This window comes from Panthera leo, chromosome A2 (assembly GCF_018350215.1).
Source record: "Panthera leo isolate Ple1 chromosome A2, P.leo_Ple1_pat1.1, whole genome shotgun sequence".
NCBI classification, from domain to species: domain Eukaryota; kingdom Metazoa; phylum Chordata; class Mammalia; order Carnivora; family Felidae; genus Panthera; species Panthera leo.
Genome location: NC_056680.1, coordinates 116,740,913 through 116,878,592, shown reverse-complemented (window position 1 = coordinate 116,878,592; position 137,680 = coordinate 116,740,913). Strand labels below are relative to the sequence as shown.

The 137,680-nt window shown below is 42.7% G+C and overlaps 3 protein-coding genes and 1 pseudogene across 11 annotated transcripts; 2 read left to right on the top strand and 2 right to left on the bottom strand.

The window, feature by feature from the left end:
* Window positions 1-15,993: 15,993 nt before the first annotated feature.
* Window positions 15,994-27,773, bottom strand: CBX3 (chromobox 3). 4 transcript variants are annotated; one of them, XM_042920581.1, is made up of 7 exons: window positions 27,758-27,773; window positions 27,178-27,348; window positions 25,653-25,704; window positions 22,670-22,812; window positions 19,910-20,072; window positions 17,638-17,732; window positions 15,994-17,292 (listed from the first exon to the last, which is right to left on the bottom strand). In XM_042920581.1, the coding sequence occupies exons 3-7, from the start codon at window positions 25,674-25,676 to the stop codon at window positions 17,166-17,168; spliced, it is 552 nt and encodes a 183-aa protein (XP_042776515.1). In that variant the 5' UTR covers window positions 25,677-25,704; window positions 27,178-27,348; window positions 27,758-27,773; the 3' UTR covers window positions 15,994-17,165. The 4 variants fall into 4 exon arrangements, with proteins under 4 accessions (XP_042776515.1, XP_042776506.1, XP_042776525.1 ...); XM_042920572.1 differs by lacking the exons at window positions 27,178-27,348; window positions 27,758-27,773 and adding an exon at window positions 26,895-27,007; XM_042920591.1 differs by lacking the exons at window positions 25,653-25,704; window positions 27,758-27,773 and having other exon boundaries at window positions 27,178-27,616.
* HNRNPA2B1 (heterogeneous nuclear ribonucleoprotein A2/B1) lies at window positions 27,712-38,375 on the top strand. Of its 6 annotated transcripts, XR_006197405.1 has the most exons (13): window positions 27,928-28,208; window positions 31,115-31,150; window positions 31,248-31,358; window positions 31,542-31,688; window positions 31,951-32,161; window positions 32,290-32,391; window positions 32,487-32,567; window positions 33,244-33,306; window positions 34,585-34,704; window positions 34,959-35,081; window positions 35,703-35,785; window positions 37,162-37,299; window positions 37,841-38,375. XR_006197405.1 is itself a non-coding variant. In XM_042920541.1 (12 exons), the coding sequence occupies exons 1-11, from the start codon at window positions 28,203-28,205 to the stop codon at window positions 35,762-35,764; spliced, it is 1,062 nt and encodes a 353-aa protein (XP_042776475.1). In that variant the 5' UTR covers window positions 27,927-28,202; the 3' UTR covers window positions 35,765-35,785; window positions 37,841-38,375. The 6 variants fall into 6 exon arrangements, 5 of the variants coding, with proteins under 5 accessions (XP_042776497.1, XP_042776475.1, XP_042776489.1 ...); XM_042920541.1 differs by lacking the exon at window positions 37,162-37,299 and having other exon boundaries at window positions 27,927-28,208; XM_042920532.1 differs by lacking the exons at window positions 37,162-37,299; window positions 37,841-38,375 and adding an exon at window positions 35,943-36,444 and having other exon boundaries at window positions 27,956-28,208.
* Window positions 38,376-42,364: 3,989 nt separating this feature from the next.
* NFE2L3 (nuclear factor, erythroid 2 like 3) lies at window positions 42,365-73,454 on the bottom strand. The gene is made up of 4 exons (XM_042920520.1): window positions 72,603-73,454; window positions 48,401-48,577; window positions 44,486-44,569; window positions 42,365-43,903 (listed from the first exon to the last, which is right to left on the bottom strand). The coding sequence occupies exons 1-4, from the start codon at window positions 73,194-73,196 to the stop codon at window positions 42,662-42,664; spliced, it is 2,097 nt and encodes a 698-aa protein (XP_042776454.1). The 5' UTR covers window positions 73,197-73,454; the 3' UTR covers window positions 42,365-42,661.
* A 15,403-nt stretch (window positions 73,455-88,857) lies between these two features.
* LOC122213197 lies at window positions 88,858-89,291 on the top strand (annotated as a pseudogene).
* Window positions 89,292-137,680: the final 48,389 nt, after the last annotated feature.

The window sequence follows — 137,680 nt, the reverse complement described above, 5'->3', positions numbered from 1 at the left end:
GATTAAGTGAGATGAATAACAGGCATCGTGATGTAGAGTCAGGCTGCTATATACGTCAGAAGGAGGATCATCTACTTTCTGACCACAGTTGACCCAAGGTAACTGAAACCTCAGGGAGCAAACCACAGATGAAGGGGACTGTGGTATTGTAGGTTTGGTTTGTCACAGACACCATTCTGTCAGTTGTCTTTGTTTTGCCATTGTGATGGTTTACTGGGCAGAGAAACATGCCTTAATTTTTATTTTGTTTCTTATTACTATAGAAGTGATACGTGCAATACAGAAGGCACAACAAAGCAATATAGTGATTAGCTTGTTGCTTGTTTGCTACATGACAGGCCCCAGTGTAAATCTGTTCATTCATTTCTCTCATTGAATCTTTACATTAATCTTATGAAGTAGGCACTAACATTATTAATGTTAGCCTCATTTCATAAATAAGGAAGCTCTAGCATAGAGAGGTAATGTTTAATTAACTTGCCAAAGTTATATTGTTATTAAGCGACACGTTAGAATGCTTACCTCCCAAACCTACTGATGATGCTATCCTATGAGGAGCCGCCTCTTACTCTATCTGCCCCAACGAAACTTCTATTATCTCCCAGCCTAGTGACCATCACAAATTTTATGCACACCCTTTCTCTTTTGTTGCATTTTACCTAGTATTGCATTACATCTATTATACACAAAGCGTGTACTACTATGTAAGTGTAATTCTATATTAATGATTCATAACATTTCCCAATTTCAATGTGCTTCATCAGAATTCTTTCAGATGGCTGCATTAAGAGTCCACAGTGTATTTGTGCCTTAATTTACCATTTCCCTGGTTTTTGACATTTTGCTAGGCACGTGCCATTTTTATCCATCATTTAATAGTTTTATGGGAGTAGGCATTCAATAGACAATTACTGAGTGAGTCACCAACCTCTTAAAGACAGATGAGAGGAGGTGTGCAAGTGTTTTCTCTCTCATCTTTCTCAACAGACGTCCTCAACCTAGCATCGTGTCATGGATATAACAAAAACCTTTTGAAGACGATATGGATGTTAATACTTCTTTAATAAAGGGATAAACACTGTAGGAGCTCTGTATGAGTTACCACTCCTCCTTAAAGGATTAGTCACTTGCTTGATTTTCTCTCCTGGGTTTTTTTTTCCCCCCATGTTGGTGATCTATCAGATTAGCAAAACTAGTTTCATCCAGTATTCTAAGAGGTGTCTCTGTGAAAGACAAGGAAGACATTTGTTATTAGTTATCTATCACTGCATAATAAATTACTCCAAAATTTAGCAGCTTAAAACAAACATTCATTATTTCCTACAATTACTAAGAGTCAAAGATCCAGGAAGGACTTACCACAGTGGTACTGAGAATCCCTCGTGAGGTTGCAGTCAAACTGCTGGCTGGAGCTGCAATCATCTTTGGGCTCCACCGTGGCCAGGGAACCCGCTTCCAAGCCCACTCATGAGGTGTTGGCAGCCCTCAGTTCCTCGCTGGCTTCATTCCTCACCAGGTGGGTCTCTCTTAGGACAGCTCACCACGTGGCAGTGGCAGCTTGCTTCCCTCCCCCAGGGCAAGTGATCTGAAGTTGGGGTGAGGTGGTGGAGAGCACTCAGATAGAGGTTGCCACCTTTTACAACCTAATCTTGGAGGTGACATACCATCTTTTCTGCTGTATGCTTTTGATCACCCAGACCAAGGCTAGTACAAAGCGAACTGCCCAAGGGCGTGAATGCCAGGAGGTGGAGTCATCAGAGGCCATCTTGGACGCTGGCTAGGATAGCATCTAACCAATGCTTCCTGCCTCATGCCTTCTGAACATCAATAGAAACAGGGGAACACAATTTCCTTTTTAAACAATAAGCTTCCTACTCGGTCACTCTGGGAATTGTAAACTTATCCATGGTTTGCCAAGCCCTACGTGGTTACGGAGGCACACATTGCAAAGAGTGGAAGTTTCCTTGCTGTTTTGGTGATATTTAATTTGCATTTTGCCACATTTTCTGTTGGGCTTATTTGACATTGGGACATTGTATACAACGTACGGTTGGTCTATTAGTTACTTCATTATAGGTCTCTATTTCCCTATTGTAGTAACTAACATTATATACTAGCTCTCTACTTGTAAGATTACTGGTGTAAGTTTTTGTTTGGGTTATTTTATTTTATTTTATTTTATTTATTTTTAATTTTTTTTTTTTAATTTACATCCAAATTAGTTAGCTTATAGTGCAACAATGATCTTAGGAGTAGATTCCTTACATCCTTACTAAGATGCCCCTTACCCATTTAGCCCATCCCCCCTCCCACACCCCCTCCAGTAACCCTCTGTTTGTTCTCCATATATGAGTCTCTTATGGTTTGTCCCCCTCCCTGTTTTTACATTATTTTTGCTTCCCTTATGTTCATCTGTTTTGTCTCTTAAAGTCTTCATATGAGTGAAGTCATATGATATTTGTCTTTCTTTGACTAATTTCGCTTAGCATAATACCCTCCAGTTCCATCCACATAGTTGCAAATGGCAAGATTTCATTCTTTTTGATTGCCGAGTAATACTCCATTGTGTGTGTGTGTGTGTGTGTGTGTGTGTGTGTGTGTGTGTGTGTGTGTGTATGCTACCTCTTCTTTATCCATTCGTTCGTCGATGCACATTTGGGCTCTTTCCATGCTTTGGCTATTGTCGATAGTGCTGCTGTAAACATTGGGATGCATGTATCCCTTCGAAACAGCACACCTGTATCCCTTGGATAAATACCTAGTAGTGCAATTGCTGGGTCATAGGGTAGTTCTATGAGGAACCTCCATACTGTTTTCCAGAGTGGCTGCACCCGCTTGAATTCCCAGGTTTTTGTTTTTGTTTTTTACATTACGTCATTTTTCTTTTTCTTGAAGGTAATGTTAATAGGCACTAACATTATTAATAAATATGCCATCTTTTCATAGAGTCTTTGTTTTACTGTGGGCTCAAATTCACATGCTCCAACTTGTTTTAGAAAAGAAATACACATACCATTGTGGGCATTTGCATAACTATAAACATGTAGCTGTAGAATTTACTCTTAAATTTGTGTCTAAATAAATGCATCTATAATTTAACCTACAATGTAACTTAAAAATCTGTGGATGAAAAATATTTACAACTAATATTCTATAAACAGGAATGAAAGATCATGGATCACTTTTGTTTTCACCTTATATTCTGTGGTCCTAAGATTTTGTTTCTCATAAAGGATACAGATGCCCTTAAATAAAGGATATTAACTCTGATGGTAATAATGCAATCTTGGGTAATTGCTCTTTACAGTTAAAAAGGAACTGAAAATACACACTGACATTTGTTCAATAGTTTCTTTTGTTTACTAGAATTTAGTACAATTCAAGGATTACTGCATACCGTCCAAGGAAACACACCCACTGTTACAGGACTCAAGGGACTCCTTTCTGGGCCTTTACGCAAATGGAGAAATGACTACTACATTTTTTCCCCCAATCAGCTGTCCTCATTCTGGAGTTGTTTTTCCTCCCCTCCCCTCCTTTAGAGAGAAAGCATGCACACAAGCAGGGGAGGGGCAGAGGGAGAGAGAGGGAGGGAATCTTGAGCAGGCTTCATGGTCAGCTGGTCAGTGTGGAGCCTGATGCAAGGCTTAATCTCATGGTTCATGAGATGAGGCTAATGACCTGAGCCAAAGTCAAGAGTTGGATGCTTGACTGAGCCACCCAGGTGCCCTGGAGTTCTGGCTTATAGAGCCAAGAGTGTGCTGCTCTCTGCATGGGAATATCTAGTCTGATATTCTGAAATCTGAAACTCCTCTGAAATCTGAAACATCCGCACTCATCATTGCCATTTGACCTTTCTTCTACTCTCTCGTTTCCTACTTTTCCCATTAACAACTTCAGCTATCCTCTGCCTCACCACGTCTTCCAGATGGGGGACACCTGCTGGCCTATTGCTTCAGTCTTTGTCCTCCACATCCAGTCATCAGCCCAGCTGAGTCCAACTCAGATCCTCATTCCCTCCGCCTACAGCCTCCATTAAATGCAACCACCTGCAATGCAGTGTTCTCACTATGGAATATTCCTCCAACTCCAAACTCAGTCTGGCCCCTCATGATAGCAAGGATGACACAGGTTTATGCCTGTCTTCTGTCCACCATAGTGCTCATGTCCTCGCTTATGATGACAGATACACAGCTTGGTGCTGTTCCCTGTCCTCTCCCATAGACTAAACCACAGTCTCTTTAAAGTAGAAAGCGTTAAGGGAATAATAGCGGCAGGGACTGTGACAGGCACTTTGTATAGACCAGTGATGCTCAGCCAGGGGTCATTTGCCCCCAAGAGGAGAACTGGCAATTTCTGGAGATACTTTTGGTTGCCAGAACCGGAGGGATGCTACTCGTATCTACAATGCATGGAACAGCCCCACCACGAAGAACTGTGAGGTCCGAATGTCAATAGTGCCAAGGTTGAGAAACCCTTATGGACCCTGTCTAATTTAGTCCTTACAGAAGCCCCAGAAGGATATTATCCTCCTTTTCCATATAAGGAGACTTTTCCTTGTCCTCAGCTCTCCTTTCGGGGAACTGAGGCTGAGAAGAGTTATTTGCCCTAGTTGCGCCCAGTGGTGGAATGAGAGTTTGCACTCTCAGCTTAGAAAAGCTATGGCCTTGGGGCGCCTGGGTGGCTCGGTCGGTTGAGCGTCCGACTTCGGCTCAGGTCATGATCTCACAGTCTGTGAGTTCGAGCCCCGCGTCGGGCTCTGGGCTGATGGCTCAGAGCCTGGAGCCTGCTTCCGATTCTGTGTCTCCCTCTCTCTCTGCCCCTCCCCCACTCATGCTCTGTCTCTCTCTGTCTCAAAAATAAATAAATGTTAAAAAAAAAAATTAAAAAAAAAAAAAAAAAAAAAGAAAAGCTATGGCCTTTTTCTACTCCCTCCTGCAGGGAGCAGGTCTCCACTGCCTGCCAATCAGGAACCGATGGGGCAGGACTGAGAGGGCTCAGGCCAGCGTTGTTCAAACTAATAGGTCCCATCTATTAGTGGGTTGTGCATGAAATCAGTGGTGGCCCGGCACCAGCAAAATAATAATAATTACCATAATAATAAAAGACAAAACAGATCAGAAGACATATATATTATTTTGTGACACTTCAGTTTCAGATGTGTGCAGGTGGGCGTATACAGTACTGTATCCTAATGTAAAATTTATTTCTTACTATGAAATGTTTGACCGACCTGCTCTATGGAGTTGCTGAGTTGTGGGTATAATCCATTAAGAAACCCTTAGCCGTGATCCCTGAGGACACATGATTTTGTGTATTCTGAGGCCAACTCAATCCAAGCCACGGAGGACAGAAAGGAAAAGATAAAACTGGGTTATGTACTGGAGACACTGTCTCCAGTTATCATTCATTAATCAAATATTTACTAAGAATCTGCTCTACCTGGGCCTATTCCAGACAGTCAAAGTTTCGTGGGGGAACAAAACAGTTACGCTCAAATGGAGCTCACATTCTGGTGAGGTAAGGCCACAACAGTCAGGTAAGTAGACAGAGTGGAAAGTTCCTGCCTGTTGGAGACTGCGGCCACTGACAGGGCTACTGTCTTCATGGGTACTTCCTCCCCAACATTCCAGAGAGCCATCCCATTCACAGGCTACATGGGGTTTCTATTTCATATCTCCCTTCAGAATCAATGCAGCGATCAACCTCAGCACACACAGAACTTACAGACAGGAAAAAATAAAGAAAGAGGGCTGGGAATGAGACAGAGATAGATAATGTAATCCCCAAACCTTACTATTTACTAGAATTTTAAAAATACTGTTGAGATGCTTCAGAACTGCCGTCGGGAGATAAGTCAAAGACCTTTTAGCCCTCCAGCTAAAAATATAATAAATTCAAACAGTATGTCCTTTCTCCTGTTTTTGGATGAGTGGCTTTGTTTATAGCTTTTTGGGCATCCATCTCATGTTCATAGATGACTCTTCCTGAACAATGGATTCTGTATGTGGGAACAAATGAGCTACGAATTATTGATATGGGGTCAATAAATAGAGTAGTGCTTCCTTTGTTGCTATGATACAGTAACACTGTATGATATACATGTATTGTTATATTAGAGATATTATTTGGGATTTTACAAGATGTCATATACATACATGAACAAGATGTCATACACGTACATCAGGCTAGGCCTGAAAGTGTGTTTTGTGAAGTAAGTCAAATTTCTGCCTAATGGCTGGCAAAGACTTTGCAAAGCATGAACCTATAAACTTAGGTGGAAATGGTCTTTAGTCTCTGGGAGCACACAGATGTGTATGGTGCTTGAATGGGTAACTGACTGAGATTTTATTCAGATTTTTGGCAAATGGTTCATCAGAACCAGGTGGGTGTATGACAGGAATAGAGGCTCAAACGGTGAACAAGACACAGTTCTTGCCCCCCTGGGGCTTGTCATAGGAAGACAGGAAAACTAACTAGCAAATAAAGTATTCTGAGAGGTAGGGGGTGTGATGGCATAGAGGTAGGAAGCTCATGGCAGGAAGCTTAACTCATAAATGTATATTTGGGGGGGGGGATGTAAATTAGTAGATAGAGGACAACTGAAGGCAGAAAGAAGGAAGTAAGAAATGGGGGAGAGGTTAAGTAAAAGAGGTCACAGAATGGCGGGGCGTGTGCAGCCATTCTGTCAGACTTCAGTGGGGCTGTAGTTCTTTTAGCATCTCTAGCACCTTCTATGCTACAAGTCAGAGTACTGTGACAATCACAGTAACTTTTTTTTCTTCTAAATTTAGTTGACCACTTTAGTACAAGGGTCCTTTCAGTGAGCATGAAATGGGGAGCTTTCAGGAAAATTTCTATCAAAGTTTAAGGACTTTTATGGCTTCCAGTCTGCTAACTGGAGCCTTTATTTGTTGCTGCAGAGGAACAAGCTGGTAGTGACTCTTCTTAAAATTCCCCAGCTTGTTTTAGTAATTTATGTCAGGATTTTTCTTTGGGGTACCTTAGATATTGCTTTGCATTTTGGTTTTGGGATTTGTTTTTTGGCAGGGAAGGAGAAAACCACAAAAATCAACCCATAAACAAATAGTGAAAAATGAGTTATTTTTAAATTTTCTGTGGGAAACCTGGCAAGTTTGCTGAAGTCTAGGAATTGTTTGGAAGGTGCAGTTCATCTTGATTTTATGTCTCTTGACTGGCACTCAGGTTTCCAGCCTGTAGGAAATCACTGGAGCCCCAGGATGGTCAGAACAATCTAAAGGGAGCCCCAAAAGATGTAACCTGGAAGTCGTAGTACTGAATACCAGAGTCAGTAGCCAAGGATGTGGTTGTGAATGGGAAACAAAATGGAGTCCTCTTGCTAGCAGCATATGTAACAGCATCTGGGTTCTCTGTGGTCTAGGCTGCCGGACAGCAGACCCTTCATCTCCCCAAGAGTTGACTAGGAAACCTGCCTGTAAGAATTTCCCTCATCCCCAGGTCAGCTTTGTGGAGCCGAGGGTATTCCAAGATTCACGTGTTTACTCTGTTCAGGTCACTGTTGCCAGACACTTTCATAATCATTTTGTTAACTCTGCAAGATGGAGAATATGTCCGTTTTATCATTTTGACATCATATAAGTGTGAGGATGGGACGACCTGGAGGCAAGAGTAGTAGAAGTGAACATTTCAAAGAGGTGACAGAAAATTATGGCATGATCAAATTGGAGAATTTCTGAAGAAGAAAAATAAGAGGCATGATTTTCTTTTTAAATGATTTTTTTTTTTTCAGCTAAGAGCCTTTTGATGCCTCAGCTTTTTCTTTTTTAAAAAAATTTTTGATTAAAGGGCATCTGGGTGGTTCATTGGGCCAAGCATCCAACTTCGGCTCTGGTCATGATCTCACGGGTTTGTGGGCTCGAGCCCATCAAGCTCTGTGCTGACAGCTTGGAGACTGGAGTCTGCTTTGGATTCTGTGTCTCCCTCTCTCTCGGCCCCTCCCCTGCTCACACTCTGTCTCTCTCAAAAAATAAAAAAAAGTTTTATTGAGATATAATTTACATACCATACAATTCAATCCATTCAAAGTGTACAATTCAATGGCTTTGAATATATTCATAGGTTTGTGTAACCAGAGACATGCCTCTTAAATGTGGCATATTCTTTCTTTGGGCTGCCTGAACAAAGGGTCACACAGTCAACCCTTATTGCATAATAATTTCACCATTTTCAATTTGAGCCTGTTTGTTACAAGGAATGGTGGTAATTTCCATCATGGATTTACAGTTCATTGCTGAAAATGAACATGTGTTCCCAATCTCTAGGTTCTTCTCACTTCTCCTCCCTTCCACTCCTTTCAGGTCAAAATAGCAAAACAGGATAATTCTACTACTCTACTTTTCTTGGAATGAATATATATATATATATATATATATATATATATATATATATATATACATACACACACACATATATATATGTATATATATGTATATATATAAATTATTATAATACATATTCCATTATATATATATGTCAAATGGGGAACACATATTTGCTACTAAAGACAAATACATGTTTAGTAAGACAAATGAGAATGGAAGGAGAAATTATCAACAGTTTAGCAAACAAGAATAGGCACAGGGGGCTATTGCAAATTATATGCAGTAAGTTGGGGGTGCCTGGGTGGCTCAGTTGGTTAAGCATCCAACTCTTGATTTCAGCTCAGGTCATGATCTATGATCTCAGGGTCATCAGACCAAGCCCTGCATTAGGCTCTGTGCTGGTCATGGAGCCTGCTTAAGATTCTACTTCTGCCCCTCTCCCCTGGTTGCACGCTCTCTCTCTCAAAAAAAAAAAAAAAAAAAAAAAAAAAAAATTGATCCCCCATGATCCTAGTATCATGACCTGAGCCAAAATCGAGTCAGACGCTCAACCGACTGATCCATCCAGGCACCCCCAAGCCCAAATTTAAATCCAGGGCTCTTTCCTTCCTCCATTGCTCTTGTCCTCAAATTGATACCAGGCCCTCTTGTAAGGTGCCAGGGATACACTACTGAAAAAGACAAATACTTGTTCCAATGACCCTTACATTTTAGAAGAGGGAGAAAACAAAGGTTAAGAGTCCTTTTCTGCCCTCATCTGCATCACAAGCACCTGCAGAGAGACGAGTATCCTATTTATTTATGATAAAATAAGAGTGCAGTGTAATTTAAGAATCCTCTCTGATTAGATGTAATGTCTGGTGCTAGAAACTTGCTAAGCCTGACTTTCAGCGGAGAACAAGTGGGATCTCAGGGTAAAACTGAGTTTTCCTTTGTGTCGCCACTCTAAAACTGCAAGAAAGTTAAGCATCCCCACAGCAAAATGTCCAAATGTTTATCCCTTTTCAGCACATCAGATACGTTTCTATTTCTGTATTCAGAACAATTTCCTAGTGCAGAGGAATCAGATATCTGTGAACAGGAAACAAAGCAACCCAAGGAGTGAGAAAGTATATTGTGACACTATGCTAGAAATGAATTCACTTTAAAGGGAGTCCATCTTGGAATCTATCCAAAGGTGTTCAGTTCCTGAACTACCAACGGGCCTTGTGAAGTGATGGCATGGATCCTGAATGTAATATGTATCTTCTTTGGTTTACTAATCTCACTCTTGAATTCCCCAATGCCCATTTGCATTTAGATTTTCCCCCTGGATATCGGCCCCTCATTTCTCTTCCCATGCTCTACCGTTCTCCATCAAAATGGCTTAGAGCTTTGAGACACCAAAATTGGCTTTGGAGCTCTAAAAATATCAGGTTACTATACCAGAAAAACCAATTCAGGATATCAATTAGGGCGTTGTCGGGATCCAATAAATGCATCAGGGGGAATAGGTAGGAGACGGTGGATACCATTGAGCTTGATCCTTACAGTGGACATTGAAATATAACAAGGAAAAAGGTTACTATGAAACGTCACTAAGTACTAGTTTCCGTGTCATTTTTCTTTTAGGAAGCTAATATGCAGAACTTCTGACTAAGGATAGGCTTCATTTTTAAAAAGTGAAAGTTCTCCTATGCATTCATGGTGGTACAAGAGCAGCTTTAAATATCAATGTCCTTGTTCTGCTCTCCCAAGTCATTATTTTCTCCAACACTCATTTAAGGAAAAGGGCAGATTTCAATCTTCATTTGAAAAAAATTAAAGTTGGTAGAAAGGTCTACGATGTTTCAGGACACCGATATAATTCACATTAGAAGTGTTCTTAAAAGCAAGGACAAAGGGTATTTTAAGGCGGCACTTTTGAGGGGCACCTGGGTGGCTCAGTCGGTTAAGTGCTGACTTTGGTTCAGGTCATGATCTCCTGGTCTGTGGGGTTGAGCTCCATGTCAGGCTCTGTGCTGACAGCTCAGAGCCTGGAGCCTGCCTTGGATCCTGTGTCTCCTCTCTCTGCCCCTCCCCACTTGCACTCTGTCTCTCTCTCAAAAATAAAATAAACATTAAATTTTTTTGTTTTTAAAAGTGCTTTCAGATTGGCTGAAATTCTTTGCATTAGTTACACATTTTGTTTAAATAGTATCCACTTTTTCTGGAAAGTTCCCTTCTGGTGATTGATCCATATTTCTCCACACATCTGGTTACAGTTGACAGTTCCAGGGAGGGCAGCTGACCCAAGCCAACTCAGGCAGATCCTGTAAAGGACTCTGGTTCAGCAGAGAGAAAACCTCAATGTTGCTTTAGAGGCAGGCTTGGGGATTAGGGTGCTGCCAGCCCTTCTGGTTTTTTTGTTTTTAATTTTATTTTTAAAGCTAATTTATTTTGAGAGAGAAAGAGCAGGGGAGGAGCAGGGAGACAGAGAGAAAGAATCCCAAGCAGGCTCCTCACTGTCAGCTTGGAGACTGATGTGGGGCTCGAACTCACAAACCATGAGATCATGATCTGAGCCGAAACCAAGAGTGGGACGCTTAACTGACTGAGCCACCCAGGTGCCCCAGCCTTCTGGTTTTGGTTCCAGAGGGGAGAGCCAACAACCAGAGATGGTGAGTCTTGGGATTGTGCCAGTCCAGGGTCCCAGTCATCCTGAGGCTTACATCACATTACATTACGGCTGGCAATGATTTAACTGGTTCTTATGAAGTACCAGACATTCAGCTCTAGGTATTTTTCATGTTTCTCTTTTAACCTGAAAATCCCTTGAGATAAATATCATCACGTCCTCTCAGCTTTATGGAACATTCTGAGGCATAAGGAGGTTAAGTAACTACAAAGCTGAGCTGGGATTCCAACCCATGGGGTCAAACTCTAGAGCCAGTGCTCTGAACTCCATTTTTACTCCATCTCTAAGCTAATAAGCAATTTCCCCCATCAAAGCAAGTTTCAGTTGGGTATCTTGCACTTTCAGCCAAATTATGTACTATGTATTGTAGGTATACTAAGTAATACACTAATGAAAGCAATCAAAGGAATACCTCAATCTGAGTATGTCCAAAGTTGTTATCTTTCTCAAACTTGTTTCTCTTCCCTTTCTCTCTAAATGACATTTTCATCCATACAAGATGAAATTAAATCTTGGGAATCATTCTGAATCCCTTCTCAGCTTCCACATCACCTCATTTTATATCCCAAGCCTCTTTATTCTACAAACAAAAATTGGGCAGTTGTAATGGACACAACCTGATCCTCAAGCCAGTCCCCTTTTATTTTTTTAATTTTTACTTTCACTTTTTAAAGTAGGCTACACACCCAGTGTAGAGCTTGAACTCACAACCCTGAGATCAGGACCTGAGTTGAGATCAAGTCGGACGCTAAACTGATTAAGTCACCCAGGCATGCCCCCCTTCTTTTCATTCCCACATTTGATGCCCTAATTCATACAAATGGTCTTAACCTTCTTTAACCTTTTAGTGCCCTAGGATCTTCACCAGTAAGAGGGGGTCAATCGTACCTATCCCCTGAGGCATTTGAGGATTAAATAAGATAAAGTGTGAGAACCACTTAGCACAGTATTTGACAACTGTTAAGGTATTTCTTTTAAGAACTAAAAAAGTTTTAATATGTGCTCATGGAGAATTCATTGTTTGCTTTTATAGCAAAAACATGAACTATAATAAATTCATCAAATGAATATGATTTCATATTTTTGCACTTCAAGTGACCTGTATGACTTCCTGCATTTTCCAACATAATATAAATTCTTAGAACACCCACACAAAACCCCACTCCCCAAAACCCAACAACATTCAATCCCCACTCCTTAACTATGCTCTATTAGCAGCTATGTTAGGGATTGCCATGTATCTGATGAGTACAGCACATTCATCAGATATACACATTCAGAATCAACTTCCTTGATTATGTTAAGTCAACTACTAGAGCTTTAAGTTGTTCCCCTTGTTTAGTGAACATTCAAAAAATAAAATATAAATTCATGCATTCACCCGAACACAGAAGGGCCTATGTATCATACAGGTTATATACAATACACATATTATTCATATTCTACTTCATATTAGATTCTTTGGCTTGATATCCAATTTTCATATTGGATTAATAAAGCATAAAAAAGCATACTGTAAGGATCAAATATTTGACACAGCCATTCAGCCTTATCCATTAACATACACACACACACACACACACACACACACACAGAAATTTTAAGTAAAATTAAGCACTTGTCTTTATTAGCTTTCTAATTAGCCAACATATGAACCCAACTTGGAGCCTATGGGTGGGGTGTTTAAAACAAACAAAACAAACATGAGTTGATCTTTGTGTAAGAGATAGAAAAGGAAAACATAATGATCAAGCTCAAACTTATGATTTCCTTACATTTTTCTCTCCAACATATACCTTCATTGCCTAGTTAAGATTCAAACTTGAAACAGAAGATAGTATTTTTAAATGTCTTTAAGTTACCCTAAAGGACTACTTCCCCTTACTGATTTTCATACCTTTCCATTACTGTCCATGTTGTTTACTACATTAACACCTGAGCAGTATCAGGTCCTGTTAGAATTACCAGGAACCAGATTTCTGGTTTATAAATGAGGGATATATAATTTGTCTTCAAACACAAAAGGAAAGCACTGGGTAGGGGAACGGTAGTGAGTAATCACAGTATTTTTTAAATTTCAGAGGTTTTAGAAGTAGCCTATTGGCAATAAACTCTAGGTCAGAGTTTTCCCTTCTGTTCTGAATGATATGAAACTTGGGAATCTTGCCACACCAATACTTGTTCAGGCATTTGAATAGATTCCAGGCCTTTTTATGAGAAAGAAAAACTTCAGTTGTAACTGTTAACTAACATTTTTGTAGTGGCATAAGGTCTTCTTTGATCCATAGGATTAGGCAAACTTTGTTACCCACACATCTCAGTTCTTCAAAGGTATTGATGTCCATCTTGGGGAGCAGAAAAACCTAAAACCTGCATCACAATATCCAACAAAATCTCGATTAAAAACCTTACTATAAAAATGACAATGTAGGGGCGCCTGGGTGGCGCAGTCAGTTGGGCGTCCGACTTCAGCCAGGTCACGATCTCACAGTCCGTGAGTTCGAGCCCCGCGTCAGGCTCTGGGCTGATGGCTCAGAGCCTGGAGCCTGTTTCCGATTCTGTGTCTCCCTCTCTCTCTGCCCCTCCCCCGTTCATGCTCTGTCTCTCTCTGTCCCAAAAATAAATAAATGTTGAAAAAAAAAAAAAAATTAAAAAAAAAAAATGACAATGTAAATGAGGAAAATTTATTTATTTATTTATTTTTTTATATTTTTATTTTTTTTATTATTATTTTTTTTATTTTTTAATATATGAAATTTACTGTCAAATTGGTTTCCATACAACACCCAGTGCTCATCCCAAAAGGTGCCCTCCTCAATACCCATCACCCACCCTGTCCTCCCTCCCACCCTGCCCTCCCTCCCACCCCCCATCAACCCTCAGTTTGTTCTCAGTTTTTTAACAGTCTCTAATGCTTTGGCTCTCTCCCACTCTAACCTCTTTTTTTTTTTTTTTTTTCCTTCCCCTCCCCCATGGGTTTCTGTTATGTTTCTCAGGATCCACATAAGAGTGAAAACATATGGTATCTGTCTTTCTCTGTATGGCTTATTTCACTTAGCATCACACTCTCCAGTTCCATCCATGTTGCTACAAAAGGCCATATTTCATTTTTTCTCATTGCCACGTAGTATTCCATTGTGTATATAAACCACAGTTTCTTTATCCATTCATCAGTTGATGGACATTTAGGCTCTTTCCATAATTTGGCTATTGTTGAGAGTGCCGCTATAAACATTGGGGTACAGGTGCCCCTATGCATCAGTACTCCTGTATCCCTTGGATAAATTCCTAGCAGTGCTATTGCTGGGTCATAGGGTAGGTCTATTTTTAATTTTCTGAGGAACCTCCACACTGCTTTAATTTAAAAGAATATCCACATAATGTCAACTTCAGGATGGGAGTAGTTTTAAACAAGACAGGAAATCCAGAAGACATAAAAACTGGTTAAGAGTGGACCACATTAAAAAAAAAAAAATGGTACAATCAAAATATACCATAAATCATGTCAAAATACAGACAATGGTGAAAAATATTTGCAATCCAAAAAACTTAAGTGTTAATATTCTTACTATTCCTACCAATCAAAAATTTTTGTAAAATTGGCAATTGATTTCAGATGAGGAAATGGAATTATCATTAAGCATGAAAAGAATACTCAAAAAAAAAATCATAGATATGCCAAATTAAAACATGAAGCCATTGGACTGGCTAAAAACACTATTATTAATTTGCAGTACAAGTGAGGATATAAGATAAAAGTGACTGATGGGAAGAGTAAATCACTGTAAGCTTGACTTCACCAATAAATGGGAATCCGTCTTTATCTACTTAAGTGCCACCATCATTTTGTCTAAGAATGTTCACTACAATAGCAAAAACTACAAACAACCTACCGGGGGCAGTTAGTTAAGTTGGGGAACCTTCATACAACAGCCTACTATGCTCCTATTAAAAATACGTAAAAGCCATTTTGATTAATAAGTACAAGGCACTATTGTGACTCACAAGCATATATTTCTTCTTTACAGAAGCCCATGATTTATCTCTGTATTATAGAAGTAGTAACTGAGACACAGAGAGAAGTAACTCGTTGAGACTATGTCATACTGCTGGTTTTATAGATGGAGGGGGCCAGAAACCAAGAAGTGTAGATGGCTTCTAGAAACAGAAAAAGATAAGGAAAACAGATTTTGACATCAGAGCCTTGAGAAGGAAACAGCCCTGCTGACACCTTTCAGCTCAGTGAGACAAATTTCAGACTTCTGACCTCCCAAACTGGTAAGTTCGTGTTGCTTTAAGCCATTAAGATTGATGCAATTTTTTTACAACACCGATAAGAAACTAATACAATAAGGGATAATAAAAGTACTATGTGGACAACATTATTTCCAGAAATGCCTTTACTAAAGTTTAATGTAGGGGCCATCACTTTCTGGTATAAACAGTAAGTTCTGTATCATCTATGAACCTATGGCTGAGAACAGTGCTAGATCCATAAAGAGATATGTAATAAACATGAATAAATAACAGCTTAGTATAGATATGACTTTTTTATTGAGGTATAATTTGACATTGAACTAGCAGTTCCGGGTATATGACAGGATTAAATATTTGTATATATTGCAAAACGATTACCTTTTCTCTGTATGGATTTTGGAAATTAGTAGAAAATGTGTCCATCACAACAGGATCAGTCCTATCAGAGTAACTTTTTCAGATAGCAGTTTCAACGAACTACATTCTGAGTTATCAAAATTTCACGTTAATGGTGCAGATTCCTCTTAAGCATCACAAGAAACGAATATTCATTTTTGTGGAAATACATATTCTAGTATGTCTCTAACTCCTAAGCTCAAAAGATCTAAGACATGTACTCTAATGCTTTAATGTTATATTATAAATACACATAAAAGTGATTCAAAGGTATGTGAATGCTCTACTAGAAAAGACAATAAAAAAAAAAGTCTAACCACATAAAGGAATATAAAACTATTTATTGACCACTGTTTACCAGTATTTACAATAAAGTAAATAATATACAGTTGGATAACATTCTGACTACAAAGTTATTGTTTTTCCTGGTTTCTGCTGAACCAGTAACTCAAATACTGAGAAGATTGAGCCTACATGTAAGGAATGAGTTGGGGTAAAGAAAAAACATGCAGGTCAACAATTTAGATTACAGAGGTCTGTCCCCCCATTTATTCCAGCAGGTGCTAAATTGCCAACATCTCTAACCATCTGATTATGATCAGGTTTCCATGAACAAGTTTTAAACATTCCATGAATCATGACCTTTTAGTCAGTGCAGCACAGGGATTTCAACTTCTTCAAAGGGAATGGTTCACCAGAAGGAACCTTTAAATGTCCACTAAGTTTTGCTTACCTAATTAAAACATACCAGGACTTGTCTGGTTTTTTTCATTTGGGTGGGGAGGTTATTGGTAGTGATAAAATTTTCCTTTCAGGAATCTTGCAAACAAACTTGCATTTGTGTGACTGCAGACATGGATTCTGTTACGGCTGCTTTCAAACTGTCCAATTTAAATTGCTTACGTTATATGTAAGCCCAATTAATTACAAAATTTGAAAGGTTAAGGCTTCAGGAAAACTTTCAATTTAAGTGATTTCTTAGGTTGCTAAAAATGATGGCATCCCAGAAACGTGGGCTTATCCATGGTTATAAAATGCTGTTTTTATTTTGGGGAATGTTAAAAAAAAAAAAAAAAAAGAAAACGATTTACGTATGTATTTTAAGTATATACACAAAAAAAAACCCAAATAAACAAAAAACCCAGAATGGTCCTTAGGCATATAGGAGTTAAACACAAATTCTGATTGAAGAACAACTATGAAGATTTCCCCCAACATTTAGAAAAGGTGTTCTCTAAAGCAGGGGAATAATATACCATGGTCTCAAATATTCTTCTTTGATAAAGGAAGCAACTACAGAAAGCTTTTATTTGTTCAAAGTAACCAGTGCTATAGATGCAAAAAACCCCAACAACTCCCCCAATACTACTTCAAAACAAACATATCAAACTTGATTTTCATTAGAATGTTATTTTTTCACACTAATAAACCAAAAAACCAAGACCCAGATTTTATATATATATATAAATATATATAAAAAGCAACACAAACAATTATTGAGCTTCATCTTCCGGACAAGAATGCCAAGTTAGTCTCTCTTCATAAAAAGCAATTACAATCTGAGGACACTTCATATTTGCCTCTTTTGCCAGCACCAAGTCTGCCTCATCTGAATCTTTCCTGTTGTGAGGAAAAAAAATGTTCAGTCAAAAGTCTCAATGGTTTTTGTCAACTGCAAGTCTTTCACTCAAGTCGTAATTCAATCAAAAGGTGTTTAAGTGCTTCTGAAGGATTATGTGGTACATGTGACTATGTTCCAATACAACCTCATCTTCCAAAACAAGCCACAGTTTGCCAAATTTTGTTTTAAAACATCATAGCAAAAGAAACTAGAATCATCCTTTCAGCAGATAATTACTACCTCATAATGATGAAAACTATAAAACCTTTTCTAGTTAAGGCTTCACAAATTTAAAAAAATCTATTCCTACTTTAAAATAAAACAGCAATCATCTGCACACTTACCATTTCATGAGAAACATTAATTCTCCACTGCTGTCTGTGGCACCAATTATTCGTTCAGGATCAAGACCTCTGGCAAAGCCTCTTGGTTTATCAGCCTGATTAAAAAGATATTGACTATTAAAAAGATATTGACTTTTCATATAGCAAACTAATATTAACTTCCAATGTGTTTACATGAAATATAGCTTTCAAATAAAAATCATCCCATAGTGAAAAAGAAATAGCAAGAGAAAAAACCCTTATTTAGTACTAAAACATAATTTCTGTTAACTTTTCAAGAAGCTACAACAAATGTGGGTATCTAAAAGTATTCTAAATCGCAAGTCAAGGTAACAAATACCTTTCCGTATCCTAATATGTCAAAAGACAGAACTGTATGGGCACACAAAAAAATTAATCCCTTTATTTTGCTAACTCATCCATTAATAATCGTAAATTCTTGGAAGATTTCACTTGTAGGTATTAGTCTAAATTACCCACATATTTTAAAAGCACACACAAAACACAAATAGAAAATAGTAAAAACTTCAAAACTCACACTCATCAGTAATGTAATCAATGTGAATTACAGGAAACCTTATAAAATACTTAGCATAAACCACTGCTTCTAAAAGTGTGGTTTGAGGACCCCTGGATATTCTAGAGACCATTGGTATGTGTCTGTTTATCTGCAAGGTCCCCTCTTTTCATGTATCTCTGACTTCAGATTATCTTCGTATTATCTCCAAACATTGAGAGCAAATCAGATGCAGAAATAGAACTATCTTAAGCCAGACATCGAAAAGATTTGCAAAGATGTAAAATGACACTCTTCTCGTTTATTTTTCATGAAAAGTTATGAACATGCAATAGGTTCTATCACTGTTAACTGAATACAAGGATTTTAGGAATTTGTTTTATTTCTCATATAGTTAGTATTGATAGTCATAACACACATGAACAAAAGTTTTTGGGGATTCTCAGTAATTTTCTCAAGTATTAAAGGGGTTCTGAGGCCAAAAATGTTTGAGAACTGCCTACGTCAACAAATCCCTTCTCCCTACCAGACTTTATCTATATCCTAGGCTCTGGAGTCACATTACCTGGGTTAGTTAGAATGAAGACTCTAACCTTTACTGTGTAGCTTTGGGCAAGTTAACCTCTGTGGTTCAGGTTTTCTATAAAACAGGAATAATACTATCTGTCTCAGACGTTTTGTAGTATGCAAAGTGCAAATTAAGTTACATAGAACACTGCTGGGCACATTGTAAGAGCTCAAAGTAGGGTTAAGTATTGTTATTAAACAGTGTTTATCAGTATATGGTTGACTTTCTATCTATGCCTATAAATTCTTAACGTGTTACCTTTTTGCTTTGGCTGCTGAAGCATTCAGAACCAAATATGTCGTCAACCTCTGTGTTTCTAATCTGGGAAATGGGGATAATACCTATAATCTTAATAAACTTGCCATGAAGATTTAACAGATTATCTGTGAAGCACTTGGCATCTAGTTCAAATGATAAAATTTTAAATCCAAAGACCTTATCAATGCATCCATATTTTATGTTTAGTTCCCAAACCTAAATACTAATTCAGAATCAAGACCTTTTCTCAAATTGATGTTAGGTCAGTAGGCACGGTCAGTATGTTTTGGAGTTGAGGGTATAAGCAAGTAGTTACGTGTTTTGCCCGAAGCCACAGAAACATTAGAGAAGCAAAGACTGGATCAAAATATCCATGTAATGAATGAACCAACTATCTCATTTCACACCCTCCCCCCAACCAAACCCCAAAAAACCATAAAAATAACTTCCATCACCAATGATTATATACTTCAAAATCAAAGTGTTATTTGCCAATATCCTTGACAAACAAGGATCTCATGCAGAAGTACTTTCTGGTGGTCAATGCCACTAACAGTCCCTAATCAGGATGTGCCATGTGGATTGTGTTTACTACATTGTAAAGGACAGCAATGATCTAATCTTTGTGTTCATTCTATTTAAGACTACCAGTCCCGGATCACAGGAAATGGTTTTACTAAGGCTCAAATCCACGAATTTACTCATAATAACACTAGCATAACAATTTAAGTAGTATAAGCACTTACTGCACATTTATATGAGGCAGGCTAAATCATGTTTATCCTTTTTTGTCCTAAATATTAAGCATTTTAAAAAAGCTTTTCAATGATTTCTAAAGCATTTCAATTTTAAGTATTTTAAATGTACTTTAAAAATCAAGCCATCAACCTTTTACAAAGTTAGTCCAGTGGGCAATATTTTACACTTACAGCATCTCTTTTCTTCTTGGATTTGCTATCATCAGATTCACTGTCAGATAAAGATTTTCTTTTTGTGCCATCTTTTTCTTTACCAGCTTTTTGAGAATTAAGAAACGCTTCAATTAACTCTGGACAATCTAAATTTTCTTCAGGTTCCCAAGTATTGTCAGCACTAGGTTCAGTTAAAAAAAAAAAAAAGAAAAGAAAAGAAAAAAATTCAATTAAATACAATTCATCACCATCATCCACATCCATTTAATATTCATCTGAAAAAAGTCTGCTGTACTGCACATGCTTCTTCCCTATCTCCACATTCTCGAGAAAATCTGCTTATATTTCCTGTGTCTTTCTCAGCCCCCTATTAATCTGCTGTATTACCTCCAAGTTAACTATACCTGACTCTAGCAGAATTAGAGCTAATATTTTTCTAAGTTACACCAATAACCCACTTCAGAATTTCTCTGAAAAGGCTTTAAAAATGTGGATTCCTTATTCCCACCCCAAGTTACTTCACCAGATCAATCAGACTATGCCTCAATTTGGGATCTCCAATACGGTGTTTGAAAACACAATTCTAAGGCATTCTTAAATGTGAGACAGAATTGTCAATTTCTGCTGGGTCCTCAAATTGGGTAATGAAGAACAGAGGTTGGCAACCCAAAAGTCAAATCCAGCTTTTTGTATGTTGGGCAAACTAAGAATGGTTTTCACATTTTTAATTTGTTGGGAAAAAATTTCAAAATGACATTTACGTGAAATTCGAACTTTAGGGCCATACAGTGTCATTAGAACACAGCCATGCTCATTTGTTTAATGTAGTGTCTGCTGCTCCTTTTGTATTATATTTGCAGAGATGAGTAATCATGAGAGACCTATGGTCCACAATGCCTAAAGTATTTACCATATGATTCTTTAAGGAAAAAGTTTGGCAACCCCTGATACAAGGCTGAGATGAGCATTTTCATGTTTTTCAGAAGGACTAGAAGAAAAATGAATAGCAATTACCAATATGAAAAATAATCCTAGTGATAGGCTTGCAACCTTTTTTTTTTTTTTTTTTTTTTTTTTTGGTAAACGCTATGCCCAATGTGGAGCCAGAACTCAAAACTGCGAGATCATGAGTAGTATGCTTTACAAACGGAACCAGCCAGGCACCCCCTAGTCTTGTTAACTTTGTGTGCTCTGATCCAAAACGACTTTACAGAACAAGACAGAAAGAAATTAATTTTAGAGATGTTGGAAAACAAAGGTAATGTTAACCTCTGATTGTAACCTGCGTCTTTTGATATGCTGAGACTCTAAAATTGGAAAACCTGAATCTGAGAACAGAGGAGCACAAAAGAGTTGAAGCAGAGCCTCCGTCTAATATAACATAGATCTACGTAACCCTAACCCTTTCTATATGTGGATAACATAAACTTGTATATTACCTAATACACTGCACAGTTAGTTATCTAGCAGGTCTCAATCATAATAATGGCCTTAAGTTTCGGAGAAAGAGGGAGAAAAGGAGTTAAGTTTCTTAACATTTTGATGGGCTGGGTAGAAACAAACAGCATTTAATGTTTTGAGATTCCAAAACAACAAAAAACCTACCATACGAAGGTAATCAATTCTTTGACACATTGGTTAAATCTAACTTTAAAATAGTTTGGACTTGGGGCACCCGAGTGGCTCAGTCAGTTAAGCCTTCGACTCTGGAGTTCAGTTCAGGTCACGAACTCACGCTTTGTGAGAGTGAGCCCTGTAGCTGACAGCTCCCTCTCTCTCTGCACCTCATCCCCACCCTGCACACATTCTCTCAAAAATGAAAATAAAGTAAAATAAAATATGATAAAATAAAAGTTCAGACTTATTTTGCTTTGTTCTCCTACCTGTTGGAAATTTTTCTAGTGGCAAATTACGAATTTATGATGTACACTTTCGCTCAACTAAGAATACTGAAAAGATAAAATAAGAAACCTTCAATCTTCCATTTAACTCGTAATTCCCAAATTGCTTACGGAGGCAGCTTTAAAGGTAAACGGTGGGGCATGTAGTAGGTATCAGATATCTGAAGCCTAATTATTTAACTAGCACACTTCCCCATGTCCACCCCGTTCAGAAAACTGTTGACTATCTTCACTATCCATTTTTTATAAGTCACTGGCCATGGAACCTTGCTGTTTTTGTGGTATTAGGCAAAAGATTCCAAGGAGATTTAGCACAAGATAAATGTAAGAGTAGAATTTCTGCATGAGTTATTCGCAATACATTATAAAAATTAGGACAACAATTAGCAACGAGGAATATAAAGAACTAAGGAGCTTGAAAAATGCCCTGACTGCTTCTTAGAGATTAGGATACAGTAAACCTAGTATATGGCACAGGTCCTGGATTATGATAAGCACTTCTGTTCAACACCCACCAGTCTACCTTATATAGCTTCACACCTTATATAGCACACCCTCCCTATATAAGGAAACGTCAATTAAATATTCTAATTGGTGCAATACTTAACTACCTTAAAATGCATTATACGGTGAACTGCACTCTGTAAATGTGACTCTTCAAGGCAATCGACTAGTTTCAAATATGCTTGGTTACAACTGTAGGCTAAAGACTTGGCTCTTTTTAAACAGCTCTCAATCAAGGTACCCTAGATTAAAGGTATCTTTACATTTAAAGAAATCTATGGAGAAACTGATTTTAAAAACTTCAGACTAAAAGCAAACTTTAAATGTCACTTAACTGCAGTTAAACATCTAATAAAAGCACCAGGTTTCTTACTCTGTAAATCCCTTCCACTTCAGGAAATACTCCACCTTCCCATTCACTACACGTCGGTCCAGTACTTTTTCCACCACAAATTCTTCAGGCTCTGCCTCTTCTACTTTTTTACTCTTTCCATTCTGTTTCTTTCCCATTTTTTGCTAAAATAAAACAAAAAAGAGATTTAAGAGACATTTTTTAAAAATTTTGAGTACATTTTAAAGACTAAAGACTGCATTCGACACCTGTGTTTTTACTTCTATATCCCAGGGGAGACCCTTCTGAAAAGATTAAAGTCAACAAAAGGAATACTTAATTCCATTTTAGCTCAAACCTATCATTTAGCTCAAACCTATCACCCACCCCCTTTCACTTTAATACAATCAAAAACACTGGAAAATACTGTTATCTTCTCCGAATCCAATCTCATCTAGTCTACAGGACCAAGTTTGCTAGAGTTTGCACTCATTTTAACTGCAAAAAGCAACAGACAACTAGAAAAGTACCAGAAGATGACACAAAGAAGAGAGTACTAGTAACAGGTCTTACTGAGCCACAGTCCCATTAAACTATAGCCCCCAAACACTAAAACCCCCTGTATCAATGCAAACACCAACGTTAAGCCTTGATTATATAGAAAAGAGGTAAATGCAGAATGAAAACATGGTCCAGAATCCTGATATCAATTGCAGAGTCAACTAAGGAGACCATGAAGAGGCTAAAAAGGACGCTAGTATTGTTCCGTAATTTCTGTAGATAGTATTACAGATCACGTGGAACAAAGCTATAATGTTGTCACACGAAGATGCCAAAACGCTGGATCATTTTAATCCTCCAATGTGAAAAAATCTTCTTGGTTCTCAAGAGTCCAAACTGGTAGCCAACAAAATTTACGTAAAGAAGTTTTTAGGTTAGTTTTTTTCTTTACATAATGCTACAAGAGAAGCCAAAAGACCATGCTAAACCCCACATTATTTTCCAATAAGTCAGATGTTATGAGGATTGATAAGAGATAAAACAAAAAACTTAAATGGTTAATTAGAAGAGACTAAGGGAGGGAAACCTCAAATGTTAATTCTAAATTCATTTCAGTGGTGCTATTAAAAAAAAAAATCTTAATTGCTAACACTGAAGTCACCCCTAATACAGCATACAGGCAAAAAAGTTAACCAGCAATACTTCAAGATGGCAAAAAAAACATTAAAATTATGGAATTATTCACAAATGTACACACACAGAAGTAATAAAACTCCTCTGGAATTTACAATAACCCAGCAAACACCTGATTTTGTTGGATATCTTCTCTAAGTCAGGCCTTATAATTTTCATTAATTCAGACACTGGGTATCACAACCAGTCAGATAGCTTTTTGTTTCTGTACAGTACAAGGAATGGTAGTGAGAGAAATGAAGAACGGGTGTAGACAAAAGTCTATCAGTGATCCTAAATGATAAAATAGCCATCTTCATGAAGATGAGGTTAACAGAATAAAGAGGAAAGCAAAAATAAGCACAAAAAGTGAGAAGAATAAACACTAATAAAACTTGGCACAAAAAATGAAGTATTTACTTCTATGGCACCCATAAACTACTTACAAATGTTCATTTTTTTCTTTTCAAACAAAATTCACCCACTTTCCCACATAAATTAAAAGCACACCTCATCTCTTGAAAAGAATTTTCAAGGCTGTCAATTTATGATCCCTTGTCAAAGGATAAAATGCTTCAGTATCATTAAGTTACAGACATTGAAGACTATCAAAACTGTGCCAAAGCAATAGAGGCATCTATGTGTGCTTTCATCCTCCAAGCCTCAGGGATAGCTAGTTCCTTCTCCTTCCAATACTTGAAGGTCACAGGCAACCATACAGCCAATTCAATTATCTATACACTTTGGTTTACTGGTTATGGAAGTTGAAGGGCAGTTCAATCCTGAGGGGGCATGGAAGATGCTTTGTGCTTTTTTCCACTGAGGGCTTTGATGTGAATCTTTTGTGCCACACTTTATATTTCAACATTTGCCAGGATTTGAGTTAAACGTGCAACCTAATGATGGTAAAAATTAAAAATCAGCAACTTGCCTTTTTAGTGTGAAACCCAAGAGAGCAATATACAAACCAAAACCAAACGTTTTACCTTATTTTCGTGTTAGCACTCACCTTTAATATGACTGCAATTATTAATGCAATGTGTTAGAATTACTGTGAGAATCATAACGTTCAATTTTGTGATTTGTATATGAATATTTCAATGTTTTAAAAAACCTGTAACAATATAGCTGAGCATACTACGTCTTTACACATTCATAGAACTTTTAACGAAGTATAGGAATGAATGCAAACTCTGGATTTAAGAAAGTGAAAAAATTTAATTGCTCCAAATTTAATTGCTGCAGATCTAGTCTTCTCTCTTCCTGGGACATATGTATGGTTTTGTTCATTTTGTATTTAAAAAACCACATGGCAATGATGTGATTTTAAGGCCTTAATGTATTTTAGAATAATTAAGCTTGAAATAGGACAGTATGACTAAAGTAATTCCCAAGATCAAATGACTTTTGTCCCAACCTAGGTGTATGAGGAACAACTTCTTTAACCAACACTGAAAATACCTGCTCTCTCTAGAATTCAATATAGGGAGATTTAGGGACCCTTATGCCAACACCCAAGAGCTTTACAGCACTGCCTGTCAATATTCTTCCATGTTGCAAAAGTTTATTTTTATTTCAAGATAAAAATACTCTGTAAAATTCATGTTGCTATCCTCCCAAGATTAGGTTTCTTTAAATGGATTAAGACACTATTAAGCCAAGCCTGTAAGTATCTTAATGTAATGATTTCGATTTTGCCCCTAATTCTCCCCATAACAACACTGCAGGGAGAGGGGACTGGGAAATACATGTGGATGTAAATATCTCAACCACAGAGATGCAAAGTTATAATTTTGGGGGGAAAAAAAATTTGAGTTAGATCCTTACGTATTTTAGGTTTTCATTAACTTACCAATGTAGTTTTATTGGAGGCCATTTTTTATTGCAGACTTGAAGAGCTATTACTAGAAAAATGCATGACAGTTAAAAAGAAGTTTGCACGACACAAAAAAGGTAGGTAAACACAAGTTTTGTTTGGATTCCAACCCCCACTTATGTATCCTATATTTAAAATTTGTACTCAAATCCAGAGATGCAGATTTGAGCTCCTGCCTAAGTTATTAGTGACCTATGCTTGCTGAGTATATCAGTGTTGTAACCAAGTGGATTGAGAAATCCTTATTGGGTACCCTGGTATCTGAGACAGTTTTACAAAGGAAAAAATAGTAGACAAATATTTTTTCCCCAATCTAAATCCCGCTGATATCAATCCTATCCAGAATTTTTAAAAAAGTCAAATAACTTGTTTCAAAATTCGATGTGATAACCCAAACAATCACAATTATTAAACTACCTTCAATTTTCCACTAGACCTTGTAACAGTCCAAAGAGGCACCTACATAACCCCAACTTGGTTTCTTTTTAGAACCCCCGCATTCTAATCACTAGTTTTAAAAGCTGAAGACAGAAAAAAAACATACTGAGATGCGTGAGTCCCATTTCGTGCCACTTTTAAGACAAACCACCTCTTCTGTCTATCCGCCCCCCATAAGCCCCACCCTGCTTAACCAGGCCCAAACACCCGGCCCCCGCCCCCCACCCGGGAGCGCGGGCCTCGTGGTCAGCGCATCCGCGGGGAGAAACAAAGGCCGCGGCCCGGGGGCTCAAGGGCACTGCACCACTGGGCCCGCGTTCGTCCCCACCCGGCGGCAGCCACGTAACGGAACGCCCGCCGCAGCCTCAGGACAGCGAGCCGTGCTGATGCGGGAGAACGCACCGCCCTCACGGGAGGCCCAAGTCGCCGACCGAGGCCGCGAAGGGGAGGAGGGCCCCTCATCTTGATCGCGGGTGGGGGAGGGGGGAAAGGAAATGCGCTTTGTCTAGAAATAAGGCGGCTGTCGCCACGGCTCTCGACCCTCTCGAGGTCTGTCTCGTTCTCCCCCTCCCCCACAACTAACTCCAGGCAGCGGCCCAGCGCCAGGCCAGCCGCTGGGTCTCCGCTCGACTCTCCGCTGCTTCCCGCCAGCTCCTGACTCGGGGTCGGGCGGGGAAGGGCGGGAAGCAAGGAACTGGGGTGCGGGGCGAGAATCCCTGGGGCGCAGGTGGTATCTTAAGCACCACCACCGCGTAGAGAAAGAGAAAGAAAGACACCGACTTCACCGCCTCCGAGCTGCTCCGCGTCCCGGGTCTGCGGCGTCTCCGGCCCTGCGCGCCTCAAGCTCCAGCCACATCCGAGGGGGAGGGGGCTGGGGAGCTGCGCGCCGGGCAGCCGCTGGGGGGGGGGGGGGGGGGTAGGGGAAATGGCACCGCCCACGCCGGGCGGCCGCGAGGGGCGGGGCGGCCGGGTGCGCGCTCCCGGCGGGGGAGGGGCCGCGCGCCGCGCCCGCTGGGAGCCGGTGCCCGGGGCAGGTGGAGGGCGCCAGCGACGGGGCACTTACCGTTCGCGGCGTGGCGCCTGGTGGCCCCCGGAGGGGAGGGAGAGGGAAGTAGGGGCGAGGACAGTGACCGAGCTTCTAGACGGAGGCGTTTCTGTTTCGCAGCTGCAGCGCCTGGCGCCAAAACCGGGCTCCGCCCACTTCCTCGCCCCTGGATGTGGGTGCCTCCAAACGCTAGGGGTGAGGGAGTGAAGAAAAAATTGGGCGGGGAGAATCGGAACTAAGCAGGAGTGCCCCTCTCAAACCACTTTCTCCGAAGACCTCTCTTGAACCCAAGGGGTCGACTCCCAAAGACGTTGGACAGGGTTGGTGGCGTGTGAAGTGTAACGTGTTGACTAGAAGTCGCTTCGGGTGTTTCCGGAAGGGGCCGAGTCAGTCCTCAGAGCAGGAGGGGAAAATTGGGGGAGGGAAATCGCTAGGGGGAGGCTACAGATTATTCTGGCGGGAGATGAAGGGCGGGGGAGCGAATTAACAGAAGTTTTGCTGCAGGGACCACCTCCCGGTTTGAGGGGGCTGGGCTTTAGGGCTGCGGATTAAGCTCCTCCCGACAGCGTTAATTTCAAACTGCGCGACCGTTTCTCACCTGCCCTGCGCTAAGGCGGGGGCTGGACCCAATTCCATTAGAGAGAACTACGCAGGACTCGAGCCTTCCGCAATTCACTGAGTCCATTTACGCAAGTGACGTCAAGCACTGCTACTGGCTGCTAGGGGGGGAGGAGTACGTATCTGGCGTAAGGAGGGCGTAGAGCGTTCCCGCCATTGGCGGCGGTTAGGGCGTTTACGCAACGGCCTGACGTAGGGGAAGACGCGTTGGTCGGGGGGAAGGTTCTAGAAAAGCGGCGGCAGCGGCTCTAGCGGCAGTAGCAGCAGCGCCGGCTCCCGTGTGGAGGTGCTCTTAGCGGTGTTGTTTCTCGAGCAGCAGCAGCTCTCACTACAGCGCCAGGACGAGTCCGGTTCGTGTTCGTCCGCGGAGATCTCTCTCATCTCGCTCGGCTGCGGGAAATCGGGCTGAGGCGACTGAGTCCGCGATGGAGGTAACGGGTTTGAAATCAATGAGTTATTGAAAAGGGCATAGCGAGGCCGTTGGCGCCTCGGTGGAAGTCGGCCATCCGCCTCCGTGGGAGAGCGGCGGTGAAATTGGGCCACTTCAAAAGCGGCTCGTCTCAGGATATTTTTGAGGAGAGGTCGTTAGCGGAGGCCGGATTGTGAACAGTATCTTCCCCACCCTCAGCCTGCCGGCGCCATTTCCCTTTGCTGGGGGTGGGGGATGGGGAACTTCCACATGGCGGACGCAGTCCTGGTTTGGCGAAAAGTGGGGCGCGGAGGCGGAAATTCTTACTCCCTTTTCAAAGCACGCTGATTTGGGGGCTCTGGCGTCCCCGCGTTTGAGCTTTTCGGCGGGCTTCGGATCCTCCGGAGCGAGGCTGCGGAGCTTCCCCTCCCCCCCCCCCCTCCCGGGAACCGGATTTGGCGGCCGCCATTTTCATTCCTTTCCTTCCTCGCAGCGTTTTTCTTTTCAGTCTTTGGATTCTGCTAGTTTTGTTCCTTTACGGAAGAAGAGAAGTGGTTAACTATTTTTCTTTGTTTTCGGGTTATTCTCATGCCGTTTCGGGGTGGATTCCGAGGGTTTGGGGGAGCTTGGATCTTTAAAGTCCTGCGCAGCTCGTTAGAGGCTCTCTGCTTTCCCCTCGATGAAATGGCGCCATTGCGTTCAGAAGCCACACCGAAGAGCGGGCGGGTGGGGGAGTCGGTTCCCCGGGGCTGGTTCGCACCGGTGTAAGAGGAGGTAAAACGACCTAGGGTGTCGGGCCGAGTTTTAAGGGAAGCCATATTACAAAGAGAACATTTTGTTTTCCAGCCCTCGCTTTTGGGTAACGGTTTTATCGGAGTCTGCGGTGACTTAAAAGCTAGTTGAATTGCAGGAAACTTTAGACATAAAAAGGGGAGCCATTAAGTTAGTACCGATTGGGGGTGGCAGTGGGGACGGGGGTGGGGGGGTTGGTTTCACGATCCCGTAAGGATTCCTTGAATTGTAAGATATTCGTGGTAAATAACATTTTTGCTGGGAAATGTAATCATCTTTCCTGGGTAAGACTAGAGGGTCTTGTGATAAGCTAGAAATTAAGAGGGAAGTAAAATAAAAACTTTTGGTCTTCAGTTAAAACGTGGCTCAGTCTTTCATTGCTTTTAACGGTTACGTACAAAACTTGTTTTCAGGCTTGGCCACTATGTATTTGAACTTTGTCATTTGCTTTTCTCATTTATGTTTGCTATGATGGTTGATCATTACATTGATAAGCAAAAGGTCTCCAGCGAAGGGGGCCTGGTTGGGTATTTTCTTTCTTAAGCACGCTTATAAAATAACTTTGTTTGTAATCGATAGTGGACATCGGGTAAGTTTGGAAAAACTGAGGTAAGTAATGAGTTTTTGCCTTTTGTTAGTGATGTGTAAAAGTTGTTGTAAATGTGCTTTTATATTTGCGTAATTTATTTGGGTTGTAAAAACTGATTTATAGTAGTTAGACTAAGTTAAGTAAAATTAGGTTAACTTAAATATCAATGTCAGATAATCATTTAACAGGTCTTTTGAGGGCTTTAGGAGGTAGTTTGAGAATTTGTTGAGCTTTTAAAAATATAATTCTGAGAACAGAGGAAAAAATCTAATTGTATACTTACCACTATTTTTTTGAGCTGTTGGGGAATTTTCGTGCATAGAAGTAGTAACCTCCACTGGCCTGAGCTGTATGTAGTACTAGCTGGTAATAAAGTCTCTTGTTGTATGGAAAATTTTATTTGACCTTTGGTTTGTATTATAGACTCACAGCAGATGTTTCTGGGCACTATGACCTATTCTGGCTTCTGAATACCTGTTTTAAATTTTTATCCTAGTTATCTGAAAACGAAGCATAACAACCCATCTTAATTGAGAGCCGAAGATACCGGCTGTTAATGCAACATATATTTGCTTGGTGGTTTAAAGGGGTTAACGTTTTTTCTGCCCAGGTTTCCCGTCCCCCCCCCCATGTAAAATTGGAGACACTTGTGCTTTGTAGTCTGCCAGATGGCCGTTAAGGTCGATAACTCGAGTTTTGGGTTTTTTTACTGCATCAATGAAGTGTAAATTGTGGTAATACAAAAACTAAGTTAACAGTGGTCATTTAAGCTTTTATGGTTCTTGAAAAGTGAGATTACAGCAACATTGTACTGCATTTACATACGGTTCAGTAATATACTAGATTTTTTTGTGTTTTGTAAATACCAAATACAAGCATGCCCACAATCAGTTATGTTAAAAACTTCTAAAGCTCTGAACACTGTTAGTCATAAAAGGTATTTCTCCCTTGGTCAGAAGAGAGAGGCAGATTTTATAGGGATGTTTTGGTAAATACATTGAATGTTTAAGGGTTTTTTTTCCTCATGGAGAGTTGGTGTATGGGGGAAGAATGATTTTTACAAGGTTTGGTGGTGTGTGTGTGGGGTTTTTTTTTTTTTTTTTTTTTGGACTGAAATACATAAGAATCACCACCAGAGGGAGCAGTAAAGGGAAAATAAATGTCAGTTTTAGATACTGAATCCTGAAATGGTAAATTGTGAGTTATAAGAACCAACAGTTCTTTATGTTTTAAAAGAAAAAGTGTTTACAATGAGTATTTAAAAGGCACTTTATTTGTTGTGGACAATAGGATTGAATCTAAAGTTAGTAACAATCCTTTAAACTTTCAATGACCAAGGACTAGGTTTGCTTCTCTCTCTACAGAAATTTTTTTTTAAGATTAAGGCATGTTAAAATAATTTAATGTCAAGTAAATTTGGATCAAGCATTAATGACTTTGAAACTTGTGTAGTAGTTCAGCTGAGGCAATTTTTTTGGTGTAACGCAACTAATATGCAGTTTAACATATGGTTTAAATTTGATGTAAGTTTTTTTTTTCCCCCCCAGAAAACTTTAGAAACTGTTCCTTTGGAGAGGAAAAAGGTACTCTGCCAGCAGGTCACCTCATATTTAAGAATTTAATTTCCTGCATACAAAGAGGAAATGTAAATAAAAATTGAAATGATGTTTTCCTTTGCAGAGAGAAAAGGAACAGTTCCGTAAACTTTTTATTGGTGGCTTGAGCTTTGAAACCACAGAAGAAAGTTTGAGGAACTACTACGAGCAATGGGGGAAACTTACAGACTGTGTGGTACGTTAAATGTAAAAATGTCTATAGATGCTAGTCTTTGAACTTTTGGACTCCTCTAAGTTTAATGTGTTGAGTAAGTTATTTTTAAAGCCATGTTCATGAAAATTGCTCGTCATTCAAACTGCTTTTTCATAACACAAGTAATAAGAAATGCTAAAGTTCCCCCCCCCCTTTTTTTTTAAGGTCATGAGAGATCCTGCAAGCAAAAGATCAAGAGGATTTGGTTTTGTAACTTTTTCGTCCATGGCTGAGGTTGATGCTGCCATGGCTGCAAGACCTCATTCAATTGATGGGAGAGTGGTTGAGCCAAAACGTGCTGTTGCAAGAGAGGTGAGCAAAATAGAACTTTGTCAGTAAATATGAAAGTAAGTTTTATACGTAACTTAAATCTTGCCACTTTAAAGCTCTGTCAGTCTTGTGTCTCTTGATTTTCCTAGATTTGCCTACTTTTCTGAAACTAGTTTTTAGGTTATAAGCTATTGCTTTAGGTGGTATTTTATCATAAAATAGAAACTACTTTTTGGTACCTAGATATTATGCTTTAAATCATGTTTTCGTTTGTTTTGTTAAGGTAGTTTTTTTCCTTTTTCAGGAATCTGGAAAGCCAGGGGCTCACGTAACTGTGAAGAAGCTGTTTGTTGGTGGAATTAAAGAAGATACTGAGGAACATCATCTTAGAGATTACTTCGAAGAGTATGGAAAGATTGATACCATTGAGATAATTACTGATAGGCAGTCTGGAAAGAAAAGAGGCTTTGGATTTGTTACCTTTGATGATCATGATCCCGTGGATAAGATTGTGTGTAAGTGTCTATAAACTCTAGGTGCATGGCTCTTTTCATTAATTTTTGGGTTTGTTTATTAAAAGGTAAATTGTACAAGTTGTTGGTAAAGAACATTGAGGTAATAGACTACGAACTTTTCATTCCAGTGCAGAAATATCATACCATCAATGGTCATAATGCAGAAGTAAGAAAGGCTTTGTCTAGACAAGAAATGCAGGAAGTCCAGAGTTCTAGAAGTGGAAGAGGAGGTAACGTCTAACTCGTTTATTTTACTGTATTTTATTTTATTTTTTTAAGATTTGTTTAATAAAATACCTGTTACTAACCTGGTTGTTTATTGCAGGCAACTTCGGTTTTGGAGATTCTCGTGGTGGTGGTGGAAATTTTGGACCAGGCCCGGGAAGTAACTTTAGAGGAGGATCTGGTAAGTTTACCTTCTGTGTGAATAGAAAGGTGAATATGCTTGTTTAAAAACTTAATTTTAATTAGATTCAGGAAATCCAGTGTTTTTAAAGTTACCTTGAAGGGTTAAGTAGGTTGTATTATGCTGGGATGTTCTGAATTGGTCAGGTAAGAGGTTATAGCTAAAAGCATAATTTTCTAAATTCTAATCCAGAGCAATCCATTGCAGAGATCTTTTTAAGGTAGTCAACTTTTTAAAAAAATTAGGTGCTACTAGTTACTTTAAAAAATGAGGGACCCCCTGAATCAGGATTGAAAATATTGTGGAGGCTTTGTGTATTTGTTGTTGTTTTTGGCTTTAGGTTTCAGATTTGTTTGGCTTGGCTTACTAATGTGATGAGGTGCCAACAGAAAACCAGTTGTTTCTCTCACCCAACTTCATTCTTTATAGATAAATGGAATCTCTTAAATTGAGACTTGCCAAGTCTGAGCCTCTTGTTTAGGCAGTTATTCTCATGAGATCTAATTACGCAATTTGTGTTTTAAGAATAAACCAGTAAACACCAGTGTTCTGGCACAAGGAGGTTGGTTCCTGATAATTTTCATTGAGAGGTACTAATAAAGAGGGTGGAGGAAAGCAGGAAGAGAAATTAAATAGGGTGGACAGGATTTAATAACGTTTTTCCTGTTTCTAACAGATGGATATGGAAGTGGTCGCGGATTTGGGGATGGCTATAATGGGTATGGAGGAGGACCTGGAGGTCAGTTTCTTTCACATACGGTTTTTGTGATTTAAAGATTTAAACCCTATTTGTGTTTGTCCAGTTAAGTGTGTACATAAAATTTTAAGTGTTTTGCATTTTATGTTTTGTAAAGGGCTTAGGTGATAGTGTTTCAATTATTTGGCTATTCCTTCATAATTTGCATTTTTTATGGAAAGGATATTTTTGCTTGTAGGTGTTTACAGGTTGCAAATTATTTCAGTGGATTTTAAATTAGAATTTATAGATGCTGTCATACTATATCCCATTGTTTCTCAAGCAAAATAATTAGATAGGTATTTCATGTGCTCTTTTCCTGAAAAACTACAAACCAATAGACGTGATCATGGTTAACATGTCAAAGGAAGTATATGTAAGCAGTTGTGTTTTTTTAGTCTCTTACCAAGGTTAAGTCCCATAAGATAACTTGTAAAAAGTCACCAAAAGAATTTCTAAAATACACAACATTCTTCCTGGGTTTAGCTAAGTTGTGAATTCCTGTTACGTAATAAATGTATTAGATATATGTTCTGTTGGAGTACAGGAAAGTTAGTATTTGCTGGCAAATATCCTATTAAGAAAGGGATATTATAAACTGAGCTAGTAGAAGACGCGATTGCTGGTTTTGCCACTCCTTAAGCGTAACTAAGTTACTCCAACATCTCAACTGTTTCAATTCTGCTTTGAAGTCCAGATATTAATTGGTATTAAGAGAAAGGAGTTCTTGTACCTCAATAATTTGAGACTTCCATTGTAAGTTTTTGAATTAGATGCAAGTTTGCTAATTTCTGGTCCTCCCCCCATTTCTACTCAGAAGGGTGTCGTGGGTATATTATTTAAGAGACACGGTTATTTATCAGGAAGCATGTTTGGAACTTAATATTTTGGACCAGTAGAGGTGTGTGGCTTTTTTATCCCGCTTGCCTATGCTTCTTGTCTGCCCCCACCCCCCAATCCTTACACAAAATACAAACCTTTGAAAGTACCCATACGAATCTTTAGTATCTTTAGTGTTAGGGGAGAACATCTATGGCATTGCAAGTATTGGTCTCTGTAAAGGTTTTTATCCCGTTGGTTGTGAGGAGGTGTTCCCTGCCTCTAAATGTTTATCAAGCATATGTACTCTATTCTGCCCTTGAGGCTGTTACGGAAGAGGTTTTGTAGAACAAATATTTTGCTTATAAGAATGTGTTTGGAAAGTTGGAAATCGGTGTGATAAGACAGTTCGAATGGTATTGAAAATATTAAGTAATTACTTAAAGGCTTATTTTATAATAGGTGGCAATTTTGGAGGTAGCCCTGGTTATGGAGGAGGAAGAGGAGGATATGGTGGTGGAGGACCTGGATATGGCAACCAGGGTGGGGGCTACGGAGGTGGTTATGACAACTATGGAGGAGGTAATAACTTCACCTGCAACCTTTATGTGGGAATTTGGATTGGAATTAAAATGATTTAACAAGTGAGATTTTTATTTCAATGTTGTCAATAGTTGCCTTAAACTATAGAGTTGTAGATAGGCGTTTTGCATTTATTCTGATTGTTTTCATGGGAGATTTTGTCCTAAATATTTAGCATATGTCGCTAGTTGAATGTTGGAATATGTTATTTTGAAAGTCATGATGCAAAACCTATTCTTCCGATTTTTTCACAGGAAATTACGGAAGTGGAAATTACAATGATTTTGGAAATTATAACCAGCAACCTTCTAACTATGGTCCAATGAAGAGTGGAAACTTTGGTGGTAGCAGGAACATGGGGGGACCATATGGTGGAGGTAATTTATAAGATTCTTTAAATTATTTTGTGTGATTAAAGGATTAGTCTTAAGACACTTTAATTGCTAATTTGAGTAACATTTCCATTATGATGTTAACTAAAACGATGGGATTGGATTGGATATTCAGTGGTATAGAATATTTAGGACTTACAAAAGTAGGTTAGACACTTCAGGTGGGGCTCTTTTTCTTTGGCTGATTACTTTTTAAAAAGCCAAATAAAATTGAGCACATTGCAAGCTATATTAAATTCTGTGTTTCTCTTTGAAAGTTAAATCACAAACCTTTATTTCACAGTATTAAGCTCTTAAAGTTTTCAGTAGAACCAAACCGATTTTTTGTCCTTTTTTTTTTTTTTTTTTTTAATCTTACTCCAAATGATTGTGGTAGAATAGCAGCATTATAATGTTCTCAATTGTAAAGGGCAAATTAACTTTTTTGTGAGTCTGGATAAATCATTTCCCGGGTAATAGGTTGACTAGAAGCAGGTAACAGGTTATGAGCTGCTTGTTTCAAGGAGTGTATGTCTATAAAATAGAAATCGATTATAGATACTGTTAGGCTAATTGCAGAAAATGGGAGTAAATTTGTTTTCTCTTGCTGTTTTTTAACAATTCTAGGAAACTATGGTCCTGGAGGCAGTGGAGGAAGTGGGGGTTATGGAGGGAGAAGCCGATATTGAGCTTCTTCCTATTTGCCATGGGTAAGTAGCTTTTGAGTTTTACCTTATTATTGTCTTGGGAGATCTAGCTGCCAGGAGTAAAAGCTTTTTAGGATCATGTTATCTTTCCTTAAAATCTGGTTAGATGGATAATTTCATAACCTATTTTTTTTTTTACTCTTTACTTCTGTTGAAACAGGCTTCACTGTATAAATAGGAGAGGATGAGAGCCCAGAGGTAACAGAACAGCTTCAGGTTATCGAAATAACAATGTTAAGGAAACTCTTATCTCAGTCATGCATAAATATGCAGTGATATGGCAGAAGACACCAGAGCAGATGCAGAGAGCCATTTTGTGAATGGATTGGATTATTTAATAACATTACCTTACTGTGGAGGAAGGATTGTAAAAAAAAAAAAAAAATGCCTTTGAGACAGTTTCTTAGCTTTTTAATTGTTGTTTCTTTCTAGTGGTCTTTGTAAGAGTGTAGAAGCATTCCTTCTTTGATAATGTTAAATTTGTAAGTTTCAGGTGACATGTGAAACCTTTTTTAAGATTTTTCTCAAAGTTTTGAAAAGCTATTAGCCAGGATCATGGTGTAATAAGACATAACGTTTTTCCTTTAAAAAAATTTAAGTGCGTGTGTAGAGTTAAGAAGCTGTTGTACATTTATGATTTAATAAAATAATTCTAAAGGAAATTGTGTAATTATAGACTTTTTATTTTAAATAAGTTAAGGAGTGGGTAGTATAATTAAGGTCCTTTGCAAAGTTGTTGTTATATTTGTGTAAGATAAATGCTGGTCAGATATAAGTGTGTTGTCTGCAATTCATCAGGATTAAATTATCTAGATAACTTAAGGGATATCTCTGCAAAGAGAAACACCTTTTTAGATCTTTTAGATGCTGCTTCTTCAATGCAAGGAAAGGAAATAACCCCAGCGAGGTACTCTTCAGGGATACAGGTCTAGTACAAGAGAACTCTTGACGGCTACTAAGTTCAGCCAGTCTTAAAAAACTGTGCTGTTTCTACAAAGCTTTAACTACAGTAGTTTATAAGGATGACAACGAAAGCTGAGGGTGTAGAGCAAAATAGTTCTAAGCTTCAGTTAAACTTCTTTAGGTAAGATCTTATTTACTTTTCCTTTCTTAATTTTCCTCCCCAAAAGATAAACTAATACTACTCTTCAATGGTCTTTCAGTATAGTGGTTCTTATGTAGTTTAACATAGCTATAAATTTGAGTTTAACAATTTATAAACTCAAGAGAATCTTATAAACCCTGTTTTCCAATCTGTCATTTACTTAAATTATTTTGGTTGTTTTTTTCCCCCCTTTTTTCCCTTCTTTCCCACCCCCTCCTCCCTCTATGAAGATTCAGGTGCTTAACATATCATTTTTTTCCCTGCTGGAATTTAGCATTGATATGAACCATGGACAAGTATATTCTGCTGCCACAAAGACTGTAAAGTGCTTCATTTCAACAGCTGAGGCGCAAGCCAAGTGATCATTAATAAAGCTTTTCTTGGTTCCTTCAGTGGTGTTGGTAGTAAAATGGTAGGTAAAAGTTAGGCTGCAAGTTCAATAAATCATGAAATTACCCATCATTACACCCTTGTGTATTCACATTTCTTGGATCAAGCATTTTGAGTGAACTAGTGGTTTTTATTAAAAATAAAGAATTTTGTTCTTCTGTTATATGGTTGTTCCTAGTTGTACATGCTTATCAGGGTCAGGCTCAGGAGAAGGTAGGGTAAAATGGTTGAAACTTTGCAGATGATAGTTTATATTTATGAATAAAGTGTCTACGTTATAAATCCTGTATGTATCAAGTACTAAATACTTAGGTTTAAATGTGGTAATTCTTTCCAATCCCCTACCTTATAGGAGAGATGTAGGTTGGCTGCTGAAATTCATTTAAGTGTCAACAGTTTGATTTGCCTGGCTTTATTGCCTTTTCAGGAATGTGATTATCAGGGCTTATTCTACTGTATGCACCAGTGAGTCTTCTTTGATCCTAAGACCACCACTGAAGTTATTTAGGTTCTTTGGACAAACATGATAAACTTCTTCAGATACTTTTTTTTTCCTTTGGCAGGAAGGTGTCTTGCTGCAGGTAACTAATGAAGAAGTGGTCAACCACAGAGTCTTCAAGAAATAAGAAATACTGTACCATCTGAAAGTAGTTCTTGTTGGTGCCTTCATTTAAAAAAAAGCACTTTAAGATTAAAGGGAAATGTTTTCTGATAAAATACATCATTTAGTACAGGTTCTTAATATAAAACCATTACAAATTGAGTACTGTTTGTAAAAGAGTAACATCAAGTAAGCTAGAGAGAGAAATGTATCATGTTTTAAATTAGGTTTTGTGAGTAGACAGATTAAAATTCTATTTTAAATATAAAGTTTATAAAATAAACACTTTTGTATTCAAATACTTGGTGTAATGTTTACACATAAAATGTGTGAATCTTGTTCTATCAACTTACAGTTGTCTAAAAGATTGCCATCCCCTAGAGTTTTAAAGCAGTTTCACAAAGCTATGCATATTGCCATTTTTATTTCAATATTAATAGTCAAGAAAAGCATTGTGGACATTATTGGCTGTCCCTAATAAAATGCCATTCTTTTTATACTGTACATTCAGTGTTTGAATACTGCTCTAGTTTTCTCGCTTTACCTTGTTATGTTTAACATTGCTGGTGGCGTTTTTGCAAATATTTTAAACAACTAGAGTGGTCCCAGTTAAGGGCAAAGCACTGAGACACCATCTCATACCAGTTTTTCAGATGTCAAGTAGCTTTATATGCATCTCAAACTTAGTTTCAGTGGTTGTCTTTTTTAAGGGTTAAACATGGTGGACGGAGTTTTAATAAGCAGTGCCTTGGATGTTTACCTGAAATAATGAAAGATCCATAGGAAGGTTGATTTAACTTTTTGTTTTGGTTTTGATGAGGTATCTCACAGGTAAGTTAAACTAATGGCCAAAAGAACTGTTTTGTTTCAAACAGTAGCTGCGTCCATCAACTGTGAACTTGTGAGAATGCTTCAAAGTTAGGTAAATTTTTTGAAGGTTTTAGAAATGCCCAACTCTACCAAGAAGTTGAACTTGAAAGGTAAATCAAGTTGGTATGCTAACACAACGTTAAGTACCTAACCCTTAATTTGCACAAATAGGGGGGAAAATGCACATCAAGCTCACTGGCTTACTGCAACTGAGTAGGTAATGTTGAATACTCCACAGGCCTTTTCCCCATGTGTATGTTGTATACTGAGCTGTTTAAGAACTTGAGATTAGTGTGGTTTTTGTGGAAGTTTTCTACCAGAAGGAAATCACAACCTTTGATACATGTGTAGTATTTCTAAAACCGGCTTTAATTAATTAACCCTAAACCTTAATACTTAGTTCAGAGCAACAATGAACTCATCACTTTGCAGGTCAACAACTTAAACTGCAAACTGCAGCTGTGACTCTGCGGAAGCTCAAGGTTGCAGTTAGGAAAAATTTGATTAGGGCATACTGACAGGACTGGCAAGTTGATGCTGGCCGTTCCCTCCCCAGTAGTGAGCTATCCCAAGAGCAACCCAAAGCCTTCAAATAGGATCAATGTTTGGAAGTGATGCTACCTTGTGTATTGGTCATGTTCTGCAGATTGAAGGGTTTTACTTACAAGATTACTGAGAAGCTAGCATCATTGGGAGCCAAATTGAGGGCTGCCTCCCACACTAGAGTGTTACTCACTGAAAAAGTTTTTGAAACTTGATCTTTCTATTGTGTTTTAAAGTTTTCATTAGTCTGGTGTATGAAGGCAAGCTAAGACCTAAAAGTGATTAGAAATTATTTGTACTAAGTTAGACTACGGGGTTAATTCAAGGAAACGTTAAAAGAATCTTAATCTTGGTACTTTAGTAATGACGGTTAACCAGCTCACAAGTATGGGTTCCTTGCCAAGTAGAAAACATGAATCTATACCAAAAAGCACATGCACATTCTTGGCAACATGTTATGTATGTGTGTGATCTTTGGAATGAATGCCTAGATGGTTGATACTCCCCAACCAGCTTCAATGCCATACCACTGTGACTGCAACAATAACTTGTTAGCTGAAACGGGTCTTTTGGTGACCGGTCAAATTAGTGAGGTGAGTAGGCTCACTACCCAAGAAGGGCAAATTCAGGAGGAAGACGGACCAAGAAGGATAAAAGCACTTGCATTCTCCATTCTGGGCCTTGGGTGTGTGCAAATTGTGTCCTGAGTTCCACTGGTCGCTGTTGGAACGAACCAGCCTTGACGGGGGACCCAAATAATCCAGACATTCTTGTTTACCACATGTTACATGGAGATTTTGTACAGTGGAGAATCTAATTTCACCTTCTCTAAGACTTTGTTCAACATTGCAGCCTATTGAGGCTACTTTTGAAATGGGATGGCTTTATCTGGAAAACAAAGATGAGAATCTGTTAAGATTTCTTGTAACTATAATTGAAGGAATGGCTTACAGGAGTAAGTTTTTTTTTCCCCATAGGTGAAGAAGGTAAGACTAATTTCATGTTGGGTCCAACTCAAACTGGGATGGGAGTTGGCCCTTAAGCACAAAGGTGTTCACCAAAACGTGTATTTCATAGCAGCCAAAGGTAAACTATATAAACTACAAGATGTTTGAGTAGATACTACTCGTCTCAACTGTGTAGATCTTAGTGATCCCCTTACAGTTTGCATTTGTAAACCCTGTACCAAATACTTGGGAACACATTAGAGATACGAAGTTCACGTAACTCTCCCCTTAAAATCTTACTTTGATGTAGTCTCCAAAAAGGTGCTGTCTCCTGAGCCATGGTTTGTTCAGATTGACTGGAGTGATAAACAGGAAATGGGTCAGGTAATTGGGTATAACTTAACTTGAATCAAGTTATACCCAGTAAAATACATAGTTTCAATTAGGTTTTGATATTTAAAGTAATTAGGTCAGATTGCTCCTTTTCTCCAACATTCACCAATTCTCTGAACTCCAGGCTAACACCATTTTAAGACTACTTCCTAGCTAGCAACATTTTAGTCAATCTGGGTATCCGGGTCAATCTGCAAGAGTGTTTAAACAGGCTGAAATTTTGGTGTGGGATTTCCATTGCCGAAACTGGCATATTGTGGGAAAGTAAGCTCCCATTTATGTGCTTTGAAGCCATTGTGATTTTTGAGGCCATTGGAAACTCGTGAAAAGGTTAGATGATAAAACTTCGGAAGCTTGATGGATTTCCTTTTCGGGTCACAATGGACCAAATACCTTCCAGACAGTTCTAAGTTTTTAGTTACTGTGACTGTCTTGAGTCCATGTTACCTTTAGGTGCCTTATTTACCTGCATTTGATGCTTTGAGTGTAGTTGGTCATGGTGCTTGTGCTTTCAAGGATTAGAGGACCATGCCTAGTCTGTTAATACAGTGTATGATGGTACTTGTAGTTTGAAGACCCACAAGTAAATTGGTAATACAGAAGCTCAAATTGAAGATTTGACGTAACTTCTGGGGGAATGTGCCTTGCTAAAATCAAGGATCAAGTTCCAATTGGAGGTGTGCTCCCTTGCAAAACCAGTCTAAGATTTTAAGTTACTGTACAAAACTGACCAGATCTGGAAGCATTTCTACAAACCAAAGTAGTACTCTGACTTGTGATACTTACTCTGTGGTAGACAACTAGGGCAGAAATTGATAACCTTTTTTTTTTTTTTTTAACCATCTTACTGCTGAAATAAGTTCATTGAGCTTCATCTCAAATGCCACTTAAATTTCTAGGATGGGGGTGCCTGAAATTGATTTCAGCTCAGGTCCTGGTCGTGATCTCCCTGTTTGTGAGCTATATGGCCCCTTGGGCTCTGCGCTTAATGTAGGCTGCTTGGTAGTCTCTCCCCCTCCCCCATATGTGCTCTTAATTTTAAGTTTTGTGATTCTAGTATTTCCAGTTCTGGTTATAAAGTCCATACTCGTCTACTGATTTACCTTTCTTCTACAATTGGTTTGTATCCTTGCGTGACTTAACGTTTTCATGTTCTGTGAGCCTTTTGCAGGGGGGCATCCATATTCTAGATGTGCAGCCTATTCTATGGGCTGGCCTAACTTGCCCAGGTAGTTATCTTTCCCGATATGCAGGTACTTATGTTCTACTTAAAGGAAGCATAAACCCTTCTGTAACTATAAAGGTCTTTGTCCTTAGGTATTGAACCCTAACATACTTTAATATTTTGAAGCTCTATTTTTATTCTTGGCATGTTGGTTTAGAGATTGTGGCTGTTAGGTTGGAGTGACTTCCCTGAATGAGTTTAGCTGGTATACTACAATTTGGCTAGTTTGTGCAAATTTTAAAAATACAAATGCTCTGTTTACTAGATCTGTCACCTGTATTCCTAAATGTGGATAATTTGCTTAGAACTTCTGTATAAAAGGGGAGAGTTATTTTGTAAATTCAATTGTAAGATTTATTTCCACAATAGGTTGCATTCATAAAAGTCCAGTTAAAATAGCTTTTGTAGAACTGTAGGTCAGTGCTACCTAAATAAAAACATTAAGGCTACTTTGCATTTCAAGTCCTTTATAAAAACCAAAATACATTTAAAATTAATTACATCCACATCCAGTGTTAGCTCAAAGACTGGACTGTGTTAATCCAGTTTTTCATGTCACCCTGTTCATAACTTAAGAATCATGCATACAATGCAGTAGGACTTCGTGAAAAAAGTTGTGGCTTCTCCCAAATTTCTCACAAACTTCTCCATAAAAGCTTCAAAATGTAGCCCTGTCAAGTAGCAGTACTTAAGATATTTAGAACACTTGTGCTAAACTTTGAAGCAGTTTCAATGGTTTGTGACCATGTAACAGTTTCTGATACCTCATGCATAAGGTATATTAATGGATCCGCCTTCAATTTCTTCACTTTGTTTTTCCCTTTTGGTTTTCTTTTCTGTGGCCCGGGGTCATCAGTTCCTTGGGTACAATCAAAACACTTCCATCTTGGCTGCACTGAAGAGTGTAGTGGTTCGGATTGACTGGCCTACCTTCATCATCTCTTAGCCTACTAAAAATATCACGATACAGGTTATGCAGTTTCTGTTTCAGTATGTTAATAGCTTTGTTATACTGGGCTCGTTCTCTCTTAAGGATTTCCTTCTTTGCTTGCAAGTTACATATGTCATCTTCAAGATTCAAAATTATGTCCAGTTTGCGCTTACGACAGTTCTGAGCAGCAACTTTATTTTTCCCTCTTCTTCTAATATCACGGATGAGTGACATTTGTAAGTCTGTCAAATAGTGCCTGCTGAGCATGTTGTTGAAAGACTCAACGGGCATACGGACAATTTCATCTACAGAAAAAGGGATATGCAAAGCCTTAGCACGCCGCTCATCACGGCTTAAGTTTCTGTCTGTGTCATTGAGGCATCTACCCCGTATTTTCTGTGACTTCCCATACCGTGAGAAAGAATTAGAAGTGGATTCTAAACCACTTGGCTGTAAGTGGTAAGTGTGGTTATGAAATAGGTGTTGAAATGCAAGATCCCCATGAAAACCAGAATCACTCCTATGATCCACGTGACAAAGCTTATTTGGTTCTGGGTAGTAGCCTCCCACAGCCCCTTCCAAGTCATGGTGGGAGAGAGATTCAAGGTCACTACTAGAACCTGTAGCACCTCCTTCACACACAGAATGGGAAGAATTAGATTTGGTGACAGAGGTACTATTGTGGCTTGAATTTAAGGAAAGCCCAGAATCGGAATCTGGTTCTTGAAAAAGCTGAGGAACTTCCATTGGATCAAAACCTTCTTCTGTGGCCAAAGACATTAAACTTATCTCATCAAATATATTTATATCAAGGTCATGTAGAAGATCCTCACTTGTTAGATGAATCTGATTGCCAACAAGGGGAAGAAATCCTGTCCAATTAGTCCCAGGAAGGGTCTGCTCAGAATTGGTATGAGAATTTAAGTGCAGAAATGGTTCTTGTGGTGGTTGTGAAGTCCTTGCTACTGGATCTCTTCTAAACGTATTGTCAGGACACAGCAACATGGCCTCATGTAGATTCACATCATGACTTATAGCCTGGCTAAAATTTACATTATATGTTGAATTCATGCCATCGTTGATACTTACTGGAGGAGTATCTCCAAGTAAGAGGCCCTGAAAAGGGAAAGAAAAAACCTTTTAAATACACATAACCCTATTTCAATAGCAGTTCTAGTACCTAATTTAGCACTTTTCTCTATTACAAACATGCTATTAGCTATGAATTACTTTAAATACAGGCAAATACAACGTGCAATGTGAGCTCAAATGTGAACGATGTTATTTTTGGGGAAAGTTTGATTCGATTAGTATTAAAAGCTGGTCTTGATGTTAAAACAATTACTGTAATTTGCTGCTTTATAGATGCAACAGTCAACATCAACAGTTATAAGTTTTCTTTTTTTTTAAGGTAAATTATGCTAGTATGAAGTATGCCTTGGTACGTCTGATGTTTACTGCCATTCTGATTCAATATGCTTGTGATCATTTAGAAGGAGGAACAGTATATATAATTTAGCAAATTCTCCAAAATTCAAGTATTTCTATAAAAAGCAATAATCCTAAACCTGCATTTAATACACCACCAGTAGATCCTATTGTACAAGCTAAACCATGTCATTCAGCTTAAAGAAGTTAAATGCATTCACAGATCAGTGCAGATTTTCCTACAAGGATAAAAGTCAAGTTTCCAATTACCTCCAGTGAATTTTCAGGCTGTGATGAAAGCAACTGAAACAAGTCTTCCAGAGAGAAAGCAGTGTCTGTCCCATTTAGAGATCTCTAGAAAAAAACGTAAGGTGCACCATTCATTTAGGAAGGTTGCTTGGGGGCTCTCTCCACTGGATTTTCATCCCTATTTTGGAATTTTTAGATCTCTTTCAGTACTCAAAATTTTAATATCCCTCCTTAAAATAAGAATCTTGAACTCCAAACATCTCCCCCATTCTTGCCCTAACCACATTCCATATAATTTTTGCCTAGTATTGTTCTGCCTTGTTTTTACCTTCTAAATTGGTTACCAAATTCTGTAATTTCTGCAAGCCAAATACATATTTAGACTTCTCCAAAATGTTTTGCCAATTTCACTCACTGCTTCATCCTCAGCCTCCAGGTTAATTGAAATAACTCCTTTGATATTTCTTTTTAGAGTGGCTCCACCGGTGGCAGATTCATTTTTGGAACCTGGAGTTACTTTGCTTTCATGCTTAAACAATGATTTATCTGTTAAGATGATCAGGTTTAATGTTTTCCCTTAGTGCTTTGCATTAAGGCATGCATCACTATTGATGTTTGCTATCGGTCTGTTGTTATGCCAATCTTTTTTCCTCCAGTAATTTACAGATTTTTTTTTTTCCCTTTAAAATTGCTGTCCTATTTCAGCTGGATGTATTTGGGGACTTAATTCATTTAAAAAAAAATTTTTTTTAACGTTTATTTTTGAGACAGAGACAGAGCATGAACGGGGGAGGGGCAGAGAGAGAGGGAGACACAGAATCTGAAGCGGGCTCCAGGCTCCAAGCCATCAGCCCAGAGCCCGACGCGGGGCTCGAACTCACGGACCACGAGATCGTGACCTGAGCTGAAGTCGGACGCTTAACCGACTGAGCCACCCAGGCGCCCCTACTCTACTTGGTATTTAATCTGAGTGTCCTAAGATCATTTTAATTTTCAAAATATTTTGCCATAAACAGTCTGAACCGTGCTTCACCTTCATACTTCTAGTCTTTACTGAGAGCCTTTTTTTTTATTAAAAAGTTTTTTAAATGTTTGAGAGACTTTGAGAGAAATGGCGAGACAGTGTGGGGGGGGGGGGGGGCAGAGAGGGAGAGCGAATCCCAAGTAGTCCATACTACCGAGGCAGAGCCTGAGGTAGGGCTCAAACCCATGAACTGAGATCGTGACCTGAGCTGGAATCAAGAGTCCAATGCTTAACTGACTGAGCCTCCCAGGTGCCCCTTTTATATTTAAAGGTGAGTTCATCTTTGTTGGGAACGGTTTCCATGGGAATCACACACCAAGGGTTACCAACTTACTATTAAATTTTATTTTTCTCTGCAAGGACCATTTTTTATATCATCTTTGTAGACTTTGCCTTCTTGGCTCAGGATTCCTGGTAACAATGGTAGTGCAGATTGAGACTCCAAATCGAACCTTGGGGCCCATTTGGACTTCTGATTTCTAAGGACGAATGGACTTCTTTGCTGTCTTCTTGGTGGTGGCTAGGGTTGCCCTAGTCCCTACCTCCTGAACAAAGAGACTTTATAAATTCTAAGCTTTAGGTGGGGAACTTAGGTACCCACCCCCCCCCCCCCATGTATGGACTTGAGACCTCACTTCTCATCTATTCAACCCCAGTCATGAAATTTGTATCCAATACCTCCTTGGGGTTCTTCAGCTTTGGGGTCAGTCTAACTCTCGATTTGAGTCCCCTCTTTGCTGCATACTATCTTGAGTTCCTTTTCCTGCTTTTGAGTTCTGCTATGCACTTAAAATCTGGATTTCCATTTTTGTTCTATCCTAGGGGTTTTAAGTGTTAGCAAGTTCACATTCCTGACTCCCCTCCCTTCACTTTTTACTTTCAGGTTTCCCTTTTTGAGGGTTCAGACCAGTGTAAAGTATTCTAAGTCTATACAAATACTTGACTTCATTTCCTCTTCTACCAAATTCCTTGTTTTTGAGGCCCATAACATATAACAAATAGAAGGCTTTCTGTGTCTTTCTATGGATGCTATATGACCACTTCTTAGTGGGGAGAAGACTTATTTGCTAATGTGACTGTTAAGAAATGAAGAATCATTTTAAGTTAAGAAATTTTAGTAGTGTCCTATTCTGTTAATGACCCCAAACTTGGGCCATTAGTCCTGCCCAGCCACTAACCAAAATTTGCAGATGGTCACAAGTGTGTGAGAATGAGTATCAGCACAAATCTGGAATCCTGTGAAAATCCTTAATGGTGAGTAAATAATGCTATTTTCAGAAAAGAAAGCCTTAATATTTACAACAGTGAGGGAAGGGTATAAAGCCCATTCTGCTTCAAATGAATTCTGGACTGATCCTTCAGGCTAGTCAGATAGGTTTCTGTACACCTTTGCTTGTTCCCTCGTCTTCAGTGCCCCCAGAGATGGAACACAGGAGCTAACCCGTACTGGATCCACAGGGGAGAAAGGTCTGAGATGGAAGGAGAGACAAATGTGCCTTAGAGACAACTGAGCTCTCTTTCTCCCCAGGTTCCCTTCTGCTCTGATGGGGATAATGGTTTCATGTGGCTTCATGTTGCTATTCATCCTTGGGAGTTTCCCTATTCTTCGGTGTTTCCCTTAAACCTGCTCTCACCTCTTAAAAACAAGAAACCCTCACTTCTCTTCAGAATCTTATCAGATGGGCTAATACATGCTTCCTGTGAGCACCTTAAATCTGTTTGCAGTCCCTGCAACAGAGTTCTCCTGTCTACAACACTTAAGAAATTATAAAGAGCAATTTTGAGACCTTTGGTCTCAAAGGATTTGGTTGATCCATTACTTAATTGCTTTATTTATTTTTTTTTTGTTTAGCTGGGTATAGATCTCGCACGAAAACAGACAACTGAGCCATTCTTACAAGACACATTCCATACCTGAGGTGCGAAATGGTCAGCCTAATCATTCTTCCTAAACCTTCATGTTAAATACAAACACATGGTTCCTTGTCTGGGGCAAGTCATGGCTGAGAGCACCATCAGGGCAAGACCTACAAGGATGCACCTTCTAAGTGGAAGTGCCGAGTGGTCTGCGGTCTGTGGAACCTCCAGGCCTGTGTTTGGAGTATTTGTTTGCCAGGCTTGTGGAGCAGAACCCCGGCAGGGCTGAGTAGAAACCAGAGTATGGTCCAATTGAAAGGAGGAGGGGAAGCACAGGCTGCAGAAAGAATCCAGCTCTCAGCCTGGCCTCTCTCACAGCAAAAGGGTATGGTTAAAAATAGCAAAAAGGGGGGGGGGGGGCACCTGGGTGGCTCAGTCAGTTAAGCATCCGACCTTGGCTCAGGTCATGATCTCATGGTTTAGGAGTTTGAGCCCCACGTCAGGCTTTTTGCTGACGGATTCTGTCTCTGTCTCTGTCTCTCTCTCTCTTAAAGAGGCTGTCCCACTGGGCCAGGCTAGAGGTACAAAGTAGACAGGCTCCTGAATTCAGCACGGCCTACAGGGACACTGAGGATTTGAGCTCAAGACCTAGTTGGTATTGAGGGGTGATTTGCCTTCAAGTTCTGGCTCGCCAGTTTGGGTGCCTCTGCAGATGGCTGGTTGAGGATTCCTGGGTTTAGCATGCTAGTCCTCTATTCCTTGCCATGGCAAACACAAAACCTGCTAGCAACCTCCTGGATGGGGTGTGTGTGTGTGTGTGTGTGTGTGTGAATACATATATACCCATCCCCGCCCCCCCAATCTGGAGTTTAACCGGAGATTACTAATTCTATGGGCTGATTCCTTTGTGAATCATAACCACTTCCACAATTAAAATATCTTTTCATATATCTGATTTGCTTATAGTAGGGCACCCTTACATGCACACACACACTGTCAAAGCCATAAAATATACCTTCTAGCCAAAACAGGCTTGGATATTCTGATACGCTTACCTCATTTCTAGATTCAGTGGTCTTTTCTGCCTCCCAGTCAGGTTTATCTGCTGCTTCGCGTGCATCCTCATTCTTATGCTGTAGTTTTTTCTCTTGAGCTGATACTCTTTGCTCATTTTCCTCGTTCTGGGAGCTGTGACCCACTTCTTGATGTCTCTCTCCTAGTACCTCATTCTCCTATAAAAATAGCCAAAAATGTGCTAAGCAGAAATGTGTATTTCATCAAATAAGTCGAACCTTTAAAACTGCGTAACACTGCTCAGTGATCATTAAAAAAAAACAGGTCAAAAGGTAAGACTGGCGTTACATTATTTCAGTATCAAAGAAATAACTTTTTTTAAGTTTATTTATTTTGAGAGGGGGAGGAGGGGCAGCGACGGGGACGCCCAAGCTGACTCCACGCTCAGCAGACAGCCTGATACACGGCTCGAATCCACCAACCGTGAGATCATGACCTGAGCTGAAATCAGGAGTGGGACTCTTAACTGACTGGGCCACCTAGGTGCCCCACAACAAATGTTCTTTCTTTTAAAACCAGGAAAACGTTAACAGACGTTAACAAAGCTCAGACTAACATCTCCATAGATATTTTTATGTTAATTCAATGAGACATCGGCATCGTTCATTACATCTCTCCTGCCCTAATACAGCAGGCACTACTTACACCTTTCTATAGAACTTGCAGAGATTAAATTTAAAAAAAATTTTTTAGATCATGACCTGAGCTGAAACCAACCAAGCCACCCAAGTGCCCCTCCAAAGAGATTTTCAAATATGCTTGCTTATATGAGTCCTACTACTTTTCAATTTAATTGGGAGACATAAGAGTCGACCATTAACATACACTGTATATACTGATACTTTTAATTGTATTAAAGGCTTACAATTCTCCCCCCAACATAAGATCAAAGCTTCTCAAACGCTTTCAAAGGATCTATTTTTTTTTTAATTTATTTTTACTTCTGTTTGAGAAAGAGTGTGACTAAGGGCGCAGCAGAGAGAGAGGGAGAATCTCAAGCAGGTTCTGTGCTATCATCGCAGAGCCTGATGTGGGGCTCGAACGCACGAAACTGAGATCATGACCTGAGGCGAAATCAAGAGTGGAACCCTTAACCGACTGAAGCCACCCAGGTGCCCCCGTTTTTAAAGTGTATTTATTTTGAGGGAGAGGGAGAGGGAGAGCGAGAGCATGCTCGCATGCGAGAAGGGGAGGGACAGAGAGGAGAGGATCCCAAGCAGGCTTCTGGCTCTCAGCAGCCTGACAATTCGCAGGGCTCCTGAGCCAAGATCAAGAACAGGACGCTTAACCAACTGAGCCACCCAGCTGCCCCATCAAAGGATCTATTTGTAATTTTTCTCTTTCAGCAGGGATAGTGCACGGGGCTAACTCCAGGACATCAGCACCACACCCATACTCTTAATGCAGAGAAATGCTCATTTTAAAAAACAAGCAAATAAAAACACACGAAGGACAAAGGAATGTAAAATCTACAGATGCCAGAAGCAAGGAAAGAAATCAAGACGAGCAGAAAGAAGAAGCACGCGTGCTAGTGGCCTACTTGGTTTACTGGTTTCTCTGTTCGCTGGACTGAACTCTGACCTTCTCAGCTTCCCTCCTGACCCGGGGTCGGTCTTGTTCCTGTCTCAGTCGGTCTCCCTCTGCACGACCCCACTCTTGTGCTCAAGGACACTGCTTCTGCTACTCTGTCCTCTTCTGCATCAATTATTTCCTGTCTTTTGGATTATTCCCACCAGCCTACGAATCTACACCACCTCTCATCTTTAAAAATCCCTCCCTTGGTGTCCCATGTTACTCTCTAGATCCCATCCCATTCTTCTGGTCCCTTTTAGAGCACAATCCTCCGAAGAGTCCTCTGGTCTCCATGCATTTTCTCTTGGACCTACTCCTGTGGGAATTTTGAAACACCTCACCAGGGTCTCCCCAAGTCAGACAGTTCTCCGCACTCACCTTACCGGACCCCGTCAACATTTCCCTTAGATACTCCCTCCTTCTGGAAACAGGTTCTTCACCTGGCATCCGAGTACCTTCTCTATCATCTTACCTCACCAGCTACCTCTCTCTGGCTGAAGCTTCATGTTCACCACCTCTAAACAAGGCAGTACCCCCAAGGCTCAGTCTCAGGCACCAGACACCATCCCATCTCCCAGCTCGTGTTTGCTGTTCCTTCTGCTTGTAGGGCTCTCCCTCTGCTCACTCCTCCACTCCCCACCCCGTGGCTCTGAAGTTCAGGTCTCTAGTCAAAATCACCATGTTACTATTATTTAAAACAAATAAATAAAAAGGCACCTCTCCTCTCCCATCAATATCTATTTCCCTTGCTTCATAATTTTTTTTTTCATAGCATTTAGCACCAGCCACATAGTAGACCCTTAGTAGATACTTGTGGAATAGACGAATTCCTAGACACAACATCCGAAGACTCTGGTAGGGACCCGCTTCCAACTGGTGAGCTGCTATTGTCTTGCTCTTTCCTGCAATTATGTGCTGATTCCTACCTAAATTTGGGGAAGGAAGAAAAAGGTGACGGGTCATCATTCTTTTAATGGCTCTCCTGCCAAAGCAAGGTTTCTTTTCCTTTCCTTTCCTTTCTTTTCTTAAGGTTTGTTTATTTATTTTGAGGGAGAGTTAAGCCTGAAGATAAACAAATTCAAAATTCTGGGTTCCTGAGGCAGCTTACTTTGTTTACAAATTTGCTGTTTGGGCTTAGGAGCTTCTAAACTCTAAATTGCATGACCTGTTTTAGAGCCATGAAGCGAGGTCCTTTTCATTAATCTGTAGTATGTGAGTTAATACAACATGTATAGATACATGTGGACTTGGAAACAGAGGAATATGTTAAGTCTAAAGTTATACAAACAAAACAGAGGGAACAGGTAGCTAATACAGGCCTGGGTGAAGCCGATAAAGAAACCAACCAGACTTTAGTCTGGAAAGGCTTTTGGGGGGGGTGGGGTGGGGGGTGGGAGTACTTAAGAGCCATAATGGCCTGCCTAAAAACTCCGGAAGAGAAAAACTGAAGGTAGAGAAGTTCTGTATGACCACTGTTCACGTTACAAGAAGCAGAAAAAAATCCTTTAATAACGAATAACTCATTAAATGAGTTAAACAGAAGAATCAGAGTCCATTTGAATATAAACAAGTAAATGAGGGAAAAAGGAAATCTCTTACAGTAGAATGCAATTAAAATCAAGGGATGCTAAAACTAGGGAGTAAAAGTTTGACAAGAAACAAGGTAAATAGTCTCAAGTATCACTTCACAGATAACTTAATTACAAAGAGAAAAATAACACAACAGGAGACACATGGCCAACACCACCTAAGCCTAATGGTAGATTCCAGCATCACAAAATGGAAATAAACTGACATCATGTGCCTTCTGATACGATATGGAGAAGTATAAATGACCACTTCTGTGATATTCCTGCCAAAAACTCATAATCTCAACATAGTCACGAGGAAATATCAAATAAAAATTGGGGCCATTTTACAAAATAACTGTCTGATGCGCTTCCAAAATCTAGAGTTTAAGAAATCCAAGACAGGAACTTTTCCAGATGGAAGGTGCCTAAGAGACTTGGCAACTGAATACAATGTGTGACCCTGGGTTAGATGCTGATCCAGGAGGAAAAAGTATTATATAGGACATTTCTGTGATCATAGATAAAATGTGAATATGGACAGATTAGACAACGGTCTTAGATTTAGGTTCATTTCGTAATTTTGATAATTTTGATAAATATACACTTTAAGTATTTGGGTACTGAGGGACAAAACAGCTTCAACTCACTCTTAAATGTCTCACGACCAAAAGAATTCTGTAGAGATAGCTAGCAATAATTATAAAACAGGGAAGTCATGGGGCAAAATGCAAACAACAGGTAAACCCGAGTAAAGGATATATGCTATTCTTGTGACTTTTTTTAAAGTTTGAGATTCTACCTCACTAAAGAGTGACCCTAAAAATCCATACATGGCAGAGTCACTTTGGTCAATGCAACAGCAAAGGGTTGACCCAGAAGTATTCTTCCATTAAATTTTCTGCTAGTCTGTTATTTTCTTCCTGAAGTGTACAATAGCTGTATCAATTGCTTTATTATTTTCCCCTCATCCTTTCCACTGTTTAGACTCATATTTTCATCTTCTTGCCTAATTGCTTTGGGTATACTTCCGGTATGCTTAATAATAACGGTGACCCTTGATTCCAGGAAAGCACTCAGTGCGTCTCCTTTGGATACTCTTTACTAACTACGGCACTATTTCATTTGCCGCCAGATGTAGGTTTCCACACACGAAGCAATTCTGCAACACAGCGGGGCGTCCTCCCATTTTAACTCAATTCTGATGCTACCTAACCGAGGAGAGCGCCAGATGCCACAGGTTGAGCGCTTGCTCTCACACGCCTGCCCATGCCCCTTCCTTTGGATGTCCAGTGCCAGTCCAGGTTGTCACCTGTGTGTGCTTCGGAACCACCCACGACCCCCTCCTCGGGACTGATTAATTCGCTGGAGTGGCTCACAGATCTCAGGAAAAAAAAATTGTACTTACGAGGTTCCCATTTCATTATAAAAGAATACAACTCAGGAACCACCAGGGGCACCAGGGGCGAGGTATGCGGGAAGGGGCAAGGAGGTTCCACCCCCAGGGCGTGCCACTCTTCCACATCCTCACCAACTTGGAAGGTCTCTGAACGTCACACCTCGGGGCTTCTCTTAATGGTGGCTTCACTTGGCAGGCACGACTGATTAAATCATTGACCGCTGGTCACAACTGAGCTGCCAGATGGCAGCTTCCCCAGAGGTCTGAGAGGTAAGGGGGGTGGTGGCCTTGGCACCCCACCCCTGGGGACTTTACAAAGGCCACCTCATTGACATAAATCAAGAGTGGTTGCAAGGGGCTTGTTGTAAATAACAAGACTTTCCTTTTACCTTTACGGCTCTAGAACTATTTTACTCTAGAACTATTTTAAGAACTGAGGGCCAAAGACCAAATATTATAGCAAAAGATGCTCCCACTGCTCTTAACTTTTAGGAAACCAAGAGTTTGGGGAGCCCTGGGCTAGAAAGGGAGATGAGGATCAAATACACATTTGAACCAGACCATCATACCTGACGTTCTCATCCTGCTCATGACTTTAATAGGAATGCCTTTTTTTTTTAAAAGTAGGCTTCATGGCCAGCATGGATCCCGACGCGGGGCTTGAACTCACAACCCTGAGATCAAGACGTGAGCTGAGATCACGAGTCAGACACTTAACCGACTGAGCCACCCAGGCACCTCTAATGGGAATACTTTTAATGATTCACCACCAGCAAGGATAACACATGGACTTTTATTCGAGATTCGGCGATCAGTTTTTAGTCATTCGTTCAATCAATACATACTAGATGCTGGGGGATGCAAGAGTGAAAAATTCAGACTGCCCCTTCAGAGTTCACATTCAAAGGCAGGGAGCCGAAAATACAAGTGAACTAACAAAATAACTGCAAACGACGGCAAGTGAAAGAGGAAAGAGGAGACCCCCTTTAGTGTGTGGCCAGGGAAGGGCTCTCAGGGGAGGTGGTATTTGAGCCGAGATCTAAAGAGACAGAAAGAGGAATACATCAAAGGCAACGGCAGCGGGTAACATCCCAAGAGCGCGCTCACGTGCCTGTTACCATAACGTGTTTCATTAGCTTCTAAATGATGGATATTCACTTGTTTCCAACATTTCCTCCTAACAAACAATATTAAAACGTCCTCATCCATACTTCTTTGCAGACGTGTGCAAGCGCAACAAATTCCTGGAACCTCTGCTAGGTCAATGGAGATGCACATTTTTTATTTGACGGATTCTACCCAACTGCCCTTCAGAAATGTTTGTGGTAATTCAAATCCCTGCCAACAATGGATAAAAGTGCCAACTTGATAGATGAAAACTGGTATCTCATTGTAATTTTACTTGGTCTTATCGAGTGAGGTTGAGAGCCTTTGTATTTCCTTTTCTGAGAACTGTTTATGGCCTTTGCCCATTTTGCCATCAGGGTGTTGGTCTTTTTCCTACTGATCATTAATGGCATAGGGTTGTTTTTACTCCCCTGCCTCCCATCCAGTCTCTGCAGAAGTGCAAGAGCAGAAGTGGGGACACAGACCAGTAGGGAGGCTACTACAATAATTTAAGGGACAGTAGATGACAATATGGAAGAAGGTGGTGGTAAGAAAGAGAAAATCCATGCTATATTGTAGAGAGAGAATATGCAGGGCTTGTTGATGGACTGGAAATGGGAGATCAAGAAAAGAGAAGAATTAAGAATGACCCCTAGGGGCGCTTGGGCGGCTCAGTCAGCCGGTTAAGCATCTGACTTCCGCTCAGGTCATGATCTCAAGGTTTGTAAGTTGGAGCATCGCATCAGGCTCACTGCGGGGCTCGCTGTGAAACCGCTTCAGATCCCTTTCTCTCTGTGCCTCCCCTGCTCATGTGCACTCTCTCACTCTCAGAAATAAAAACATTAAAAAAAAAAAAAATGACTCCTAGATTTCTGGCTTGAATAACTTGGTGGGCAGTTATGGAGAGAACAGCGGAAAGACAGTGAGTGAGTTGTTTAATTTGGACATGTTAAATTTGAGACGTGAAAAGTCAGGCAGAAATGCCTTATTACACTGGTGAGATGAGAATCCGGAATTTACAGCAAAGGTGTGAACTGGAGGTATAAACTGGGAACACCTCAACAATGGCAGCAGCGACAAAACCCTATGGGAACCAGCAAGATTCCAGCAAGAGAGGACAAAGCAAGGGGAAGGGGCTCGGCACTGGGTCCTGAGGAACTGCAACATCCCGTGGTCAGGCAGAGGAGCCGGCAAAGACGCTGAGGAGGACAGAAAGCGAGATGCAGGGCAGCCAAAGGAGATCAATGCCTCAGAATCCGAGAGCGTTTCAAGAAGAATGGAGTGGTTGATGGTGTTGAGTGCTCCTTAGGGGTTGCACATGGTAAAGACAGAAAAGTAGTAGTAATTTTAGCAATAAGAAAGTTGGCGGCGGCCTGAAAACAATCAACTTAGGGGGTGCCTGGGTGGCTCAGTCGGTTAAGCATCGGACTCTTAATTTTGGCTCAGGTCATGATCTCACGGTTCGTGAGTTCAAGCCCTGAGTTGGGCTCTGTGTTGACAGCACAGAGCCTGCTTGAGATTCTCTCTCTCTCCCTCCCGCTCTCTCTCTCAATAAATAAACTTTAAAAAAAAAATCAATTTAGGGTCAAAGCCAGTGATACCGTATAGAAGAATAAATGGGAACTGACAAATTAGAAACAGCATCCAGACAATTCTTCAGGAATGTTGGCTATGAAGTGAGTGGAGAAATGGACAGAGCAGTGTTTTGTTCGGTTTTAGAGACGACAGAAACCACAGTACCTTTGTAAGGGAATGGTTCAGGAGACAGAGTAACGGTAAAGCAAGGTCCCACAGAAGGCAACAGAGGACAAATTGCAAAGTACAAGTGGTGCGGCTGATTCAGAAAGAGGTGAAATTAGAGCTTTTATTTCAAGATCAGGAGGAAGTAGATGGAAGAACGTATTTGAGGATTTAGTGGTGGGAAGGTCTATCCTTATTTCTGAAGGTATTTTTTAAAAAGTAGAAATGGATATTGAGGATTAAAGGGATTTAAAGGTCAACCGATTTTTGACAAAGCAGGAAAGAATATCCAATGGAAAAAGACAGTCTCTTCAGCAAGTGGTGCTGGGAAAACTGGACAGCGACATGCAGAAGAATGAACCTGGACCCCTTTCTTACACCATACACAAAAATAAACTCAAAATGGATGAAAGTTCTCAATGTAAGACAGGAAGCCATCAAAATCCTCGAGGAGAAAGCAGGCAAAAACCTCTTTGATCTTGGCCACAGCAACTTCTTACTCAACACGTCTCCGGAGGCAAGGGAAACCAAAGCAAAAATGAACTACTGGGAGCTCATCAAAATAAAAAGTTTCTGCACAGTGAAGGAAACAATCAGCAAAACTAAAAGGCAACCGACAGAATGGGAGAAGATATTTGCAAATGACCTATCAGATAAAGGGTTAGTATCCAAAATCTATAAAGAACTCATCAAACTCAACACCCAAAAAACAAATAATCCAGTGAAGAAATGGGCAAAAGACATGAACAGACACCTCTCCAAAGAAGACATCCAGACGGCCAACCGACAAATGAAAAAATGCTCAACGTCACTCACCATCAGGGAAATACAAATCAAAACCACAATGAGATACCACCTCACACCTGTCAGAATGGCTAACATTAACAATTCAGGCAACGACAGATGTTAGTGAGGACGTGGAGAAAGAGGATCTCTTTTGCACTGCTGGTGGGAATGCAAGCTGGCACAGTCACTCTGGGAAACAGTATGGAGGCTGCTCAAAACATTAAAAATAGAACTACCTTATGACCCAGCAATTGCACTACTAGGTATTTATCCAAGGGATACAGGGATGCTGTTTCAAAGGGGCACATGCACCCCCATGTTTATAGCAGCACTATCAACAATAGCCAAAGTATAGAAAGAGCCCAAATGCCCATCGATGGATGAATGGATAAAGAAGATGTGGTGTGTGTGTGTGTGTGTGTGTGTGTACACACACACACACACACACACACACACACACACACACACACAATGGAGTATTACTCAGCAATCAAAAAGAATGATATCTTGCCATTTGCAACTATGTGGATGGAACTGGAGGGTATTATGCTAAGTGAAATTAGTCGGAGAAAGACCAATATCATATGACTTCACTCATGAGGACTTTAAGCGACAAAACAGATGAACAGAAGGGAAGGGAAACAAAAATAATATAAAAACAGGGAGGGGGACAAAACAGAAGAGACTCATAAATATGGAGAACAAACTGAGGGTTACTGGAGGGGGTGTGGGAGGGGGGATGGGCTAAATGGGTAAGGGGCACTGAGGAATCTACTCCTGAAACCATTGTTGCACTAGATGCTAACTTGGATGTAAGTTAAAAAATAAATAATTAATAAAAAAATAAAATAAAATGAAATAAAAGGATTTAAAAATTATGCCCAGAAATTATTGGACACTCTTTCCTCCAAGAGGTAAAGCTTAATTCCCCTCAGCTTGTGTGGGGGCTGGACCTAGTGAATTGCTTCGAACAAGCAAGGTGGAAGGGATGATTATGGCACTGGCTTCTTCCTTGCTCTCTATCACTTGCTCTGGTGAAAGCCATCACGCGAGCTGGAAGATCAAGCTCTCTATGGCGAGGAACTGAGGCTTCTCGCCACAGCCATGACTGATCCATCTCGGAAGGGTATTCTACAGCTTCAGTCAAGCCTTCACATAAATACAACCCAACTAACACCTCGATTAAGGCTTCATGAGACCCTGAATGTGAACCAGCCAGCCAAGGGGCCCCAGAATTTCTAACTCATAGACACCATGGGATAATAAATATTTGTTGTGTTAAGCCATTAAACTTGGGACAATTTGTTAATGCAACAATGGATAAGTAACATAAACATTTAAAAAATGCTTTTTGCATCCACATTTCTTGTATCTCTTGCTAATATTTTACTTAATACTCTGCATGAACATGCGTAAGAGTAATTCTTAGATTTCTTTGAAGTATTTTTTTAGGTCTTGGTATCACTGTTGTTTGTGCTGGTTCTGAAAAAAGAGATTTGGGAAGCTTTATGTAATAGAATTCCCTATTGGAAAGTTTGAAAGAATTCTTGAAATCTACCCACACCAGTTAATATTTTTTAACTTTTTTTAAACTTTATTTATTTTGAGAGGGAGAGAGAGAGGAAGAAAGAGAATCCCAAGTAGGGGTGCACCCCTGTATTTTTTAACTTTTTAAATAAATCGTGCCAATGATGTTTTCAACTTCTTTCATGGGGTATGCCAAACAACCCTCCCAAAAGGGCTGATTTACATCATCATCGGTGGTATTTGAACATATCCACTTTCTTAATGCTTTGCTCATTAAAAGGTGGCTGAGTCGGTTAAGCGTCAGATTCTTGATTTCAGCTCAGGTCATGATCTCGTGGTTCATGAGAGGGAGCCCCACGTCGGGCTCTGAACTCACGGCACAGAGCCTGCCTGGGATTCTCTCTTCCTCTCTCTCTTTCTCTCTCTCTCTCCTCCTCCCCTGCTCGCGTTCTTGCTTTCTCTCTCTCCCAAAATAAATAAACGTTAAAAACATATTTTGCTAATTAAAAGGTCAAAAACGCAGCTCCTTAGCAGCAATGATCTTGGGGCTCTCAATGTACCCACGAAGCAGGTGGTGACGCGAAGACAGTGGAGGCGGGGCTCTAGATTCAAATTGGGGGCGGAATCTATGTGTGAGAGGATTTGCAAATACTCCTAAGGATGGAGGCGTTTGGAGCTAGCCAGGGGAGCCAAGGGAGGAAAGTCAAGGTCGGAGCAGGAATTTGAGCTGTGCTGCCTGCAGGTACTGTCTCTCCTCCTCTCTGGCCACATCGAGGGAGGCGGGAGAGGCAGGCGGTGAGACATGGAGGGCTTGCTTCACTTCAGTGCTGAGTACCACCTAGTCTCTGGAGAGGGCCCTTTCCAGTTCTGCCTCTCCGAGGGTCTATCCGTAAGTGGCCAGACAATTTAGCACCCAAACCAGTCCATTTTTGAAAGGGTAGGAGGGTGCTATTAACAAGCTGGACAACAGGCACAAAGACTGTCCCAAATGGTCACCCTCTCTGTGAGGATGACAGAGGACGACAGAGGAGACTGCTAACTATCAAGAATCTTGATGGCAAATAGGATTCCAAAGACCCAGGGAAGAGACACACTTGAACCCGCACAGCCTCGGGCACTCAGTATTTTCTTAGCTGCTCCTTCACTTACACATTCAAGTGCCAGCTGCTGCGAGCTATTAGAAAGTTAACAGAAACGTGCTATGAGAAGTGACGAACGAGAAGAATCTTCCCCGGGTCAGTGTGTAACCCAGTTGTGTAACCCAGGCTGACCAGGGAGAGTATAAAGGCCTGGCCAACTGTGACGAGCCGTGTCAGCCCGGAAGCTGCTAGTTTCCTGAGGCTGCACCAAGCTTGACTTCTGCCCCGTCGCTTTCTTGTCCCCCTTCCCTAGTTGTAGCGCCCACAGTCACTCCCTTGTAATCACCCTGCACACTAAACTTGGGTCTCAGAGTCCCCTCCCCAGAGAACCCAATTTGTGACAGCACAGTTAGCAATTTTCCCTTGGCAGGAAGAAAGGGGAGGCCAGATCTCTAGACAGGGAGGGGTAGAGGATGTGATATGACATTTCTATTTAGAAAGTAAAAAACGCCTATGGCACTTGAAATATAATTTGCACAGCCTGCGAGGCACCTCAAAAGCCCAAAGGAGGGCTCAGATCCAAAAATGGCCGAGTAAAAAGGCTCATCCTACTCCTATCAGCTGTGTGACCTTGGGCCACTATGACCCTCAGTTTCCTTGTCTGTGAAGTGGAAGGATATTTTCTAACACACATTTTAAGGGATTCGTTGAGAAAAAGCACTTTGTACATTAAGATGTTATACTAATTACGACTCCTTTCTACCGCTTTTTCATTCTCGAGAGTTGCAATTACTAACTGCTGGCAACTCCATCAGAATGTCAAGAGAAAGCCATACCTGACCCTGGTACCAGTAATTATCATCTTGGCTCTCTCCTCTTCCTGTTTTTCTCAACTCAGTGACATGGGGCTGAGACACAGAGCATATGTGTTTTACGAGTACTGTTGTATACACTGGAGATTTATGGTCCATGCTCTTAATTTAAAGAGTGGGTAAGTCAAACCCATCATTAAGTTACTTTTTATTTGTGTGTAGGTGATTTTTACTCTTGTGGGGCTGGGACTCAATTAAGGAAAAAAAAAAAAAGTCTCCACACTTGCCATAGGAAGCCACCGTAATCTTGTGAGCTGGAGCACTTCAACACTTCTACAAGTCCAATGACTTGGACTGAACCGGCCCCTGCTAGAAACGTTCTCTCCACCACAGTCCTCTGCTAGGAGGGGACTTGTCTCTTCCTCCCTATGGATCCACAACCTTATGACTTTGGGCCCCTAAGCTAAAACTCAAGTCTTTCTGTCTCTAAAACGCCATGGCTTCTGGGCTTTCTCTTATGACACTTATCTTATTCTATCTAAAAATTATAATTCTTTGGGTCTTTTCTTTCCTGATGGGCTGTAAACTTACAACACCTGTCCTCCAGCTGTAATTCACCTGTGCCACCAATGTTTCTTTTTTTTTTTAATGTTTATTTTTGAGAGAGAGAGAGACACTGTGTGCGAACGGGGGAGGGGCAGAGAGAGAGGGAGACACAGAATCTAAAGCAGGCTCCAGGCTCTGAGCTGTCTGCACAGAGCCGGATGTGGGGCTCAAACCCACTAACTGCGAGATCGTGACCATGGCCAAAGTCGGACGCTTAACCGACTGAGCAACACAGACGCGCCACCCCGCCCCCGCCAACAATGTTAAGGTGCAGAGTCTTGCAAATTTTCTGAGGCAGTGGAGGTAATGGGAAGGGGAAGAGAGGAGCAAAGCTGGGCTTTTCTCTTCTTGCTAAATCCCTGAAGTTCCTGATTAACTGGCACCATGATTTCCAAGCCTGTACTTATTATAATGTATTGGGACCTCAATACTGTGATGCAGAGCTTGACCCTGAAAAAAGTCTTTGTGAACAGTCCCAGCTGGCTTAGCTGGGCCTTTCATTTATGCTTCTGGGGGAGGAACAACTGAGACCTGCTTTGACCTTTAGGGCTGGATGGACCTTCAAAGACAAAGAACAGTGTGCTGCCTACGAGAAGGATGACATCAGAGGGAGAGGGGTGAAGGCCAAAGAATTCTGAGGCCTGTCTCTATGCTGGAGGCAAGCTGGAGTCATCAGGTCTAGAGAGAAACGAGGAGCCAGATAAAGAGAGGCTGTGTTCTATTTGGCCTGGGTGGTTTTTAATAGCAGTTTATAATAATTATAGTTCACATTTATTGAGCACTCGCTGTGGGCCAGGCACCACATATGTGATCTCATTTAAGTTGCTCAGAGGTAGGTACTCTTGTTATCTCCTGTTACAGAGGAGGAAGCTGAGGCCCAGAGAGGTTAAGCAACTTGCCTGAAGTCACACAGCTTTTAAGTGACAGAACCAGGATTTGGCTGCAGGCATTTGTCCTTCATGGCCGGATCTTAGCCACTGCACGAGTTCTTGTTTGTCCCTCCAGATCTGTGTGTGCCCACAGAAGCTGTCCCCTGCTAACTCTGGGCAGGCTGGCTTCCAGCTGGGTTCAACAGTGGGATGGCAGAAGCAGGAAGTCTGGACAGCGAACAAAGGAAAGGCCAGAGCACTTCTCCGCTTTGATCGTCGATGACGGCCCCCTCCTCATTCAGCTTCGGAAACTTTCAACCCTTCCCCTTTGGAAGTCTCTGGGTCCTCTAACATCCCCATCTGTTCCCATAAGAAATCATTCATTAAGTCCCTTCCTCTGAGCCACCTAGGGTAGATTGTGCTTCCTGCCAGAGCCCCGGCCGCAACACCACTGCCCACGCTGGCGTCCACTTGCTTCGCTCCGCGCCACGCAGATGAGAGCAGCAGCCGTGGGGAGGGCTGACTCCAGACCAGGAAGCGATGTTCTGTCTGTCTATCACCTTCCCGTGCAAATACGGCCGGCTGGCTACAATGCGAGGTGTGGGAGGTGTGGATCTCGTCTGGTTCGTGAGTCCAACAAACCAACTGTGGAAAAACTACTCGTGAGACGTTTGGGGGAGCCTGAATACCGACTGGAAATTTGGTGATTATTGAAGAATTACAGTTGATTTTTTTAGGTGTGCTAATGGTGATGCACCGGTGATGTTTAGAAGGGTCCTTATATTTTAGGGATATATGCGGAAATATTTACAGAAGGTTTTCTGAGTCAGCGAAGGTAGTGGGAAAGAGTCAGACAGGAACAAAGATGGGCTGTTTCTCTTCTCTTGAGAAGTCTCTGCAGGGAACTGGCCGGGGAATCATAAGAAATGAAGTCTGGGGGTAGGGTGGGGGCTGTAATAGACAAAACAAGACCGGCCATGAACTGTAACTGTTAAAGCCAGATAACAGAGACAGGAAGTCCCATTACCCTGGGTCCTGGTAGCCATTCTCTCTCCACGTGTAATATATGCTTGAAATTTTCCCATAATAACACAAGATAGAAGCTAAACTCATTTCTGAAGCCCCTGGACATGGCAGGGAGGCAGCTAAGCAGCTGGCAGGAATGCTCCCCAAGGCTGAAACGAAGTTATTTGATGTGACTGCCCACTAGAAGTCAGGTGTAAAAATAACAGTGTTTCTAAATAGGAGCCTCCACACTTATGACACAGGGTATGAGCTCCAGCACACAGGCTCTGATTTTAAAAGGAGCTGTTTCCCATACAAGCAGCCCCTCTGTGCAGGCTGAGGGGCTGGGGGGAGTGGTGAGGTAGGCAGTAGGAATTCATTTAGAGGCGCCTGGGTACTCAGTCGGCTGAGCGTCTGACTCCTGATTTTGGCTCAGGTCATGATCTCACGTGGTTTGTGGGTTTGAGCCCCGCATCGGGCTCTGTGCTGGCAGAGCGGAGCCTGCTTGGGATTCTTTCTTTTCTTTTTTCTTTTCTTTTCTTTTCTTTTCTTTTCTTTTCTTTTCTTTTCTTTTCTTTTCTTTTCTTTTCTTTCTTTCTTTCTTTCTCTCTCTCTCTCTCTCTCTCTCTCTCTCTCTCTCTCTCTCTCTCTCCCTCCCTCTGCCTCCCCCACCCCCCTCAATAAACAAACATTAGAAAAAAAATTCATTTACGATTCATTTATTTAATGAATAAATAAATGATTACCCCAGCAGGCAAGACAGGCCAAGTGGGCCTCAAAATGCATAATGTGTTTGTATTTCTTTACTGTTGAAAATTTCAAACACATAAAATAAGCAGAAAACAGAACATAGTAATGTACACTTCATCCATTTCAGCCACTATCAGCACTCTGTCATTCTTCTCTCATCAGTATCTCCATCCCTCCATGCAAAACTATTCTAGCACAGTATTTAGGTAGGATTTACATAGGCAGGAATGCATAAACCTTAGCTGTACAATTTCGATAAATGGAGGCACCCACTTAACTCACATCTTAACTGCAACACAGAACGTTTTCACCTGCCCAGAAAGTTCTCTCCTGTTCTGGTATTTCTACCTTGGCTTTATCTGCTTTAGAACTTAAGCACAAGCTTTCAACGGCATTCATGCATGAGCTATATTTGACCCTTGAACAACACAGCCTTCAACTGCGCACGTCCACTGATGAGTTTTTAACAGCATTGTACCGTAAACAGTTTTTTTTTCTCTTCCCCATGATTTTCTTAACATTTTGCTCCAGCTTATTTTACTGTAAGAATACAGAATGTCATGAACATAACTTACAGAATATGTCGTCAACTCTTCATGTTATCAGTAGCCCATCAGCAGTTCAGTTTGGGGGGAGTCAAAAGTTACACATGGCATTTCGCCTGTGTGTGGCATCAGAACCCTGAACCTGATTGCTCAAGGGTCAACTGTAGTTCTGCATTCATTATTAGTTTTTTGCCAAGCTAGTCCCCCACCCTTCATCAAGGAACTAGAGAGATCTGGCTTCAGCTTTAAAACACCAGGCACGTCTTCCATTTGGGGGTGGGGGGGGGGGCGGAGGGGGGATATTGGGAGGCCATGGGAAAGAAACCTAAGAATCATCGGGAGGTCCCATAAACTGGAGATTCCCAGGCCCCACTTGAGAAGCTCTAATTCAGCCCATCAGGGGTGGGCCCCCAAATCTACATTTTAACAAGCAACTTAGTAAATGATGCAGTCACTGGATGACCCTGGGAGAAACTCCACTCTAAAGAAAGTCTAAGAGGGGAGCCTGGGTGGCTCAGTCGGTTAAGCATCCGACTTCGGCTCAGGTCATGATCTTGCGGTCTGTGAGTTCGAGCCCCGCGTCAGGCTCTGTGCTGACCGCTCAGAGCCTGGAGCCTGTTTCAGATTCTGTGTCTCCCTCTCTCTGACCCTCCCCCGTTCATACTGTCTCTCCCTGTCTCAAAAATAAATAAATGTTAAAAAAAAATAAAAAAATTTAAAAAATAAAGAAAGGCTAAGAAAAGTGTGCCGGGTTGGCTTAGTTGGTAGAGCACGTGACTCTTAATCTCAGGGTTGTGAGTCCAAGCCTCACATGGAGCGTGGAGCCTACCTGAAAACAAACAAAAGTTATTCCTTTATTTATTTATTTTAAAATGTTTATATATTTATTTTTGAGAGAGAGAGAGAGAGAGAGAGAGAGAGAGAGAGAGAGAGGGGCAGAGAGAAAAGGGGAGAGAGAATCCCAAGCAGGCTTCACGCTGTCAGCACAGAGCCCAGTGCAGGGCTTGATCTCACGAACCATGAGATCCTGACCTGAGCCTAAACCAAGAGTCAGACGCTTAACCAACTAAGCCACGCAGACACACTCAAAAGTTCTTCCTTTGGATGAGCCTTCACGTTCAGGGTCTGGCTCCTCCACAATTTCCAGGCCTCCCTTACATAACAGCTCTTCAAATATCTGAGTTGCCTATCATGTTCCTCCCTCAGTCTGATCTTCTCAGCATGGCACATCCCCAATCCATTCAGCCATTTCCAGCAAAGCAGGTCCCAGCATGTCCTAGCAGTCTGATACTTTCCTCCAGAGGACAGGGGTTTCCTGGAGATCGGACCCCCAGCTCAGGGGCGATAAGAGCAAATCTTCTGCTAGACATCTATTAGCACACCAGGAACTATACTAGCCTTTTAACATACAGTGTTCTTTAACCATCATAAGAACTCTCCCCAAAAGACGTTAATATTCCCCTTCTACAATCTGGGAACTAAGGCTCACAGAGGTTGCCCAGGAAGAGCCAGAGCTGGAACGGTGTGATGGTTAGTTTCAGGTGTCAAAGTGGCTATACTCTTGTACTCAGTTATGCAATTATACACTAACCGAGGTGGTGCTGTCAGGATATTTTGTACTTGTGGTTACAGCTACAGTCAACCAAGTGACTTTAAGTAAAAGATTACCTTGCTAATGAGTGAGACTCATCCAACCAGCTGAAGGACCTTAAGAGCAAACCTGAGGTTTCACTGAGGCAGAAGACATTCTGCCTCGAGCCTGCAGCATCAGTGCCTGCCCCGAGTGTCCAGCTACCCCAGAGTTGGGACTTGCCAGCCTCCACAACTGCATCAGCCAATTGAAACAAATCTCTAAAACAGATATATAGGGGCACCTGGGCAGCTCAGTCGGTTAAGCGTCTGACTCTTGATTTCAGCTCAGGTCGTAATCTCACGGCTCATGGGTTCGAGTCCCGCATGGGGCTCTGTGCTGACAGTGCGGAGCCTGCTTGGGATTCTCTCTTTCTCTCTGCCCCTCCCCTCCTCAAAATAAATCAATGAACATAAAAAAAAAAAAATAAACTAGATGTATACACATGTATACATGTATTTATCATACTGGTTCTGTTCTCCGAAGAACCCTGATGCCAATGGGAAGCCAGTTCTATCCAACCTCAAAAGGCCATGCCTTGCCTCTACGTCATTGTCCATACTCTGCCAACCACTATCTGCAACTCAACCCAAACCAACCCAGGTGTGTGTCTGAGCCTCAGCCAGCTTCTGCTGCCCAGAGGTGTACTGGAATATTAACACAGATCCTTAACAACTAGATTTTGAGAATAAGCTACTCATATCAAAAAAACTGCCGTAGATGGGGGAAGCGTGTTTCCCCCAAGTTTGAAGTTTTGTAGTGTGTGGGAGGTATGGTTTACTCGGTGCTTAACAGTGGTGATTTGTTCTATTCCGGGCAAGGTCACTAACTTGCTATATCACTTTAGGCAATCCTAAATTTCACCACCTGATTAATGATCATGCCAACCTGAAAGTCGGCTTTCCATGGCCCCCATCCACTCAAACTGGCATTAAATGGTCAGACGGCCTATCAGGATTTCAGATCTGACCTACTTTCCAGTCGGGGCACTATCTAGCCTTGAATGACCCAAGACCCGTTCAAGCTCATGGCATTCTGGAAGTTCTGGCAAGGCAACGTGACGGATGGGTGAGGAGTGCTCAGCAGAGGTGGGCTGCACCGGCCTCTGCCCTTGACCCTGGCCTTGGTGCTACTTGCAGGTTCAAGTGAAGACTCAGTTTCCAAGCTCAAGACACTGCAGTCCCAAGGAGAGGATGCCAAGGCCCACCTATGAAACATTACACAGTGCAGCCGGGCTCAAAGGAAAGAACAGGAAATGCTTATCGCAGAGGTGATGATAGTTGAGAGGAGTCTGAGAATTTAGCAGTAAAAGACTTGGAAGGGATGAAAGGACACATTCTGGGCCAAGGTGACAGAGTGAGGTGCAGGAGAGCACGGGGCGGTCTGGGGAAAAGGAAGGGAGAAAGTTTTAGGTGGAAAGTAGGCCACAGGTAGAACCTAAGTGGGAGATGAGCTCAGCTTGGGCAGCTGGGGAGTTGGGTCACACTAGCCTAATGGGGTGCCTCAAATGACAAAAGATTGAATTGGTAGGTAGGTCATGAGCTGGTGGACGCTCTCCAGATGAAAGTGAAGAGATGACCGTGAGCTTTGGAAACCTGTGCCGGGCAAGAGAAGGAATAAGGAATAAATCGGGGCAGGGGCGTCACAGCCCCAGCTGAATTAACAGCAGTAGCAGATGTGACTGAGGGCTTACCGTGTACCAACCCTAATTTGTATGATCTCATTTAACCCTCACAACTCCCTAAAGCACTCCTACCATCCCACTTTATGGATAAGGGAACCAAGGCACAGAGAGGTTAAAAAGTGTGCCCCAGATCACACAACCTGTCAGCAGTGAGCCGAGATCTACAGCTACCCCTGCCTCGGGTCTGACTCCACCGTCAAGTAAACTTGACCACCGGCCCAGCCTGCCTCGGGAGTCCCAGCCCGGGCCCTGCGCTCTGATTTCTGAGCTGAGAAGCAGGGAAACGATACAAGGGACACTGCAGAGGGTGATATTTCTATAAACCGCATATTGAGGTGAAAAACTGACTGGAAGAAGTCTGAAGTAAGGTTCCTTGGGGTTGGCTGCACATGAAGCCAGCAAAAAACACCCCAGGTTTGCTCATGGGCTTACACCAAGTCCTGCAGCAAATGATCGTATACATAGACCAGCTGCTTCCAGAAACTGTTGCGGCCTACTTGCTCAACAAGCTGAACGCCCCAAGAGTTGCCAGGAAAAGGGAGATGGTGACTGCGTAATGGATTGAACCGTGTCCCTCAAAATTCCCGTGTTGAAGTCATAACCCTCAGTATGTAAGAGTGTGCCTTTGTTTGGAAATGGGGTCAATGCAGATGCAATCAGTTGAGTCGGGTGGGCCCCGATCCTGTACGACCAGTGTCCTTACAAAAGGGGAAGTTTGGCTACAGGTGTGCACACAGGGAGAGTGTCTTGTGAAGATGAAGGCAGAGATTGGGGCGACACAGTAGAAACCAAGAGTCACCAAATATGGTCAGCAAACCACCAGAAGTTAGCAGAGAGGCCTGGAACAGACTCTCCCTCTCAGCCTCATAATGAACCAGGCCTTGACCTCCAACTTTTCACCTCCAGGACTGGGAGACAAATTTCCGCTGTGCAGGCCACCCAGTTGGTGGCACTTTGTTAGAGCCGCCCTGGGACACTGATACAGTGACCCTATGCCATCTTCTCCTGTGTAAGACCATAGGTGAATGTTCACTGCGTCCTTAAGCAAAGAGCCTCCTCTGAAACTTGGTTACACTGCAATGTATGAAGGTATAAGACTATTTTTGTATCATGGGCGTGAGTTAAAAACAAGCAAGTGTTTGAGATTTCATCTATCTCCAACTGCCCAGGCACCAGTGACTGATTAACTTTGCTTTTGAAATGAAAAACCAATTTTACTGTAACAATTAAGGAGCTTCTTTCTCTTCCTTTACGCTTAGATTCTTCCTGTGACCCAAAGAAACCCAGTCTAACCCACGAGGTCCTGCTGGACCCCTCACCCAGCACAGGGTCCCTCTCCTGGGGGCTTGAAACCATTATCGAGATGACCACAAGCCTCTCAGCTTCAAAGGGGAGACAGCTCTCTGAAATGCTGACGGCTGGCTATAGGCCAACATATGCTCACACATTCAATTCTGCAAAAACTGTTCAATTCTTTGTTTAACCTGTGCGTTACTTTGAAAACACGTGCATCATCGGTCATGAGTGAATGGCTGTGGTTATGAAGGGAAGCAGGTCTACCCTGGGGAATTCCGGGTTCTGTTTTCAGATGATGATTGGCCCCGCTAAGAAGTGAAACCAAAGCAGTATTTCTTCTGATACTTGGAAAATCCCCCTACTCCGAAACAGTTTTGCATATGTACAAAAATTATGGAAAATTATACCGTTAAGACCAGAATCTCCTACAGCTCAAATAAGCCACTGAAATTATCTATTTAAAGACAAACGAAACTGGGCACCTGGGTAGCTCAGTTGGTTAAGCATCCAACTCTTGATTTTGGCTCAAGTCACGATCTAACGGTTCGTGAGTTCAAGCCCCACATCGGGCTCTATGCACTGACCGAGGGAAGCCTGCTTGGTATTCTTTTTCCCTGTCTCTCTCAAAAATAAATAAACTTTAAAAAACAATAAAAACAAACAAAACAAACCTACGCTGTTCCTGTAGGACAAAACACTCTCTCTTGTCGAAGTTAACAGTAGCCACCTTGCAAGAGCAGGGGAGGGGCAGAGAGAGGACAGAGGATCTAAAGCGGGTTCCACGCTGACAGCAGTGAGCCCAATGTGGGGCTCGATCTCATGGACCAGAAATCATGACCCGAGCCAAAGTTGGACGCTCAACCAACTGAGCCAACCAGGCACCCCCACACTTCTAAGCCAACTACACGGAATGAACTGATTCTCACAATCCTGTGTGGTGGGCACCTTTATCACTCCCATTGCGCAGGTGAGGAAAATGAAGCACAGGCAGGCAAGGAAACTGGCCCAAGGTCACAGAGCTGTAAGTGGTAGAGGGCTGGGATTCAAAACCAGGCAGTTTGGCTGCAAGACACCACACCCAACCCCCTAACAAGCAAACAACCAGCTCAGACTTACAAACAGGACAAAAGGAAACAAAGTGAGTGGGGACTGGTTAAGTAGCGTGGGTTGAGAACCGAGGCAGAAAGAAGAGAACAGCAATTATATTCCAAGCACGGGGCTGGCACTTCACACATGCTGTTCCCATTTAATTCGCACAAACCTTGAAGTCAGTGTTACTCTCCCACTTGAGAGGTGAAACACTGAGGCTTGGAATGATTAAAGGAACCTGTATGAGGGCACATTAGTAAGTGATATCCCTAAACCCAGGTTTGCAGATTGCAAAAACCCGTGCTGTTTTCCCAGCCCATTTTCTGCAGAGTCATGGTTTCAAATTGTAACCTCAGTATTACGGATTATTGCTTTTAAAAGCCAACCCGGGAGGCGCCTGGGTGGCTCAGTCGGTTGGGCGTCCGACTTCGGCTCAGGTCATAATCTCACGGTCTGTGAGTTCGAGCCCCGCGTCGGGCTCTGTGCTGACAGCTCAGGGCCTGGAGCCTGTTTCAGATTCTGTGTCTCCCTCTCTCTGACCCTCCCCCGTTCATGCTCTGTCTCTGTCTCAAAAATAAATAAACGTTAAAAAAAAAAATTAAAAAAAAAAAAAAAAGCCAACCCGGGGCTGCCCGGGTGGCTCAGCTAGTTAAGCATTGACTCTTGATTGCAGTTCAGGTCACGATCTCGAGGTGCATGGGATAGAGCCCTGCACTGGGCTCTGCGCGGACAGTGAGGAGACTGCTTGGGATTCTCTCTCTCCCTCTCTCTTTCTGCCCTCCCGGGCTTGCGCTCTCTCTCAAAATAAATAAATAAACATTGGGAAAAAAAAAAAAAGTCAATCCAGCACTGGAGAGTGGTGGTGCTGAGGTCAGGAGTGGGAGTCATCACCCCCATCCCAGCTGCATGCTGGTTCAGAGAACCTGGGTACAGACACAAGTGCTTAATTAAAGTGCTAGCTTGGGGGGTGCCCGAGTGGCTCAGTCGGTTAAGCATCCGACTTCGGCTGAGGTCATGATCTTGCGGTCCGTGAGTTTGAGCCCCGCCTCAGGCTCTGTGCTGACAGCTCAGAGCCCGGAGCCTGTTTCAGATTCTGTGTCTCCCTCTCTCTCTGACCCTCCCCCGTTCAAGCTCTCCCCCTCTCTCTGTCCCCAAAATAAACGTTAAAAAAAAATGTTTAAAAAAAAATAAAGTGCTAGCCTGGGAGTCAGGAAGCTCAGGTTCTAGTTGCACCTCTAGCACCAATTAACTGCGTGGCTTTACCGAAGTCCCCTAACATCGCTGGTCCTCTATTTTCTTTTAGTACAAATTGTTTAGTAGAAGGATGCCCGGCCTGCCTACCTCACAAGATTGCTTTAAAAAAAAAAAAAAAAAAAGGTATTGCCAAACACATACAAACTTACAACCAAACTTCCTTATATTTTCTTTGTTTTTGCGAATCAAGGTGAATTGGCTGTGAAAATGTAGGGTGTTCAGCACCTGATCATCACCAGGATGCATATCACCGGGGCACCCCAGCAGCTGCCGCGGTCCAGCCGTGCTAGCTGAGGAAGGCAACACCAGGAGAACGGCCCCGTAGGAACTTCATTCTCCCCGCTAGGAAAGCTGGGCTCAAGGCCTCCATGCAGGTGCGGCCAAGCCTTGGCCCCCAGAGCTTCCCCGAATGCAGGTTTGCAGAGACTAAATAAGGTAATGCTGGGAAGGGGAGGAAACAGCTTCACCTCTCCCCAGGTCCGGGTTTGCTTTGCAAGGCGGGTGACATTAAGCTGGGGGGGGGGGGGGTACCATCTGCTACAGCATGGAGCATTGGGTTTCTCTCCCCACCCCCACTCCCCTGCTGCAGAATCCGGGAAAGGTTGCAGTGCCCCAGGCACCACCCCTTAGGAGGCAGAAGATTCAGGTGAAGGCCGAGACTGGATGAGTGAGTGGGAAGAGCCTTCCACTTTTTGTTTTCGACAGGAGCCCACCCAGACTCGCACTAACCCCCATCCCATTAGTTCCGGCCTCAGGAAGAGGAAGGGATCAGATCTGCATAACAGTGAATCACAAGCACTTCAGCACAATGACCCCTCCAGGAGAGGGTGGAGAAGCTCGTCTGGCAACTGCCTACACAAACGGGGCAATTCTGAAGAGCAGCAAACAAACCTGTCTACCCCAGTTCCCATTGTGCATGAGATTGCGCTCCACAAAAACAACGTCCAAGGAACACCTGTTGATCGATACCAAACGTTAACACTCAGACTTGGGCCAAGAGACAATTAAAAAGGTCACTGTGAAGGAACTTTGGGCAAGATGGTTTTGTGAAAATTGGAATTAAGTGTCCTTAGACTCCAGCAGCTAGTGGGAGCACCACATAGATACTTCCATCAGTCCATCTCGGCGAGCTCTGTTTCAAAAGGAAGTTAACCCAAGGGATTTGAACCCGTAAGCCAAAGGGCACTTAAGTCACTAGGTGACCGTCAGGGCACATGCTTGCTTTATGCTAATTAAAAGTTACACAGGTTCCAGGAGGGAGGAGGGTTTCTAGGAGCCAGGGATGGTTAGGTCAGCGGACCGTCCACCAACTGGCCTCAGACTCAACACTGACCATGGCTCTTTAATCCAGGCAAGCAGCAAAACGAACTGCAACTGGGTTAAAATCCGGGAAGGGGCCATCACGTTAGGCGGGAGAGTGAGTTCTTAAAGAGAAACGTGTCCTCCTGGTGGCCAAGGCCACTTTTGGATTCCCCGGTTCGGACACATGTTCCGGAAAAACACATCTCAGTGTGCACGACGTACTGAACAAAAACCGTAGGCGAGAAAATCACCAGTTACCCTTCCCTCCACTGCCCCGAACTAGCCTTGACAGCCATCAAACACAGGAAAAAGGTACCCCCTACGGACAAACGGATGATTTCACCCACTTCTTTCTCAAACACCCAAAAGCCACAGCGACAGCACTAACAGCTTTTGTTTGGATTCACAAAAAAAGGGAGGCGAGAGTGATCCCGAAACTGCAACCACCCAGGGACTGAGGGTGGAAGAAGGGCGGGTGTGCTCCCTCCCGGGTCCGTCACAACACTCCAGGGCTCCTGGCCAGCTCCCCCAGCACCGTGCTCGAGTCCCAGCTCTCCGGTTACCTGGCTCGCTGCGGCGTCCAGCACTTGAGCCGTCGGTTCTGCAGGTGCCTTCTCCTCTTCCCCAGCGTCCAAGGGGCTACTCGCAGCCGCTCGGGGGTCCCCGCCATCCCCCGGCGCAGCCTGGCTACTGTCGTCCACGCTGGCGCCGACTCCCCCGGCGGAGGAGGCGGCGGCGGCGGCGGCGGCGGCGGCGGCGGCGGCGCCGAGCAGTCCGTGGGCTCCGTCGGCGTCCCCTGCCGCCACGCTGTGCACCAGCCACGCATCCACTCGGGTGCGGGGGATGAAGGGGACCCCCAGCGCGCGCACCTCCCGGAGCAGCCGGCCTGCGGACTCCGCCGCGGGATCCGGCTCGCGGCCTTTGGGGTGAAACTGGTCCGCGCGCCCCCACACTCCCGAGGCCGGGAAGGGGCTGAGTGCATAGGCAGAGCTCGTCGGGCCGCTGGCTAGCAGCAGCTCATCCCAGAGCCGGGTGGGCGGCGGGAGCAGCAGGTAGAGGTCCAGGTCAAGGTCCAGGTGGAGCCCCGCCAAGCTCAGCAGGATGGTGAGGTGCAGGAGGCCGCCGCCGTCCGACCACCACGGCTTCAGGTACTTCATCTCCCGCCGCGCGCCCCGGGACGCCCCTGCTGGCGCCCGCGGGTCCCTGCGCTGCTGCGGCCGCCGCTTTGGCACGTGCGGGCCCGGCGCTCTGCGGGCACCTGCCCGGAAGAGACCGAGAAGCGAAACAATGGACCCGGGCGCGCAGGGGCCGTCGCGGGCTCCGGGACCGGTCACAAAGACGCTCCCTCGGCAGCCGGCGCTGTGCCAGGGGCTCAGGAGAGGCGGAAGAGGAGCCACCTGCCCGGAGAGCCAACCCGCCCGTCTTCCCCGCAGCCCAGCGCTGAGAGCAGGCCCCGCCCCTCCAGCTAGGCTCCGCCCCGGGCCGCGGGCGCTGCCGCCGGGGACACGCCCACGACCGCCCCCAGGCTCGCGCCCGTGGGAGGGGCCCGCATGGGGCGGGGCTCCCCAGCTCAAAGGTTCTTTATTCGGGGGGAACGCAAAGCTTTCTGGGAGCAGAGGTTGTTCTGGGCACCAGGTGGCCCCAGCCCAGTGCCCGGGGGCCTGGCTGCTGTAGCTGAAGGCGCGGGGTGGGGGTAGGGGGTGAGGGTTAGAGGTGGGTGCGAAGGGACAGGATATGTAAACTAGGGGAAAGCAGACACCCTGGGCAGCATGTAAAGGGCTTCCGCCCACCTGAGAACACTGGGCTGGCGCAGTGGGTTTGGGAGTATGACCTTTGACTTCGTATCCTGGCCCCACCATCAGCCAGTCGTGTGACCTTGACTAAATTGCTTAACTTGTCTGTACCTCATTTCTCTTACCTGTAAAATGGGGATAATAGTACCTGTCCAATAGGGATGTGGTGAAGTCAGATGAAATACTCTTTGTAAAGCCCGGAGTTTGACATATAGATTCCACAGCTGCCATTGAGATCAAGCAGCACCCCACCCAAACCCTTGTTCTTCCCCACCCCCCACCTCACCCCTCCAGGCCCTGTGCTCCAGCCTCTACAACTCCTCACTGTTTCCTGAGCAAGCCCTGCACACTGCTAGACCTTCCCACGTGGTCCCCTTTGTTCCTTAAGTGAGGGTTAAGAGCACCAGCCCTAGAATTACCCTGTATGAGTTCAAATCCTCCCCTCCACCGCTTACTAGCCTGGCTTGGACAAATTTCTCCCTCTGTCTGTGGCTCAGTTTCCTCCCTGTAAAGTGGTTTTAATAATAGCACTTCCCCAGCAGAGTTGTGAACCCTAAATGAGATGCATGCAGACCACTAACCACAGCACTTGGCATAGAAAGTGTTCTGTGTTACTCATTATTTATGTCACCCGTTCTCCGAGGCTTACCCCAAAAATACATCCTCTGAATTTTCACCATTTGGAATTAATCTCTCCATCCCCCCCCCCCACCATATTCTCCCACAGTGCAACACTTGGCCCATTCCACTTTGTATTATAGTGGAGGATGCGTCTCATTTGCCCATTGTAAATTATTGAGGATAAAAAAAACAAAAAAACAAAAACAAAGAAACCCTGTTTGGCTCACTTCTGTGCCCCCATGGTACTCAGTACGGGGCCTTGCAAAAGTAGCTTTTACTAACCCTCACTCCCTTCCTTGGAGCAGGGAGAGAATAGAAGGGGATGACCAACTGAGGTTTGGCAATTGTGTGAGGAGCTGAGCAAGAAAGACTTGTTTTTAAAAGCCCCTTTCTCAACATAGTTCTCTCCTCTGGGCCCAGTGTGAAAAGTTCACACTAGATTTCATTTTCCCCACTGAGAACCAGGGGGGCAGAAGCAGACTTCTTAAAGTTGCCTCTGCTTTAAGCCTTGAAGGATGGGTTAAGGGGTGACAAAGAGGCAAGAAGAGGGATGATCGCCAGCCTAGTGAGGTTTGGGACAGAAGCCTTGTTCACAGCACTTAGTGCCTGGGCTGGGGATTCAGGCTCTGGGCTCAGTGAATGTCCACCGAATTCCGGTTTTTACAAGGACCTACTAAATTGCCTGATGCTGTTGCCGAAGACCGAAGGACATGAAATGGGTACTTTTGCTTGGTGAGTTTATGATTTCATTAGGGAGATTAGATATAGATATGTGACACACTTAGAAACAAGAGAAAGGATGTACTCACGTGGGAAAATATTGAGATGTACGTGACCATTAAGGAAGTGCTGTAAACCAGATGAGAACAGGGATGGGGCTCTCTTCAAGGTCTTATCTTCCAGAACCTTGCACAGAGTTGGTGCTCCAGAAAGATTGTTTTCAGTTGAATTGAGGAATTTACACTTGAGAAGCGTTTTCAGGGATCTGAGTAACAGACTAGCATCAGGAAGGGCCCTCAAACTTCCTAACATTAGTTGGGAAAGGGGTTGGTCCCTCATCTTCAAAAATGTGCATGGAGGGCGCCTGGGTGGCGCAGTCGGTTAAGCGTCCGACTTCAGCCAGGTCACGATCTCGCGGTCTGTGAGTTCGAGCCCCGCGTCAGGCTCTGGGCTGATGGCTCGGAGCCTGGAGCCTGTTTCCGATTCTGTGTCTCCCTCTCTCTCTGCCCCTCCCCCGTTCATGCTCTGTCTCTCTCTGTCCCAAAAATAAATAAAAAACGTTAAAAAAAAAAAAAAAAATGTGCATGGAGGGGCACTTGGCTGGCTGAGTCGGTGGAGCATGCAACTCTTGATCTTGGGGTTCTGAGTCTGAGGCCCACGTTGGGTGTAGAGATTATTTAATTAAAAAAAATCTTTAAATATAAAGAAAGAAAGAATAAATAAATAAGCACGTGGATAATCATATTATTTGTCAGACTGCTTCATTCCAAAGTGCCTTAATTCTAGCTCACAGATTGGTGACGAGGAGGGCCTATAAAGGACCTTGCAGCAAAATCTTAAACAGGAGACTCAGGACCAGTCCCACACACTCTTGACTTTAATCAAAACAAAAGACCCCAGTTTTAGGTTTGCAGAGAGAGTGGAGTGCAAACAGAAGGAATGACTTCTACTCCGGTTTTTTAAAATTTCTGGAATCCCACCATCCAGAAGTAGCCAAGTGAAAAGTACAAACGATTGTCTTGTAACAGCCTTGAAAAGTAACCTGCATTTATTAAAATCCTTAAATTGTTGCTACTCAAAGGATGGTCCGAGACTGGTGCCAATCCACAAAACTATTTGTTTCTGGTCTGCATGAGGTAAATAATAGAATCAAAAGTGTTTAGAAGTTTTTATAGCAGTTTGACATTATGCGATATCCAGTGGGTTTGCTTTTATATGCCTTTTTTTTTTTTAGAAATGAATATTTATTTTAAAAAAGTATGGACGTTCAACAGATGGGGGGGGGGGGAAGAAAAGGGCTCCTTCATCAGAATTACTTTGCAAAGCACGGCTTTAAATGGCATTCCTGTGAGGTACATGGGTTCTAAGATGACTTCCTGGGCTCCCCTTGCCCTGTGTGTGGGCAGAGCCTAGTGATTTACTTCTAACATATAGACTATGGCAAAAGTGATGGGATGTCATCCTCGAGGTTAGGTTACAAAAAGACTCAGTGGCTTCTTTTTTGCTTGCTGAATTTGTTCTGGCTGCTATAAAAAAATAACATAGGACTGGGTGGCTCATAAGTCTATTGTTCTGGAGCCTGGGAATCCAAGATCAATGTGCCACTCTGGGTGGGTTTTGGTGGGAACCCTCTTCCGGGCTGCAGAATGCCGACATCCGGTTGTATCCTTACCTGGTGGAAGGGGCAAGGGAGCTTTCTCAGCGGCTTTTATAAGGGCACTAATCTCATTCACGATAGTTCCATCCTCATGACCTACCTACCTCCCAAAGGTCATGCCTCCTAATAACATCATCTTGGGGGATAGGTTTCAGTACATGAATTTTGGGGGCACACAAGAATTCAGACCATAGCGCTCACCTCCTCTCTCCATCTCTTACTCTCGCCTTCTTGGAGAGGGCCACTGTGTTGCAAATACCCTATGAACAAGCTCATGTGGCAAGGCACTCATGTCTTCAGCCAATAGCCAGTGAGACCCTGAGGCCTGCCAACGGTCTCTTGAGTGAGCTTTGAAGCACATTTTATCCCAGTTGAGGTCTGAGATGACTGTAGCCCACTCTAGTTCCTCGAATACACCTTGCAGAAGACCCTCAAGCCAGAGGATGTATCTAAGTGGCACATTGTGACCCAGAAAAAAACTCTAAGATAACAAATGTTCTTTCCAACCACTAAATCTTGGGGTAATTTGTTACACAGCCTAGATGACTAACACACCCTGTGTCAGAAGAGGACATCAGACAAGTGGAAAGAAACACTGAAAATGCAACTGTAATTGTGCTGTGTGGTTAGTGATATAGTCAATGAATAATTTATAACTACCAAGTAGCATTGCAGCAGCACATCCTGGTCCTTAGATACAATAATCTAGTTTACCCCAATCATAAATGTAAGATTGTAACTTGGCGTGAAGGATAGTTACTATGAAAACATAGCCATCAAGAGCTGCTGTGAATTGAGCTCCCGTGCTTTCTTCTGTGGCAACTCCTTGTAAGTATCTATCCAAAATCAGCAAAAAAGAAAACACGTTAGAACTTTGCAATCCTTCTTTTGAAAGTTTCACTAATATTAGCCACAGAAAAATTTAAATTTGTAGTAGAAATTCCAGGATTGAGCAAAATAGCCTATTAAAAGTCCAAGACATGAATTAAGGCAGAAGTCATTTTATCTTGGAGGAAGAATTAAGCATCGCTAGTTTCCAAACAGATATTAGTCACTAGAATTTAAATGACTCTGCAGTTGTTAAGACATTTTACCAAAGGCTTCTGCAAAATAGATTTAAGAATGGCCTCATTTGCTATCTGGTACCAGTCTTGGTGATGATGAATCAACTGTTACCTAATTGTATTGTGCTCTTCCTTTTTGATCTATTACACAAAAATAACCAATCCTGTATTTAGGGCACAGTTTTGATTTCTACCTTACAGTCTTGTTAGGATGAAACACACACCACTGATTGGGGAGCCTCAGACTCCTTATGTGAGAAATAGGTTTGTTTAAGGCTAGGCCAATGCCAAGGAACTCACAATCTAAAGGGTTTTGCTTCCTCCCACCTGGTATCTGTAGTATGAATAAGAATTCTTATATTCAGGTTAAAGTTCCAGAGTTTGATCGTTGTGTGTGTGTGTATGTGTGTGTGTTTAAGACACACAGACAACAGAAAGGGAATTATGAAGAGAGGCATGGGAGACAGAGTGAGGCTGATCAGCAGGGAATGAGAAATCTACGAGTCTGCACCATCCACGTTTGGGAACAAAAGAAATTAGCATTGCCAACCTTGGTCCTGTCCATCACAACTGAAGTGCCTACCACCTAAAATATTGTGGGGCTCGTTCTGGTTAACCGCCCACACAAACTGAATCAGAGTGGCTAACCACTACAGTAAATGACCCCCAAATCTCAGTGGCTTAACCCAGTGAAAGTTGACTTCTTATTTCACTGTTCAAAAAAGTGTTTGGGATAAGGGGAGTCTGCACTTTTTTGGGTCATTTGAGGACACAGGCCGTTTCCTTATTGTGGCTCTGTCTTCTTCCCCGTCCTCAGCGTCTTCTCCGTTGGCTGGTGATGAAGAAAGAGAGACCAAACATGGGAGGAGGGTTTGATGGGCCGGGCCTGAAAGTGGCACCCATGACTTCTACTCACATTCCATTGGCTGGAACTCGGCCACATGGCCACACTTAGCAGCAAAGGAAGCTGGAAGGTGGGGACTCATGGTGTTTCCAAGACAAGAGGAGAGCCTGAATATCTGTCTTTGGCACATCTGGGGAGCCACTGTCCTTTGGTCTTATTCTGCATTCCATTCATTTAGAAACCACTCATTCAGCACCTACTCTTTTCGACTGAGGATATTATTTTAGCACTCACAGTGACTTAATATACTAATGCAAACCTAGAGTGGCATGTTCAAAGTAGGTCAACACTTTACCCATTTACACTCTAGGTGTTTAAGAAATGCTGGAGTGCCTGGGTGGCTCAGTCAGTTAAGCGTCCGACTTCAGCTCAGGTCATGATCTTGCGGTTGGTGGGTTCGAGCCCCGCGTTGGGCTGTGTGCTGACAGCTCAGAGCCTGGAGCCTGCTTTGGATTCTGTGTCTCCCTCTCTCTCTGCCCCTCCCCCGCTCATGCTCTGTCTCTCTCTCAAAAATGATTAAGTGTTAAAAAAAATTAAAAAAAGAAATGCTGCTTGGTGAGAATGTTCAAAGCATATCATGAAGAAAGCTTGGGACTCCTGACTCTAATCCTAGTTTCACCTAAACAAGTCATTTTGGAAGGGGGACCCTACATGTCTGGACCTTGGGCCTCTTACCTGCACAGAGAGAACTTGAACCTGACAGGTTTCTAAGTTCCCTTCTTGCCGTCAATGTCTCTGAAAGTCTTGGCAATGAATGAGGAACCATGTTTGATTGCTACCAAACTCGTGTTCTCAGTTGACTGTGAGGCCTTTGGTCCTAAAAAAGCACCACCACATAGCTCTGGAGAAGAAAACACACTCTCCTCTTGGTTAAATCTCCAACTGGAAGGGGAACATGTACGGGTCTCCCCCTGACTTTCTGATGTGTCTTCCTTACTTTTTTTGTTAGTACATCTACCTGGGTGATGACATCTGGAAAGGCTAACACGTTGATCTCTATTCTGCAATGTCACACTATTTGACGATAGGGAAGCTGCACATAACTTGGGTTGTGGGGAAAGTCATTGATCATCCAGAGCGAAGAAAACCTAAGAATCCTTGAGTGGGGATCAATGTAAGTCCAGTTTCTAGAGGCCCCACTTAGTGCCCCTTTACACTAAGAAACTAGTTTCAAGGCCAACGACCCTGACCATTATTTAGTAAAGTTGACGGGTATTTTATTCTTTGAACTGATGGTTAGTTTAGCACCTGAAGTCTCTTACTTACTTGATCATCTCCTTCAAGCATATTTATATTTTTGATAGCAGCTATAATGTTCTCTTTGGTAATGCACATCATTAACCATTCCTGCTTAACTGTTTCTTTGTCCTTGCTAGTTTCCTCTAATTCCTAGTTTTGTTGTCCTGTACTCCAGAATCTCTATCAGATCTTAATTCCAAGGCAGCGCTCTGTCAAACTACACGACAGAGGCAGGGCTTTCTGGGCCATGGAGAACTGATTCTGAGCCTCCTGCCGATCCCTACCTGCCTTCCGCCTCCTTTTGTAAAAAGGTAAATTCTTAATTTCTTTAATGTTTATTTATTTTTGAGAGAGACAGAGTGCGAGCAGGGGAGGGGCAGAGAAAGAGAGGGAGACCCAGAATCCCAAGCAGCCTCCAGGCTCTGAGCTGTCAGCCCCGAGCCTGACGTGAGGCTCGAACTCACAAACCGTGAGATCGTGACCTGAGCTGAAGTTGGACGCTTAACCGACTGAGTGACGCAGGCGCTCCTTAAAAAGGTAAATTCTAGTCAGAGTTGTTGCTTGCTGAACAAATGTTGTGTCTATGATATTAGAGTAGGCTGAATAGTCCCCCCAAAATTCACATCCACCCCAAACCTCAGGCTGTGACCTAAATTGGAAATAGGGTCTCTGCAGATATAATAAAGTGAGGATTGAGATGAGATCATACCAGATTAGGGTGGGCCCTGAATCCACTGAGAGTGTCCTTATAAGAGACAGAAAAGGACACAGACACACAGAGAAGAAGGCGGTGTGAAGACAGAGGCAGAGATCAGAGCAATGCCACCACAAGCCATGGAGCGCCAGGAGCCACTGGAAGCCAGAAGAGGCAACAAGGATTCTCCCCTAGAACCTTCCGGGGGAGCACAGCCCTCCCAGGACCTTGGTTTTGCACATGTCACCTCCAAACCACATGTGACAGATACATTTCTGTTTCAAGTCACCAAGCTTTTTGTGTGGTAATTTGCCATGGCAGTTCTAGAAAACTAATGCAGTCAAGTTTACTATTTCCCTTCATCTTGGCATTGTTCTTGTTATTATATAGGAAGTAATTTTTCCTGAGTAAAGATCAGGATACTCTGGGTACCACTGAGTTCATGGCACCCTCAGAACCGGGGTATGGAAGGGGTGATGCTGAAACAGAGAGTTTTGATGTTGGCTCTCGAGAGGCCTGTTCCGGTAAGGACAGATGGGTGGGAGGCTTGGTTCGGAAGCCATTTGAACCTTTTTTTACCCTGTCCCCATGTCTTAACTGCAAGGCTCCCTCTGCCCTGACTCTTGTTTTGTTCTTTCCCTCAGTCTTGCAGCAAGGCCCCCAGCAAAAGCCTCAGGCAATGTCCCCCACCCCCCCACTCTCTCTCTGACACACACACACACACACACACACACACACACACACACACACACTTTTTATAAAAATAATTTTTATAATGTATATAGCATATTAAACAAATACAGGTCCATACTGTCATCTTCATAGGCTGCAATATATCCTATAATATGGATGTATCTTGATTTAGTCAAACAGTTTGCTGCTGATGAAGGTTTAGGTTGTTGTTATATTTTCACTTTTATAACTCCACGATACACTCTTTTTTATACATATTTTGGGGATCTTAAAACCACTTCCTACAGTAATGGGAATTTTTTTGGAGAGGCTTTTCCTTCACGTGGTCCCCTCTCCCCGCCTGTCCTCTCTCATTGCTATTCGAAAGTGATTGGTGATCACAGAATATTGCTTACTAGTTTGTGACTTTTGCGAGCATCAATCAACCATGACCATTACCCTCCTTGCTATATGACTTTTGTAATTGTGGCAAGTGCACTGTCCCGATTCTATGGAACTATCTCTCTCCAAACCTTCAGGATTGCCAAGATGAGTTAGGAAGAAAGAGGATCTGGATCTGTTTCCTACAAAAGTGTCAATATTTGCTAAAACAAAGAGCTGGGAGTACCCCCAACGGAATGCCATCTGTCCTTGTCTCTGAGAGCCTGCCAGAAAATCTTTTCACAGCCAAGAGATGTTATTTGGCGTAGCTGACACTGAAATTCAGCGAGGTGGCTTACAGATCAGAAACTGGCTGATGTCAAGAGATGCTTTGCCATGTAGGAACTGGAAGTACAGAAATGTGTTTCATTTTTGAAACTGTACATTAAGGATTATTTATTCTACCAAAATGTTTCCTATAGGAATCCTGTACTCAGCAGGACCACCTTGTTGATTTAAATATTCAGATCGTTAACACGCTATTTTGCCATACAGCTTTCTAGGAAGTGAGCAGCTGAGAAGACACGGGTCCCTCTCCCCACTCTGTGGCTTCAACCGGGCTGTTTCTCAAGGAGGTAGGCTCACGACTCTCTACGACATATGGAAATTCAGTTTCTTTGCAGTTTTAGGGTGCAGGCATACATAACCCACAAAGCCCAGCTTCTGAAGTGTGAGTTGTCTGACCTGGGTGCTAAAGGGGGGTATTAGCTACCTGGATTCCTTTAGAAAAAAACCCAGATTCCTTTGGACAGCAACCTGAAGAGCAGCTCAAGAGGTCATCTCGGGCAGGAGTGAAATTCTTCCAAATACATTCGACAGCTATCAGGGCCCAATTCTCCTCCCACACATTGTTGCTTGTCCAATATTTACCACTCGGAATCGCTTATTCATCTGTGAATTGGTGTGCTCTCCCCGGAAACAAATTCACTGAAGCACCTGGAACCATCTGTAGACTCTGAGTCCATTGCATTCTTGTGACCCCTAAACACTCCGTCCGCTTGTGTCATTTCTCCCAAGTTTTTTTTCCCCAGCAGACGCTGCCGCTCCTTAGCTGGGCCTTCATCTAATTTTACTCTTGTCAAGAAAAGAAGAGTCACCCCAGCCTCAGCAGAGTTCTAGAACACTTCCTCCAGATCCCTGATGTACGCTGGAATGGACTGAGTCTCCTTCCACTGCAAAGCATTTGCATACCCTGCAGACATCTCGGCCCAGTTTAACTAGATCCAGCTAATCCAGGAGGGACTTGGCCAGTATGAAACACATTTCAGCCACAGCCATCCCCCGCCCCCCTCCTGAATACATGGGCATGTTTACCTACACAGTTTTGGGTGCGCACTAAATTAATTAATTCCATAAATATTTAATGAGCACCTACTGTGTGTCAGGCATTGTTTTGTGAATAAAACAAAGCCCAGGTCTATTGGAGTTTGCCGTCCACTGGGGGCAGACAGATAATCAACAAGTAATTTGTCGGGGGGGGGGGGAGGGTGATAAATGCTAAAAGACATAAATAAAGCAGGGGGAAAGAGATAAAGGAGAGGCAAGTGATGGTATGTGTACAGGAGCACACGCCTGTGTTACCTAAGGAAGTGCCTAGGGAAAGTCTGACTTGAAGGAGATAAAGGAGAGAAACACGCAGTTAGCTGGGGGAAAGGGTACTCCAGGTGGTGAGAATAGTGAGTGCAAAGGCCCTGAGGCAGGAGAATACCAACTGTTTTCAAAAAATAGCAGGAGGCCTATGCAACAGGAAGGGAGAATGGTATTCGGTGCGAAATCATACTGGACATCATGGACCATGGTAAAGAATTTATATTTAGTCTTAGTGGGATGGGAAGCTATTAGAGGATAGTGAATAAGAAATTAATACATGCAGGGGTGCCTGGGTGACTCAGTTGGTTAGGCTGCCAACTCTTGATCTCGGCTCAGGTCATGATCTCACTGTTGGTGAGTTCGAGCCCCGCATCGGGTTCTGTGCTGACAGCACTGAGCCTGCTTGGAACTCTCTCTCTCTGCCCCTGCCCCACTCATGCTCTCTCTCTCAAAATAATACATTTCTATTTGTTTGTTTGTTTGTTTGTTTGTTTGTTTACATAGAGAGGGAGAGAGGGAGAGAGAGAGAATCCTAAGCAGGCTCAGCACTGTCAGCACAGAACCCAACGCAGGGCTCGAACTCACCAACAGTGAGATCATGAATCAAGAGTTGGCTGCTTAAGGGGCACCTGGGTGGCTCAGTTGGTTGGGCAACCGACTTCAGCTCAGGTCATGATCTCACCGTCTCTGGGTTTGTGCCCAGCGTCGGGCTCTATGCTGACAGCTCAGAACCTGGAGCCTGCTTCGGATTCTGTGTCTCCCTCTCTCTTCTCCTCCCCCGTTGTGTTCTATCAAAAATAATTAAACAAAAACAAAAACAAAAATAAAAATAAAAAAAGACTTGGCCTCTTAACCGACTGAGCCACCCAGGTGCCCCTAAAAAACTTAAAAAAAAAAAAAAAAGAAATTAATACATGCATGCAGCAAACATTCAAAAAATGCTTTTATTTTTGCTCTCCTTGACACGACCCTGCCTTACAAGAATGGTTATCTTCTTTCTCAAACATGGCAGGAAGGATGGAAAGCAAATATAAAAATCCCAGGCTTACAATTTCTGGGTCTAATCTGAACATCCCACATCTACCAGAGATGTGATCATTAGAAAATTACCCCCGGGGGCACCTGGGTGGCTCAGTCGGTTAAGTGTCCGACTTTGGCTCAGGTCATGATCTTGTGGTTTGTGGGTTCAAGCCCGCATCGGGCTCTGTGCTGATAGCTTGGAGCCTGGAGCCTACTTCAGATTCTGTCTCCCTCTCTCTCTGCCCCTCCCCTGCTCATGCTCTGTCTCTCAAAAATAAATAAATGTTAAAAAAAAAAAAAAGAAAAGAAAAGACAAAAGAAAATTACCCCCCGTCCAAGACTTAGGTCCTTCTTTTCGTTTCTCGTCATGGCTGAATCACGTTCCATTGCGCAGATACGCCATATTGCATTTATTCATCAGTCAGTCGATGGACGTTTGGGTTGTTGTCACCTTTTGACTTTTGTGAATAGTGATGCAATGAACATTTGTGTACCAATTTTTGCTTGAACACCTGTGTTATTTCTTTGGTGTACACACCTAGGAGTGCCTCTCTTTTTGTGATATGAGGGTGCATCAGTGGGTTCAGTTGGCATCAGCCTGATCCATACACGGTGACATTCCCTGTGGGGTTTCACCTTTATGGAATTTAGGCACCACTGATGATCACGGCCTATTCCATTAGGGTTCCAACAGCATGCTTTCAAGGTGGTCTAATCCTTTATTTTCAGTTAATATTAAAGCAACGCTGTTCTGGGCAACTGAGGTCATGTGGTTCTCTGAGGGGAAGAAGGTGGGGGAGGGAGGGATTGATGGCCAAGAAGGGTGGGAAAGGCTACACACAACAGACCCCCTTGCTGCAGATTCCAGCACCCGCTCACATGGCGAGCCCCCCCCCCCCCCCCCGCCCCGGAAATTCTGCGGCAAAGAAGCCTGTTTACTTTTGTTTAGCTCTGTATTTCCCAAGTTGATGAGACTACAAACATTTTTTTTTTTTTCGTATGATTCTTCGTACTGAATACATGTTTCAGAGAATACTGTCTTAGTGTCTAGGTTACTTGGAGTAATGCGTTCCTTAGCTGTCTGGAAGCAGCCTGACAGTCTCCCTCAGTGGCCATAAGCTGATGGCATACTTGTGAAAGCCCTGGATGGCAGAACTGGCAAGATTTCTAGCAGAACTTCCCATGGAAACTCTAAATTGAGATTATGTTCCTGGGAATGAAAGCTAAAATCAAGCAAGAAAATATCGATGTCACTATCACCTCAGCCCTAGAGTGTTTGCCGGATGCCTTGGAATGCCTCCCGTCAGGATAAACCTTAGGACAATGCTGCACTGATGTGGCCCGAGGATTCCAGAGCCACCCCAGTCCCTCTCTCTGCCCCTCATGGCTTCACTCCACATGGCCCCAGACCCCATGCAGGGTGGTCCCCTATTGTATTTTCCCGGGTCGCACTGCCATGGGTGCTGTCTCACCGCTGACACGGTCAGACTGGTTAGATGATGGTAAACATGGAAGACATATGGAGGGAAGATCTAGAAGGTTCCTTGAATGACTTTCTGAGGGTCAGAGGTTTGACAGTATTTCCTTCATGTGGCCTTTAGGAAGAACTGTCCCCTTTAATACATCTCACCCATCCATTTGCTTTTAAAAGATTCTTACTGGTCAACGAGCCACACAGGGTACTGACCACGTGCTCTGCACTTTCGAGGTCACACGCAGATGATGCCTGCCTTCACCAGACACCCCAGCAGTTTGCAGTAGGGAGGGTTACAGCTCCCCCTTCCATGGCAATTGGCCCAGATCGTGGTTTGCTGCCGTCTTGGTTCTAAGGGGGATAGTGGCCAAGTTCACATCAACCGTGTACCTGGGTTACCTGATTGCCCCTCCTGCTCTCCATCTCTAGTGGGTCTCATGTGTCTCTCACCTGTTTTCTTTAGAATAATCACTATGGTTTCAACTAAGTATAAAATTATAACTTTTTTCTGATGACTCAGCTTGTTTTTCCTTTATTTAAAAATTTTTTTTTTCTGGTTCTCGTATTTTATTTTAAAAACATTTTTTTTAATGTTTATTTTTGAGAGAGAGAGAGACAGAGACAGAGTATGAGTGGGGGAGGGGCAGAGAGAGAGGAACATGCAGAATCCGAAGCAGGCTCCAGGCTCTGAGCTGTCAGCACAGAGCTCAATGCAGGGCTCCAACTCGCAAACCACAAGATCATGTCCTAAGCCAAAGTCAGATGCTTAACTGACTGAGCCACCCAAGTGCCCCACCGGCTTGTTTTTTCTTTTTCTTTTCTACACGAGAAGAGAAAATTTGGCTCATTCTAGAGAAAACCTTCCCTTGGATCATTAAACATATCTTTTCTTTCTCTTGATAATAGGTTGGTGAAGGTGGGTGGGGAGAGTGCCGGAAATTGCCAGGCATAGGGAGCTGAGTGTCCACACATCATGAGTCCAGAGGCGTCCAGGTCAACTGGCTTGCCTGGCTTTCTGCGGCCAGGGGCTTTTCCCTGGTCCCAGCTTCCCCGGGAGAGAAAACTGGCCCTTCAGCTCCCACCCTCCCCAGCCTGCCCACCCCAGTGCTCCAGCTCTGTACCCTCATGATCGCTTGGGGATCTATTTAATCTCCTTATAGAATTGGTTAATACCAGACCAAGACTCCTTTGCCTCCTTCATCTACCGATCCCCATTTTGTTTGTTTGTTTCGGAAGAAACAAAAGTACTTTCCACTTTGGGCTGCAGAAATACACTTTTGTTTTCTGTTGAAAAAATTATTTTGAGACTGTCAGTGCAACTGCCTTCCTCTCTAACTCTGCCAGTGCTCATCCTTCTCACCTTGGCCATATCCTCTCTAGGGCACGTCCTCAGTCCTGTGCTTGTGTATGAGAGTGTTCTGGATATTGGGCATCTAGTTCTTTCTGCCTCTCACCTCTGATTATGTAACTCTGCCTTCTCTCAGCACCACCTCCGGACCCTTCTGGTAGATCCCAGCCCTAGGCTCAGACATCTCTGTTGTGAGGTCAGAGAAGCTGTTTGTGTGTTAAAGGCGAACGTCACTGGCATCTAGGAGACCTTGACGTCTCTAATAGACTGCTTTGACTTTCCTCATCGGCAGCAACCTCAGCCCATGTCAGTCTGCAAGCCAGCCCCTCATTCGTAATCCCTATTAACCTTAAAAAGTAGGTATGCATGTGGAACTGCCCACTTGGAAAGCACGAAATGCTGAAGACCTCCCTTTTCGTTGCTAAGTTCTTTGTGAATCTGAGTCAGCTTCTCATTTCCCTTCCTGGGTCCCTAAGGGAGGCCGGGGCTTCTTCCTTCTCTGTGCTTCCTTCCACTCTGGAAGAAAGAAAGGTGGAGAGACACTCCTATGGCCAAACACATGACTGCCTCCCTTCTACCACAGTCTCCGGTCATAAGCTCAGGGCCATGTCTCGGCAGGGCCCAGGGCCCTTTGCTCTGAAGGGAGAAATGATTCCCCAGCAGAAAGAAGTTGCCTCTTACCAACGAAAAGGCAGCTTCAAACATGCTGTCAGTAATTCAGTCAGATGACAAGGATGAAGCAACCTGTTCAGGTCATGCTGGGCAGACAACCGGTCCTGGGCTGAGCAAACGGGTGGCAGATGAAAGGAGGAAGCACACCTGAGCCAGCTTGCTCATGAGCTGAAATATTCAAATGTGGATACAAAGTGGTTACTTCATTTCTGCACCTGTTCTGACTCAGCACACACTGAAGTGTTGAACCAGGTTTGACACGATGCCAGTGCCGGCAGCAGAAGCAGAAAATTTCACAGGGACACCACACGGTGCCAGCGAAGGGACAAAGAGAGCCCACTGGGCCCTGACGTCAGCTCTGGAGGACTTTCTGGAACCGTTCTCCTACCGGCAGGGGGAGGCTTGGGCTGAGACCTGGCTTTCCTGGAGTGGCTTGCCAAATAAATTAGTGTGGATCTGACATTTCAAAATTTGCCAATCGCAGACGTGTAAAGTGTATCGGTGGGGTTTTGGTTTCGTGATGGCCGCTAAAAAGATTTGAGCAACTCACATAAATCTATATCATTTTCACTGATTTAATTACTGCTTAGAAAAGAAATCGCCAGATTTAGGAAAAGACATCGGCATCATACCTCGCATTTCTCATGGGGTTCAAGTTGGAGTCAGTATTGATTAGAACCTTTCAGCGGCCTTTAGTCTACATTCAGTGGTTTTAAAGTGACATGCAATCAGCTGACTTATTTGTGGTCCCTTCTTCATGACCGTGCGTTGTACGGTATCGAAAGACAACCGCCTGTGGCTGTTTATACAAATCCTTAAGTTCAGTGTCTTGTGGGTTTCCATAAAAGGTGATTGAAACACTTATTGCAGAATATGGAAATGCTTTAAAAAGCATGTGGGGGATTCAACATGGAGGCGGAGGTCGATAAGCTGGAACTGATGTTCCAGAAAGCTCTGATCTGGATTACATTCAATACAGGCTGGAATATGAAATCAAGACTAATCATCCTGATACAGCAGGCAAGAGAAATCCAGTTACCCGCTTAAAGGAATTGTCAGCAATAAAGTCTCGATATCAAACTTTGTATGCCCGCTTTAAACCAATTGGTATAGAACAGAAAGAGAGTAAGAACGGCATTTGTGCTGTCAATAAGACGATGACCATGATACAAGAACTACAAAAGCAAACAGATGTGGAGCTGTCACCACTGACTAAAGAAGAGAAAGCTGCAGCAGAGCAATTAAAATCTTTTGTTCAGACTGATGAAGAAGTGGGCTTGCAAAAGGGAATTCTAATGGAGAGGAGATCCATTCCAGAAAGATTTAAGAAGATGTCTTGTTAGCACTCAGTGACTAGAGGTGGGGGGATGGAGGAGATTTGGCTTGGGTAACTGGAGAGTGATGCCTTTCACAAGAGAAGAGATAGAGATGCCTTTCATAAGAAGGGCAGATATTATATGAATAAAGTTCAGCCAAAAACATGGAATGGGAATAAAGGGATTTAAATGTATGTATGTACACACAGTCTTATCATTTCAGGCAAGGGAGTCACGTAACACTATTTTGCATTTGTTTTTGTATAATTGGGAGAAAATGGATGTCCTGGCCTATCATAAAAGGATATTTATGTACTATTGGTCAGTCAGATATGAATGAGCATGCTTTGGAAATTAACGGATAGAAAAAATATTTGTATTATATTATACATTATATATATGTATATAATTTTATTTCTGAAAAGTTTTGATTATAGGTAATGGTCACATTATTGATGAGACTGCTAATAAGTGACCTAAAATCCTCCACAAAAGCTAACATTAGTAATAATAAATTGGCTTTTCTGTGAAAAAAATAAAAATAAAAAGCATGTGGGAAAAAAACTTGAAAAGATGGTGGGGTGTTTATAGGGGAGGTAGCACCTATGACCGGTCTGCAAAATAGAATAAACTAGATGCATCTGCTTTAAACTGCTTTTTATTAGTGGAATGCATGGCTTGCTTTATCAATAGTAAAACCTAAGCCTGGGCAGAAGTTTTAATTCTCCAGGGACCGCAACTTTTGTTAAAAGGGCTAATCTAGCACATGGTACAATCAGAATGGTTTATGGAAGAATTAGACAGAAAATCCAACTCCAATATTGACTGAGTGGATCTAAAACCAAATGCTGTTACTGGCGGGCAGGGTGCCTAGCATTTGGATGCATTTGAATCATTAGCATAAAGCAGGAGAGGACACACTGTCATCTTCTTTGGCCTCCCCAGCCTTTAGTTCTGGAATCTCTCCCAATCTAGATGGTTGGACATGCCCAAGACCTCACAGGGAGCCCATCTCGCAGGTGCTTACCCAGCTCTGTTTATACAGTTCCCCTGTGGCCTCTAACCTACTCTGGCACTTCCCAGAATGAATCCATGTCTATAAGACAGGTTTTCTGGTAGTTGGTGGTAGGTTTCTTGTGTCCCCTACCTTGCCCTTTCCTTTTTCCAGGCTGATTCTGTGGATCCGGCTCCTTCTGAGGTTACTCGCTTAATCAAAGAGGATGAATTTCCCAGAGAGAACAGAACAGTGGTTTAGCCAAGCAAAGAGCTGGGCTTCTCAATTACACTCTCCAACAAGCCCATGGGCGCTTTCCAGACCAGCACCCCTCTCATTCAACCTTTCCTCGTTGTCAAAGTTTCCAGACCTCTTGCCAGCCTGGTGACAGTCCACCACCAACCAGCCAGCATCAATCAGCCAATGGTCTTAAAAGGGATACCCAGCAAAGGCGTAAAATATGGCACGGGTAGTCTGGTCAGAGCCCCCTTTTCTGGGCAGTATACTTCTAAAATTTTTTTTTAATGTTGATTCATTTTTGAGAGAGAGAGAGAGAGAGAGAGAGAGGAACAGAGTGTGAGTGGGGAAGGGGCAGAGAGAGAGAGAGAGAGAGAGAGAGGAACAGAGTGTGAGTGGGGAGGGGCAGAGAGAGAGAGAGAGAGAGAGGAACAGAGTGTGAGTGGGGGAGGGGCAGAGAGAGAGAGAGAGAGAGAGAGAGAGAGAGAGAGAGGAACAGAGTGTGAGTGGGGGAGGGGCAGAGAGAGAGGGAGACACAGAGTCTGAAGCAGGCTCCAGGCTCTGAGCTGTCAGCACAGAGCCCAACACGGGGCTCAAACCCATGAACCGAAAGATCGTGACCTGAGCAGAAGTCGGACGCCCAACTGACTGAGCCACTCAGGCACCCCAGAATTTCTTCCTTTTTAAAGCTAAATCATATCCACTGATCCATAGGCACACACCACATTCTGTGCAGCATACTTATCCATTCATCCATCCACTGATGGATCCTTGAGTTGCTTCCACCTTTTGGCTCTCGGGAAAAATGCTGCTGTGAACATGGGTGTGCCAATATCTCTTCAAATATATGCCCCCAAATGGAATTGCTGCATCATATGGTAATTCCATGTTTTGAGGAATTGCTATACTGCTTTCCACAGTGGCCGCACCAGCTTATCCATATTTCACTACGTGCACTGTGCTATAGTATAAGTATAATGTAATGGATTAGATATTGCCAACCTTTTTCCTAAAATGATTTGCTAATATATATGCCTACCAGCCGTGTATTAGGAATTCCTAGTGATCCACATCTCCACCAACACTATTATCAGTCTTCTGATTTTTTTTTCTGATTTGAAGGTGTTTAAATGATTATCTTATCATCATCTTAATTATCCCCATCACCATTTGCAATTATTCAAAGTGTGTGGTATTGTGGCTGAGAGCTGCGTTGTAGATGTAGACAAAGTCATATTTGAATCCAAGGGTCCCCGCTTATTAGCTGTGTGACTGACAAATTCTTGAGCCTCACTGAACCTCAGCTTCCTTATCTGTTCAAAAGGGGTAATAATAATACCTACCTCAGAAGGTTGTCGAGAAGATTAAAACAGACCCGGTATCAGTAGCACTTAGCCCAGAGCCTGACAACATTGAAAATAGTCAATAAATTCATTCATTCATTCATTCATTCATTCAATAATATTAAAATTGAGTACCTACTATGTGCCAGACATTGTAACAGGTTATAAATACAAGGATGGGCAAAGCAAATGATCTCTGCCTTCATGCAGCCTTCAGTCAAGTAGGATGCATAGATGTGCACGAAATAAACACGAAATACATCACTGCAGATTTTGATGAGTGCTGTAAAGGGAAATTACAGCAAGGTAGGACAGAATAAGAGGGGCAAAACCAATTTATGATTACTATTTTGATGGTCACTACTTCTGAGCTGGGATGAATAGGATGTGTATGGGTGTGGCAGGCAGGGAAGGTCTCTCGAGGCATACTGAACTTCAAAGGAAATGTATGGAGATGTAAAGTTTTTTCCAAAGTCAGGGGCAAGGGAACGGGCACCCCTCACTGCCCCGAGGCTTTGGAGGGATTTCTCTTGCCCACCTTTCCCAGAGGATGAGCAGGAGGAGGTTGAGTGACTGCCTGTGTCCCTCAAATATGTCTTGTGGCTCATGAACCCTGGGCTTCGGCCAGTGTGAAAAATTTATTCTCAGTGCCACTGACCAGCTCCTTGGTAATGACAGACCGAAAATAAATGGTGAAAATGGCTCAGATGAGCTGGATTACAACGAAGCCCTTTGATGTGAGGGCTGGTCCAGAACGTATTTGGGACTGACTTCAGTTTGGCACGCCAAAGCTCAAAGATAAAAAGAAGTGCTCAGAGAAAGGAAAGTTAGGTGATTAAAGGGTTTTCTAGGACATATGTGAAACTGATGGTGAATGCTATTTTCCAGTAGATATGGCAAATAGTTACATTTGCAAAAAGGGAAAAGTAGATGATTGTGAGAAATTTTTCTGGAACAAGTATAATTCAATGGTTCTCAAATTACAAAGGCATATCAGAAACCCCTGGGAGCTTGTTAAAAATTTAGACTCCTTGGCCATCTCCAAGACTCAGTACGTGTTCCCCGGGCCCAGGGCTCTGTATTTCTAACAAGTTCCCCAGGGGATTCTGATGGTAGAGGACAGCCTTTGAAAAACCTTGTTGACTTGTCCTATCTCTTTCCTTTCTTTTGTCTTTTGTTTGCGAAGTCTTCTTTGAGAAGAGTCTCAAGAACAGGCTTTTTTTCCATTGCCCCTTCCCCTGCCTCAGTGTCAGCCCAAGATCCCAAGCACAGTTGCCTGGCGAGGTCTCATAAATGTGTGAAGCAAGGAGAGGAGGAGAATAGAAATTAGGCTGGTTGGGCAGCCAGGCTGTCTGGTCACTTTGCTTTTCTAAACCCTGTGCAGGTCAAGAACACATACCTGAGAGCTTTATGAGACTCGGTGCTGCCCATCACCCGACCCCTGGTGTATACAATTGCGTAGAAGTTAGTGGTACAGGCTCTGGACTCAGCCAATGTCAATTGGGGTCCTATGACTTTGGACAAGTTATGGATACCCTTTGAGCCATTCCATTTTTGGTTCGTGGGGCTTTTTTGGGGGTGTAAAAGGGTAATACATGGATATGTTGAGGCAATTTGGGGGATTAAGTTAAGCGATTAAGGGGCTGGCAATTTGGGGGATTAAGATTAAGCGAGGGAGATTAATTTAAATGATGAAGTAGAGGGAGCAGGTAACTTGGGGGATATTCTTGTCATTGTCACAGATTATGGAGAGCAACAGACAGACATCTATCTCATTGTCCCATGCACAGCCCCTCTCATCCTGCTTCTGTACTTTCTCTTTAAATTGAGGTATAATTGACATATGATATTATGGTAATTTCTGACACACGATATTATGGTAATTTCAGATGTGCAACATAATGATTTTATATTTGTATATATTGCAACACAATTGCCATAAGAAGTCGAGTCAACATCTGTCATCATACATAGTTACAGAACTTTTTTTCTTGTGATGAGAACTTTTAAATCAATTCTTTTAGCAATTTTCAATTATGCAATGCAGTATTATCAACTATAGTCACCACGTTGTACATTTATTTTATAAATTAAAGTTTGTGCATTTTGATTCCCTTCACCCATTTGGCTCACCCACAACCGCCCATTCTGACAACCACAAATCTGTGTGCTCGTTTTGTTTTTTTTTTTTAAGATTCCACATATAAGGGTTGTGTGGGTGGCTCAGTCGGTGGTTTAGTGGCTGACTCTTGATTTCGGCTGACGTCATGATTTCATGGTTTACGAGATAGAGCCCTGCCTTGGGCTTTGTGCTAATAGCTCAGGGCCTGCTTGGGATTCTCTGTCTCCTTCTCTTTCTGTGCCTCCCCTGCTCATGCTCTGCTTTCCTCTCTCAAAATAAATAAATAAACATGAAAAAAAAAAGATTCCACATATAAATGAGACCATTCAAGATTTGTCTTCCTCTGTTTGACTGCTTTCACTTAGCACAATGCCCTTGAGGTCTGTGATGTTGCAAATGGCAAGATTTCACTTATTTTTTTTAATGGTTGAGTAACATTGCTTTATATATATGTATACCACATTTTCTTTATCCATTCATCCACTGACGGACACGTAGGTTATTTCCCTATCTTGGCAATTGTAAAGAATGCTCCTATGAACGTGAGGGTGCATATGTGTTTTAGAATTAGTGCTTTTGTTTTCTCCAGATAAATACTCAGGAATGGAATTGCTGGATCATAGGGTGGTTTTATTTAAAAATTTTTAAGGAACCTCCATACTGTGCGCTCTGTACTTTTGTGGTTGCTTCTCCAACAACCTCCCTTCATCTCCACTCCCATATACACTTAACCAAATTATTTTCAGAGTTCAGCTGGAGTCCTGCTTCTTTACGAAACCTTTTACTGGAGCAGAAACCCCCGCTCCCATTGACGCTTTCCTTCTCTAGATCACTGTCCTGATTTTCATCCACCTCTGCGCTAGTTAGGTTCTAATTCTGTTCTGCCTCATATTGATCTTAAATTATTAGATGGGTGTGTTTTATCGTCTCGTCTAAAATAAAACGCTTGGAGGTCAGTGTAAATATTTTACTTCCAATAACTGCACTGAAAACCTGTCTATGTGAAAGGGAGGTATACGTTGCATTGACCAACTTGAAGTAATGTTTTTTGCTGAATAAAGAGCCAACCAAGGCTGTAAATTTTCATATGGTTTTCACATAATTTGCACGCAAGAATTCTCATATAATTCTCAAAGAATCATGCATTCTTTGTATCCAATTTATTCAGTCATGTATTCCTGTGTGTTATAAATACAGAAATATGAGAAATGCATTAGCAACCTATATCTACCCCTTCTCCTCGATACCCCCTGAGGAGGGGACAAAGGAGAGACAATTGAGGACCAAGATCATCATAATAAAGACACTGGTACCGAGGCGCTGATTCAGCAGTTCCCACCCCTGGCTGGTTTCCTCTCTCTTAGGTGCAAATGTGCTGAGCAGGGCGTCGTAACCCTCTGTCCCAACCCTTTCCTGGTTGGTGGCGGGTGGGTCTGAAGGCCGCTTGACTTTTCACGTCACGGCCCTCCTCTGGCTCCACTCAGAGACCCAGCTTCCTCACCCTGTTCTTAGAGTGCTTAGAGACCCTTCTCTTTTCACCCCCCAAACGAAAGACACGCTCTTTAAGCCACAGCGCTCTAGCCAGCAGGGGACAGTCTGCCCTGGGTGGGGTTTGGGGGTGGCAGAGTGAGGGTGGGCTGGGGGCCGTGGCCGTGGCGGGACACACCCCTGCGCAGTTGTCTTCACCTTCCAGTTTTGTCTTGAAATAAAGCACACGGCTCTCCAATCTTTTGTACCTTAGTTTCCTCTCTTCTGGGGACACTCTCTCCAAAAGGGTGGTTTTCAGGGGGCTTAACCTGGGGGTCTGGAGCTTCGATCACCAACTCTCTTCCCCTTGCCTCCGGGGAAAGCCCAAGTTCTTTTAGGAAATGCGACCTCTAGAGGCCGGCTGTGGCATCCCAGTTAAATCCCGCGGAGGTTCTCGTTAGTCTGGACACCAAACCCATCAGCCAATGCGAGCAGCCCGCAGTGACGTGGGGCCAGGCAATGGGGGAAACGTTCAAGTTATGCTTTCCCTTAGAAGACAAATCTCAGCTTTAACTCTGATGACCAGTTTCCCTAGTACATTTTCACGTGGAGGTGGACTGCCCTGTCCTGCAACTCTCTGAGACCCGGAAACACCTAAGTTTCACAGACTCCATTCCTTGTTTGTAATCGAGAGAATCTCTCCATATGTTTGTCAAACCCTGAAGGCCTTCTAGGCTGGCTTGATTTTATCCTTTACAAAACACCTTACTCATTAGGAGGGGAAATGTAGGGTGAGAAAAAAACAAAAACAAAAACAAAAACAAAACCCAGACCAACTTTCACCCTCCGTGCATGCGAACCCACAAGCTCACTCACTGTTAGCAGGCACGTTTGTTGTGGTTCAGTCCGTTGATGAATGAAAAGAACCTGAGGTTTTGCAAGGTTCTCAGCAGGAGGAAGTCAAGGAGGACCAGGACCCGGTCTTGCAGGCACCAGAAAACCGCTGGAGAGCAGGGAGGTTTCTCCCCACCGCTACCCAGCAAAAGATGGCTCACAGATCCGCAGTTCAGACCCAGAGCCGAAAAGACCACGTGAAGTGACAGAAAGTGACCAGGTGTTTTTCAGTTATGAGGTTGCTAATACTCAGCTTGAGGGAGAAATTCACATTAGTTTAACTAACCCTGTATGCTTCCAATTCAATTTTAAAAACCTGATGTTGCCAAACAGCATCATAGGCCCTTACTCATTTCTCAAGTAGAATGAAATAAAATTGATTGTCTATAAAATATTTATCAGATCTAGGCTAGTGTTTGAATTATATCTCCTGCAGGCTTTAAAATGTCCTCTCTCTGCTTATTTCATTATTGATTAGGCAGACAAAATTTTTACTGAATGCAGTAACTACAATGTGTTTACTGGGGTTAATTTACTTACTCCTGAGGATTACTTTAATTCTTTTACGAAAACAATTTGTCTTGGGACTTTTTTCCCCGAAAGGGTCACATCAAAATTTATTAGACTGTTATACGATTCACAGTAATCTGGGTGTAACTGAATAATTTATATCTGTGTTTGCCAAGCCTGGCTGCCCATCAGAATGACATGGGGAGTATCTTAAAAATACAGATTCCCAGGTCTCACCCCAGACCCGGTGAAGCAGAATTCCTGAGGGTGTGGCCTGGGAATTTTCCCATTGAAAGGTGTGACCCATCTTCTCGCCGTGGACTGGGGTTTGAGAACTGATCAATATAGTTTAGTCTTGGGTAATTTTAAGGTTAAAATGTTATTGCCATTGAAGGTACAATTTTCTGTTGCAAACACCACATGTCCTTAAATCTTTGCCTCCTCTCCCTACATTAGAAGTGAACTTCAGAGGAGAAGGACAAATGAAGTGATGGAGGTCCCAGTGGAACCATGTCATCACTGTGAATTAAGGAGCCAGCTAGAGCAAGCGAACAGCCACCTGATGAGCTCCCCCCGCCTACCCCCGCTGGCCTGGTCTGGACTAAGTTCTTTGGGTCACGTCACTCCATTTGGTTGGGTCCCTGAAGACCTTCAGGAAAACTGGGTCGGTCCTGGGTCATGTGCCAGCAGAATCAGCATGTTCAGTGATGTGAATTGGTACCTGGACACGGGGCTTGAGGAATACTGACCTGTAAGGTCCCTCGAGTAGGGACACAATCCTACCATTTGAAAGCTATCAACACTAAAACCCTCAATTATGGGGGCTCCTGGATGGTTCAATTGGTTGAGCATCCGACTTCAGCTCAGGTCGTGATCTCCCGGTTTGTGAGTTCAAGCCCCGCATCAGGCTCTGTGCTGACAGCTCAGAGCCTGGAGCCTGCTTCGGATTCTGTGTCTCCCTCTCTCTCTGCTCCTCCCCTGCTCGCACTCTGTCTCTCTCAAAAATAAATAAACGTTAAAAAAAAATTAAAAAAAACCCTCAATTATATATCCACAAAAAAATTTAAACATGACAAGTGCAACCCCAACAATGACAACAAAACAACAAAACACTAAAAAACTAAAGTGTGTTTCCCTTCCCCTCATGTCAACAAGTACATGTTCTTTCTTTTTTTTAATTTTTTTTTTTAACGTTTATTTATTTTTGAGACAGAGAGAGACAGAGCATGAACGGGGGAGGGGCAGAGAGAGAGGGAGACACAGAATCCGAAGCAGGCTCCAGGCTCTGAGCCATCAGCCCAGAGCCCGACGCGGGGCTCGAACTCACAGACCGCGAGTTCGTGACCTGAGCTGAAGTCGGACGCTTAACCGACTGAGCCACCCAGGCACCCCACGAGTACATGTTCTTAATTGAACAAAAGCCATCCATTTGAACTAGAAATCAGTCTCTGGGTTTTGATCAAGGATTTCATGAAAATAAACGTATCTACTAGAAAAGCCTTACACATAGTACAAAAAGTAAATCATTTAAAGGTGTACATTTGGGGGGCACATGGCAAATTCCAACCATACAAAAGGCATGTGATGAAAAATAAAGCTGTCTTATCCTTTCTAGGTTTTGCTCCTTAGAGATATTCACTGAGACCAATTTCTTGGCTATTCTTTGAAGAGTATTTTATGCTTATATCATATACCACCTCCTACATGTATAGGCAGCTTCTTGAAAAGCAAGTCGTTTCTGGCCTTTTTGCTATTGTGAAAAATACACTAATAAAATATCCAATTTTATACATACCTGTGCCATCAGTCTCTCAGTCCTTGGGGGTAGTGTATTTGAAGGGTGCATTTCTGGAAGTGAAATTAGCAGACTCAGTGATTAGGTGCACACTTAGTTTTTATAGAAGGTCCAGATCCCCGCTCCCCTCCCCCCCATTCCCCCACCAGGGGTTGAACCATTTACCAGTCACCAAGAGTGTATGAGAGTCATCTTACTGAATACTCTTATTATTTCTAATAGTTCTTCTGTTGATTTTCTGTGTGCTTTTCTAGTTTTATAATACATCATTGCAGATAAAGATAATTTTACTTCCTTCTTTCCAATTTTAGTACTTCTATATTTCTTTTACATTGACTAGTAATTCTAAAGTAATGCTAAAGAACAGTGGGGAGAGTGGGGATCTTTGTCTTTTTCCTGACTCTAGTGGGAATGCTTCTATTATCTCCTTATTAAATAGGAAAATACTTTGTTTTTCTTTTCTGAGAATTAAAAAAAAATCAGAAATAAAATGTTACATTTTATCAAATACTTTTCTGGAATCTATACAAATTATTTTAATTTATATGAAAATCTTTATATGAAAATAATTTATTATATTCAATTAAGATTGCTCAGGATATCAAAGACTTCTGGGTGCCCCAAAACTATCAAAAAGCATTATGGTTACAACGTTATTTGTAATAGAAAGCAGAAACAAAAATCTAGAAACTATGAAAATGTTTTTCAACAGGGAAATGGTTAAATAAATTATAGCACTTTCATATAATGGGAAGCTATTCAGCTCTTTAAAAAGTAATGAAGTAGATTATATATGCCCAGATACATCAGTCTGAGATCCAAGGTCAAGTAAAACTAGCAAGAGCAATATAGTATGTGTCCTCATTTGTGTAAATAATAAACAGGGACATGCACAAGTAAATACAAAGAAAAATTCTGGAAGGACACAGGAGAGACTATTGGTAATGTTTGCTTCTTTTTTTTTTTTTTAATTTTCATGTTTATTTTTGAGAGAGAGATAGAGAGAGAGAGACAGAACACAAGCGGGGGAGGGGCAGAGGGATAGGGAGGCACAAATTGTGAGATCATGACCTGAACTGAAGTCAGACGCTTAACCAACTGAGCCACCCAGGCGCCCCAGGAGTGCTTGCTTCTTGATGAAGGATAGCTGTCTGGTGATATGAGATACTCTACTCTGTTTTGGATTAAAAAAAATACATACATATATTCCTTTTTCAGTGAAAAAAAAAGAATAACAAAAAAGTAATGATTAAAGTTATTTTAAAAGAAGAACTTGTGTTCATGTTAAAGGTTTAAATGTGAAAGGGCGAAAGACCGGCAGCATTAACCACAACTAATTATGGGTCACATTTGTCATAGAGGTTTTTGTTTTTTGGGTTTTTGGTGCTGTTGTTTTGCTTTGGTTTTGCACCTGAGCTGGATACCTTACTCCTCACACCCTAATCTCAGTTTTACGATAAAGCTTCAGGTTCTGGAATTTTCCACAAGTCCCTATTCTCCTCTGCAGTGGGAGTTTAATCCAGCTGAGTTGGCCCACTCTTACATCTGGGGAGTCATATACAGCTTGTACAGTAACTATTCTCCAAATAGAGTTTACAACTCCATTCTTAATGGTGAATGGAAACTTCTTTGGTTTTGTCCTGGTAGGGACTCTTTCCACCTGGATGAACAATAGGGGAATGAGTTAGTAAATTAAAGTCAACAATATGATGGCCTATCCTTTTGTTAAAAATAATGCTTCTGCAACTTGAAATAGCGGGAAATGCTTGCCATAATAATAAATGAAAAAAGTAGATGAACAGATCACATATACACAATGGTTTTAACTTTGCAGAAATAAAAGGAGGGGATATAAATTGATAAGGTAGCTTTAGTAGAGTGATTTGGTAATGTGATGAGTTTTCCCCCAATATCTTCTTTAAAAATTTTTTTAAATGGGGCGCCTGGGTGGCGCAGTCGGTTAAGCGTCCGACTTCAGCCAGGTCACGATCTCGCGGTCTGTGAGTTCGAGCCCCGCATCAGGCTCTGGGCTGATGGCTCGGAGCCTGGAGCCTGTTTCCGATTCTGTGTCTCCCTCTCTCTCTGCCCCTCCCCCGTTCATGCTCTGTCTCTCTCTGTCCCAAAAATAAATAAAAAACGTTGAAAAAAAAATTAAAAAAAAAATAAAAATTTTTTAAAATGTTTTTATTTATTTTTGAGAGAGAGAGAGAGAGAGAGACAGAGAGTGGGGGAGGAGCAGAGAGAGAGGGAGACACAGAATCTGAAGCAGGCTCCAGGCTCTGACCTGTCAGCACAGAACACTACATGGGGCTCGAACTTGTAAACCGTGAGATCATGACATAAGCCAAAGTCAGATGCTTAACTGACTGAGCCACCCAGGCGCCCCGTCCCCAATATCTTCTTAAATTAGCATTACATCAGTGTCATTCATTAAAAAATAAAAAAGAGGTGGTAGGATAAATTGTTTTGTGGCTCCTGATATGAAAAGAGGAAGTAATATCTTCCCGTTTCCTTTGAATATCTGATATGGAGAAGGAAAGTGACCAGGCTCAAGGTCACCCACAGTTACGAAATTCACCCGGCACCTGCGTTCAGGTAAGACTTCTTTTTGGCACTTTCAAGCAAAAGATCTGAGCTTCTGCCGTGGCGGAGCTGGGTATGACTCTGAGGATGAAATCCCATTAAGAAAGTGTTCGACTTGAGAGCTGCGCTAGCCATGGCCGCCACCATGGTTATGGTTTACATCAGTGTGACCGTTTCTGCTGCTCATCTGTCATTTGTAAGTCATCTGTCTCACCACGTCTTGATGCAGGTCCCTACTGTCCTCTCGGTTGATGTAAATTATTTGCTCCACGGAGATGACTGTTCAGCAGTTCACGGAAAGCTTGAGAAAATCCTCCTTGAATGTTCAGAGAGCTTTGACTCTTGGTGACCTGATTGTTCACACTTGTCGGAGATGGTTTTTGCTTCCTTTCGTTCCCCTACACATTTTCTGTCTCAGCTGATATGGTGAACAGTGCTGATTTCTGCCCATTGAATACTAGGCATATCAGGCGAGACCCAACCTTCCTGAAATTCTGTCTATTCTAAAAGAAGAAAGAATGCCCAGGGGTTCATATGTTTCTGCTTCTTCCCTGGGTATGACTTTATCCACACAGGTAAGCGAAAACGTCAGCTCAGCATCCTTTTGGCTGGTGACAAAGTGTGGCTCTGCTGAAGGCTGCAGGAGGCTGGCCTCAACGAGAGCAAATCCACTTCCTCTTTCTAGACCTGTGGTCTGGATCATTGGGAAAGGTGGTCTTCATAAAATGATGCCTGAGACCTTCTTACTATGGTCAGTTCAGGGAATGACCAGATGGGGAGGGAAGTCTCCACCACTGAGGTTTAGGAATTTATAACTGGGAGATGGCTTATATTGTAGGGAAAAGTAAAAACACGAAGTTTGGGCTAGGAGAAGGGTAGAGCTTGGGGAAAAGGTTATATTCAGGGATATGTTTTTGTAACCATCTCTCAGCTACATAATCAACCTTCAGCAAAAAGCAGGGAGTAGCTACCGATGGGAAGCAATCAGTGGAGAAATCCCAGGGAATGATGGACAAGGGAAAAGCAGCAAAGGATGCCTGCCCGGGGTTTTCCTTTTTATCTTGGGAGCAAGGGATTATAAAATCTACCAGTTAGGGATTTACCTGAGATAGTAGTATATATCTATACAAGAGACAGAGAGGAGAGAGGGAAGGAGGCAGGGAAAGAGAGAGAAAAAGAAAAAGGGGCTTTTTATTTTGGAAGTTCCGGAAAAAAAAATCTCTGAACAATGACTCAAAAATACTGAATCAGAGGTGCCGGAGACACTCAAGTGTACCATGACGTATATCTCTGAAATCAAATTACAAATCTCCAGGAAATGGAGGGAGCCACCAATTGCCCAGAAAAACATTCTGAATTGGGAACTGGGGCATCAGGTTCTCATTCGGCAAACAGACTGTTTCAGGGCACCTCTAAGGCCTTTTCAGTCATAGCACAAGGATATCGTCCAGCTGGTCTCCCTGATAGTGTGCGAAGGGCCACCACTGAGCTCTGCAGAGCTTTGGCCAGAGCGTCCCAGAAGTCCTGTCTGAGGTGGGGGTGGGGGTGGGCGCGAGGCGGGCTGAGCGTGGCCCCCAGTCATCACACTCCCACAGTCATCTCTCTTCAATCTTTCTTTCCAGAATATCTGTCTTCGTTCCATGGCAGCTTTGAGGCCATGCCTACGTGATTCACAAAAGTCTTTACATTTCATGAGTGGTTTGCAAGGTCCATATGGGACTATTTAACAACTGAACAAAGGCCAAGTTTCCACCTAACATCTGGGCATTTTTTGGTCTATTTTTTCCACGCCACTTTTGAGCAATGACCAGAGTCAGATCCGTTTTGGTACTTGTGGTGGACATCTGTTGTTTTGGTCCGGCCAGCATCCCTTTTCCTGTCCTTGGGAAATGGCAGCCAGACTCTCTTTTGGTGGAAATACTGTATTTCACTGCATGCAGTTGTTGATGGCACTCTCAGTGTGGGACAGATGGGGGGACCTGAGACCTGAATTGGGCCAGTCAGACTCTTCTGGGAATTTGAATCCCCAGTGGAATAACATCCAGTCGCAAAAATAATTCAAGTCCAGTGGGGCGCCATGAATTCCTCGTACTTAACGTAGCATACTGAGGGTGCAGTGTAGCCTTTGGAGTATGGGCTGTGGGGCCCGATTGCTTGAGTTAGAAACCCAGCTCTGCCACTCCCTAATAGGACGTTGGACACGCTAATTAACCTCCTTATGCCTCAGTTTCCTCAGATTGTAAATAGGGGATAATAAAATTTCCCTTGTAGGGTTGTTGTTGGCATTACATGAATCAATACAAGTGTATCAGGCTGAGCTCTGGTCAAGAAAAAGGAACCACTGTGAGTAGTTAAAGCAGAAAAGGAGGGGTGCCAGGGTAACTCGGTTGAGTGTCTGACACTTCATTTTGGCTCAGGTCATGATCCCAGGGTCGTGGGATCGAGCCCAATGTTGGACTCTGTGCTGAGCATGGAGCCTGCTTAAGATTCTCTCTCTCTCTGTCTCTCTCTCTGTCTCTCTCTCTCTCCACACCTCTTCCTTGCTTACATTCTCTCTCTAAAAATATAAAGAAAGAAAGAAAGAAAGAAAGAAAGAAAGAAAGAAAGAAAGAAGAAAAGGAATTTGATGCATGGAATTAGGAACATGACAACCAATGAAAGGCTAGAAAAGCAGGCTCCAGGCTGCCAGAATGCCTTCTGGAACACGCTTCCAAACTTGTCTGCCAGGGGAGTTGCCTCTTTTGCGGCCAGCAGGAAGGTAGACCACTAGGAGACCATCACAGGGACAACTGACTTCAAGAACACAAGGCCACAGCTATGACCCAGGGACCAGGAAGGCACTTGGCTGCTTCTGCGACCACCTTTCATCACTCATGGAGCTGGGACGGAACAGTGGACAAGATGCAACCCAAGGGCGGCGAGATCACCGAGGTTCAACTGTTAAGGCAGAAATCACTGCTGCTAGGCAAAGTGCTTGCATTAGTAAACAGGCAATGTGACTTGTAACTGAGCCATCTAACTCCAAGTATGCTCTCAGCGCTCTAATTTCTAATCCCCACGTCACATGCAAAAATGTTTCATTAACTTGTAATTATGCTTCACATCTTCCGTGATTGCAAAGAGGGAGGATGGTAATTCATGGGCCCTCCAGCAGAACAGAAGCCTTGTTGCTTGCATTTTCCTGGCTCCCTTGAAATGCAGTTTTAATAGCGTAATTTCGCTTTTGTAATACTGGCCTGGAGAGCTGCAGACTTCAGCGGTGCAGTCAGATATGCTACTGAGGCTTCAGCTGAGCCAAAGGGGAAGCATCTGGGCTGCATGCAGTGACAAGAGACTGGCAGGGAGGAGGGTGAGGAAGCTGATCTTGATAGAGACCCCACAGTCAGGTGCCAGCTCTGGGAGGTGGCAGGGGGGAGCTTACCTGCCCTGCAGTGTGTGCAGATGTGGGAGGGGAGGGCTGAGCAATACATTGGGTTGAGTGCTGTAACTCAGAGTCAGTTGTGATTCAGGCTTCCATGCATACTGGATCTAACCTAACAGCAGTTTAGGTTAATGTTCAGCAGAACCTTTCACGGGAACCCAGGGCTTCAGCCTGGGCCCCAGTTATCCTGAGCAGAAACCACTACACCTGCATTTCATTCACTGGAATAGACTACAAACCTTTCTATTTGTTTGCTTAATCAGGAAAGAAATTCTATGTTAACTAGACTTATTGTGGTGATTATTTCAACCTATATACAAATATAGAATCATTATTTTGTACACCAAAAACCAAAATAATGTTACCTGTCAGTTATACCTCATTAAAAAAGAAATTCTTATAGCTGAATATTGAATTAAATGTTTTTTTAAATTAAAAAAATTTTTTTTAGTTTTATTTTTTTATTTAAGTCCAAATTAGCATATAGTGCTAATTGTTTTCATGTTTATTTATTTTGGGGAGAGAAAGAGAGACAGAGTGTGAGTAAGGGAGAGGCAGAGAGAGGGAGACACAGAATCTGAAGCAGGCTCCAGGCTCCGAGCTGTCAGCACAGAGCATGATACGGGGCTCAAACTCACGAACCATGAGATCATGTCCTGAGCCGGAGTCAGACACTTAACCGACTGAGCCACCCAGGTGCCCCTGGATTAAATAAAATTTATTATAGCTACTTAAGAATGTATAAATCAAAGCTATATAAATTTTGGCACATAGTATTTATGTAATTCCATATTTCCATTTTTATATATGGAATATATATATATATATATTCCATGCCATGCCAGTCCCTACACACACACACACACACACACACACACACACACACGTACGCACATATGTGTGTGTGTATATATATATAATGATATAAGGATGTATATATGTGTGTATATAAAATAATATAAGTATAAAACAGTACAGTGTTGTGGTCAAGAATGTGTGTTCTGGAACCCAATCTGTTTGGGTTCAAACACTAGAACTGCCATCCCCGTGGTATGGAACCTTAGGCAAGTTAATCTCTTTGTGCTTCAGTTCACTTACTGGCAAAGTGCAGGTAATAGTACCTATTTCACAGAGGTGTGAGGATTTGATGAGCTAATCCATGTAAAGTGCTTAGCATAGTTCCTGGCACATAAGAAGCTCTCAATAAGTACTAAGCTATTATATCATCATCATAACAAAGCCAGTGCATGAATGAAACCCAAACACATCTGCAAAACCAGTATTGTTCAAGCAAGCCACGTTAATTTAATGTGATAGATGCTGCTTTTGTTCTGAAACTAACAGGTCATGTTGAGTTTGACATGGTGGTCTCAGGTCTCCTTCTGTATTTACTTTGGCCTTTGGGTTCAATGCTAATGGAGAGAATGCCCGTTAGTCTGGCCCTATTTTCTAGTTCCAAATAATCAGACCTTATAGTTAATTAAAACTCCACCCTGGAGCATTCCAGAATTGCCTGTTTTAATGAAATGCCAGCTGATAACTCTATGGAGTTGTCTTGTTCATTCAAAAGTAAGGTTAGCATCACCACATCCTGGAAATCTGCATTAAGTGACTGTCTAATTGCATGATGACTAGAATGACACACAGAAAGGTTCTTTATTGTTCACTAATTGCAACATTCACCATACGTGAACTTTTACAAGCTGGTAGGTACAAAACAGGCTTTTCGAAGAGGATGAAAATGTGGTTCTGGGTACTACAAGGTTCCTCTGCGTTTGGATCCCAGTATGCTTGGCATTCTAAATGCTTAGTTCACTCAGATTATTTTGGACCTTGACTGTTCATCATAACATGATATCACATGGCCTTCACTTTGTGAGAATGTATTCATGAATATAAATACAAACTCTAGATTGTATGGCGGTGAGATTTTTAAAAAGGATTATCATTAAAATGAAAACGTAACATTAAAGGACAAGAACCCCCAACACTCTTTTGGAGAACTGAAGACCCTGTGAGTTGGAGAACTCTTGCTTTGCTTACTCAGGGTCCGGGGTACAGTGGGTGCTCAATAGATGCACCCACTCAATAGATAGTGGGTGCCTGAGGGAGACAAGAAGCAAGTAAGGGAAATGAAGGCGATAGCATTTCTGTGTTCTGGGGAGATAGGGTAAGGGCAGGGAAGATGCTGGTACTTGAAGATCTGTGGGCCCATAGGGCTCACCTTCCATGCTCTGGCTCCGTGTACCTTTAGGGAACAATTAGGAGCAGGGTTGGTTGGTCCCAGGGTGTCAGGTCGGGAAAGGATGACCTCATTATCAGCCAAGTGGGTGGAAGGTGGAGCTGAGATCCTGCCCCTGGGATTGCCACAGAAACTGGAACTGCCTGGCCCTGGAGCTGGTGCCTGTGAATAAAACAGTGTGGGAAAACCGGAACAGTGTGCAGGAGGGTGCGAGAAAACCTCCACCCAGGAACCACATCTCACCGCACAGTGGGGACTGGTCACACCAGCTATGTTGGTGTGAATACTGCCAGTGCCTCCATTTTGTTCAACTGGAGAAAGATTCATTTTAACCTGAAGTGCAGGGCAAGCAATCAAATACAACCACAGTTTCCCCAGGAGAGCAAGATGGCCCACATCTACGGCGGTGTAGCCCACAGTGAGGTACAGATTACTGGGCTCCACCCCTCCAGCTCAGGAGTTTTTGTGGCTCTTTTGGAACCTGGTATCTGCATTTGGAGCAGGCTCCCCACGGGATTCTGAAGCAGCAGAGGCCGCAGCTCCGACTTAACTTGCTCATCCGGGTTTTCCTCAAAGGCAAAGACGCCCTGGTTTGCTAAGTAAGGTGCTGAGTTTCTTGCTTAAACAGCGAGATGATCTTTGTTGATTCCCTACCACGTGCACGACTCCATGGCTGGGTCCCCACAAGAGAAGCAATTGTTCCAACGGGTCTCCCGTCCTTTCCTCACCGTGCGCCCCATGGTCAGCCACCACTCTCTTTTCCCTGTAATGAGGGTCCCCTGTTGTGCCCTAGTTTTCCTCTCTGGGTACCTGTATTGTTCTCCTGGACCAGCATCCGCGTGGGTGTTTGTCTCTTCGTTCATCCAGGATTGGACTTCCTGCAGCCGCAGGGGTCGCTTGGGTTTGGGGAAACTGCCTGCCCTGAGCTCTGCTGTCTGGGGAGTCAGGCTGCTCTCGCGGGGCTCCCTTCTGCTCCCCAGCCACAGCTGACCACATGAGTGGCCCAGAGGCGACCATCCAGCCCCCCTAGATGGATGCAGGCCTGCAGGCGGCTGTTGCTGGGAGTGACGAGCTGGCCCCTCTCCTGGGAATTTGGGGATCTGGAGTCAAGTGAGGAGACCGGAAAGGCCGTGAAGCACTTAGGTGCCCATTTAGTAGCTTTGTTGGATTCCTTTTGAAGTTTCACTTGTAACCCACTTTTAAGGAACTTAGTAAACTGACGGCAGAGGAGAAAGTGGCCAGTTAGTGTGCCCGGTTCACCCTTGCTGAGATCTGGCCACCTTGCTCCTCCGGACCTTCCAGGCATGGTTGTCCTTTCTGTGACCCTTGTTTTGCCAGGGCCGCAAGTCCTGACTAGAGCAGTCCGCCTGCCGGCTTCCAGGAACCCGTGCAGCTCTACTGTGTCTACACTCCATGTCCTTCCTCACCTGCCTGGACAGCCCGTAACCCCTGTCAACTCACTCCCTGAAACATTATTTCTCTAACAGGGATGGACTTCCCTCAGCAGCGTGTGATGTGGGCCCAGGGTCTCAGGCGCCCTCCTTTGGGGGTGAGCCCATCCCATGACCAGCCGCGCTTCTGATGTGGCCTAATGTTTAGGCTTTGATGTAGGATTAAAAAAAAAAAATTAATTAATTAACTTACTTATTTTTGAAAAAGAGAGAGAGAGAGTGAACGGGAGCAGGGGAGGGGCAGAGGGGGGGCCGTGGGGACGGAGGGTCTGAATGGGGCTCTGTACTGACAGCAGAGAGCCTGATATGGGGCTCAAGCTCACTAACCGTGAGGTCGTGACCTGAGCCGAAGGGAGGCGTTTAACCGACTGAGCCACCCAGGTGCCCCCAAATGTTAAGTTTTTATTTCTGCTCTGTTTTTGTATTTTGGAAAAGAAATAGCACTTCCTAATTTTTAAAAGACTGGGCCTTCTCCATTTCCATCTTTTTAACTAACATTGGAGTGACCGAATGTGATTTAAAAGGAAGTGACATAAAGAAAAAAACAAAAGGAAATGACATTTTTCTTTCGGGAAGCTGATATTTTTGCTTGAAGACCTGTTTCTCTGGAAAGACTTACACCACTTCTTTCGGGGGGGTGGTGGCGCTTTGAGAACAAATGGCTTCCCTAATTGTGGGTCCTGATGTAAAAATTGCCAACCTTTATTTATGGTGTTTTCTTTATCCTGCTATTGAAAAGTGGCAATCCATAAAATTATACTTCTTGTTCTTTTCTTTAGCCATTTGCCAGCAGTACCTGTCATGTTTCAAGCTTCTAGAAGTCATTGGTGATGTGTAGCTGGTATCTGTTTTTCAATCCTGGGATGTATCTGTTCCCTTTTCTCTCCCTTCTGCTTTTCCCTTGCTAGAGGGTTCATCTCTCCAGCAAGTGAACCAGATTGTTCCCGGACCCAGCATCTCACCTCAGTGTCAAAGTTTGTATCTGCAGAGGCTGCTGCCCACCTGGTTGTGGCTTTTACCAGGCTTCTGAGTTCTCTCAGGCTGAAAGACAACGATGGTCAAGAGGCCATTTTCCCACTGACTGGGACCACCACCCGGCCCTAGGACTTCTGCTTTTGCTGGAGCTGAAAGATGGCGCCAGTGATCATGCTGGAGTATGTTCTTGTGGGGGCGTTGGAATATAAGAAACGTTTATTGAGAGTGAACTAACTGTAAGGCCCTGTGCTGGGTGCCGCAAATAAGACAACAGTAACTTTTATTCCAGGAACTTTTACAACAGAAGAGAAAAACATTTACAAAAATGACTTCTGTAGGACTGTAAAATTTCAGAGCCAGATTATCTAATCTGTTGGCTTTCAATGTTTGACTGAAACCCACACTAAGCAGTGAGTTTGACACTGAGACCCAGTACATGCAGACATGAATATGTAATTGAAGTACGCTTTACAAACAATACTTCCTTACCATGAGTGTTGTCCTCAGTGTTCTCCACTTGTATTGTTCTATTTTATTTCATCAGTTACAAATGCTGTTTGTAATTCGGTAAATTAATTTCATGACCCATGAATGTCAGACTATTGTCTGAAGTTTGAAAATACTGACGTGTAAGCCCCTTACTGATACAGGATGGCCCACGTATCGTTCTGAAGTTGGGGCCCAGATCTCGCCTTCATACTCTTCTCTTGCTAGGTCACAAGGTTGGGAAAGTCAGTTCTTGGAGGTGAGCACCAGCCAAACAGACAAAATGACCTGATGGATGATGTCAGGAGAGCTGACTTCTACTCCCCTCGGGCAGCTCTAATATATCTGAGAGCCTCACTTGGGCACCTGTTCCTGTGATCAATGATTTGTACTAGTTTGCCTGGAACCGAGGGGTTTCTTGGGATGTGGGACTTGCAGTGCTAAAACCAGGACAGTTTTGGGCAAACTGGGACAGTTAGTCACCCTAGGAAACATTTATATTCTACTGCTCATGGGAAATGAATAAATGCCATTTAAAAAAAATTAATGTTTATTTATTCTTGAGGGAGAGAGAGAGACAGAGTGTGAATGGGGGAGAGGCAGAGAGAGAGGGAGACACAGAATCTGAAACAGGCTCCAGGCTCTGAGCTGTCAGCACACACACGGGGCCTGAACTCAGGAGCCATGAGATCATGACCTGAGCTGAAGTCGGACGCTTAACCAACTGAGCCACCCGGGCGCCTTGAATAAGTGCCATTTAAACTCCATGTGCAAACAGCTACAGGCACAGAGAGCCATTATTTTGATCTTTGATATGCATTCTGACAACCACGGAGGAATGACTTATCTTTGTGAGACAGCGCAAGCCCAGTGACACAGACTTTTCCACGTGCGCCACTGCACCCTATGCTGCCAGAAAACACAGCTCAAATCCTCACCTCCACATTTTCCAAAATTGGCCTAGGGGAGCATTTGGTGGCCTGGAAAATCTTCTGGCTGCTTCCAAGTGTATTCAAGGTTGTGGATATTCTGACGCAATGATTATATCTGGGTGATTGGAGGTAAGAAATATTAAGAAATGTTGACTATAAAGGTAATAATAAAGATACTTTGTTTGGAATTAGGCTTTTACATTTCTTGTGGTCTTTTAACTTCCCGTTTTCCCCCTTTGTTATGTTGGTTTAGCCTTTGTATAGGATGAGGAAGTTTCACCCATCACCTAGTTGAAAGATCACTTTCCTGTTCCTGATACTGAGTTGGCACCTTTCCTTCTAAATCTCTACTTTATTTTGAGACCCTTGTGGATCTGGGCAGACTAACTTGACTGCTAGAGAGACTTGAGGACCATTGGGTAAATTTGCATTATTATTTGAAAATATATCTTATTAATTGTAGAACACTATGAAAAAAGTCTCAATGTATTTTGTAGATTTTTAAAAATAATTTTTTAAAGTGTATTTATTTATTTTGAGAGGGGGAAGAGGCGGGGAGACATAGGGAGAGAGAGAACCCCAGGCAGGCTCTGAACTGTCAGCGCAGAGACTGATGTGGGGCTCGAACTCACAAACAGTGCCATCATGACCTAAGCTGAAATCAAGAGTCAGACGCTTAACCAACTGAGCCACCCAGGCGCCACTTTGCAGATGTTTTTTGAGGCTACATACATCATGGGTCTGTACTCAGACTCGGGACAGGGCAGTTGTGAAGGGCAAAGGTGGGCCTATTATGCTGAAGCACGTTGTAAATGGCAAATCCTAACACGCCAGCATTCCGTATAATGACAGCCGCGAAGCATTCTTCATGCTGGGTTTGTCCCCTGTCTGGGAGTGAGTAGATTTACCACATCAGCCCTTGAGAACCATTTCTGGAACTGCTCCTTTGGATTTGCTTTTAGGACCTGTTTATCAGCTATGTGAGAAAATTAATTCTCACTACATCATAATCACATTCCCTTTTTGGTTTATCATGTAGAGTACTCAATCACCCATCTGTTCCTAATGCCTTTTAGCCGTCTAAAAGGATCAAATTTACCCTCCAAATATGAAGACGTGCCACTGTAACAGATTTAAAAAAGAATAGGCCTCAAGCCTGTCTAAAGTTTCTAAAGAGGAATTTAAGATGTCGTGAGCAGTGGCATCGTTGTTAGAACAAGACGGTAAGCCTCTTCAGGTTTGCACTCAGAGAGACATGTGTAAGTTTTATTTGAAAAATTTTTTTTTTCCAACATTTTTTATTTATTTTTGGGACAGAGAGAGACAGAGCATGAACGGGGGAGGGGCAGAGAGAGAGGGAGACACAGAATCGGAAACAGGCTCCAGGCTCCGAGCCATCAGCCCAGAGCCTGACGCGGGGCTCGAACTCACGGACCGCGAGATCGTGACCTGGCTGAAGTCGGACGCTTAACCGACTGCGCCACCCAGGCGCCCCTTTTTTTTTTTTTGAAAAATTTTTTTTTTCCAACATTTTTTATTTATTTTGTGTAAGTTTTAAATATTCGTGTCAAAATCTGCCGCATTACTCTGGAGTTTCTCTCTTTCTCTCTAGACTCAAATAATAATTTGAGCCATGTCTCACTTTGCTGTTGTTTGCATGCTCAAACTTCAGCTTGAAGGAACATATGTGTGGCTTTCTGAATTATTCTTAATGGAGTGTAAACATTTCCTGTAACTCAAAATAATTGTGTCATATAATTTTCTGAGATTTTTCATCTTTTTCTGATTTGAAATTGTTATGCTAACATCGTTCTTGGGGACTGTCTCGTGGACATTAGGACAGATTTGAGCAAATAAAGTAATTTATTGGACCATGTACTCAGTGTGTGGCTACGTGGAAGGAATGATTTGGATGCCCTATCTATGGTTCTAATGAGTTGTTATTTCCCTTTGTGTTTGAGGACTTCCTCTAACCTCAGACCTGAAGTGAAGTCCAAGGATTCTAAACCCTATTCAAACGAGAACAAAAAGTCCCCCCGTAAGTCTTCTGAAAAGTGAAACCTTGCTTCTCTGAGCAGGCAGGATACTTCTCAGATGACATGGGATATATTTTTCTTCCTTAGACTCCACTGATCAAAGCATTAGCTCGTCTTGGACAAACTCTGGCACCTTTCATCTAAGATGCTGACGTTCTCTATAAACAGCAATTATGTCTCATAACACCCTTGTTGGCCCCATTTGATGGAGAAGTAAAGTGAGGTGGGGCAATCTCTCATTGCTTACAGAGGAGCCACCAGGGAGTCTGGCTCCGTCTGTGGGTAATAGACAAACCCCAGGTAGCTCATGCTACTCTTGTGTAACAGCTCAGTAAATGGAATACTCTGGCTCCTTGGTTTGATTTTATGACCAGCTGGGTTCCCAAAGTGGTCTTTTTAACATCCACCCAGGGGGGTGGTGGGGGGACCGTGATGTGGTTCTGGAAGTCCATCCTTAAACAGTCCCCTTTTCTTTGGGTGCAGCATATGAGTTCTTTTTTGGAATGGGAATAGAAATATAGGCCATCTTTTCAGAACACAAAGTTGGGGTACATAGTGTGAAAATATGAGTGAGTTTACAGAAATGATGGAAGAAAGATTCAACATTGGGGTTATACTGAAAAATCCTGAGCATATGGCAACTCTAGGCACAGGAAATGTGAATGCATTTAAGGGGGTTATAAATACAGATAAAATTTTGGATCTGCCAGAATGAATAATATCACATCCCAGCCAAAGTTGGCGGTGAGGTGGGGTGGGGAATAGAAGTGTGGCGACCTTCAAAGTTCAGGCAAAAGAGAAGGAGTTTGATTAAAAATTCATGATGCTCAACAACTGAAGAGGGGAGGAGGTGTGATAATCCAGGTTATGTATGCAATGATTTATTTAAGCAAAATATGTATATTAAGCTCCATTTAGCTGTGGGTAATAAAAAATTTTCTGGGTTTCAGGTGTCATCAACGCTCAAAAGTAACTTAATCATCACTTTTTTCCTACTTGCTGATGTTTTAAGATGTGTTAAGAATCAGGGTAACAGGGTGGCTGGGGAAGCAAGTGTCGGGTTAGTCATGCTGCATTGTAAGCTTATTTTGATGTGTGCACATGCCCTGGGAAGGCAGCCTGAAGAGACTTTCCATCAATATGGAGACAGGAGGATATCATGGCACCTGGGACTTCTCTTCAATTCCCCTCTCACAGAATTCCCTCTCCCCTTTGCAGCTTGAGCCCAGAGAGGGGGGGAAGTCAGGACAGAACTGAACTACTTGTCTTCCTTCCTCTGTCACCCCTTTCCTCCCTTTAATCTCGATTTATTAGTGGGGATATATAGATGCGGGCTAATGGAATTTAGAAATCAACCATATCTCAACTGTATCTGGCTTTCATGAACATTGTCTTATTTTATAAACATAAAAATAAGAGATTTTAAATTCAAAGTTGCTTATTGGCCTTTGTGTTGTAGGTAGTTCCTGCCATGTTTTCTGCAGTAAAAAATCCATGGTGAAATGCCCAGAAGAGGCAGACCTATAGAAACAGAGATAGACTGTGCATTGATGGTTAGGGGGCAGGTGGCTGGGCAGACTGCTTATAGGACACATCTTTCTTTTGGGGGTGATGAAAATGGTCTCAAGATGGGGTGATTGTTACACCACTCAATGAATATGCCTAAAGCCACTGAATTGTACACTTTAAAGGGATTAATTATATGGTATGGGAATTATATCTTCATAAAACTGTTACTAAAAAAGAAGCCACATGGCTTGGCCTTGGAGGAAGCAGGCTGCAAAGGAATAGATTTAAGTGGGTTTAAAAAACTATGGTATGTTCATACAATGGAATATTATACAACAGCGAGGAGGGATCTGCTTTTCACAACAACATGCATTATTTCTCAGAGAAATATCACACTCAGTGAAAAATGCCAGATATAAAGAGTACATCCTGGATGATCCCATTCATGTAAAGTTCAGAATCAGGCAGAGCTGGTCTATGGTGTTAGATGTCAAGGTCGTGGCCATTTTGGGGAGGGAGTGAGGTGCTGATTATGTGGTTTCTTTTTTTTTCTTCTCATTTTTTTAAATCGAGGTGGAATTCACATAACATAAAGCTAGCCATTTAAAAAGGTACAATTCAGTGGCATTTAGTAGACTTACAATATTGTGCAATCACTACCTCTATCAAACTCCGAAACATATTCTCCATCCCAGAAGGAAACCCCATATTCATTGGGGAGTCACTACTCTTTGTCGCCTGCCCTGCCCCCTGTGCTTTCTGTCTCTATAGACTTATCTACTCTGAATATTTAAAATAAAATGAACCATATGATATGTGATGTTTTGCGTCTTTTTTTCCACTTAACAAAATGTTTTCTAGGTTCATCCTCATTTTCACACATATCAGTACTTCATTCTTTCTATGGCTGAAAAATTTGCTGTTACATGTATATATCCTGTTTTGTTTACCCTATCATATACTGATGGATGTTTGGGTTGTTTCTACCTTTTGGCTGTTGTTTCTTTGTAACTTTTTTAAAAAAAAAAAAAGCTTATTTGTTTTTGAGAGCACAAGTTGGGGAGGAGCAAAGAGAGGGGGACGAGAGATCCCAAGCAGGCTCCACACTGACAGCAGCAAGCCCTGATGCCCGGCTCGAACTCATGAACTGCGAGATCATGACCTGAGCTGAAGTCAGACGCTCAACTGACTGAGCCAGGCTCCCCTTATCTGTTGTTTCTTGGTCTGGGTGTGTTTGCTTTGTGAACATTCATTGAGTTTATCATTGTGCAACTTTTCTATACATATATTTCATTAAAATGTTTGCTAAAAAAGTATGTTTACTTTTTGCAGAAAAGTATCCCATTATACCTGTAAGGTGGATTTTGGGATTCCCATTTTGCAAACTGAGGTCTGAGGGTTTCAGTGACTTGTGGAAGACCATATTGCTACATGGGACAGAGCCAGGCTGTGAGTAAGCCTGCCGGGCCATCCAGACCACAGCTTCACAGCCTTCCCCTGGACTCCTCCCTGCCAGGCCTTTAGGCCCAAGCCCTTTTCCCTTAGGCCATGAGTAGAGTTTTCTGTGGAGAAACTTGTTCCTTTTATACAACAGCTACAGAGCTAGAAGACCTTCCATTTCCCTCCCCTTCCCTAAGAGTATAGACAGGGAGGGTCTGCAGTGACCAGTCCTTTGAGACCTGTCCTAACGCTGTGACTGCTCCACCATGGGAGCTGTGGCCTTCTCTATTGCCTGCACCTTTTACCAGCTCTAATTCCCCCAAAAGCTTCAATAAGGGGAGTAGTACTCGAAATAGATGGATGGTATTCACCTGTCCCTTAACAGCTAAAAATAAAGGGAGGTGATAGTGATTTGCCATTGGTGGCATAATGCCAGCAGATTGACACATTCTCAGTGTGATTTCTAGTGCAAGGAAATATCTAAAGCACAGCTGACATATCATCCAACCTGGCAGTAAATTCGGGTCACACGTTAATACAGTGTGAGCCAGAACAGGGGGTATGTGGCATCTCCTTTGAACACAAAAGACAATGATACTTAGTGCAAAAGTGAGATCTACAGATGCTTAGCATAGGCTCGTTGGATCAAAGCCATGTCCACGGATGACTTTCTCTTCTGCACACAGGAGAGGTAGGTAATGAAAGGTTCAGGCCAAGATTCTGCTGGGAAAACACAGAATGTCTGGGCTGAGACTCCTGATGTACCTTTCATTTGAAATCTTCTGAATAATTACTGGGAAGTTCTTGAGGCTTTACTTCCATTAAGGTCAAGTCTATTCCTAACACGTTCCTTTTTATGTAGATGTGTGTTGTTAAGGGGTGAAATAAGAATCCAAACTTGGCTTAGTGGTCAGGAAATAAAAAGATGTCACCATAGAAACCTGAATCTTGACTTGAACAGTTTGCTGGGGCAGGTTTTGAGTTTTTGGCATTTGACCTTGAGAGGTTCTGGATGAGAAGGTTTTCCTGCCTTCCCAAGGTCATGTTTACTGAGAAATGTTCCAACAGGACTCACCTTGGACATGGGGAAAGCCACTTCTCAAGGCTGACAATGGGTATATTGAAGGCGGAACTCTAATTTGTTCAGGAGAAAAAACTAAGGAAATGTTAGTTATTATTTTTTATGTAATTTTAAAATTCAAATGTCTTGAGGGCAAAAGGCATAACAGGAAGAAAATAATAGAACTTTTCTAAGAAAAAGATTTTAGTTTTAAGTAATCTCTACACCCAGCATGGGGCTTGAACTCATAACCCTGAGATCAAGAGTCACATGCTCTTCCAACAGAGCCAGCATGGCTGGCTGGCTTCTGATTTTTTGTAAATGTTTTAAATGAAGAGTTACTTTCACCATAAGGTTAAATTCTTTTTTAGCATCTTTTCTATCATAGAAACTTCCAAACCAGGGTGTTCCCTGTCTGCTCAGTATGGGCTTGCTGAATTATTAACCTTAGATGGCCCATTCAGAAACTTACTTTAAGCACCCAGAATTTAAAATTTTATCCTTGAGATGAGTCTCCTTTCCTCAAGATACTTCTGCCAATTGTAGCAAAATTTGTCAATGAGTAGGATTTATGGTAAGGGTTAAAGATGAGGGTAGTATATTCTTTAGTATAAGCTTGGTTTTAGAAGATTTACTAGAAGTGGGTACATGAAACTTGAACACTGATTTTTTTTAGGAGATATAGAAATGATCTCATTCTATTTCTCCATTTAGAAATCAAGGAGGAAGGGAATTTTTTGATTTTAGACAAATGTGTTTTGGGATCTCTGGGGACAAGTTGAGAAAGGCGTTCTTTAATTGGATCTGAAACAAAGTGGCTGAGAACAGGGAGCGCGTTATTCATTTAGGAAAAACAGAGACATCTGCTGGTGGATTGGCAGACTTTCTTTTCCAGATGCTCCAAAGGCCCCTGAACGGGTAATATTTGCAAGACAGGGACAAATCTGTTACAATTTATGCTGTCCTTTTTAAAAGAGCTGTTGTATAATCATGGAATAGGAATGTTCAATTAAAAAAAACCCTTAAAAATACACTTTAATGAGTTATGCTGCTTTGGTACGACTTTCTCTTGACTACACCTGGATCAGAAGGCCAGAATGCTTTCAGAAAAGGTTGTGTTCTGTGTTCTGACCCTTTTAGTCCGAAGCCTTCAGTGAACAGCCCTAAAGGAGTAGGTTTGTGAGAAGGGTCACTCATTCCTCATCCAGCCAATGGATATCTTGATGTATGCTGCTTCTGGAATAGGAAGTGTTTGGGGTCTAACCAATGTCCACTGGCTAGTTCCTTAACCTTCAGTGTGTTATCTTTCAGGGGCAATACCCACTTGTAGGACTGTTATATGGATTAAACAAGATTTTTGGATGCAAAGGTCAAGCACAGTTGAGAAAGGCTTCCTGGTAACCACAGTCACCGTCTTTGAGCGGGACAGGAGCCTCCAAACTTAGAGATAAGCTCTGTTCTTCATCTAGTATCTTCATCTCCCTGTACAAACACATGGTCAACTCAGACTCAACGAACTCCAAACAGAACTCATCGCCCCCAACTGCCTCTGTGCCCTCAAGTGGCTTAGAAGCCATTCAAAGGATCCATTCTGGAGAAGAAATGGAGGCATCCCGTTCATTGCCAGAGCCTGTTCATGTCACTGAGACCCTAAGCTCTGGAGCTCAGTCGTCTCTTCTTTAGAATGGGGACCACACAACCCTCCCAGGGTTGCTGTGATGATGCAAGAGGATGAGTTCCCCGGGTCCTAGCACAGGGCCTGGCCATTGGAGGACTCAGCATGGGTACTTATTTTTTAATTACATGGTCTGGCAGGTAAGTCTTTTTTCCCTCATGCCTATTGCCTCCAGGCCTGGATTAACGCAGCCACGGCCATATTGGTCTCTGGGCCTTCAAGCTGATGCCTCCTCCTGTTCTTCTCACAGGATGTTACTAAGCTAATGCCCTTTATGTTTAGTTCTTTGGGGCTATTTCCTAGTCAAGAACAGAGACAGGCTTCTTAAGTAAGCAGCCAAACTTCCTCTTCTGGGTGTAAGTCCCTTATAACCTGACTCCACATTATCCAAATGGACTTCTCATCAATCCCCAACACAGGTCTCTGTCCCAGGCAGGAAGGCCCCCTGTGCATACCTTCTTTATTCTGGTCCCCGCACCCTGGTTTACACTGTTTCCTTTATTCCTGATGCCTCACTCTCCCACATCTCAGTCTTGCCTGGATTTTAAGATGCAGCTAAAATCCCACTTGTGCCATAAACTTTTCTCCAGTCCTACGGCCTATGATGGTTTTTCCTATAGGACTAACTCCTAATGCCCTAACGATTCTCCACTCCTGTTGCATGGATAAATCCCATCCAGCAGCCATTAGTTAGAATTTACTTGTTCTCAAATTTTGCTTATAAGTTCTGTGCAGTAAGGGCCTGTGTTAATTCACCTTTCTGTGCCTCAGTTTCCTGCTCTGTAAAATGGTGATCATGGCAGTTCCTTCTTCGTAGGATAGTTGTAAAGATTAAATAAGCCAAGGGACGGAAAGCAGGTGCCTAGCACCTAGAAAGTATTCAGTGAGTGTTAGCTATTATTATTGTTCTGGGAACATGAGTAAGGGATCAATAACAACTTGTTTGATTATCGGCCATGTTTTATTTTTTTTTAATTCATTTTTTTAAATGTTTATCTATTTTTGAGAGAGAGACAGAGAGTGAGTGAGGGAGGGCCAGAGAGAGAGAGGGAGACACAGAATCCGAAGCAGGCTCCAGGCTCTGAGCTGTCAGCACAGAGCCTGACGCAGGGCTCAAACTCATGGACTGTGAGATCATGACCTGAGCTGAAGTCGGACGCTTAACCGACTGAGCCGCCCAGGAGCACCCAGCCATGTTTTATAGAGAAGCTGTCAGGTGCTAGGCTTCAGCTCTTCACAGCCATCTGACCCAACATTGTGTATCTTTTAAACAAGACATTAACTCATTTGACAAATGTTTGTTGAGTGCCTGCCAGGTACACATGACACTGTCAGTTCCGTCCTTGGCTTTGTTTTTACCTGTGTGGCCAGCCAGCCATTCACATCCAGAACAACCAGATGAAATATATTCACCAAAGAAGCTCTGAGTTAAATTCTTGGTTCTGAACATACAGCCTTGAGCAAATAATTGGCTGTATCCGATCTTTAGTCCCTCTATCATATAATGAACTCTAAAGTACGTTTCTCTATTTCATAATCTGTCAAAAGAACCAACTGTAGTTTAAATCACACATCAGGCAACAAAGAAAACAAAACAAACAAACAAAATGTCCCATCATGCAGATACTGGCCCTCTCTTTTCTCGTGTTCACATCAGACCTGGATGTGTGATCTCCCTCTCCTGATCTGACACTCCACTGGCTCGTTCTGTGACTGTCATTATTCCACCTCCTGCTATTTAGAAAGGGCCTCCAAGGAACTCCCTGACCTCATTCATATCACTACCCTTTTCAAATTTTAGGGAAATACAGGAGCTTGGATCTTGTTCCCCAAATGTTAGAGGAAGAGAAGGGAAGGGCATACCTTTTCCATTTGTTGTCTTCCTCTTCCTAGTCCCCTATTTTCCTGCCCTTTCCTTAATTAAATTACACATGTGCACATGCACACACATCTACACACAGTTCATTTATATACTTCTTCATTTATATACTTCTTAATACAAGAGCCTAAGAGATACTTTTAAGAACCATCAGTGCCTAGCAGCCTCCTAGTCCTGTACACTTGCTTAATTCTGCTTGCCAACAGGTGGATATTGACCTAACTGCCATCATGGGAATGGAATGCTTTACTTCTCCAGTGGTTTCCAAGTGTGGGTTGGCTGTGAACTCCATGATCTCCCCCTCTGAGTCAGAATTTCTGGTGATAGGGGTTGGGAACCTGGATGTTTGACATTCTGGTAATGCCCCTGCCCACTAATATTGGAGGCCTGCTGAGTCTGGCCCACCTGTGTCCATTTCAATCGATGCACACGGGCTAGGTAAGACCCATTCACTGTTGGTTCAGAACCACAGCGTCACCGGAAGGGGCAATAGTTGTCATTCAGTTCTGGCTTGTCGGATGGCCTGAATTACCAATGCTGACTTATTATATGCCAGCTTCCTGTGACTCAATCCTGAAGCATGGTGTTCCCAAACACTCTCAGTGGTTTTAGTCACCAATGGTGTCTTCACCCTCTGTTCTTGGCCTTTGTAATGTGTGGCTTTCCTAATGAGGTTGAACTTCCTTCGGATATGAGATCTGCACACCTAGGCATGGTCCAGTTGCTTGGATTCCTCAGGAATATGTTGCTGAATTCGGGGAGGTAGAATATTCTAGAGCAGATTACAGATTTCAAATGTTTTGGACCATGACTTAGTGTAAGAAATCCATTTGATGCTGAGACTCAGAGTCCATACAAACACACACACACACATATAAATATGCCCAGTGAACAAATATATCTATATGCCTTTTAATATTTTCTATTCTATTTCATTGGAAAGATAGTCTTTAGATACAAAATCCAGGAAGGTCTAGAGTCTTTATCAAGAATCCGATAGAAGTGGGAGTTCTACCCTTCATCGTTTCCAAATGATTTCAGAGTCTACAATCTCCCTACACCATCCAGATGATGCAGGTTCTCACTTGCACTCAAGAAAGCCCACCACACCACTAGAGAGGCAGGGTGACATCAGGATAGACTTCTGGGGGTTAGACGTGGAATTGCTTTTAAAGTTTACTGCTCCAGGGCACCTGGGTGGCTCAGGTTGGGCTCAGGTTGGGTGCCAGACTTTGGCTCAGGTCATGATCTCACAGTTCATGAGTTTGAGCCCCGTGTTGGGCTCTGTGCTGACCGCTCAGAGCCTGGAGCCTGCTTCGGATTCTGCGTCTCGCTCTCCGTCTCTCTCTCAGAAATAAATAAACATTGAAAAAAAAAAGTATACTGCTCCTTCTCAACACACCTTTAGAATATCTGGTGGCAAGTCTTGGGAAGAGTAGTTGAAAAGCTTCTCAAATTACTTCCACCCTCCTTACCTGGGCAGGGCAGAAACCTGCTGAAAATCACCGTAGCTGTGAACCACCTTCGTATTTTCAAAGTAAACACTGAGAAGCTGAGAAGCTTTCCACTATTAACAGCAAAGTACTTGCAGTACATATCACAGTCAACAGCATGTGATCACACCACGGCTGAAAAGCAGGCTCCGCTTGACCCGCTTGACTTCCCTGTGGGCCCTCCACGCCTGTCCCCCAGCCACCAGCCTCCCCCTCCTCATGCCATTTCCTTTCCCCTCTGAGCTTTCTCTCTTCCTTCCTGAACGCTTCTCACCTTCCACTGAAACCCACTGGCATTTTCTGTCTGTGCTGGGTAATCCCTGCTTACATGCTTGGTTGTAGGCGTATGCAATTTAACTCCAAATGAACAGAGGGAAAAACTAGGTCTTGCTGTTCTTTGGATTTACTGCCATGTCCTAGAAACAGCAAATGCTCAATGAGAATTTCTCCCCACGAGCCAGACTCTGAGGGTAGCACTCTCGCCTCCTGCTTCCCTCCTCACCGGTACACAAGAGGCAATGTGGCAAAATGGTCATCAGCACAGATTTGGGGGCTGGGTGGTCTGGTTCAAGTCCCAGAGTTACGTATTCCAATACAGAAAGTTCTTAAAAGGTATTACTAAGGGTTGAGGGGTGGAAACAAGCCACAGGGCAGTGTGTTTACTTCGCTACACTTGTGAGTGAAGGAACATGTGCACACATGTTCGCTAATGCATGGAATTTCTTAGAGTGAGTCCAAAAGAAACCAGCATTAGCACCTTCCTCTATGGAGGGAGAGAAGAAAGGAAACTTACTAGCTTGTTTTTTACTACACACCTTTTGAATACATGAGTTACATATGCACATATTGCTAAGTCAACAAGTCCAAAAATTCAAAAAAATTCCAGTTCTGCTGCTTACTAGCTGCACGGTTTTCCAGCAAGTTGTTTGCTTTTCCAAATCTTCAGTTTCCTCATCTGTAAAATGGAGCCAAGCAAGCCTATCTAACTGGATTGAGTGGCTTAAATGTGATAATGCGTACAAAACACTCAGCAGACTGTTTGGCACATCTGTTGTGAGACTTCACAAAATGGTAGCTATTCTTGTTACCCGACCCAGGGACTTAGAATCTGTCCCTTGCTCCCTTATTTTAACTCAAAGTCTAGAAGGATGGAAATAACGGCCATCTGCCTGCCTTTCCTACCTCTATTGTAGCAGTTGCTGGCTCCTAGAAGGTCAGTGCCTGCCTGAGAGGCTGACTCGCTTCATTTCACACCCTCAAGAATTCTTCCCTTCTCTTTTTACCCTCAAGCTACTTGGGGCTTTATTTATTCTTCCAATGTTTGCTCTCTAACTTAATCCCTCATAGATGCCTCAGATGACTAATGAGCATTATAACAACAACAACAACAACAACAACAACCAAAACGAAACAAAACAAAACAAAAACCAACCAACCTGGAAATTCTTGAGTTAAAGCAAAGAGATTCTACCCCAAGGTACCTAACTTCTAACTGGTTGCTTTTTTTCCCCCCAACTGGTGAGAGAGTGCTTCAAGCAGTGATTCATTTCACCTCATGTTGCCCCAACTCCGTGTAGCTTCCGTCAGAGGTATTTGTGAGTCAAATCACCTCTCTGCTTTAATTAAATCTTATTTTTGTTAAAGTGGTTATAAGATGATTTATTTGCTTTACCATAAGTCATGGGAAATAAATAGAAGTTTGGGTTTCAAGGGATTAGAGGTTGGTGCAAAACGATTGTCCTCTCCTGTTGTGCAATTATTTCCCCTGAAAGCTTTGGGTTGTGGTGGCTATACTGAAGCAGATTACTTTTTTTTTTTTTAACTTTTTTTAATGTTTATTTATTTTTGAGAGAGAGAGAGAGAGAGCGAGCATGAGTAGGGAAGGGGCAGAGAGAGAGGGAGACACGGAATCCGAAGCCAGCTCCAGGCTCTGAGCTGTCAGCACAGGGCCCGAAGCAGGGCTCGAACTCACAAACCACGAGATCGTGACCTGAGCCGAAGTCAGATGCTCAACCAACTGAGCCACCCAGGAGCCCCTGAAGCAAATTGCTTTCCAAAGTCTTCCAAAGTCAAGTACGTCTTATTCTAGCACAAGATGAATTCTAACTTGGAATGGAGGACAGGGAGATGTGGAAGAATAACAAAATGTGCTGGTACCTCATCACATTAAAATACAATTATGGCTAACACTTATTGAACGCTTATGAGGCAGCAGATTGTGGGCTGTGCCCTTAGTTCAGTTTGTACCCTCAATCTATAAGAATTTGTCCCCATTTTACAGATAAGGAAATTAAGTGACTTGCCTGAGAAGTTAAGAAGTGCCAGGACATCTACCCTGACCACTGGCCACAGAGCACATGCTCTTAACCACTATCTAGATCAGGGATTCAAAAACCTTTTCTATGAAGAGCTACATGATAAATATTTTAGGCTTTGAGAGTGGAAAGCAGTCATAGATAATATGTAAACAAATGAGTGTGGTGGCCGTGTTTCAATACAATTTTATTTATGAGTAGTGAAATCTGAGTTTCATATAATTTACATATGTCAGGAAGTATTCTTCTTTTGATTTTATCCCCCACCATTAAAAAATGTAAAAACCTGGGGCGCCTGGGTGGCTCAGTCGGTTAAGCGTCGGACTTCAGCTCAGGTCACGATCTCGTGGTATGTGAGTTCGAGCCCCGCGTCGGGCTCTGTGCTGACTGCTTAGAGCCTGGAGCCTGTTTCGGATTCTGTGTCTCCCTCTCTCTCTGACCCTCCCCCGTTCATGCTCTGTCTCTCTCTGTCTCAAAAATAAATAAACGTTTAAAAAAAAAATTAAAAAAAAAATGTAAAAACCATTTTTCGCTCATAGGTGCAGAATAGGGGGTGGGCTGAATTTGGCCTGTGGGCCCTGGTTTACCAACTCTTATATAAAAAAAATTTTTTTAATGTTTATTTATTTTTTAGAGAGATAGAGTGTGAGTGGGGGAGGGGCAGAGAGAGAGGGAGACACAGAATCTGAAGCAGGCTCCAGACTCTGAGCTGTCAGCACAGAGCCCAATGCAGGGCTTGAACTCACAAATCGCAAGGTCATGACCTGAACCGAAGTCGGATGCTCAACCGACTGAACCACCCAGGTGCCCCATACCAACTCTTATTTTAGATCGTTGAAAACAGGACCAGGTGTGGGAGAATGAAAAATCTCTATTAACAGTCCAAACTATTCTAGATCCTTTGGGACTTTAGCCAGGGCCCAAATGAAGAGATGAGAAGTGTGGCCTCCTTCATCTGCCTTCATTTTCATGCTTCCAGTTGTTTCTTGTCACTTTTCACCCGAAGCTGCTCTTTCAGCACCCAGAGCTTCCCTGCTCTCCTGGGGTGCTCAGAGCCCCTCCCAGGGTCCCCCACTTAGACTGCCCCCCCCAGATACTTTTCCTGCCTCCCTGTCCTCCACCTCCCATATCCTGAGGGACCTGGCATAAGCTAAATTGCTTTTTAAAAATGTACCTTATTGCATTTGCATTTTAAAGGAAGCTTCTTTCTGGACAGGGCAATTCAAAGATAGGACACTGAAGCATTCAGCCTGGGAAGATGGGTGAGGTGCATTGGGGGTGAGGAAGGGAATGTTTCAAGAAAGAGATTCTTATTATACTTAAAATCACACCTGGACAGAGCCACAGGTGAGGTGGGCCCTGATCAGAGAATCCCAGTGCTTCCCAGGCCCCTGGACTAAGTTTGGATGTGGATAAATGATGGGCTATGGGGGGACATCCTGTGAAAACCCTCAGGGTCTCTTTACCAGACCGTCTGAAGCAGCTGAGTTGGTTCAGAATTCATGGTTCTGACTGATTGATGTGACCAATGAGCTGATGGCCAGACGCAGGAGGCTGTGACTTGCTTCCTTGGCCCCCTTAGTCAGATTTCCTCCATGGTAATGGCCACTCCAGGTACCCCCTCTGTGGCCATCAGCCCATGGGAAGATGTTGCATCAGCTTTGTGGTCCTTTCAATTGCATCTGGTGGTTCTTAAGTACCGTATGTGGTGGAGGCTGTCTGAACCCTTGGACAGAGCAGAGTAGCAGCACGCCTCTTCTCAAAGGGAGGCAGGCTTCCCTGGCTGGTCTGTGTTTCCCCACCTTTCTTGTAACTGTCCGCACCACCACCCCTGACTCCTGCCAAATAGGAGTTATGACATTTACTCCTGTGTTAATTACAAATACATTTCTGAGCCTACCAGATTCATCTGCATCTCTTTTAGCCCATGTCAACCTCACAAGAACAAATACAGGTCCTTGTCCTAAGTCTTCCTGGGAAGGTGAGATGATACCTTTTATGATGGATCCGTCTTAAACACTAGGGCCATACAGAGCTTTTTCTGTAGTATTCCTGTGGTGATTTCAACTAGGGAAATAAAATATTTGGCAGGCCCATGTTTAAGGAATAGCAAGGTAAGAAGAAATGCTTCAACATTATTCTCGCAGTGGTAGAGTTTTTCCCGGGTAATGCTTTTTTTTTTTTTTTTCTATCAAAAGGCTAATTATTTTTTTTATCAGCTAAGTGTATATGTGCATTTGTGTGGTGTATGTGTGTGCTTGGAACTGGAGAAACAATGGAACACACTGTTGATGCTTTTTTTCCTAGTTTTTTTTTCCTCTTCTTAGATGAGGTCAGTTTGTAGGTAGTCTTTGTAATTCCAGAAATTTTCTTTTATGGGGAGGAAACAAAGTAAAATCAATAGTTAACCTGGATATTATTTGGTATTCCCATATAGCTTCAGAAAGCAATTTGTATAGTAAATATCTATCTTTAATCCCTTTCACCTCCAGGGTCAAGTCTGGCTTTCAGATGTGGCCTACAGTTTCTTTATATTAATACACTGCATTTGAAACTCATCAATATTTGAACAACATTCCAAAGCAGATAGTTTGTGGGGACTACATATGGCTTTTGTGTCTGCCTCAGAGGTGTGGATTTAGGATGAATTGATTAATTCAGAATGTTAAAGCTAATAATGACATTTTGGATTCTGAGTTGGGAGCTCTATGTATAGACTTTTTGCTGCTGAAATTTGGTGGCTCCATTCACTCCATGTAGCTTTTTAAAGACCTGTGCTCTTTTACTACACCCACAGATCGGAATTTCTCTTCTTGTCTGAATAGAGGAAGGGAACAGTGAATACACAGGCAAGATAGAGCACGTGAACAGGCAACCCACTCACACTAATCCACTTTCAGACAGCCCAGATTCTAGAAGAATGTCTAAAAGAGGTGTGGGTATTATTTAAATTTGTTTCAATTTAGTTTTCTACATAATCAGTCTAAGGACAGCCATGTTGCTATGGTGATGTACCTTACACATTTGGGATGATGATCAGAGCTATAATGGTATATGATAATGAATACCATTTATTGAGCACCTACCACATCCTAGGATGCTACATATGTTTTCTCTTCAGTCTCCACAATAGCTCTACTAGGTGGTATTTTCTTCATTTGCGGCCGTGGAGACTGAGGCTAAGAGAGAAAATGCCACTTGCCTCGACCCACAGAGCTAGTGAGTACCGGAGCAGCATTTTTGCCCAGCGCTGGTGTCTGCAGCCTGTCGGTGCTCTTTCCACTTCATTACCCCGCGCCATCTGATCCCGCTAGCAGGGCGCATGCGCAAGGCTCCCTGCACCCTGAGAGCCGCGGTCCTCCTTTGTCTGCAGCCGGGGGTCTGGAGTCCTGGTGTGAACCAGCGCGGCTTTGTTTTCCTGTCCTTTGCATTGTTTGCGAGACCTTTACTCGCGCTCCCCGAGTGGTTTCTCCGGCGCACAGTTAAGAGATGTTTAGTGTTATCGAAATTTATGTTCACAGTCTTGTGACATGAAATGGTTCATGGGGCCAAGACAAAAAAGCTGGGTAACATAGCAGCGGAATTGTTTGCAAGGACTAACATTTAATAGATCGTTACAGAAGCACTTCAAAACTTTAGTGAGTTATGTGAGAGGAAAGAACCAAATACGTGGATTTGGGCAACGTAAAGGCCTCTTAGAGGTTGTAACAACAGTAAGGTGATGATAGCACAAAGCCCTTGACTCTTTCCTGCCTCTGAGTTTTATTTTACAATGCATTCTTTGACATCTTACTATTTTTAATAATGTCCTACTCTATTAAAAATGATTCTTTTCCTATCCTACATGATTGTCTTTAAATTGCTCTTAAAAGGAACTGGGAAGGAATACTATACCATGACAGCATTTCTTGCTAATAAATACTGTTGAGGAAGTTGGAGGCACCCCTTTAGACTCTCAAATTAGAGTCCTAAACAAAGTGATTAAAAATGACTTGTGAGAGAGATGATATATGAAGAAGAAGGAATTTTGAAATTGTGTGGTCATTTTATTTTTAAAGATACATTTAAATGCTAAAGCTTCTGTATCTGGTTATCTCCTTTTGTTTTTGACACTTATTTAAATTTCCTAAATGCTGTAATAGAAGCTGGCCTCCTAAATACTGTAAGTTTGAGTCCTTCCTCCCTTCTTTTCCTTTCCCTCCTTTCCCTTTGTCTCTTTTTCTTCCTCCTTCTAATCACAAGGCACCATTCTCTGGTGGGAATGAGACAAGCATTCAAAAATATATATATTAATCTTTTTATTTGTTTAGAGATGTCATTTAAAGTGAAGTTACCATACTTTTATTCCTTTATACCAAAAAATAAAATGTTTATCTTGAAGCGAGTCTTGCTGACGTCTAAAAGACAGACATACCATAAGGTGTTTTTATAGAGACTCTGATAGCAAATGAATTGAGGGAAATGCTAATTGATGCACTGTGGAAATGTAATGTTATTGTCTTGCTGTCAATGCAACCTGGAGTGATATATAGCCACCTCTCCCTGGCTTGGGAGATTAATGAAATGACTCTAATTTCGGCACCCCTTGCACATGGAGAGTGGGTAACATAACTCTAAGTTGATTTGTGCAAAGGGCGGAGCCGACTTGAAACAGCACATCATAGCTTCCAGTCAGTTGGGTGACATTTGTGGTGCTGTCCAGTGCGGGCTGTCCCCAACCTCCTCTGCCTCTTTCCCTGCCTGCACCAAGATGGCACCGACTATAGTCAAACTCACACCCCCCATCAGATGACAGATCTCTTCAATGATTGTGTTTGCCAGTTAATAAACAGTTACTTGGTACTTTGACTTACTTTAAAAGAATAAATTCATACGGGGTTTTGTGAAGATTCAAACATTTTTTGGCTACCAGTTTCACCTCCCCCTCTCAAGGTGCTTTGTTTCTGCGGTGGCTAAGACAATGGGCTTTGGAGGAAGACCGACTGGGGGTTCAGATTCTCCTCTAGCAACACTTCATAGAAGTGTTATCGTGATGACACGAGGCATTGTGTGCTGCAGAACACAGTGCCTAGTGCAGAGGAAAATTATTTTTATTCATCTTTTTAAAGAAAAACCTTCTGAATGTTGTGGTTCAATGCTTTTCTCCAAACGGCCTGTATTAACAGAGACCATCGATCATCGGTGGCCACCAACATCACAGAAGGAGACAACCAGACACCATGACGCTTCTGATGGAAGCGCATGACACCTCTAATAAAGTGGTCTTGTCAAAAAAATCAAACCTGAATCTAATCAGTGCTCCATCTAACCATCACTTCTCAGAAAATAATAGGGCGCAGAGGGCAAAACCCAGAATGTGGGAAAGTCTGGGACAAATGGCTCTATGTCTCCAGTAACCGAATGGCCAGGAAAATTAAACTGGAGGAGGGGGACCCATAGACTAAAAAAGACTCAAGAGTCATGACAACCAGTTGCAACATGTGGACCTTATTTGGAAGATTTGAACGAACTGTCAAAAAAAAAAACAAAAAAAACAAAAAAACAACCCAGTTAGGAGACAGGTGGGAAAAATGAACACTGTGTGGACACTTGGTGAAATTAGAGCATTACTGTTAATTTTTTAGTGGTGGTAATAGTTTCGGATTCATACTTTTTTTAAGTTTATTTTCAGAAATGTGTACTTAAATCATTTAGAAATAGCACTTAAGTATTTACTTAAAATTTATGGGTGAAATGATATGATGCCCAAAACAAGAGTGGCCCTGAGGTGGTAGTTACTGAAGCTCTATGATGGGTAGAGACAGGGCTATATTATACTGTTCTGTCTACATTTATTTATTTATTTATTTATTTATTTATTTATTTATTTATAAAAGTTTGTTTATTTTTGAGAGAGAGAGAGAGGAGCAGAGAGAGAGGGAGAAAGAATCCCAAGCAGACTCTGCGCTGTCAGCACGGAGCCCGATGTGGGGCCAGAACTCAAGAACCGTGAGATCATGACCTGAGCCGAAACCAAGAGTGGGATGCTTGCCCGGCTGAGCCACCCAGGCTCCCCCTCTCTACTTTTATGTATGTTGAAATTTTCCTCGAGAAGAATCAAAAATGAATCAAAAGAAAGCAAAACAGTAACAATCCAAAAACCCCAGAAACTCTGCCAAAATCTAGTGGGCATTCAATCTAAAGCAACAAATTCCCAGAATCCGTTAGCAGCTGATACTTTCCACCTAAATCATGATGCCTGTTTCTAGGTCATTGATTACAAGAGGCTTCCTTACTCAGGTGGGTGATTTCTTCCAACATGGTTTATTATCTTTAACTGAATTTGAGAAAATGGCTGTTTCAGGTTGGTTTCTGTCACCTGCCTCTGAGGTCAAATACTGCTATCAGGAGTTGACAGTTGCTATTTGGCTCAAAGTACTTGAGGTCATGGTCATTCCATTATCTTTCTAAGACTGCAATTTTTGAACATGCCTTTACTGGATATCAGGTGCTCAGTTGACCATTTTTTAAATAGATGACATCAATATCAAGTGGCATAGAAAAGCTTTCCCAAACTGTGATTGCCTTATTAATCAATTCATAAAAGTGATTGGGAAAATGTTAAGGGAACTGTTAATGGAATAATGAGGAAATCAAAATCTAAAACCTACCTTTGTTGGATAAGTAGACTTTTGAAAAGATATGATGATAAAGTTCCAACAAATAAATGCATCCAATTATTTAATTTACTCTCCTCTCCCTTGACCTATAGCTTTTGCTCCATGGCAGTGTCTCCAGTTAGCAAATAAAAATATTTCTCTTTTCTGAGTAAGGCTAGCCATAATTTGACAGCCCAGTTTCCTTTTGTTGTTATTTTCTTCTGTCTTAGAGAATCTGAGCATAAGATTTCAAGGTTATTAAACGAAATCCAGAGCTGAAAGATGAGATATATATTTTGAATTTTTAAAAATCAATTCATTTCACATAAATATGATTCTTTCTTTATTCTATCACGTTTAATCAAGATGGGCAACACGAGTCTTTCAGAAATAATAATCAGTTTATCAGGACTCTGAACAAAACCATTTACTGTTAGATGAAAGAAAAATATTTATCTTATTAAAATCACTATATTGAAGAATTTGAATTAGTTATTAAAACTCCATGGGCCCATTAAAAGTTGAAAAGAATTATATTTGATCAGAGAAAGAATGGGGTGAGCAAAATTGCTATAATTCACTGGCAGTTCCACGTGTTTTATGAAGGATATTAAATTTCAAAATGAGGTTGGAATTTAAGTAAGAGTTTCTGAACCCTGCCAGCTTTGAAAATTCCTAGATCTGCAGAACATTGTGACCCTATCCTCCACAAAGTGTGCTGTGTGTGTGTTCCTGGTTCCTGATATCAAACGAAATGCATGTTGGTAATTTCCTTCCCCTTCTCACAGTAATCCCAGGGCCAGCGTGGTCAAACATGGGGAGGGACTGGGAGCCTCCTTTCCTTCTTTGTCTAATTACCCTACGTTGTGCAAGAGCTGAATGTTTAAATGTTATTTCTTCTGTGAAGTTTTCTACTTTGCTAACCAACACACCTCTCCACCCCCCACCTCCCCAGCTGGATTACTCTCATCCTCTACACTTAATCTGTTGTATAAACACTGCAAAATTGAGATAATCCCCAAACTCAGCCCTGAGCTCCCCCAAGGCCTTGTGAGTTGCTCTTCTTGGTAACTCTAAGGGCCTTCACGGATGTTTATTGAACGAAGGTGTTTCCTGTTTCCTCTCTGGCCTCTATTTCTCTTCTGAGCCTCTTTATCTGCATTTGGATGTTGCCCTTTGCTTTACACAGGGCTTTCCTTTCAATGATCCCTTTAGCACCTCGTATCAACCCTGAGGAATGGATAAAGACTCTGTAGCCCCAAGTTTACAGTCATGGACAATTTATCCAAGGTCCTACACTCAATTTGTGGAAGAAATATGACTGCTACCCATGTCTCTCTGTTCTCCTAGGTGTTTTGTTTTGTTTTGTTTTTGTTTGTACTGAGCAGCTGTCAAAATAATTTAAATATTGATAATGTCTCTTATGTCTTCTCCACTTGTGAGAGATAATGGCTTATTCCTCCGTGGCAGTCCTCTGGCTGACTTCAGAGGAGCTATGCACGAAACCTTAGGGATGCACTGGGCCTCAGCTCTATCTGCGGGATCCTGAGGCTTCCAGAAGGGGGAAGCAATCTGAGGCATGGGTGAATCGCCTCTGAGCACTCATCACAGTTTCTTGCATTTCTCTGTCTGATTCGCTGTACTTTTGAGTCATGAACATTTTCCCCAAAGTGTGTCACTAAAATGTGACAAATGGGTAATCTCCATTTCCTAAGTCGGTTGCTGTGACCCGCACCGACTGGCCGAATCCTTTACAACAGCGAATTACTCAGGCGGGCAGTCGCTGACTCAGGTCCGAAATCAGCAGCTGGCCCTGCCTTTTTTGGGGGTACTGATGGGACTGAGATTTCAAGGCTGAAGTTGGATGCATTTTCTAGGAACACACTCCCATCTGACTCTAAAGGATAGAGCAAGGATTCATGTGTGATTCGCACATGACTCTGCATACTGGTTTCCAATAATCATGTAATAAAAATTGCTTAGCCGAGAGTTGCTATGCAGCACTGTTTAGCAGCTTGCTTCCAATATTGCATTTACAAAAATTACATATTTCATATAATCAGGCCTGTCTCTTACTTAATCATCCCACACATCATATAAATCTTTAAAATGGACAGGTCTATAAATCACTAGCATTTTTCATTTACCACTTATTCTAAGCCAGGCAGTTTCTTATTTAAATTGCCATACGAATAAATCTAATAATCCTTATTCACTTACATCATCTCAAACTTTAAATCTTATTCCGGCTGAGGTCATAAGTGAAATCAGTATTGAGGGCAAAACTAGCAGCTGTAACAACTATAATAGCTTGCCAAATTATATTAAAGGGCCCAAATAACATTAAAAAAATGAGGCAGAATTGAATTACATTATGAAAGTGTGATCTGCTGAATCAGGCAACTGCGGGGCCGAAGCAGGGCTCCTGCCTGGGGTGCGGCTTCCGCGCAGGGCTTTGTGCCAATTGGAAGAGGGAAAGGCTTGCCTAAATCCTCTTATTTACACACCTCGATTACAATCTAGAGCAGTTTCGCAACCTTGACACCGTCGTCTTTTTGGTCCAGACACGTTCTTTGCGGAGGGGGCGTGGCCCGCGCACAGACGGATGTGTAGCCGCGTGGCCTATCTACCTACTAGATGTCAGGAGCACACTCTCTACTCCCCGGGCGTGACAGCCAAAAAAACCTCTCCAGAGACTGCTAAAAGTCCCCTGGGGGAAGAATCACCCCTGTTGAGAACTGCTGGTCTAGCCGCTCAGGCAGGATTGAATCTGGGTCTCTCGCAGGGAGAACCCAGGGACGTTCTGAGGGCTCCGGTTCTTGCAGGGAGACTGTGCCACACGGTGCTCCCTTCCTTAGCTGCTGCCGACCGTAATGGAGGAGCAGAGAGTCCAATGTCGCTCTCAGACAAACTGAAGGGTGGTCAGGGAGACGGGGCAGGGGAGAAAGAACTGCGACAGGGAGAGTAGAGAGAAGGAACATTCAGTGGACAGGAAAACTCTCAGAACTCTCAAGTTCGAGACAGACTCTTTCCTCCCCTTTCCCCATCAAATTACAGCTGGCATCCCCACTCTTTATGAGGCATCCCAGACCCCACGTTTACAGCAGCTGTGTCTGCGTGGCTATAGGATAAACATTATTTTTGTATGCATCTTAAATGGTTCAGAAGGTTGTGGGCTTTTGTAGTGATCAAAAGAAAACGGCGTCTGTTTGTAGAGGGGATGTTCAAATTTCAATGACTGGCTTAGGAGAAACTTAGCATTACCAGGCCTGTACGAGGTTGAGAATGAGGAATCTGGTTTCCTCTCTTCTTATGGTTGGCAGATTGTATCTTATGATAGCTGGCAGAGATGCCCATAGTTCATCTTCAAGCAGGGGAAGGAACTGGCTGCAATTAGTTTTCCCAGAAAGATTCTGCCAGGTCTTTGACAGACGAAGGAGTTATTCCCTATATAAATCATTCTTGCTCTGCCATCTTAAATGCACATGCTTTTCTAGAAGGGCATCCATCCTGTATCACCCAAGCCTAAATAAAGCAAGTAGTGCCATTGTAATTTGAGACGAGCCTCACTGACAGCTCCATGTAACAGAATGCTGGGGGCTGGGGGTGGGGAGGCATTTGTAATTATGAGTTGGCAGTACCTCATGTCTAACTAATGGGAACAGTGATATCATTTATACCGGGGACCAAAAAGGCAGAACCAGGAAACAATATCAGAATGAAATTTGTGGTGTCCAGGAACTCTCCTCTTTGAAAGATTTTTGATCAGCATTGAGAATGTCAGACCCATTCCATTGTCTTAAGCCTACGGTGACTTCTGAGTCACCTAGCTGTCAAGCTGATTCACTCTGTATAGGAAAGAGGTTATTAATCCAACTCAATTTTGCCCATAATTTTTGGAAACTCATTCCATCTTTCCCCTTTATTTCTCTGTATAATATACTATTTTCATCCATGTTCTTTAAAGATGAGTTGAAAGCTCTCAGTTATTTCATTTAGTTATCCATTGGAAGATACCGATTATACCTTCTGGTGCCTTCCCATCTAATTAAAATGTTTCAGAATGCCTGCTATTTAAGGTGGCATTATTACCTCAAAAGCAGAGTATAAATCTCCCCCTCGGTCAATTTCCCCTCAGGGGAGGGAGACAGGATGAGAAGGCAGGGAGTATCAGATGCTGCCCTGGTATGGCCGGACCCCAATGCCATGGTCAAGTCACTATCTCAATCTCTAGCTTATCTTTCTACTGACCATGAGAATTAGCGGTACTTGGCGTTTGTGTTTTCGGAGTGGTTTCTGCATCTTAGTGAAACACGCCGATGTGTTTTTCAAGTTGCAGCACTAATATTCTGTAACTCAGAGGTCTGCGATACAGAGGAAGAGATGTTAAGACAGGATTTCTTGGCCTCTAATTAGCAGCATCTATGGACTCTGCTCCGTACCACTGCCCCAAAATCCCTCCCCCAAGGTTTCACGTCAGCAGCGTGGGGAACATGTTTTATTTGAGAAAGCTCTTTCTTAAAATAAACGTCAAGGGTAAAACCATCTCCTTTTTAGGAGCACATTAAATACTTTTAAATTGGACATGCAGTCAGCTGTGTAAACCGTATACTCACGAGTCACTCACTGTCTTGCCAGGGAGGCTGATGGAGCTGACACTTCTTTCACTGACACATCATTTTGTGTGTCACATAAAAACATTTTGCATTTTAATGACCTCTTTTATTCTAGGAGAGGAGAACATCTGTAGGCCAATACCGGTCTGTTTTTCTCTGTGATCACTGATGCCCGATCAGGAGGATATTCATGATCTGAAGTTGGTCACCTGATCCAATATGGTAGGATAACGCCCACGAGAAGATTTAATTCCAGAGGCCCATGGACTGCGTCATAGCAGAAAAGTGGGCTACGATGGCCAGACTGCTTGCCATTGGCAGCAGAATCTATGTCTTTTTCATTACCCATGCCTAGCCCGGGACCTGTTACATATAATAACAATAATAACTTTCATTCAGCACTATTACATACCAGGCCCAGTGCTGAACACTTCACCTGTCTCTCATTTAAATGTCACAGAAGCTCCATGAGGTCCTGGGCTGGTTGCTTGCCTACTTACCCCCGTCTCTGACCTTCTCCTGCTCTGCTCTGTATCCCATTTCCCAGGTTCCTTGACTTTTAGTTGGGTTTAGCCAAGAAGAGGTGATGGCAAAGGCTGGCAGGCAGAAAGGGGGAAAATGCAAAAGTATTTCCTCTTACTTGCTCTGATGCTGGTGGTGGCTCTGGGAGCAGCTGGGAGCCTCCATAGATCCAGCTCCTGCCAGCCCTGGTTTCTGAGCAGGTGTCATTACCTGCCCTGACACCAACTGGGTGTGGTAGTGCCTTCCTGACACAGGAAACTCTGGATTGCCTCAATTTCTTATTTGGCTTCTCAGCCCTTCCATCGCCGGGTAACCAATTTGGAGCAGAGAGAGAGGGAGAGAGAGAATCCCAAGCAGGCTCCGCTCTGTCAGTGCAGAGCCCGATGTGGAGCTTGATTCCATGAACTGTGAGATTATGACCCAAGCCAAAATCAAAAGTCGGACGCTTAACCGACTGAGCCACCTAGGCGTCCCACTAATTCTTCATATTAAGTATCCTGTCTTTGAAATGTCTAGAGTGACTCCTTTCTCCTGACTGGAATCTAACTGACAGAGATAAGTACTAGAGTACCCATGCTCTCCATACGGGGGAACTAGGGCTCTGAGGCATTAAAAAACGTATGTAAGTCAGGTCATCAGCCCATGCCTCTTAACCATGAGATAATCCTGCCTCAATATACAAATTAAAAGTCATTGAGTGATTAACTAGCAAAGCAACTCTTGAACTTGGGTTCAGGGTGCTGAGGAAACATCTACTATGCGCGTCATTCCTGGGCCATTCGAGAAGACCTCTGTTCTAGTCCTATTTATTTCTTCCTCTAGAAAATTGTGTGACTTTGGAGACATTCCTTAGCAATCATAAAACTGTCTTGAGCATCTCACAGAATGATTCAAATATAAAATACAAGGCAAATAGTGAGACTTAGCAATTTGTGTTCTTCCAAGAAACTGTGCCCTGTGGGCTGGATCTTAATCGTGCCATAAAGTTTATATGGTACCTGTGTAGGAGATGCTGTATATCTCATTTTGGCTCAGCCACAAATTCAACAAATATTTTTGAATGCCCACTATATATGAGGCACTATTCTAGGCCCTTGGGGTTTAGCTGTGAACGCAACAGAAAAAACCGCCACCCTCAAACACAGTGCATTTCCTGTTTTGTTTTGAGTGCCCACAATGTTAGAAATACCATTCCTTAGGGCCTCAATGTCATACAGTTGTTGTCCCACAGCGTTCTTTCTAAAGAGTGTAAAACCCAGATAATACTGGATGTACCTATGAGTTGAAAAAGGGGAGAGCAGGTGAAACATTTGTGCCTCCAGGAGGCAGTACAGTGTAGAGGTTAAGACCATGGACTCTGGAGTCAAACTGTTTACATTCAAATATCTATGGTACCACTAATCAGCTGTGTCACCTTGGGCAAGTCACTTCGCTTCCCTAGACCTCAGTTTCCTTATCTGAAAAATGAAAATGGCAATACTAGTAAAGCTAATTCGTGGGGTTATCAAGGAGATGAACTGACAATACGTAGAAAGTCCTCCCAATGGCAAGAACTGCTGATGTATTCATGTACTTCATGACGGTTCAATGAGATAGCAAATTTTATGGTGGTCCCTCAGGCCAACTCTTAACGCTTTAAACAGACTGGTTCCATTAATGTGGAACACTGATTATTTTTCTTAAAATTTTCCCCTTTGGATTTTTTTTTTTTTTTTTTTTTTTTGCTTCTCATTAGAAAATGTCCTCCTCTCTCTTTTCCTGTAATGCTCTTATCCCCTGTC

What these genes read in the sequence shown, in the direction of transcription:
- CBX3 (XM_042920581.1), bottom strand. Translation starts at nt 25,676, where the DNA reads ATGGCCTCCAATAAAACTACATTG. An exon ending in CCAAGAAGAAAAGAGATGCT is followed by an intron (nt 17,733 to 19,909) that starts GTAAGTGTAAAA and finishes CTTTTTAATCAG; the next exon opens with GCTGATAAACCAAGAGGCTT. An exon ending in TTAATGTTTCTCATGAAATG is followed by an intron (nt 17,293 to 17,637) that starts GTAAGTGTGCAG and finishes TCCTCACAACAG; the next exon opens with GAAAGATTCAGATGAGGCAG.
- HNRNPA2B1 (XM_042920541.1), top strand. An exon ending in TTCCTTTGGAGAGGAAAAAG is followed by an intron (nt 31,151 to 31,247) that starts GTACTCTGCCAG and finishes TTTCCTTTGCAG; the next exon opens with AGAGAAAAGGAACAGTTCCG. An exon ending in TAACTTTAGAGGAGGATCTG is followed by an intron (nt 32,568 to 33,243) that starts GTAAGTTTACCT and finishes TGTTTCTAACAG; the next exon opens with ATGGATATGGAAGTGGTCGC.
- NFE2L3 (XM_042920520.1), bottom strand. Translation starts at nt 73,196, where the DNA reads ATGAAGTACCTGAAGCCGTGGTGGTCGGACGGCGGCGGCCTCCTGCAC. An exon ending in TGGACGCCGCAGCGAGCCAG is followed by an intron (nt 48,578 to 72,602) that starts GTAACCGGAGAG and finishes CTATTTTTATAG; the next exon opens with GAGAATGAGGTACTAGGAGA. An exon ending in CCACTGAATCTAGAAATGAG is followed by an intron (nt 44,570 to 48,400) that starts GTAAGCGTATCA and finishes GTTTTTTTCTAG; the next exon opens with AGATCTCTAAATGGGACAGA.